The 118,528-nt window shown below is 54.1% G+C and overlaps 3 protein-coding genes and 1 long non-coding RNA gene across 14 annotated transcripts; 2 read left to right on the top strand and 2 right to left on the bottom strand.

Moving 5' to 3' along the window:
- The first annotated feature begins 8,685 nt into the window (after nt 1-8,685).
- Nucleotides 8,686-16,723, top strand: NAPSA (napsin A aspartic peptidase). The gene is made up of 9 exons (XM_045775149.2): nt 8,686-8,839; nt 11,635-11,776; nt 11,865-11,988; nt 12,157-12,275; nt 12,564-12,763; nt 13,899-14,021; nt 14,259-14,403; nt 16,119-16,217; nt 16,420-16,723. The coding sequence occupies exons 1-9, from the start codon at nt 8,760-8,762 to the stop codon at nt 16,609-16,611; spliced, it is 1,224 nt and encodes a 407-aa protein (XP_045631105.2). The 5' UTR covers nt 8,686-8,759; the 3' UTR covers nt 16,612-16,723.
- On the bottom strand, nt 15,700-19,659 carry LOC148108309 (uncharacterized). The gene is made up of 2 exons (XR_015728192.1): nt 18,432-19,659; nt 15,700-18,234 (listed from the first exon to the last, which is right to left on the bottom strand). It is a non-coding gene; the product is annotated as an uncharacterized LOC148108309 (long non-coding RNA).
- A 1,486-nt stretch (nt 19,660-21,145) lies between these two features.
- Nucleotides 21,146-33,849, top strand: KCNC3 (potassium voltage-gated channel subfamily C member 3). 8 transcript variants are annotated; one of them, XR_006775758.2, is made up of 6 exons: nt 21,146-22,030; nt 26,283-27,390; nt 28,916-29,107; nt 29,386-29,482; nt 32,342-32,401; nt 33,444-33,508. XR_006775758.2 is itself a non-coding variant. In XM_087871153.1 (5 exons), the coding sequence occupies exons 1-4, from the start codon at nt 21,146-21,148 to the stop codon at nt 29,457-29,459; spliced, it is 2,259 nt and encodes a 752-aa protein (XP_087727279.1). In that variant the 3' UTR covers nt 29,460-29,482; nt 33,444-33,571. The 8 variants fall into 8 exon arrangements, 6 of the variants coding, with proteins under 6 accessions (XP_087727279.1, XP_087727277.1, XP_087727278.1 ...); XR_015728174.1 differs by having other exon boundaries at nt 29,356-29,482; XM_087871153.1 differs by lacking the exon at nt 32,342-32,401 and having other exon boundaries at nt 33,444-33,571.
- Nucleotides 33,850-37,426: 3,577 nt separating this feature from the next.
- Nucleotides 37,427-117,541, bottom strand: MYH14 (myosin heavy chain 14). Of its 4 annotated transcripts, none has more exons than XM_087871137.1 (42): nt 117,474-117,541; nt 112,598-113,008; nt 108,266-108,422; nt 104,944-104,971; nt 104,714-104,816; nt 104,018-104,038; nt 102,540-102,632; nt 101,786-101,849; nt 99,555-99,653; nt 98,395-98,535; nt 86,526-86,621; nt 84,260-84,378; nt 82,894-83,046; nt 82,198-82,371; nt 81,671-81,844; nt 80,182-80,296; nt 76,673-76,860; nt 73,382-73,503; nt 71,482-71,551; nt 71,189-71,349; nt 69,994-70,102; nt 67,710-67,841; nt 66,737-66,943; nt 64,353-64,490; nt 62,461-62,584; nt 61,701-61,872; nt 60,056-60,268; nt 59,392-59,536; nt 59,048-59,254; nt 58,284-58,388; nt 58,043-58,195; nt 56,582-56,830; nt 52,386-52,598; nt 50,005-50,217; nt 48,986-49,147; nt 47,135-47,263; nt 46,411-46,499; nt 46,203-46,326; nt 42,939-43,147; nt 40,043-40,151; nt 38,264-38,436; nt 37,427-38,156 (listed from the first exon to the last, which is right to left on the bottom strand). In XM_087871137.1, the coding sequence occupies exons 2-42, from the start codon at nt 113,003-113,005 to the stop codon at nt 38,003-38,005; spliced, it is 6,015 nt and encodes a 2,004-aa protein (XP_087727263.1). In that variant the 5' UTR covers nt 113,006-113,008; nt 117,474-117,541; the 3' UTR covers nt 37,427-38,002. The 4 variants fall into 4 exon arrangements, with proteins under 4 accessions (XP_087727263.1, XP_045631025.2, XP_087727264.1 ...); XM_045775069.2 differs by lacking the exon at nt 117,474-117,541 and adding an exon at nt 115,830-115,944; XM_087871138.1 differs by lacking the exon at nt 117,474-117,541 and adding an exon at nt 115,163-115,185.
- Nucleotides 117,542-118,528: the final 987 nt, after the last annotated feature.

Genomic DNA, 118,528 nt, shown 5'->3' with positions numbered 1-118,528 from the left:
GCGAGTGGGGGGGGGTTGGGGCAGAAGGAGAGAGAAACTCAAGCAGACTCCTGCTGAGCATGGAGCCTGATGCGGGGCTTGATCCCATGACCCTGAGATCAGACCTGAGCTGAAACCAAGACTGGGATGCTTAACCAACTGAGCCAGCCACCCAAGCGCCCCTGCCTTTACTATTCTGAAGTGAAACCCAAAGATAATATAGCTAAACTATGTCCCCATAACAAGATATCATTTTACTTCACCAACTGCAACACAAAAGATGTATAAATAGAAGCTAATTTGTAATAAAGTGAGACCTACTTCAACACAGGTGCTCAAGAGACACACAGTCAGATCTTACTTCAAGAGACAGCATTACTCTAAATTTAAAAGCAACAGAACAGTCTGACGCAGGAGGGCTGTATCATCGGCTCAAATGCCTCAGTCAGCATTGCCCCGTATGACACAATTTTTCCAAAATTGTGGCCAAATCTTAATAAAGTGATCGATAAGACAAGGCAGGAATAATTTTGGCATATTCAAAAAAAGCAGCAAGTAGGCCAGGGTGGAAGCAGCTGAGTGAGGTGGGGATGGGGGGAGGGCGCAAGATAAGATCATACCTGAGGACGGTGGGATCAGGAGGCCTTGTGGGTCAGATGTGTCCAACACTGGCTCAATGTTCAGAAAAAACGGTCCCTAACCCTGGGCGACCCCAGTGGACTACATTTCCCAGCAAACTTTTGCAGCTAGGTGCAACCACGTGACTGGACTCTGGCCAATGGAACATGAGCAAAAGTAATAGGCGACTTGAGTGAAAGCCAGCATCTGGCTGACTCCAAGGTGTCTAAAACCTCCAGAATCCCACCAAGCACACCAGGGCCTGACTCCCCTGTCCCCACACCTCAGTTTCCATCCTCTGTGAAGTGTGCACCATAATCCCTCTCTTACAAAGTGGCTGGGTGATTACGTAAAATGGTGGCTTGAAAAATCTGGTAATCCTTTACCCAGTGGAATCCTGAGTCCTCTGGTGGGATTCTGCTAAACTGAGTCTGGAGGCCCAGAAAGGCGTGAGGACTGAGCCTTACCTTCAAGGCCTTCTGGTCTGGTGGAGGAGGTCTTCCCGGTCACAAACCACTGTGTGACAAAAGAGGGGTGATCCGGGTCCCATTTGTTGAGTGAGTTCAGAAGGCATCTCCCACCTGCCTTGGGCAAGGGGCAGCCAGGGATGAAGCATTTATCCTGCTTCTTTTACAGTGGAGGGGAGGCTGGAAAGACTCTGATGTTTCAGGAGTTCAGCTCAAGAAACTGTGCAGGTTTTTTTTTTTTTAATTGCTTCCCTGGGTAGGTGCTTAACAAATGCTTGTCAGCGGGTGCCTGGCAGGCTCAGTCAGAAGAGCACATGACTCTTGGTCTCAGGGTTGTGAGTTCCAGCCCCACATTGGGTGTAGAGATAACTTAAAAATGTTAAAAAAAAAAAAAAAACACGATATGTCAGGGTGCGTGGGTGGCTCAGTTGGTTAAGTGTCCAACTCTTGATTTCAGCTCAGATCATGGTCTCAGGGTGTGGGATCGAGTCCCGCGTAGGGCTGCGAGTTCAACAGGGAGCCTGGTTCTCTCTCTCTCCCTGTGCCCCTCCCCCTGTTCAGCCAAGCGCTCTCTCTCTCTCTCTTAAATAAATATTTTTAAAAAATGCCTGTTGGATTGCAGTAAATTATGTCAAATTAAGAGACTGGTTTTTCGAGGGGTGCCTGGGTGGCTCAGTCGGTTAAGCTTTTGGCTGAGATCATAATCTCTGGGGTTGTGAGAGTCTGGCTCAGCGTAGCCTGCCTGTTTCTCTCCTTCTGCTTTTCCCCCACCCCTGCTCTCTCGTGCTCCTCTCGCTCTTTTTCTCAAATATATGAATAAATTTTAAATTTTTTTAAAAGATTTATTTATTTATTTCAGCGAGGGAGCGCGAGCGTGCGGGGTGGGGTGGGGCGGGTGGAGGGAGAAGCCGTCTCCCGGCTGAGCAGGGAGCCCAATGCGGGGCTTCGATCCCAGGACCCCGAGCCGAAGGCAGGCGCTTAACCGACTGAGCCACCCAGGTGACTCAATAAAAAAAAAAAAAAATTTTTTTTTTTAAGGAGAGAGACTGGTTCTTCATAATTACAAAAAAGCTCATTGAGTATTATTGTTAATGCAAAAATGTGTGTAGAGTCCACCATTTTTATAGCATGTATACTAAGTTTTTAAGACTTTCAGAAAATGTACATGGAAACTGATCTGAAAAACACAAACGAAACTGTACTATCGGAAGTCGTGTAAAATAGACTCATTAGAAACGTTTTTTCCCCATACCAAACAAGGAATAATCAATCACAAGGCTATTCATTTCTAGGTGTTGGGAGTATGGCTCTTAGGGCGAATGAATCATGCACCAAGACTCTTAAACAAAAAACAAAAGCAAAGAAACTGATGAAGTGGGCGGGGACAGACCGATCCTGACGGGGAAAATAGGCCCACACCACCACCGTGTGGCCATTTTGGGAATTTGCAGGCAGCACCTCTCAAATCACTTGGGGAGAGCAAGAATGGGGGACTGGAGGCAGAATCCAGGTGAGAGGTCGGGACTGAATATTCCAGCTGCCAGGACAGAGGAGGGGGAGATATCGTAAGATTTATTGTGGAGAAACTGACTCCCCATCTTCTGTGTCAGGGAAATCCCCTAGAGCAATGGTGCTCAAAGTGGGTTGTTGAAAGTATTTCCTTGAGAATTTGCTGGATGCTGGGCACTGTCCTGCGTACTGGGGACACAGGGGTAAATGAAACAAACCAAGATCCCTGCCCTTGTGGAGATTAGGTTATAATGGGGAAACAGACATTCAATGTGATAACAGAACTACTAGTATCACTGATCCTAAGATAGACGTGGTTTACAACTGATGACATCTTAGAGTCAATTAAATGTTCAAAGAGGTTGAGTGCTATGAAAAAAAATAGGTCAGGTAAAGGAGATTGGAAATTTGGGGAGAGGACGGTTACCACATTCAGTAGGGTGCTCGGGGTAGACTTCGCTAAGAAGGTGATATTTAAGTAAAGATTTGAAGGAGGAGAGGGGCTGAGGGGCTTTTTCTGGAGGGAAAACACTCGGGCAGAACAGCCTGTGCAAAGGCCCTCAGGCAAGAGCGTGTCTGGGTTTGTCTGTGAAACAACAAGGAGGCCAATGTGGCTAGATTGAATGAGCGAGGGGGAGTGGGGGGAGATAATGTCAGAGAGGGAATGGGGCCAAAATCATAAAAGGCCTTTTTTTTTAAGATTTTATTTATTTATTTGGGGGAGAGAGAGAGCGCACGAGCATGAATGGGGGAGGGGCAGAGGGAGAAGCAGACTCCCCACTGAGCAGGATGCCATCGGGGCTCAATCCCAGGATCCTGGGATCATGACCTGAGCCAAAGGCACATGATTAACCAACAGAGCCACCCGGGTGCCCCATAAAGGGTCTTTCAATTCCATGATGCCATTGGTATCTCTGATCCTGTGGTCCTACCTTCTTTTTCTCTATTGCCTCCCCTCCCCTCATGTCCTCTCTCCCTTTCTTAGACTCTGTGGGCAAGCACCACAGTCACGTCCTTGCACACATTGCGTTAAGTTCCTTGTTCTTTCCCCCTCGGTCACACCTGCCTGGCCAAACCCCAACCCTGGTTAAAATGGACTCGGACTTTTCTGTGCCTGCTCCCACCCGGCTGAGCTCGTGCGTGGACGCACTTGAGCTGTACGACAGCAGAGCTCAAGGGAACATTCAGAACCGATGTGCAAGGCCTCTCCGGCTCTGTTGTCCATTCTCTAAGACATCACGTTCTCACTTTCTCTCTCAAAACCTGCAGCGCCCCTCCTCCTCTTCATTCTCACTTCTTCTTTTGCTGAAAAAATAGAAGCCACCAGAAGAAAACTTCCCTATGCTTACGCCAGGGCCACTGCTAGCTCACCTCTATAACACACTGCTATCCCTCCCGTGACCATGTTTGAACCATACTTAAGGGCCAACCCCTCCACTTGGGCTCTGAATTGCTTCTCCTCTCCGTACTCAAACCTTTCCCTCTTGCAATGTTTCCTTCTCTCTCTTGCATCAGTATTTGCACACCCCTTGAGCTGTTGTTTCTTTAGCATTCCCCTTCATCAAATGCCCACACTTCCTCATGGTGCTGTTGAGAAACTTCCTGAAACTTGGGGATCTCAGACCCACTTCTCCACCTGAGCTCCCCCCCCCCTGCTTTGTAACTCCATCCAGGAGCCCCCATGCTGGGTATTGATCTAACCAAAATAATCACATAACCATATTAAACAGGAAAGGGGAGAGTGTGTGTGAGAAGTGTGGGTAGAGGGAGGAAAGAGAGCTAAGTCCTGGATTTCCCAGTCAGCAAACAGAGAATAATGCCTAAAACCGACAAAGCAAGAAGTAGCAATATAATTGTGCTTAGAGATAGGGATACAATGCCAAATGTATTAGCCAAAAGAAATGAAAGTGGTCGGTCGCCTCTTGAGAGGAAAAAAAAATGGGAGAAGGAGTGACGCAGGATTTATTGTAATAAGTCTTATAGAATTATTTGAGTTTTTTTTTAATTTATTTTTTATATTTTATTTATTTATTTGACAGAGAGAGACAGCGAGAGAAGAAACACAAGCAAGGGGATTGGGAGAGGGAGAAGCAGGCTTCCCACCGAGCAGGGAGCCTGATGCGGGGCTGGATCCTAGGACCCTGGGATCATGACCTGAGCCGAAGGCAGACGCTTAACGACTGAGCCACCCAGGCGCCCCTTATTTGAGTTTTGAAAGAGTCTCAAAGTGTGTTCATCTGTGTATGTGGTTATGTGTGTTTATATGCGTGTGTGCAAGAGATAAAAGAAATTTCTTTTTTTTTTAACATTTTATTTACTCATTTCGAGAGAGAGAGAGAGAGAGCACACAAGCCAAGGGGGAGCAGCAGAGGGAGAGAGAGAAGCAGGCTCTCTGCTGAGCAGGGAGGCTGATGCGGGGCTCGATCCCAGGACCCTGAGATCATGACCTGAGCTGAAGGCAGCTGCTTACCCGACTGAGCCGCCCAGGTGCACAAAAAGAAATTTCTGAAGGAAGAAATAAAAACAGCAAGAAAAAAGAGAGAAAGGAAAATGCTCAACAGCATTAATAATCAGGGAATAAATGTTTCAAGAACAATGGAAGAACTTTTTTTTCTTAACCTATCAGATAACATGTAGCCTTGGTGAGGCTGTGGGGAAACTGGGGTTATTCTTTCCCCTGCTGTTGGAAGGTTACATCACTACGAGTTCTCTGGGGGGGGTCATCGCTGGAGCAATTATGGTTCTAGAAATAGTATCGCAGGGGCACCTGGCTGGCTCAGTCAGTAGAGTGTGTGATTCTTGATCCTGGGGTCATGAGTTTGAGCCCCACATTGGGTGTAGAGATCACTTAAAAAAATTCGAAATTGTCATGCAGATATTATGGAACAAGTACACAGGAAAATACATATATAGAAGATGACCACTGCATTGTTGATAATATTGAAAAAGGAGAATAACTAACCTAGGGCAAGGGTTATATAGTGTCACATTTACATACTCTCGATACCACGAAGCTTTTTTTTTTTTTTTTTTTTTTTTAGTTCGTTTCTTTTAGTAATCTCTACACCCAGCATGGGGCTTGAACTCAGGACCCTGAGAACAAGAGTCCTAGGTTCTTCCTACTGAGTCAGCCAGGTGCCCCCGGAATACAGTGTAACTCTTTGATGAATGAGATGTGCTGAGTAGAAGGGGCGAAGGATGCGAAGGATACTGATGTCCACTACTTACCTGGAAAGCAAGACAATGAGTCGGATTGAGGAATAGACAGAACAGGGTTTCTCAGCTTTGGCACTACTGACATTTGGGGCCAAGCAATTCTTTGTTGGGGGGTGTCCTGTGCATGGTAGGGTGCTTAGCACCTTCCTTAGCCGCTACCCACTAGGTGCCAATAGCACCCCCACCCCAGTGGTGACAGCCGAATGTCCCCAGACAATGCCAAATGTCCCCATAGGGAAAAGAGCTCCCCAGTTGAGAAGCACTTAGATAAAGAGATGGAGAGATGGAAAGAGGTGTGATCAAGGGGCGCCCGGGTGGCTCAGTCGGTTAAGCGTCTGCCTTTGGCTCAGGTCATGATCCCGGGGCCCTGGGATCGAGCCCCACATCAGGCTCCCCGCTCAGCAGAGAGTCTGCTTCTCCCTCTCCCTCTGCCACTCCCCCTACTTGTGCTCGTGTGTGCTCTCTCTCTCAGTCAAATAAATAAATAAAATCCTAAAAAAAAAACAAAAACAAAAAAAGGAATGTGATCAAGCAAATACAGAAATGGTAAAATCTAGATGGTGGGTATATATGAGTGTTCACTGTAAAAATTTTTCCATTTTCCTGAGCTTTTTCATAATTAAGTGTTTGAGGAAAAAGAACGAAGTGAATCTATACTCTCTGTTACCTTTTTTTTTAAGATTTTACTTTTTATTTTATTTATTTTATTTTTTAAAGATTTTATTTATTTATTTGACAGACAGAGAGCCAGCCAGCAAGAGAGGGAACACAAGCAGGGGGAGTGGGAGAGGAAGAAGCAGGCTCCCAGCGGAGCAGGGAGCCCGATGTGGGGCTCGATCCCAGGACCCCGGGATCAGGCCCTGAGCCGAAGGCGGACACCTAACAACTGAGCCACCCAGGCACCCCCTGATCACACCTCTATCCATCTCTCTAATGCAGGCGCCCCATAAAATATTACTTTTTAAAGTAATCTCCACACCTCACATGGGGCCGGAACTTACAACCCTGAGATCCAGAATTGCATGTTCTGCTGATGGAACTAACCAGGTTTAAAAACCTACCTGGTTCTTAAAGATATGCAAGGACAATAAAACTGAGTAATAAAACCGGACACAAAGGAAGCGTTCATGGCTTTCACTTCATGTAACATTCAAAAACAGGCAAAACTAACTTGTGGTCATAGAGGTCAGGGTATTGTTACTTTTGGGGGGACACCAACTGGAAGAGAGTGAGAAAGAATCTTCTCACTCTGGGGAGCTAAGAATGTTTTATATCTTGGGGCGCCTGGGTGGTGCAGTCATTAAGCGTCTGCCTTCGGCTCAGGGCGTGATCCCAGCGTTCTGGGATTGAGCCCCACATCAGGCTCCTCCGCTGAGCCTGCTTCTTCCTCTCCCACTCCCCCTGCTTGTGCTCCCTCTCTCGCTGGCTCTCTCTGTCAAATAAATAAAGAAAATCTTAAAAAAAAAAAAAGGAATGTTTTATATCTTGATCGGGGTGCTGTTTACTGGGGCATATACATACGTAAAAACCCATCAAGCTAACGAAGTCAATGCTAGGTGTTGAGGGGTGAGGAATATAGTGGCTGCAACTTATTTGAAATATATATATAATAAAAACAGATGGGTGGTTGGCTGAACGGAGGAATGGACAGCTGGATAGATGGGTAACAGAAGAAATGCAGCAAAATATATGAATTGTAGAATCTAGGTGGTAGGTAATGGGGTTCACTCTACAGTTCTTTCAACTTTGCTATCTGCTTGAAACATCTTCATAATAATGTCAGGGAAAATAAATAAAGCCATAGTGCCGTGCACTTAAGATTTGTACACTTTACTATATGTAAGTTACATCTAAATTTCTCTCTATTTTTTTTTTTAAGATTTTATTTATTTCAGAGAGAGATCCCGTGACAGCATGAGCGGGGTGAGGGGCAGAGGGAGAAGGAGAAGCAGGCTCCCCGCTGAGCAGGGAGCCCAATGTGGGGCTTGATCCCAGGACCCTGGGATCATGACCTGAGCCAAAGGCAGACACTTAACCAACTGAGCCACCCAGGTGCCCCCCGCCTCTAAATTTTTCTTGAAGTCCAAGGTACACGGTTAAGTGAAGAAAAGGAAACATAAGTTACTGCATTAGTAAGTATAGTCTGCTTTTATTTACTTTAAAAACTTTGCAAGCTGATATTGATTTGTAAATCTAAGCTAGGAAACCAAAGCATCAAATAGTTTCTCACACATGCTTGCAGCTCCCTGATCAGTGGGCTTGTCTAAAAATGCGGATTCTTGGGCTCTATCTCAGGCCTTTGGAATCAGAATCCCTGGGAGTGGTGCCCAGGAATCTGCATTTTAACTAGATTTTCTGATGCTCATTATTTGAGACACTTAGACGGTGAAAAAGGGGGGGGCAGGCCCAGAGACAAAGACACTGCCAATTATTTTTATGCTCTTTCGATGGAGATGGGGCAATGGGCTGTTTTTCTTGGTGTGTGTGTGTTTCAGTATTTTCCAAATGAACCCATAAGAGTTGAGGGCGCAGTTATCATGGGAAGGAGCGCCTCTAGTCTAATCCTCTCCCCCTTCCCCCAGAACCTTCACAAACACCCGCCCTCCCTTCTCTTGCCCAAGAAAACCCTTGTGGTTAATGAGTCTCAGAAAAGAGAAGTGAAACGAAAGCCATAAGTAAGAGCGACAGTAGCTGAAGGATTGGGGGGGGTGGCCCGCAGGAGACCGCTATTCCCCCACCACTGAAGTCTGGAGGGAAGCGCGCCGGCGACCCAAGCTGACACTTCTGGCGACCCTACAAAACTACTCCACACAGCCTCCAAAACCACCAGGCGCCCCCCCCCCACCCCCGTCCCCCATCACCCGCAGAGAGCCTGCACGTTGCGGTCACCTTCGAATCCCGGGGGTGGGCGGGGCACAGGGCGGAGTCTCGGGGTAAGAAAACGGATGGGTCTACACCCGGTCCCTAGAGATGTCCCGGCTACCGCTGCTGCTGCTGCTGCTGCTGCTGCCGCCGCTGACTGTGGAGCCTGCCGGGGCCTCGCTGATCCGGTACTGGGGACCCCATCACCACCCCGAACCTGGGATGGGCTTTCCCACTCTCCCCCTCTTGCCCTTTAAGTCTGGGGGCCTCCCAGTTCAGTGACTCCCAAGCCTGGCACCCCAGGACCCATGACTCCTACCTCTTGGGTTAGCAGATCTCCAAACGGGGGTCTCACCCCCGGGGGGCTTCTACCCTGATAAGAGGCCAGCCCTTTCAGTCCAAGGTCCTCCAACCCCGAGACCCTCGACTGGGAGACTCCTCCTTCCCCTCTCTCTCCAAACAAGTTTTGGGAGGACCCCACAGACCCCGCCCTGAGCTCTGATGATCTGGTACTGGGGTCTCCAGACATGCGACTCCCCATACCCCAACCCAACAAGATCTTGGAGACTCAGAGCTGTGACTCCCCTAGAGTCACGTCTTCCAAACTGTTTAGGTCTCAAGAGGTCCAGTTTTGGGGACCCCAGTGACCTCTGTCCTCCCCTGGCCTCTGGTGCCCCCCACCCCGATCTCTCACTTCCGCTCCTCTCTTCTCCCATCCCTGGAATTCTTGATGGAGAGGAAGAGGTCCCTCTTCCAGGAGAAATTTTCCCCACTTGACATTCCTGAGCCTCTCAAAGATTGCATCACGGGGAGGGGGGCGGCAAAGATGTGAGTGAGGGAGCAGGGCTCCAGGAGTGACTACGAGGAGGCAGAAAAATATTACTGCAGGGGATGTTTGCTAACCTGCTTTTCGAACATAGAAGATCACGGCCTTTTCCCAAGCCAGGGCAAAGGGCAGTGATTCTCTGAGAGTCATTTCAGGACCAACAGCACCCTCATGACCCAGGAACTCCGTAGAAATGAAAATCCCCAGCCTCCATCTCAGACCTAGTCAATCAGAAACTACAAACTCTGAATTTTAACTCTCGGTTAGGGGTTGGCAAACACTCAGCTCAAGGGCCAAATGCATCCTGCTACCCGTTTTTTTGCAAACAGAGTTTGACAAAACCCAGTCATGTTGTCCAGGGCTGTTTTCAGGCTATACTGACGGGGGTGAGCAGTTTTAACAGAGACAGAAGGTGGGCAAAGTCTTTACAAAAAACTTTGCCCATCACCCCTGCTCTAGGTGATTCCCCTTCCTGCTAAAGTTTGAGAACCACTGGCATAGAGGACTGCTTCCCCCCCCTTTTTTTATTTGACCTCATAAACATTCTATTTATTTATTTATTTAAGATTTTATTTGACACAAAGAGAGAGCACACAAGCAGGGGAGCAGCAGAGGGAGAAGCAGACTCCCCACTGAGCCCAATGCGGGCTCGATCCCAGGACCCTGGGATCATGACCTGAGCCGAAGGCAGACGCTAACCGACTGAGCCACCCGGGCGCCCCTACCTTTTCCTTTTTAGTGGTTGAATGGACTCCATTCTACGCATGTTCCATAGCAGGGCCAAGTCCTACCTAGTTGGTCTCCAGTTTTTAAACTTAGATACACCCTCATAAGCACATCTTGGTGCGTTTGCCCAGTGATCTCCTACCGATGAAATTCACTGAACTGAAATTAAGTTGGGCTAAAAGGTGTGTACAGGGGCGCCTGGGTGGCTCAGTCCTCAAGTGTCTGCCTTTGGCTCAGGGCGTGATCCCAGGGTCCTGGGATGGAACCCCGAGTTGGGCTCCCTGCTCAGCAGGAAGCCCGCTTCTCCCTCTCCCACTCCCCCTGCTGGTGTTCCCTCTCTCCCTGTCTCTCTGTCAAATAAATAAATAAAATCTTTTTTAAAATGAATAAAAATAAAAGGTGTGTATAATTTTACGCTCTATGATACATACTTGCCAAATCCTCCTCCAGAAAGTTTGTATCAGTCTATAGCCCCCGGCCAACCGTGAGTACGCACGGTTCTTTGCCAATCCGCAGGGTTGGAAAGGTTTTTGACTCTTGTCATTTGTATTCCTTCTAACAAAGATGTTATTTGTTTAGAAGCTGTTTGTACGTCTTTTGCCTATTTATACCCTTTGCCTATTTTCCTACTGAATGTCAGGGACTGTGAAGTTAGCTTGCCACTGTTTCATTTCATGGCTGCCCAGAGAAGACACAAGACAGAGACAAGGAGAGGTCATTCCTCTTGGCGACAGTATTAGAGATATTAACTCTTTGACATAGAACTTGTAATTACTTCCCCTAGATTTTTAAAAACTTTTAAGACAGCTTTGTGTGTTGGGAGAAGGGAGTACACACGTTTAAAATTTTAGAGTCCCATTCATTAACCTTCTCCCCAGTGATTTCTGATCTTGGCTATCATACTCTGAAAAACCAGAGTTACTTAAACATTTTGCTTCGTTCTAGCGTTCTTAAATATTACAGTTCAGCTTAGGTCTTTGATTATCTGGAACGCAGTTTAGTATAAAGAATGAAATTCGGATTTGGTGTTGTCCTCTCTCCCCACCAATAGTCAGAGAAACAGTCTCCAACATCATCATGAGAAGCACGCAAGGGTTTCTGCAAAGGCTGGTTTCATGTTCGGGGTCTTTGGAAAATGTCGACTTCCTGAGGATGGCTCATTTTATGTTATTTGGACTGTCTCCTATTGAAAGATTTGGGGGAAGGTCTATTTGGAATGGCTCGCTCTTGTGGAGTCTTTGGGGAACTCTGTCATCATGGTTTGATATGTATTTGGGTTTCCTGGAAGGCTGTTATTGTAGTTTCTGGTAATGACAGTTATCGTAGGGCCATAGAGACATGCCCTTTATCATGATACCCTATTTGGAAAATTCTGTTATAGAGGGTCCCTGGGAAGAGTAGTTTCCTAACTGTCAGTATTCTCCCCCACAGGATTCCTCTTCGCCGTGTCTACCCTGGACGTGGGACCCTGAACCCACTGAGGGGATGGGGGAGGCCAGCAGTGCCCCCCAGTTTGGGGGCCCCATCCCCTGGGGACAAGCCCATTTTCGTACCTCTCTCTAACTACATGAATGTGAGTCGCGGCCCCAGAGAGTCCCTGCCCTCCTCCCTGGTTAAGAAGTCAAGCTTTTCATTCCCCCTCTCTCCTGTTTTGCCATCAGGTCCAGTATTATGGGGAAATTGGACTGGGAACACCCCCACAAAACTTCTCTGTCGTCTTTGACACTGGTTCCTCCAATCTCTGGGTCCCATCCATAAGATGCCACTTCTTGAGTCTGCCCTGCTGTGAGTTTTCATGGGGGAGAACAAGGCTGACCAGGGGTGATGGGAGAAGGGCATTTTTGAGGCACCGTTCTCTTCTGACATGCCCTCGCAGGTGACAAGGTCACAAAGGCAGGAGGCGCTGGGGAGATTCCCTTTCCCCAGTGACACCTCCCTGATCTTCTGACCTAGGGTTCCACCACCGCTTCAACTCCAAAGCCTCCAGCTCCTTCCACCCCAATGGGACCAAGTTTGCCATTCAGTATGGAACTGGGAAGCTAGATGGCATCCTGAGTGAGGACAAGCTGACTGTGCGTGACCGTTGTCCCCAGGAAGACTTGAGCCTGGGAGAACCCCAATGTCTAAGATGATCTGGCTTAGGGAGGTGGCTCAGGAGGTGGGGCTGCCAGGACAAATGGATGAGGCTTCTCAAGTTAAAGGGGTGGGCTTCCTAAGTGGGGAAGCAAAGCTTCTAGGCAGTTGGGAGTTGTTTTCAGGTATCTCCAGATGTGGGATTCAGGCCTTGGTTTGGAAGATCTCAGGGTCATGCAGGTAATGTCCTCCAAGAAGTAACTTGCCCCATTTGCATCTATCCCTAGATTGGAGGAATTAAGGGCGCATCAGTGATTTTTGGAGAGGCTCTGTGGGAGCCCAGCCTGGTCTTCACTTTTGCCCACTTCGATGGGATACTGGGCCTCGGTTTCCCCATTCTGGCCGTGGGAGGAGTTCGCCCCCCACTGGATACACTGGTGGACCAGGGGCTACTGGATAAGCCTGTCTTCTCCTTCTACCTCAACAGGTAATGGCGAAGGGTCTACCTTCCTATGAGTCCTAGCCCCAAGAAGGACATTCTGTCTGTTTTCAGGAAGTCCCTTACCCAGTAAAGGAAGTCTCATCCTCCACTCACCAAGTCACCTACCCAATATAAGTAACACCTGTTCAAAAGTCCCACTCACCAAGCAACCTTAAGATGTACTAAAGACACTCACCATCATTTCAAATGCTCTATGTTTCAAACCCAAACCAGGAAACTCCATGGCCGACCTACTCAACTTAGGAACGCCCTCTTCACTGTACAGAAAGCCCGAATGCCATTTGAGAACACATTCCAGAAATCAGAAGTTACCCATTTTAATCTAAGAAGTCCCACCTACCTTTTAGGAAGCTCAACCTTACACTCAGAAAGCCCCCTTTCAGGAGCGCCTGGGTGGCTCAGTCGTTAAGGGTCTGCCTTCGGCTCAGGGCGTGATCCTGGAGTTCTGGGATCCAGCCCCGCATCAGGCTCCTCTGCTGGGAGCCTGCTTCTTCCTCTCCCACTCCCCCTGCTTGTGTTCCCTCTCTCGCTGGCTGGCTGTCAAATGAATAAATAAAATCTTAAAAAAAAAAAAAAAAGAAAGAAAGCCGCCTTTCAGTTACCCTCATGTCCAACCCACTCAGAAAGCCCCATCTACCTCTGGGTGGATCCTTTCCTCCCCCACATCCAGGAATCACCACCGCCCTTCTTCCCCGCCACTCTCAGCCAATTAGGAAGTCTACCACCTCTGAACTATGAGACCTACAATTCAGAAAGTCGCACCATGCACCAGGAAGCCACCCCACTTCAACCCAAGTCACACCAGCCAGAGCCAATTCACAAACCCCAATGCTCCACTTAAATTCCATCCCCGAAGTTCTATCTTCCACAGCCAAATCAAGAAGTCCCATCCCCACTTTGGAAAGCCCCCAGGACCCTACAATCCTGACCTTCATCAAGAACAGTTCCCTTTCTCTTTGCTTCTTGCTTTGCTTCCAGTCCCAACATTTAGGCCCTGGCTGCATCCCACTACCCCACTTGGAACCTGGAGCCCTTCCATTAGCAGGAATTCCCTTCCCTGGGCCCTCCTGGGGTTGGCAAGGGAAACACCCATGACACTGACAGCACTTTGCTTCTGCAGGGACCCTGAGGCAGCGGATGGAGGAGAGCTGGTCCTGGGTGGCTCAGATCCAGCTCACTATGTCCCACCCCTCACTTTCTTGCCAGTCACGATCCCTGCCTACTGGCAGATCCACATGGAGCGGTGAGAAACCTGGCCTAGGTCTGGGAGGAATGGGCCGGAGCCTCATCTCCAGTGTCCTGGGAGAAAGGAGCTGGAAGCCTGGACTTCTGGGTCTGAGGGAGAAGGGGCTGAGGGTCCTAACTCCTGGGTCTGAAGGAGGAAGGGACTGGGCTAGGGCTCCTGTTTGAGGGAGGAAGGGCTGAGGGCCTGGACTCCTAGGACCCCCGGCTCCAATGTCTACCCTTTACCCCCTCACAGTGTGAATGTGGGCACAGGGCTGACTCTTTGTGCCCAGGGCTGTGCTGCCATCCTGGACACAGGCACATCCCTCATCACAGGACCCACTGAAGAGATCCAGGCCCTGCATGCAGCCATTGGAGGAGTCTCCCTGCTGGTGGGGGAGGTGAGGAGCCAGTGTCTGGTGGGGTTTTGAAGGCATGATGCTAGGGCCTGAGGGTGGGAATAGGTAGTTAAGAGGTCTCCCAGGGCAAAAGGCACTGGGCATGATGAGTGACAGGCTGGGGGGTAGTGGGAGGAAGCAAGGACACCTCCTAGGCCTCTGCCGAGTGACTCCAGACAGGAGGAGATGGTGATGCAGGTTTGTTCAGGGCTGAATGGGAGTGAGAAGCCTAAGGGGCCTGGGGAGGTCTGGCGGAGGTGCGAAGGAAGGAAGCTCAGGAATTGTTAGGTGCCATCAGCCCTCAGCCAGCAATCAGAGCCACGGAAGAGGGGAGCCCTTTCTGGGAGAGGGAAGAGGTCCCAGGAGCAGCCTTGGGGAATATCCACATAGAGTAGAAGTGGAGACAGGGCAGGAGCAGCCCGAGGCACGGGAGGAGCACCCGGAGCACGGAGGCTCACAGAAGCTGCGCCAAGAGAGTTTCAGGCCTGGAGGGGGGGGGCCACGGTGCAACATCAAAGCTGCTCACTCACTTCTATGTTAGGAAGCCCTGCAGCTCCTGGGGGGAGGGGGCGGCACAGGGTCCTTCCAGGTCAGGATTTCTGTGACTCTATCCCTGTGTTCTTTGGCACTTCTGAGAGGGTGGAGAAAACTGAGATTGTGGGGCTCCGAGTCAAATGCCTAGGATGTGGGCTTGTAAAGAGCCAAGGGAACCAGGGAGATCACAGTGGTTCGGTGTGTGTTGCCCGGGTTGGGATCTAGCTCTGCCACTTACGAGCTGTGCTGTCTTGGACAAGACACTTCATGTTCCTTGGCCTCGGTTTCCTAACCTCTGTAGGGTCACTAATACTCACCTCTTAGGTATGTTGTGGGAATTGATTAATCCACCTAAGGTACTTAGAACAATGCTTGGATGCTGTCACCGCTCTCAAGAGAGATATACACTCGAAACCAACTTCTTCTCACCATTCCTTACTTTCCCAACAATGCAATTACTATTGTTTTTTAAGGAAGTCTGTCTTCCTGGTAGTCATTTAATTATAGTCATTACAGTCACTTACAAATGTAAACACTTACAATATTTACAGCCTAATATTGTATTCTTAGGTACTTGGGGGTGGTGGGATTGGAGGCAAACTGGACAGCAGGTACCCCATCAATCTAAAAAGGGCAGCTCTCCGCCACTCAGCTCCAGCCAAGTGTTTCCATGTAGGGAAAGCCAGATCTAGTTTGTTGGAGAAAGCTGAAAACATTATTTGAAGCCTCCCGGTTCATGAATAATAACACTCTTACTATGTGTCAGACATTCTTCCAGACTAACTCATTTATTTCTCACACATCTCTGAAATATTCCTATCAACTACACCTTCAAATTGGAAACTGAAGCACAGAGAGGTTAAGTAACTTGTCTAAGGTTGCACAGCAGCAGACGCCAAGTATACAACCTGTCCCACCGTGGTGTACAGTTGGTAAATCATGTTTAAAACATTTTTGACACTGTGAGACAACTTCAATACACCTGTGGGCTCGGTGTGCCTCACGGGCCAGCAGTTTTTGATCCACAAGTAGGTGGAGGAAAAGAAGGTTTGATCAAAAAGGAGCCAAAAGGAAGAGCCGGTAAGGCTAGAGAAGGCAGCAGGGCTTTACCACACAAGTTCCTGAGTACCTATTTTAAGCAGAGCAGGAATCCCTCAACTCCCCTTGTTCTTCTTGTCCTTCAGTACCTCATCCAGTGCTCGAAAATTCCAACGCTTCCTCCAATCTCCTTCTTCCTTGGTGGGGTCTGGTTTAACCTTACAGCCCAGGACTATGTCATCCAGGTAGGTGGCAGTCACATGTCAGAGAGAGGTAATAAGGTGGGATTTGAGAGGATGGCGCTGGGAATGAGACATCACTAGGACCGAGGAGGGGCCACAGAGACACTTCTGGTGCCCGGGATAGTGGGCGGGGTCAAAGCTCTGGCTCCCGGAGAAGAGAAGGTTCGGTGCGCGTGACACCCAGTGGCCCCTTGTCGCCCTGCAGATTGCTCGGGGTGGTGTCCGCCTCTGCTTGTCTGGGTTCCAGGCCCTGGACATGCCTCCGCCTGTTGGGCCCCTCTGGATTCTCGGCGATGTCTTCTTGCGGACCTACGTGGCCGTCTTCGATCGCGGGAACCTAAGAGGCGGTGCCCGAGTGGGGCTGGCGCGCGCGCATTCTCAGGCAGGCCGACCATGAAGGGGTGGGCCCGCGCGGGCGCAGTTCTCCGGTTGGCGCCGTGGTTAGGCGCATGCGCACGGAGTGGTAGCCGAGGCCCAGCTGCTCAATAAAAATCCATTATTTACATTGACCCGACCTGGTCCCCCCCCCCCCTTTTTTTAAATTTTAAGCACACGATTTTTTGGAGAGAAAAATTAGTGTTCAGCTCTCTGGAGCTGAGGAAGAAAGGAAGAAGAAAGGTATCACTCCTTTTCTCCAGCGCAGGACTCACGCCTGTGCGGGGGTCTTGTACTACGAATCCCATGAAGCCCTTCGCCTATGCCGCCTATAGACAAAGGCGCCCGGCACCGCGGAGCATCACGGACCTCGTATGCCTGGCCGTGTTCTCCTCTTGCCGGGGGCGGGCGCAGCCACAACATGCGTGGGAGGCGACAGGTCGCGACGGCAGCGACAGGTGGCAGTGGGGGGTGGTGGCTGAATCGTAAAGGGCTTTCCAACCCTTGTTTTAAGGGGTGGGGATACGATTCCCGCAGACTTCATCTCCTGTTCTTCCTATCTCCCCTGGGAGTCTGAGACCCCAGGGTCCGCCATAAAGGCGGGGCTTGAAGCCCCCGGGTTGGGGGGAGCTGTGCTGTCCCTCCTCCGGCGATGATGTCATTCCCCCCCCCTCCGCAGCCTCTTGCTGCCCTGAGCTGCCGGGGCTGGGTCACCCCTCCCCCAACGCCAGCCCCGGATTCCCCCATCCCCGCCCCGCCTCGACTTGGGGTGAGTACGGGGGAGGGGAGAAGGCACAGGGTCCGGGGGCGGTAAGACGGCCCAAATCCCAGTTTTGGAGGTGGGAGACCCGGGAGATGAGGACTCAAAAATTACAGCGGAGAGATTCTTCCTTAATAACAAGGTTTGGGGGCCAAGGTTCTTGGAGGGTCTGGGGGACCAAGGATCGTAGGCAGAGAGTCTCCATATTTTCAGCGTTAGTGTTCGGGAGACCTTCCTTCCTGGATTTAGAATTGATAGGAATGGGGGCGGAAGAACGAGGCTGGGGTCCTAGAAATCGGGAAGCAGGAGACCGTTTCCCAATTCCAGGGCCTTGGAGAATGGGGGAGGGGAAGTTAGGAGAGGGCTCCGAGGATGACGGAGGTGGGAGTTTGGAGCTTACAGGAATTTTGTGCCTGGAGGAGCAGGGAAAGGATAGATTGGGAAGGAGGAGGGATGAGAAAGGTCTGAAGACGAGGACAGACATTGGCCTACACCCTACTGGTGTCTGTCGCCAAAAATCGAGTCCACTTCCCTCTGGTCTGTTTGCAGGGCTGGGTGTCCCATAACCGGAGCCTACATTATGCCTCCAGAAGCCTACCCCATGGGTACAGAATCCAGGCTCACAAATCCCCCCACATAACCTGGTGGGGCCTGGGGAGGGCCATGAGGGTGTGATGGCATTCAGTTTTCCCAGGCCTGATGGAGTCTGGACTGTCCTGTTACTCCTTGCCCCGGGGCCTCCTCCCTGCTCCTATGGTCTCTAATCTGGAGTCTCACCCCATATTCTCCCCTATGGCAGCCCCCTCCCTCGCCTTCGCACCTTCTCCCACACCTTCTGACCTCTGCAAAAACGCTGATTTGGTAACTTGATCCCATGCCTGGGTGCTGTCAAAAGCAGAAGAAAAAAGTAGAGTTGGGGGGGAGGGGAGAGGATATAAGGGAGCATGGCTGGTTTAGGTCCTTACTCTAGCCCCTACTCCCATCCCTAGGGCCTTCCCAACCCCTGCTCCAGCCACCACCCCCACTCCCAACTTGCTCAGAAACCTCACTCAACCCAAGCTAAGCTAAGTCCAGTCCCTCACCTCAAGAGTCACTGCTTCTGCCTGGGGATACACCAGAATTCAGGGCAGAGAGGAGTAGGAAGCTCCGATGTCTTTTCTCTGCCTTCCTGGGTCCCATCGGGGGCTTCAGGACTGCCCAAGGATACTGGATTAAGGAGACTGAATCGGGGGCAGTGGGGAAGCCTAGGGTCTGGGGGGTGAGGGAAGCTACCTCCCTGGTCTGCAGGACAGGCCCCACTTCTGCAAGTCTCTCCGCAGTGACGCAGCCTCGAGTCCTGGCCAGGATAGGGGTTAGAGGGGGTGATGGGGGGGTCAGGGACCAAAGGACAGCGGGACAAAGTCCGAAGGAAGTGGGGACAGAGACTCAGAAGGGGAAAGAGGATAGAGAGGAAAGACACAGGGAGTGAGGATAGAGACCAGAATAGGGGGACAGAAAGAAACAGAAAGGGCAGAAAGAGAAAAGGCACTTACAGAGGAGGGAAAGTGGGAGGATGGGAAAAAGACACTGGGAGGGAGATTGTCAGAGAACAAGAGCAAGGGGGATAGAAACGCAGATGAATGGGCAGAGACGGGGGTGGGGCATACAGATTGGGAGAGGGGAGTGGAGGAGAGAGACACAAAGAAGAGGGACAGAGGGCTGGAGGGGACAGAGATCCAGGGAGAGGGAGACAGGGGCCTAGAGCAAGGGGGACAGCGACCCAGAGAGGGGGCAGACTGGCGAGGCAGGGTGGGGGGAGTGGAGGACAGAGACACAAAGAGGAGGGACAGAGACTGGGAGGGGACAGAGGCCCAGAGACAAAGGCAAATCCCTGAGAAAAAGGTACAGAGACCAGGAGAAGGAGACTGGGGGTGGGGGGACAGAGACACAGCTGGGGGTGAGAATGGGGGCAAAGACTCAGAAGGAGGGGGATAGATTCAAAGAACAATGGGACAGAGACCCAGAGGGAGGGTAGAGACTTAGAATAAGAGGGGCCAGAGTCTCAGAGTGGTGAGGGCAGAGACGAGGGGACAAACACTCAGAGAAAGGGGAGAGAAAGACATGGAGAGACAGAAACGGGAGCGGGGGTGGGTGGGTAGACGATACGAACCAGCCGCTGCACCTGCAGAGGGAGGCGGCGGGCCAGGGATAGTGCGGCGGGAGCAAGCCCGCAGCCCCTGACCCGCCCCCTTCGCTCCCGCAGGCACCGCCTCCTCCCGCCGCAGCCCGGGCAGCAGCCGCTGGCCCCGCCCCAGCGCCTGCGCCCTACTACCTGGCGTCTGGCCAGCCAAGGGGGCGGGGCCGGACACGCCCCCCCAGCTACCCCAGGCCCAAACCTCTTTCTCTCCCTTTCCGCCAGGACTCTCGGACGCCTAGCCCCGCCCCATTTCTCATTGGCCCGGCTTATTTCCTCAGCCTAGCCTAGCCTTCCCAGTGCTTAGGTTTCTACCCCCCCCCCCGCCGCCCTTAAGGCTCCGTCTTCACCAGTCCTCATCCATCCCTTGGTTCTCCAGTCTGCAGTCCGCTGCTGTGTAGACTTGGTCCCCTTTTCATCATCAGTTGGAAGTTCTTATATCGCCTTCTAAAGCCCCACTGACTTTTATGACTCTCTCCCAGGTGTTCTGAGCCCCAAGACTCCTTCCAGGTCCCACCCTTCCAACCAGCCCAGTAGCTTTGTACCCTGTAGGCCTCACCTTTCCCGTAGCGTACCCATTATTCGTTCTCTACTCCCAACCCTGCCCCTCCCCCGTCTAGCCTGGTTGCTTTCAAGCCTCTTAGAACCCGGCTCCTCCCTTAGTCTTGCCTTCCCACAGCGCCTTCAAGAGGCTTTCTACCATTCGTAGACCCCACCCACCTTCCTCAGTCCCGTTCCATCCATCCTGACACTTATTCTCCAGGCCCAGCCCTGTCTAACCAGTCCAAGCTTGGAGCCCCGGCCCTTCCCCTCCCTTACTTCGCCCCCTTTCTTAGTCCTAACCAGGACTAAGAGACCAGACGTTCTCAGGTTTCCAGGCCTCGTTTATGTACACTCCTCCTCACTGGGTCTCAGTCTCTATTCCTCCGTTCAGTCCAGCCTAGTGCCATTCGCGCGAAAGTACTCGGCACTCTCCATTTCCAGTTCCCGCCCCTCGTTCAGTCTCGCCCCCTCACTCTCCCAGCCCAATTAGGACTGTTTCTAACTTTCTCAGGCCCTGCCTCTTCTTAAGATCCGCCCTGCCGCGACAAAGCGAAGTTAGGAGCCTAAGCAGGCTGTCTCCATCCGCCCCTCCCCACCGGGTCCTGCTTGCCAGCTCTTTAGGTCCTTTCTCTGTCCAATCAGGACCGTTTCCCCCATGCCAGTCAGAAGCCTTTAAATAGTTTGGACGTGTCCCCTTCCTCCGCCGCACCCGCTCCTTTTTTCAGTTCAATCAGATCTCTATCTAGTCCCACCTCCTCCGTTTTCCCAGTGCTGCCCAGCTCGGCAGCGTTAGTTGCCGGTCCCGCCCCCTCAACACCTCGCTCTCCCGCCCCTTCTCTCGGAAAGATCCAATCGGTGTGCTTCACCTGCAGCCCCGCCCCGTCCAGCTAGGCTGTGCGGAGTCCCCGACCTTCTCCCTGCCTCAGCCCCGCCCTACCTCCCCCAGACCAATCAGTTCTGTTCCTCCCCCACTGAGGCCCCGCCCTCTCCACTCGTCGCCTCCTCCACCCAATCCTGTCTGCCTCTCCCCCTGCGGCCCCGCCCCCTACGGCCCGCCCCTCCCGCCCCGCCCCCCGTCCAATGCTGAGCTCAGTCTGCGTCTCGTCCTTCCGCGGGCGCCAGGGGGCCAGCAAGCAGCAGCCGGCGCCACCGCCGCAGCCGCCCGAGTCCCCGCCGCCGCTGCCCCCGCCGCCGACCCCGCCGCCGCTGCAGCAGCAGCAGTCTGCGCAGCCCGGCCCCGCCGCGTCCTCGGCGGGCCCCCCGGCACCTCGCGGGCCCGGGGGCCGGCGCGCCGAGCCATGCCCCGGGCTGCCGGCGGCGGCCATGGGGCGGCACGGCGGCGGCGGTGGCGACAGCGGCAAGATCGTGATCAACGTGGGCGGCGTGCGCCATGAGACGTACCGCTCGACGCTGCGCACCCTGCCGGGGACGCGGCTGGCCGGCCTGACGGAGCCCGAGGCGGCGGCGCGCTTCGACTACGATCCTGGCGCCGACGAGTTCTTCTTTGACCGACACCCGGGAGTCTTCGCCTACGTGCTCAACTACTACCGCACAGGCAAGCTGCACTGTCCGGCCGACGTGTGCGGGCCGCTTTTCGAGGAGGAGCTCGGCTTCTGGGGCATCGACGAGACCGACGTGGAGGCCTGCTGCTGGATGACCTACCGACAGCACCGCGACGCCGAAGAGGCGCTCGACTCCTTCGAGGCTCCGGACCCAGCGGGGGCAGCCAACGCCACCAACGCCGCTGGCGCCCACGACGCGGGCCTGGACGACGAGGCGGGTGCGGGCGGCGGCGGCTTGGACGGCGCGGGCGGCGAGCTCAAGCGCCTCTGCTTCCAGGACGCGGGCGGCGGCGCCGGGGGGCCGCCAGGGGGCGCGGGCGGCGCAGGCGGCACGTGGTGGCGCCGCTGGCAGCCCCGCGTGTGGGCGCTCTTCGAGGACCCCTACTCGTCGCGGGCCGCCAGGGTGAGCGCGCTCTCGGAGCCCCCATCCCTCCCCTCTTTCCTGGAGATCCCAGCCCTTTAGGAGTGCCGCATCCTAACCTTCAGAATCCCTTGGGCCGTCCCAGCCCCTCCTGGTCTTCCTGGTCTCTGGGCCTCCCAGGCTCTTCTAGAGAAGCCTCTTTCTCCAACCCCGAGTCTCCTGTACTTTTCTGAACACACCCCCCTCTCCCTGCCATCCCCAGATTTTCGGAAGACGCTTCCGCAACCTTCAGAATCCCCCATATCCCTCCAAACCCCACCCGGCTTCCCTAGGCTACCCGGGACTCTTAGAAACTTCTGACCCCACTGTGAATCTCCTGGGCTTCTCTGAACAACCTCACTACCTCCTTTCCTAGACTCATCTGAGACCCTCAGAAGAACTTCCTCCAGCCCCGAGTCTTCTGAGCCCCTGTAAATACTTTTCGCCTCTCTTGGTCACCCTTCAGACCCCTAGAGAACCCCTCTGCAGCCCTCAGTTTCTTGGACCATCCCCAGACCCTCAGAAGACCTCCCTTCTTAACCTTCAGCATCCCAGACCCTGTGAACACTGCCCCCGACTTTCCCTGCCCCCTGCAGCTCCTCTGAAGCCCCTTTTCCAACCCTCAGTCCCTCAAATTCTCCCAACACCTCCCTGATTCTTTCTCCCTATGCCCCTCTCCCCACACCTCCCCCTCTCTCCAAGTTTGAGTCTTCTGGCTATTTTTGAACCCCACTTCTGTTCTCAGAGTCTTAGAAGACTCTGCCTCAATCTCAGAGCCTCCTGGACCCCTGTGAATCCCCAAACCACTTGTTCTGGCTAGCACACTTTCCCCCTCCCCCTACTGCAACACGGACTCTTGGGGAGCCTTCCCTCCTGGGACCCTTTCCAGTCTCCTGTGTATCTCTGTGTGCAAATCTCTTCCTGCATCCTCCACGCCAACTCCCATCCCAAGGACTTTCCCTATAAAGCTCCAGACTTCCCCCAAGCCTTTCACACTCCTCCTCAGTGTCTCCAGAAGAGTCTTGAGCCCCCATAATATGTCTTTCCTCTCCAGAAGCTCCCATATGCCTTCTTCTTCATCCACAGATTCTCCCAGCTTCTTCTCCCTTCCCACTCTTTATCTCTGGGATCCCCCAACCAGAGCCTCCCGGTCCTTTTCCAAGTCAATCAGTTGACTTTTCCTCCTGTTCCAGAACTTTACTGAACTTCAATCTTTGGGACTCCCCCCCCCCCCCTTATCTGTCCCAAAACTTCCTTCTCAGAATAGCTCCCAATTCTTTCCACTCTGCCTTGGTATCTTTCCACTGGCCCCTACCCCAGCCTTGCTCACGCCCCTTTCCCCAAGCTCCCTACCCCCCCATCCAAACCCCAGGACTGGGCCCCTCTGCTCCCCTACCCCAAAGTGAACCAGAGAGCCCACACTCTAGCCTTATCTCCCTTGAAATGCCAGATTTTTCCCAAGCTCCCTTCTTCTTCCCCAAGAAACTTCCTTCAACCATATCTAACTTCCTAGGCTAAATAGTTACCCTCCCCCTTTGTTCTCCCTTGAACCTCGTCCTCCTACTAACTTCCTCCCTGTGTTGGAAGAGAGGGGAACAGCTCAAAATGGGGGGGATCAGAAAGGAGGGGAAACAGGAACAACTCCGGGGCCCCCTCCTAGCCTCCCGGGGACCCAAACACCCGGAGGAACCGGTCCGCTCCCTCCCCCCACCGTGCCGTGTCCTGGGCCGGGAAGGACGCGGAGCCGCAGTGCCGCATTCGCGCCAGGGGAGGGAGCAAAGGGGGGGGGGGGAACCTAGAGGCACCGCATAAAGTTTGGTCCCGGGAAGCGCTGAGTTGGCGAGATTTGGGGCTGGGTGGGGGGAGGTGGGGAGGAGGAGGTTCCGAAGGGACTTGGCCCTAATTGCCCCCTCGGCCTCTGAGTGGCCTCCTCCCCCATGGCCTGGGGCGCCCTTCTCTCGTGACCCCATTGAAGGGTGCTGAGGTGAGACCAGGGGTCCGGGACAGTTACGGGGCGGGGGGGAGGTTGTCACTCACTTACTCCACAAATGGTTTTTGAGTGTCGGATTGCCAAGTACTTTCCAGCCTACAAGTGAGAGAGTTTGACAGAGTTGGGAGCAGAGGCCAATGCAACGTGGAGAGTACGGCCCCACCTTATCCTCGCTCCCCTCCCCGTAATTTTTCCTTTCCTTCTTACAGGGACTCCTGGCCCTCCTGCCCCTTCTGCTTTTGAACCACCTGGGGGCAAGGGGTTAAACTAGTCCCGACGCTGTCCAGCCTCTACAGCTGCGCACTGCAGCGGGTGCCCACCTTTCCTTCCTTGCTTTGGGAGGGAAGGAGTTAAACTCCTGGCCCGAGGCCTTCCGTTCCGAAGCGGCGGCACTGCGGCTGCGTCCTGCTTGCTCTACTCCGGCCCGGGAGGGGTTAAGACCGCTCTCAGCCGCGGCGGCTGCGCACTGCGGCGGGGGAGCTGGCCGAGGTGCTGGCCGAGGGCGCGCCCCGCCCCCCGGCCCGGCCGGCCCGCCCCCACTGCGGTGCCGCAGCCTGCGCCGCGCACCCGTCTCGGAGGGGGCGGGGAAGCACCGGGCATGCGCTGTGCGGCGGCCTCTGGCCTCTTAAACCACTGCGGAGAAACGAGGAGGGGGCGGGGCAGAGAGAGACAGCGCTGACCCCAACCCACCCCAAGGTTCAGGGCACTGTCTGCGGCAGACTCGGGCCCACCTCTCTGCTCTGCACTTCAGGTTAAAGTTGAGCCTTCCCAAGCCCAGACCCCGCCTCCCAGCCCTGTGGAGGAAGGGGAGTGGCTGAGGGGCTGTGTTGGCCCCCAGCTCACCCCAAGGTCTAGGATCCTGTCTGCAGTCGGAGCCTGGGCCCCCACTTTTCTCTGCATCCCTGATTAAAACTCAAGCTACCCAGGCCCTCCTTCCTCCTCTACCCAACTGATTAAAGCCGCTCTTCGCCTTAACACCAGTCTCCTTCTCCCTGCAAGGCACTAACCCCACTCTTTCCTTCTCTCTGCATAATTGATGAAGCCCATTGTCATCTCCAGGGGTCAGCTCTGTCCCCTTCCTTCTCTAAGGTCTTGACCGCACCCTGCTCCTCAAGGTTTTCTTCAAAATCCACACCGTTGCGTGCAGGACTCTGGTCCTCCCCATCTTGAAATAACCCATGTGTGGCCCCCCCCCCCCCGCCTTCTCTGCACTTTTGGCTAAAGCTTCCTCACCTCTATGGCCCTAGCTCCGCCATCTCCCCTGACACTTCAGCCCCTGACCCTCCCTTCCTCTCCAGAGCCTGAAACCCCAACCCTCCTTGCTTCTATCCTTTTCAATTTTTGCAGACTTGACCCTTCACTTTTCCTATTTATGGCCATAACACCCTTCTCTGGTTCTAGTCCTTTGCTGTGCTCTCTGGTTCTAGTCCTTTGCTGTGCTCTCTGGGTGAGGGTGACACACAGCTTTCTCCCTTCTCTGGGGCTGGATATTGGGACCAGGGTCCTTAAGCCCTGGCTCCTCTCTGAAGGCCTTGACCTTACCCCCAGCTAACTGATGCCCGCTTACCCTAATAGGAGCTCACATTTTCTTACTGACTTCCAGACACTAGGCTAAGCCCTGTTTCTGGAGACAGGACTTTTGTATACTCATCTAATATAATTCTCATAATAATCTGTTAAAAAACCTGAGGTGTGGAAAGCTTAATCCCCTTGCCCAAATTAGGCAAGGAGAAAAGCTGAATTCAAATCTAGGCTTTCTCAACCGTCTTGGGGATTCTGCCTCCCCACCCACCTTCTCCCTTTCCCCGTCCCTTGGCTCCAAGCCGAGCTCCAAAGCCTCTGATACACAGAGGGTGGGTGATCTTGGTCTCCCCCTACCCCATCCCATCCCTCCCCCCAGAATCCTTGGACCCTGCTGGGGAGTCCTGCGATGGGACACAGGGTGTGGGGAAGTGGTCTAGGAGACAGAGTAAAGGACCAGAAATTGCCGTTTCCATGAAAACAGTTGCCCATCTGCTGCCACTGCCGGAGCCAGCTCCTATCCCAGGCTGGGGACAGCTGCCGCTGATCCTTTCCCTCCCCTTTCTCAAGCGTCAGCAGGGACAGCAGGAAGCAGGCTGTGATGGAGGCATGGGGTTGGGGCTCCTGCATCTCCCTGGAGTTTGGGGCTGGGCAAAGGGGCCGCTGGGAGGGTCTTGTGGCTATGGCTGGTTGACCAGATGCCTGGGTCACCTTTCGCCCTCTCTCTCCTGCTCTGCCTCACAGTATGTGGCTTTCGCCTCCCTCTTCTTCATCCTCATCTCCATAACCACCTTCTGCCTGGAGACGCACGAAGGCTTCATCCATATCAGCAACAAGACGGTGACACAGGCCTCCCCGATCCCCGGGGCTCCGCCGGAGAACATCACCAATGTGGAGGTGGAGACGGAGCCCTTCCTGACCTACGTGGAGGGCGTGTGCGTGGTCTGGTTCACCTTCGAGTTCCTCATGCGTATCACCTTCTGCCCGGACAAGGTGGAATTTCTCAAGAGCAGCCTCAACATCATCGACTGCGTGGCCATCTTGCCCTTCTATCTCGAGGTGGGCCTCTCGGGCCTCAGCTCCAAGGCTGCTAAAGACGTGCTGGGCTTCCTGCGGGTCGTCCGCTTCGTCCGAATCCTGCGCATCTTCAAGCTCACGCGCCACTTTGTGGGGCTGCGCGTGCTGGGCCACACGCTGCGCGCCAGCACCAACGAGTTCCTGCTGCTCATCATCTTCCTGGCGCTGGGCGTGCTCATCTTCGCCACCATGATCTACTACGCCGAGCGCATCGGCGCGGACCCCGACGACATCCTGGGCTCCAACCACACCTACTTCAAGAACATCCCCATCGGCTTCTGGTGGGCCGTGGTCACCATGACGACCCTGGGCTACGGAGACATGTACCCCAAGACGTGGTCGGGGATGCTGGTCGGGGCGCTGTGTGCCCTGGCGGGGGTGCTCACCATCGCCATGCCCGTGCCCGTCATTGTCAACAACTTTGGCATGTACTACTCGCTGGCCATGGCCAAGCAGAAGCTGCCCAAGAAGAAGAACAAACACATCCCCCGCCCGCCGCAGCCCGGCTCTCCAAACTACTGCAAGCCCGACCCTCCCCCGCCACCCCCGCACCACCCCCACCACGGCAGCGGCGGCATCAGCCCCCCGCCCCCCATCACCCCACCCTCTGTGGGGGTGACTGTGGCTGGGGCCTACCCCCCGGGCCCCCACACGCACCCCGGGCTGCTCAGGGGGGGAGCGGGTGGGCTCGGGATCATGGGGCTGCCTCCTCTGCCAGCCCCTGGGGAGCCTTGCCCATTGGCTCAGGAGGAAGTCATTGAGATCAACCGGGCAGGTGAGAAGGGTGCATGAGGGGTGGGGGTGGGGGGCAGCGCAGGCAGAGACCCGTGGGAGGAGGCCGAGAGGTTTGGAGGGGAAGGAGGTCAAGAGAGATTGGGGGGGGGGTCACGACAGAGGGGAGAGGGAAGAGCAAATGGTTATTGCTGAGGTCAGTGAAAAGGCACAAAGACAGTTTTGGGAGAGACAGATATTCCGGGGGACCAGGGAGCAGAGTAATCAGCCTCCAGCAAGGGGGACTCAGACACAGGCACGGAGAGGGTCTAACGTGGGAAACACAGGCCTCTCAGACACCTGGCCAAGGGCCAGCGGCAGCATCTGAGTCTTCCTGATGACCCTGAGAAGAAAGTCTAAAAGCAACAGTCAGAAACCAAGCGATCATCACTGAGAGCGGGAGAGAGAGGACAAATGGAGGGAGAGGTGGGGGGTCAGTGGCAGAGAGTTCAGGTTCTAATAAGAGTGAGGCCAAGAGAAGAGACGAGACTTAAAAACCCAGAGGTAGATAGAGGCCAGGAAGATAGGCCCAGAGGGCGGACCAGCCACATGACAGTGACTTGGGATCCAGGGGCCCGTCTCTGGCTCTGCCGACAGCAGCCTGAGCGGGATCTGAGGGTCTCCCAGAGGCTGCTGAGAGGAAGAGGTGAAGCCAAGGAGATGAGGGAGAAGAAAGTTGACCGAGTGTTGCCCCCCCCCCCCCCCCCCGGAGAGTCTGTGTCTCTGAGGCGATGATTGGGGGCGGCAGTCCAGAGCAGGGAGAGGCTGGGGGGCCCCACCCCCATGACTTAAGTAGGTCAAGAAAGGGAGCTGGGCCGCCCCGCCCTCCTCTTGCTCCCTCAGCCACTGACCCAGTTTCACACCAATTAAAAATAGCTTAAGTCAGAGCCTGGGGGACCCCCACCTCCCCCCTCCCTCCTCTGTCACCTTCCCAACCCTTCCCCACTGTGCCCTTTCCAGCACCCAGCACCCTCCCTAAACAGCTCCCTCCCAGCCTCTTAGATCCCCCAGCCATCCCTCCAAACCCAACCCAACCCATGCACCCTACCAAACCAACACCGCACCCCAGTCCTGCCCTACTTAGTTCACTTTAACCTACTGCCCACCCAGCACTCTATCCCAGCCTTGTTCCCAGCACCAAGGTAACTTCCCAAACAGCCTCCAAATACCCAACACCCCCCCCAGTCCTGCCTTTCCCAGCACCCAACACCTGGCCCGACCACCACTTCTACCACTCAACACCCTCCATCCACAGCCACCCCTGACCACCCTTCCCTCTCCCTGTTGTCCTTCCCAGCATTTAACACCCTCCCCCAATGACCTGCTCCCTGAACCCAGCAGGCACATGCCCTGACACCCTGCTTCCAATTGTGCACCCCTCCTGTCACCTCCTCGAGACACCCTGCCCCTCAATCATCTACTTCCGGCACCCAACATTCTCCAACACTGTCCTTGCTAATCTCATCCCTGCCTTGAGTTCCCACACCTCACTCTCTCTTTTGTGTCTCTGTCTGAACCCCTCGGTGCAGATCCCCGCCCCAATGGGGACCCTGCTGCAGCTGCGCTTGCCCACGAGGACTGCCCAGCCATCGACCAGCCCGCCATGTCCCCGGAAGACAAGAGCCCCATCACCCCTGGGAGCCGAGGCCGCTATAGCCGGGACCGAGCCTGCTTCCTCCTCACCGACTATGCCCCTTCCCCTGATGGCTCCATCCGGAAAGGTGAGGTGCCCTCCACTGGCCCCCCTGGGACCCTCCCTCTCTCTCTCTCCCTCCCTCAGGGGAGGGGGGAGAGGGAGATGGGGGAGGAGGTGCTGGACTTCCCCCATCCCCTGGCCCCAAATTCCCTTCCTCCCAGACCCCACCCCACCCCCAAATTTCCTCACCACTGACCCTTCACCTGTCTTTATTCCATCTCCATCTCCCCCCCACCCCACCCTGGACCCTCTGGCCTCTTCCCCCACCCCCAGCCATCGGTGCTCCCCCACTGCCCCCCCCAGACTGGCGTAAGCCAGGCCCCCCAAGCTTCTTGCCCGACCTCAACGCCAACGCTGCAGCCTGGATATCCCCCTAGCGGACGAATCCCCTCCCCCCGGGGTAAGTAGCCCCCACCCTTTGTTCCCCACCTCCCTCCTGACTAACCCCTCTGAGAACATGCAGCCCCCACTGACCGAGACTCCCGTCCCCTCACTATGAACAGCTCCATCTGATTAACCTGCAGCCACGACACTGACCCACCTGCCCAGGACTTGCCCTGCCCCTCACTAACCCCCCAGAACTAACCCAGCCCTCCCCACCATGTGCCTGACCTCCCTCCCCTGCCCTCACGACTGACCCCCCTCCTCACCACCATTCACATCTCTCTCCCTGCCTCCCCCCGGGTGTTTTTTTTAATTCAATTAAGAAAACAGGGTGCACACCCAGGACACTTCTGGGTGCAAGCCGGGGTGAGGAAGACTCAGTCCCTCACCCAGTCGCTTGTGAATTGGCCAGTGACTACAGAGTACCCGCACATCCCCGGCGCGGGGCTAGGCACAGGGAATCAACAGGGAAGAAGACCAGCCCCCCCGCCCCCGGAGGAGCTCCCAGTTTGATGGGAGAGGCAGACACCGACCTAGAAAGTCCCTATTTGAGGTGATCTCTGTGGAAGTGGTGGTAGCACAGGGACACGCAGTACAAGGAACACGTGAAACTCCCCAGGGTAGGAGGGAAGTGGCAGAGAAGGCACTGGTGTCTGGAGTTAGCCTGACCTCAAGTGAAGAAGTGATCCCATTAGACGGTGGCGACCAGAGAGGGACCAGCACAAGCAAAGCTGTGGAGACTAGGGACGGGCAGGGAGACAGGCGGGAAAGCTGGGCTAGGCTGAAGCGCCAGGACCTTGTTTAGGGCCCCAGCGAGGGCAGGCCGACCCCTGGGCTGTGTGCAGATGGACCTGAGGTCAGGAGACCGGAGGTCAGGAGGCTGGAGAGGAGGGTGGGATGAAGGTCCAGGGGGAGGATGCCACCTGGGTCCAGCTCAGGGCTGTGCAGGGATGGAGATGAAGGGACGAGGTAGAGGGAGTCAGGGATCAGGGAGGGGTTGGGAGGGACAGGGCTGGGGGACTGGCGGTGGGGAGAAGAGGGGGATAGAGTGGCGAGGTAGTAGATGAATCTTCGATCAAACACGGTCAAGCGTTTATCTCATGCCAGGAAGTGAGCACGTGTTCTGTAATCTTCATAGCAACCCTAGCTTAAGGAATAGAGCTTGCTTCCTCCATCCATCCATCCATTCATTCACTGAGCAACTCATTACTGAGGGCGCAGTTCCAGGCACTGGAGATTTGGCAGTGCACAAAGCAAGAATCCGCCGTCCCAGAGCATACGCGCTAGAGCACGGATTGGCACACTTCAGCCCATGGGCCAAGTCTGCCCCCGAGCTGTTTTGTAAATAAAGCTTTATTGGAACACAGCCACTGTCGTGCTACAACAGTAGACTGGAAGAGTTGCCACGGAGAACGTGTGGCCCCCAGAGCTGAATATATTTAGGAATTGGCCCTTTGCAGGAAAAGTTTGCTACCCCGTGATCAGGGGAAGCAGAAAATCAAACAAACAAATGAATGAGATGAGTACTCTGGCCACTTCAGATGAGGGGGCGTCTGCAAAGGCCTTTTTGAGGAGGTAACAGAAACCTGAACGGTGAAAAGGGCCGGCCGGGCAGAAGGAACAGCAAGTGCAAAGATCCGGGGGTACTGAGGTGGGATGAGCTTGGTTTGTCAAAGGAACAGCAAAGAGGGGAGTGTGGCTGGAACTGAGTACTGGGCGACAGGGGTGCCAGACAGTGTAGGTGGGGGAAGGATCATGAGAGTTCTTTCTGGCCGTGGTGAGAGGCTGGATTTGATCTTCAAAGTGATGGGAAGCTGTCTGAAGGCACTTGATCTATCACTTACTCCATCAGCAGCCATCTGTGGAATGTTTTTTAGAAACGCAGAGATACAGCCCAAAGAATCCCTGCCTGCAGCCTAGGAAGATGCTGGGGGATCGTGAGACTGGGGGAGCCTCCAGGGACAGCCTTGTCTCAAGCCCCTTGTTTCACAGAAGTTCATGGGGGCCATGAGCAGCCCCGGCCACACAGCAGACAGGGATGAGACCCCAGGCTTCCAGGCTCCTAGTCCCAAAGGGACTGGCTCCTCTCATTCCATCCCTCCATCCCCCCAATTCATCCATCATTTTCATCTCATTATCCCCCCCTTCCCTGCTCCCACCTCACCCCTCCCCCTGCTTGCACCAAGTCCTCTTCCACCCTTTGTTCCCCACCCCTAGGTCTAGATGGGCCCCCCAGAGAACTGAGGGGCTGAGGGAGTGGGGAGGATTTGGGAATGGGAGGGAGGGTGGGGTGGGTGTGGGTGGGTGGAGGTCTCCGCTGCTCTTGCCTCTGATGCCAAAATCCATTCATTGAACTCAAATAATGGCTGGAGCTGATGGGGCTGACTGAGTTCTCTGCCCCAAGGTCCTGGATCCCTCTCCACTCCTGCACTTCCAAGCTCCTCCCTTTCTCTCTACCTTTCCTGGGTGACCCCTCTCCACTGTTGTCCCCCTACTCCTTCTCCCGAGATCCTTCCCCCTGGCCCGCCCCTTGCCCACCCCATGACCCTTCCCTTCTTTGCCTTCTCACACCAACCACCTGAGTCCCAGACCTGACACCTCTTCCCCCCCCTTTCCCATCCTTCCCTCCTCTTCCCCTCCTTGGTCCTCCTCCCCACCCACCCCCTCCTCCCCACCCGCCCCCAGCCACCTCGGAAGCTCCTTCCATATTTGATGTCTCTGGCCGCCCCCATTTCACTGCTCCCCTCCCCCGGAAAACACCAGAGAGGAGGAAGAAATTCCGGCGTTTCTCCGTCCCCCCAACAGTGAGGCTGTGTTGGGGGGTTCCCCCTGACCACCCTCCCCCCGCCGTGACTCTGTGTATTTCTGTCCCCAGCTCTTGTCACCGCCTGAGACCTCGCGAGACCCTCGGTCCCCCCCTGCCCCTTCCCCCCAGGTTAGCAATTGGGAATGGCTGGGAGGGGGTGTCCCCAAGATACTGGGCTTCCAACCCCCGCCCCCCAGTCCCCCTCTCCCCTGGTCAAGACGCCCTCATCCAGACAGACCTCTTGGCATCGCCTAGAGAAGCACTAGAACTTCCCCCAGACACTGGCAGAACTCTGAGATCTTTCCAAGCTTTCAAGAAACCACACACATACTCCCCAGTCTTAGATCCCTTTGGCTGTCAAGACACTGTCAGAACCTTCCTATCAGAAAGTTTCCACCTCAAGACTTCATGACCCTTTAAAGATACCCCATTACAACCTTCAGGTGAGCCTTGCCCGCCTCAGATTGCTCTCCAGCCCCCCGGGGGGCACTGCCAGCTTTTGCTCCTTTCCGCCCCTCACAGCCCCATCACCTGCCTTTCCCCCTTTCCCCACAACTAGGTCAGCCCCCACCCCGAGCCCTCCTGAGACCTCGCACCGGCTGCTCCCCCCTACATGCATTCCACCGAGCTCCCTCCCCGTGCCCGTGCTGCCCACCATCTGCCTTGCTGCCCCCCACCTTTTTGCCTCAGATAAGGGGGCCAACGGGGGAGGGGGAGGGGAGGTGGGAGCGGGCTGCGGTGGGGTTGGGGTGAGGGAGGCTCGGTGGGTGCCACCCTGCCTCCTAACCCTGAGTCTCTCCCCCCTCCCCATGTCTGAACCTTTCTCCTTGATGCTGACTGACTGTCCAATTTGTTCACCTCTCTCTCCATCTCCTTGGTCCGCCTCTGTCCATCTCTCTGCCTCTGCCATCTGTCTTGCTATGTCTTGGTGTCTGACTGTCTCTGTTTCTCATCCCCTCTGTCTCCCTCACCGTCTCTATCCCTGACCCTCTGCTTAACCTCTTTCTGTCTCTTGACTTTTCCTGTCTCTGTCTCTCATTCTCTCTCCAACTCCTGTCCCTTCCGGCCGTTTCTCCCCTGCTTCCCTGTCTTGGGGTCGCTCTGTCTGTTGGACTTTCCCCTGCACCCCCATCTCCATGCTTCCTCCCGTGTTTCTGACCCCTCCCCCCAGGTTACGAGAAATCCCGCAGCCTGAGCAGCATCGCGGGCCTGAGCGGGGTGTCCCTGCGCCTCGCGCCCCTTGCCACTCCCCCTGGCTCTCCCAGGGCCGCCCGCCGCGCTCCCCCAACCCTGCCCTCCATCCTCTAGCGCTCCCCTCCCCCCCGTGGGGGGACTCGGGGGGTGACAGGGAAGAAGGTCAAAGGAGCTGGGGGTGGGGGGTGGGGGAAAGGGTTTTTTTTTTTTTAAATCAAAAAGTCATTAATAATATGCAACCGAGACGACGACGCCAGCAGACACCCCCGGACCCCTCACCCCCACCTGGGCCCCCAGGATGGAGGGGGAGGAGCCAAAGTCCAACCCTCCCCAACTCCCCCCCCCCCAAATAAAGCCTTCTCAGGTCTCCATGAGCCATAGGACATCCCGCTCCCATAAACTCCTGTAAATACGTCCAAATTATGCCAATTACATTTTGGGGCGCCTCCCCTATTCTGCATGCCTCCCTCAACCTGGACCCCCCCTCGCCTTTCAACTCCGCCTCAGCAATAAGCCGCCAGGGGTACATGCCGCGCGATCGAGGGAAGGGGCAGTCTGGGAAGGGGGCGGGGACCTCAAGGGTCGGGCTGGCCTTTAGGCCACGGGAGGGTCTCCTAGCTTCCTACCCTTCGCCCCAGGAGGGCAACCCATCACATTGATGTGATAATATATATATATATATATATATATATATATATATATATATATATATATATATATATATATATATATATATGCAACAATGTGGGGGAAGGAGGAACAGTCACTCAAGCCCCCAAAACGAGCTGAGCTCAGATGGTAGAAGCAGAGGCATGAGGCTTGTGCTGCGGACAGCTGCTCCCTCAGCCTTTAGGAGGATTCCTCTGGTGATTGTGACCCTTTCATCCCTCCCCAATCCACCCCCCCCCCCTTCAAGGGATCTGCTCGCCTCTATTCTTGCTGCATGGACTCAGACCTCCCATCTCAGAATTTCTGGGATGATCTGGCCCTAGCACACAAAATTCCCCAACACCCCCTCCAGATGGCCAGGACATGAGACCTGCACCCGGAATTCCTGAGACCAACCCTGGCACCCCGCATCCCCTAAATCCCCACAGGGTCCTGGGACTTAACCTCTGCATACAGATGCTGCCCCAGCCCCGCCCCACCCATTGCCTGGACTGCATCCCAGCACCTCCAACCTCCAAGACTTGACCCAGCCCTTCAGCTCACTTTCAGCCTTTGGGATGCTCCCAATCCTTCCCACACTTGGACACCCCCAAATCCTCAGGCCTTCCCCCCCTCCAGATATCCCCAAAACTCTGACATCAGACATCCACCTCAGGTTCTCCTGATGCTAGAATTTCCAAGATAGGCTCAACCTGTCTGCGATTCCAGGGAACCAGACCTTCCCCGGGCATCCCCTTTCTTATGCCTAGCCCTGCCTCTTCCAAGAGCCCCTCCCCTTAAATGGTGCCCAAAAGGGACCTTCTTCATGGACATCAGTGTTTCCCAGAGGGTTATATTTGTATCCCTGGTGATGTGCTAAGGTTTTAGGCAGTACGAGGACACTTAATCTGAAAAGTTTTGTCTTTTACGGCATCTTGCTCAGAAGCCGGTAAGTTCAGATACTGCTGCCTGGCACAGACACCATTTATTTAGGGTAGAGTGTTTCCACTTAAAGCAGAGGCTGTACCCCCATCAAGGGACACTGGAACATCAGAAGCTTGGGAAACGATAAGCCTACCGGGGCTGGAATCCCAGCCCGCCCTTCCCCAGCATCCCTTGTCTTAACATGCTCGCGGGTGGAAGATCATTTCTCATATCCCATCCTGGCTCAAGGATGCGCTACCTCCCCCAAGCCCAGAGACCACACCGGTCCCAGAATCTTTAGAGGGGACCCCCCTTTTGGAGCTGGAGGCCCACGGAATTAGCAACCTCCCTCCCTCTGCTCCCACGGCCTCAGGAACCCCCCACCCACCCGAGGGTTGGGGGGTGTCACTGAGCATGATTCTTGATGCAACGATTCCTATGCAAGGGGCATTTTGAGTCCCCCCATCCTTCCCTCGGACCCTAAACCCTGGCGAATCAGGGGTGAGGGGTGGGGCAGGTTCTGGTGGGAGCGGGGTGGGGCGAGGCAAAGGGCTAGGGGCTCCAGACACCAGGGTATGGGGGTGGGGACTGATTATATTGCCAAAGGGTTTAACTTCTTAAAAAAAAAAAAAAAGCCCCCAGATTCCTCTGACCCTCACGGAGGCCGAACAGTGCGGGGAAAGGGGGCGAGGATCTTTTCCAAAGGGTACAGACCTCTTCCCAACGTCTCCCCCTGCTCGCCAATCTGCCACACGTACCCAGCTTTTTAGTTCAGCTTTTAAAAATAATCACAATCATAAACCTTTACAGAACGTGACTCACGCCCTTCACCACCGCCCCCATCCCCCAAGTCAACAGTGTGGGACTCGGGGAGTAAGAGAGAGAGCTAAAGGGACAACTTTCAAGTCCCGCTCCCCTTTTCTCCCCGGCCGCCAGGGTGCCTGCAACTATACGCATGCGCTGCATGACGCGCTCCCCACACGCATGTCGCGCCCCTCCTGCGCTCCGGGAACGCACGGACACGGGGCGGGGGGCGGGGCGATTGGGGAGGAATGAACGGCGGGGGTCTTCCTGAGTTCAGCGGCTCTTCCTCCCCATCACACACACAGCAATAAGATTCTCTCACTCAAACGTGGGCGGGGCGGGCCTGGCCTGTCGAAGTGGGAGGTGGGAGGAGTGGCGAGGGGGCGCTCTCAGGGATGGGGGCGGGTGTCCGGAGTCAGTGTGGGGAGGGGAGGTCTGCAAATCGTCCAACTCTGGTGCTAATGGCGGGTCTTCTCAGCCCACCCCCAGGGCAGGGAGGGAGGGGTCGGTATGGCCCCTCCCCCAAGTCTCCCCCACGCCCACCCTGGGTGCATGAACCGCCCAATGCAGAAGCTGCCGCATGTCACCTGCCCTCCCCAAAGAAAAAGTGTCATGCCCCCTTCCCACCCACCCTCTCACTTCCCACCAAAATAAAAGTTTCCTTTTCATTTAAAAGTTGCATCCTGTTTGCTGGGAAGGTCTCCAGATCTGGGCCGGGGTGGGGGTTTTGGGAGCAGAGGAGTTGGGTTTTCCAGAACAGGGGTCATATTAAAGTAGGAAGGGTGTGCATTTCGGGGGTCCAGACATCCCATTCATCACCAGCTCTCACCTTGTGACTTTACGGTGGATGCCTCAGTTTCCCTGATGGTAAAAACGGGGATCCACACCCTTAACTTGAAACTGTGAGGGCCCCTGGTACTAGGAGCTCTGACGTGAGGGTGCGACCCCAGGAAAGGAGTGGAACTGGGTCTCCAATAAGAGGTTAGGGCCAAAGGCCACATGCTCCATATTGCCCACTCTGAAGCCAGACAGTGTGGGTTCAACTTCTGGGTAGCTGTGTGTCCTTGGGCAAGTCTCAACCTCTCTGGGCTTGTTTCCACCACTCTAACACGGCAGGAAGGGGTGATCTATTCATTCAGCAAACATGAATTCCAACTACATGCCAGGCACTGTTCCAGGTGCTGGAAAGCAATGGAATCCCCGCCTCTAGGGGTTGTGCAGGTTGAGACAAGCGTCCCACGTTTAATCCACGTTCAGCTAAACAAAGGATCACTACTCAACACGTGGCTCAGCAGTCACTCTGTCACTGTTTTGCAAAGACTAAAGGTCAGCCAGAGTGCAGCATACCTTCTGCCACTTATTGGGAGGCTTGGAGCAAGGGACAGCACAGCTCAGCCTGTTTCCCAACTGCATAATGGAGGGAATACGTGGGAAGGAGGCTGAAATGAGTTTTTTCACATTCAATGCCGGTACAGCAGAGGCTCCCAACGCTGGCCAGCTGTGATTCAAACCAGCAGACTGCCCCACCTGCTGCCCCATCAGAGATCCCCCTGCACGAACACACACAGCCCCAGCGGGGTCCGGTTGGGGTTGGAGTTTATTTCTGCGAGAGGCCCCACAGGAAAATCCAACCACATTGTGACCACACAAGAGCAACCGGAAAGGGGGGCAGAGCATGGTGGGGGGAGAGGAGTCCCCTTATCCTGCCCCTCTGCAAGGGTCAAAGGCTGGTGGAGACCTGGGGCTCAGGCTGTTGTCGCTCAGAAATTCAGGGGTCAGTGGCTAAGTGGAGAGAGAGGAAGAGAGAGAGAGGGAGGGGGAGGGGGAATGGGAACCCCAGCTTCGGAGGGCAGGGGAGCCATGCTCCCTTGCTAATAAAGATCATTAACAACGTAAGGATGGAGGGGAGCCCTTTGGGACCACAGCTTGCCACCTACCCCTGGATTTCCTTCCCAGCGAGAGCCCCAGTCCTCGTCTCCCTGCTCGCCTGCTCCTCTGTGTTTAGGGGTTCACAGGAGGTCTCAGCGCCACCCCCCCAATAGTGCCAGAGGGTGGCACCATTTCCAAAGTGCAAGAAGCCAGAGGGAGGGTCCCTGGAACTGGAGCCTCGAGGGGCCAGGGGCCAGGGAGGGAGGGGCCATGGCTGGGGACAGGGTAGGGTCACTGGGGCTGGGACGCTGGCGGCCCGTCAGGCTCTGGGGGTGGCGGCCCAGCCCCAGGCTCCGCCTCCTCGGCCTCCTCTTCCGAGACCACGCCCTCCTCCAGTCGGAAGACCTGGCGCACGGTGCGGGTGGTGAAGGTGAGGGGGCCGCGTCTGCAGGGAGGAGGGAAGACCAAGAGACAGCAGTTAAAGGAGGGGGGCAGAGAGAGCTGGGAGACGGGGCTTACAGAGCGAGGGTGCTCATGTGCGGCTGGCCCTACCGGAGCCGGTTCCTCAGCGTGTTCAACTCGCGGTTCATGGACTCCGAGGCCTCTGTGACATCTTCCAGCTCGTGCTGCAGCCTCCTGCGAACTGACTGAGCCCGGGACGCCTCCTCCTCGGCCTCCTCCAGCTGCCGCTTCAGCTGCTTCACCCGAAGGTTGCCCTTCTCCAGCTTGGTGGGGGCAGAGGGCCGGGTTGAGTCTCCACGTGCAGTGCTCACATACTCCCTCGGCCCCCAGAGCCCCCTCCCTCCTGCCCCCCACCCCACACCTTGTGCCTTGCCTTCTGTTCATGCTTTGTTCTAGATCCTTTTGCCAGCCTCCATCCCAGCTTCAAATGTGAGGCTGTCCCCCACTTGGCCTCAGAAGGGTCTATTTATTCCCAGAGGCGACCCCATCTCTCCTCTGCTCAAAGCCCTCCCATGGCTCCCCAGTGGCGCTGGGACAAGGTCCCAGCCCCTCAATCTAGCATTCCAGGCCCTGCAGGGTCTTCGTCCCATAAACCCATTGGCCAGATCATCTTCACCGAGACCCTCCCCAAACCTGCCATCTCTGTCTCCAGAGAGGGGAAACACGTGATCTGCCTCCCACCAACCCCTCCGGCCTCATTTCTTACCATTCAACTTTCCTTCCCCATTGTTCTCTCCAGCCACACTGCTCTGCTTTTTGCTCTAAACTCACCAGACTTATTTCCATACCCCAGGGCCTTTGCACCTACTGCTCCCTCTGTCTGGCTCTTTCTATCCCTTCAGTTCTCAATTCATATGTCACCTCCTTAGAGAGGTCTTCCTGACCTCACCCCCCACCCCCAATCTAGGGAGTATTCCCTAATCCTCCACATCTCCTTCTCTCTTCATTCTCTTGTTCCTTCATGGCTTCTGTCACAATCTGTCCTCATCTTCCCTTGTTTATAGGTTTGTGTCTTCCTTTTCCTATGCTACAAATGTGAGCTCCGTGAACATGGGGACCTTCTCTGTCTTGTTCACAGCCATATCTCCAATGCCAAATATATTAGTGGGTGCCCAAAAATTGTGGAATGCAGGTCGAATAAGCCACAGCTGAGCTTTTAAGGGCACGGTGACTCTGTCTGGAGTCAGAGAGACCTGGGATCTGATGCAGGCTCTGTCTCTAACTGTGTGACTTGGGTACAAACTGTGTCCCTTTTTAAAGTTTCCATTTTCCCACCTGTGCGCTGGGGCTGGTGAGAGAATGCAGACTTTTTTTTTAAACCACATGGCACAGTACTTGGGGCACAGTTGCTGCTCAATAAATAATTAAGAGCACAGACTCTGCCACTGGAGTCCTGGGGTTTGAACCCAGACTCCATATTTCATGAGCTAAGTGAGTGAACAAGTTACTTCACCTTTCTGGGCATTTTTCTCACCTGAATAAGAGGGAAAAGGATAGAACCTACCTTGTAAGGTTCTGATGAGAACTAAAGGTACTACACGTTATGTCTTTCGCACAGTGCCTGGTACATAAAGGCACTCCGTAAACGTTACACGTTGTGATTTCAGCCCTGGCCTGGCCTCTGGGTAGGGTTTCACTTCTGCCTTCTCCCTGGTTGTCTCAGCTGCCCACCAGGACCTGTCCTAGATTCCACAATTTACAGATAGCAAAGTCACTGATTCCAGCTCTCTGCTGATGCACCAAGTCCCAGGATGGAGGCCTCACGTGGCCTCTGGTGATGGGAAATCGCTGCCTCCACAGAGATCATGGGCTACTTCTCTGTCAGTGGAGACCATCCCCCACTGCTCTCCAGAGACGTCAGCTGCTCACCTGGTCCCGGAGCTGGTCGGCCACCCTCCGCTCCTCCTCCACCTGCAGCACCACCTCCTTAAGGCGCTTCTCGGCCCTGCGCACCAGCTTGCCCGAGAGGATGCGCTCCCTGGAGAGAGACGTGAAGGAGACAATCAGGAGAGGTGCTCATGCAGGATTCTGTCCCCTCAGCCTTGTCCTGTTTTTGGAGTGGCCTCTTCCCTCTTTCCCACCCCCAAGTGGCTCCCATAGTCTGCTCAGGTCAGACATGGCTCCCAGGGTCCCGACTCCAGGGCATCTAGTCCTTGACTTGTGCCAAGATGCCCAGTGTTCCTGGAAGTGTCTCCATGTCTGTACCCATTCTCCATACCCTCAGTGTGTGCCCCTAGTCCTCCTCTCAGGGAACCGACTCACTGACTGCCAGTCCCCAGGTCAGATCTGGGGCATTACCCTTGCGCCTTCCCTCCTCGCCCTATGCCCAGCCTGTCCCATTGCTCCCTGAACTCTGTCCTGTCCCTTCCTCTCTGTCCTCCAGCCCAAGCCCCCAGCTCAACCCTGTGCTCTCCCACCTGACCTGGCCTGCCCCTTCTCTCTCAATTCCCTTCTCCACTGTCCATAAGTGTGTGTGGGACATTCTGGAAGCCCAGCGCTCCCCTCTCAGCCACCCGCCACCCTGGCTGCTTCTCCCCTCTCATATACATGCTTTCTCTGGACAAGCTCATCTGCACCCCAGGTCTCCACACCCATCAACAGCCCAGTGTCTGCTAAATCTGTCTCCTGGGCTCCACCCTGGGTTGGCCCCCAGCCTTGGCCGTCCCTCAGACCCCACACACCCCTCACATTCCCTGCCGGGCTCAGTGCCTTCTCCCCAACCTGCTCCTCTTCCCCTGTGCTCCACCTAGATCTGCCGGTTGGACACCGGCTCCTGTCCCCTCAAAGCCTTCCGCCCACCCTTGAATTTCCCCTTCCTGTGAACCCAGCTCATCTGCCCTCTCCTGCAAGGACCATCACACACGGGGTGAAGTCCATGTGATGGGGCTCCTCAGGATGGGCAGTGCTTGGCAGCCAGGACTGGACATGGCAGCCCCAGATGTGCTGAGAGACAGGCACGGGGCTGGGGGAAGTGGGAGGGCTCGAGCTGTGGAAAGGGATGCGGTGGGGGAGGCTCCTTCATCTACAGACCCCCTGGCCACTCCTTGCTCCCAGGGTGACTTTGAGCAGGTCATTAACACACTCTGAAAGGCCTCTGCAGAGATCCCAGATGACATCTCCCATGAGCCCCTGAGCCCTTGGCCAGTCCCTGGCATGAGAATACCTTCTCCCATGACCCTCTGGGGCTGGTTCCCATTGCCTGTCCTTGAGATCTCTCATGCTCATCATGCTCCCCAGTGAACTCAACTTGTTCCCCCATATTCCCCTAGTCACGAGGACTTAACCCCAAATACTGTCCTCTTCCCCCTACACCCACAACAGCCTATCAGCCCCCAGCTCCATCCCTTCTGTCCCTGACTCTCTTTTTCATCCCCTCGTGTCTATCCTCATGCCTCAGCCCCAGCTGAGGCCTCAGCTCCTGCCACCTGGACCAGCACCCAGCCACATCCCTGGCCTCCCAGCTCCCAATCTCTGGGAAAGTCCCAGCAGGACTTTCTACACCCAGCACTGGCCCTGCCTGCTCCCCCCCCCCCAGCTCAGAGCCCCCCCCCCCCATGGCTTCCCATCCCTCTCCTGAGTCACAGGCTCCCCGTACCAGTCACCCTCCTCCTAAATACCCTGATATCTCCCATATCTGTCCCCAAGGCTGCTGCTCCGCCTGGGACAGAAATGGCCTCAATTCTCACCTCTTCCTGTATCCACAGCCTCTACAAAAGGATTTTGCAGCTTCTCGCACCAAGAGACAGAATCTATTTCACCATTCCCTTAAATCTGAGCTGGCCACATGACTTGCTTTAGTGACAGGAAGATGCAGAAGTGACATTGTACCAGTTCCAAGTCTAGGCCCCAAGAAGCCTTTAACACTTTCCCTCACTCTTGGAACCTGGACTCTGCCATGTGAACAATCCTGGGCCAATCTGGAGCAGAGACGAGTGAGCCTCAGTGTCCCAGGCAAGGCCGTAAGCAAATGAGAGCCCAGCCAAGATCAGCAAATCCATCTAGCTGACTCGCCTACGGATGCATGAATGAAGACCCCATGCTCAGATCAGCAGAACCTAACAGAGGCCAAAGACTCATGAGCAATAAGAAATGGTTGTTGTTTTAAGCCACTAAAGTTTAGGGTTGTTTGTTATGCAGCTAGAGCTAATTGCTACATTACTGTTTGAAGATTCATTTATTTTAGGGAGAGACTGTGTGGGAGCAGGGAGGAGCAGAGGGAGAGGGATCAGCAGACTCCACGCTGAGTGTGGAGCCTGATACAGGGCTCGATCCCATGACTCTGAGATCATGACCTGAGCCAAAGCCAAGAGTCGGATGCTCAACCGACTGAGCCACCCAGGCGCCCCTACATTACTATTTAAGTCATATTCTTAGTGGGAGTACAGTTACTTGCAGTCCAAAGTATCCTAACTAATAGAGGAAATCAGCCATCATTAATATTATGATGCCTTTTTTTTTTAAGATTTTATTTTTATTTATTTGACAGAGAGAGAGACAGCCAGTGAGAGAGGGAACACAGCAGGGGGAGTGGGAGAGGAAGAAGCACGCTCACAGTGGAGGAGCCTGATGTGGGGCTCGATCCCGTAATGCTGGGATCACGCCCTGAGCCGAAGGCAGACGCTTAACCGCTGTGCCACCCAGGCGCCCCAATATTATGATGCCTTTTGGATGTTTCTAAACCAGGTGCTTGTAACACAGATCCCCTTCATCTCACTGACCAGAATGTGGGGATCACCCTCCAGCTGTGCCCCCCTCTCCCACCTACCTGCTCTCCTGCTCCAGCTGTTCCTCAGCCTGGGCCAGCTTAGACTCAAGGGCAGCGATGACCATCTTCTGGCGGGCCCGGGCCCCAGCGTCCTCCTCACCTAGGCGGCCCCGGAGCTCCTGCATCTGCCGCTCCAGCTGCTGTCGCCCGCTCTCTGCCTTGGCTGAGAAACTTCGCTCAGCTGACAACTCTGTAGTCAGTGATTCCACCTGTAGAGGTGGAAAAAACAGAACCATCATGGGGGAGTCGTGGGAAGATGGTAGATAAATTCAGGCACCTCCCACAACTGAGTTGACAATGGTTAAGTGCATAGCACAGAGCCTGGTACATACTAAACACACAATAAACGTCGGCATGTATTTTTCCTGATTGGCTTAGTAGCCAACAGCAGTGCCAGCCCCAGGTTTTAACCTTTCAGATAGCTTTTTGCTATTTTAATAAATCCACAAGACTATCGCAAACTTGTCTAAATGCTATAAATTCTACCTCTGACTGTGAATGAGTCCATTCGAAGGGTTATCACACCTCAGTTTGCACCGGGATCATCTGGGGAGCTTGCGAAAAAGATGCAGACCACAGGGTCCCACCCCCCAGAAATTCTGCTTCCAGCCAATCCGGGCGGTGGGGGGGGGGGGGTTGTCCATGACTCCGCATTTTCAACAAGCACCTCAGGTGCTTCTGATATGGGTGATGTGTGGGATCATTTTAAGAAATGCCAACTCAACAAACAGGAGCTACTACATTGAGAATATGTGTAAACACACCCCTAATAATAGTTCCCGTTTATTTATTCAGCTTGTACTCCGAGTGAGGTCCTGCGCGAGGGCTAAGGAAGTGAGTCAGATCTAGTCTGATTCATGCTTTATTTCATTGCGCCCTCACGGGAACACATCGACATGGTGATCAGCATAGGCTCCTTTTTTTTTTTTTTTCCAACTTTTTATTGGAAAATGAAACTGTAATACTGAAAGTCAGAAACTGATCAAGTCTATGATGTCAGGAGTTAACAAAGGCAAACACCACTGTCGCTCCCACCCAAGTGAAGAAATAGAACGCTGCCATTCCAGAAGGCCCTGTCTGTAAACCACCCTAATAACAACCCCTATGTCCCCCACAAAACACCATCCTGACGTCATGGTCGTCATTTCTTTGCTCCTCTTTCCAGTTTTATCACTCAAAGAGGAAGGCCTAGATCCTATAGCTGAATCTTGCCCATTTAAAAACTTTTGTGCATGTTCCTTTTTTTTTTTTTTAAGAACCCAACGTGTACACTTTATTTTTTTTTTAAAGATTTTATTTATTTATATGACAGAGAGACAGCCAGCGAGAGAGGGAACACAGCAGGGGAGTGGGAGAGGAAGAAGCAGGCTCCCAACGGAGGAGCCCGATGTGGGGCTCGATCCCGGAACGCCGGGATCACGCCCTGAGCCGAAGGCAGACGCCTAACGACTGCGTTACCCAGGCGCCCCATATTTTTTTTTAAGTAGGCTCCATGCGCAGTGTGGAACTTGAACTCACAACCCTGAGAGCAAGACCTGAGCTGAGATCAAGAGTCGGACGCTGACCCGGCTGAGCCACCCAGGAGCTCCTAGGTCGCTGTTGTTTTAAAGCTACATGGTTTGGGGGTACTTTGTTACAGCTGCCCCAGGAAACTAATATAGTGACTGATAAGTATTGAAAGAAAATCACTGTGAACTCATGCATTTACACAGAGTGGACAGATTTAAAGCAGGTGTGATTATTATCCTTGCAGAAGCTCCAATTACTCCATTTGGGGCCAACAGGAGCCTCTCCTGGTACACGTCTCCATGCTTTTTGACATAAGTATGCAGGCCCCTGGGGGCATCTGGGTGGCTCAGTCGGTTAAGTTTTTTTTTTTTAAGATTTTATTTATTTGAGAGAGAGAGAGAGAGAGAAGGAGCAGGGGCAGAGGGAGAGGCAGAAGCAGACTCCCCACTGAGCAGGGAGCCTGATGTGGGGCCTGATCCCAGGACTCCGGGATCATGACCTGAGCCAAAGGCAGACACTTCACCAACAGAGCCACCCAGGCACTCCTTGGTATCAGTTTTGATAGGTCAGTATCCTTGGCTACACAGTGTGCTCCTCTGGTGTGTAGCTTCCAACTGTATTATTTCAGGAAAGTTCGTGCATTATGCTCTCAGGTTATTTGCTCTGTCCTCCTGCCTGGGTCGTCTTCTTTGGGACTCCCATTACCGTATGTTGGATCTTCTTAGCCTGTCTACAATATTTGCTATTTTCTTATAAATCCCTTTCTGTGTCTTTTAAAGTTTCATTTTGATTTTTTTAAAAGATTTATTTATTTACCTTAGAGAGAGAGAGAAGGGGGGACAGGCAGAGGGAGAGGGGGAGAGAGTCCCAAGGAGACTCCACGATGAGTGTAGAGCCTAATGTGGGGCTGATCCCAGGACCCTGAGATCATGAGCTGAGCCGAAGGCAGATGCTTAACCAACTGAGCCACCCAGGTGCTCTGTTTGTCTGCTACCCATCTCCCCAACAGAATGTAAGCACCTTGAGGGGCAACTGAGCCACTCATTTGACTCTTGATCTTGGCTCAGTCTCAGTCTCATGGTGGTGAGTTCAAGCCCCACATTGGGCTCTGTGCTGGGTGTAGAGCTTACTTGAAACAACAACAGCAAAAGAAGGTAAGCACTACAAGAGCAGGGCCTCTGTCTTAATTGTGATCCCTACTCTATTCCTGGAACCTAAGACAGTGCTGGGTGCTCATTAGAAATGAGGTAAATAAGCCAACACATGCTCTAGTGAAGGGAGCACAGGATCCTACAGCCGTACAAGGAATGATGGGACTTAACCCAACCTGGATCCTTGGCAGTTAGTGGAAAGAAGAACCTCTTTAAAAATCAAAATGGCGGGAGGAGGCAGTGTGCCTAGGTGGCTCAGTCAGTTAGGCATATGACTCTTGGTTTTCAGCTCCGTTCATGATCTCGGGTTCCTGGGATCGAGTCCCGGAGTTGAGTCTGTACTCAGCAGGGAGTCTGCTTCTCTCCCTCTGCCCCTCCCCCCACTCATGTACGTGTGCTCGTGTGCTCTCTCTCTCTCTCTCTCTCTGAAGTAAAATAAGTAAGTTTTGTTTCTTTTTAAATCAAAATGGGGGCAGAGCCAGACATTCCCTTCTCCTTTATCTGCTGAGTCAAGGGAATTCGCAGATTCAGAAGATTACTCTCCGAGGTCAGTGGGGACCCAGGCCACCCGGGGGGGGGGGGGGACACACAGGGCTGCACTCACCTGCAGAAGCAGTTTGCGGTAACGGTCATTGAGCAGCTCTGAGTTGCTCTGCTCCTCCTCCAGCTCCTCTTCCATTTGCCCCAGGCGCCCCTCCAGCTGCCGCTTCTCCTCCAGAATGGCTGCCCTAAGGAGGACGGGAACAGGGGGAGGTGAGAGGGCACGACGGTCAGGGAGGGTGCCCTGCCCCACATTACAATGGGCCACTCACTTGCTAAGGCTGCCATTGGCCAGCTCGTCTGCCATTTCGTCCCGCTCCTGCTGGATTTGCCGCCGGGCACGATCTGACGCAGCCAGTTCCTGTGATGACAGAGAGCCGTGGTGATCAGTGGTGGCGGGGTGAGGCTATCTGGGCACCGGCCTCCCTGCCCCTCACACCTCGTCTCTTGGCCTTGTCTTCAGTGCACACAAACATGCTATCCCTGGGCAACCTTGGAATGAACTTCAATCTACAGGCAGATGTCTCCTAAACCTGTCTCCGGAGCCCCGAACTCATGTCCACCCCAGGCCCCTCCCCCTCGGCACGGCTTCCCTGAGCTCAGCATCCTCCTTTCCAACCTGTTCCTCCCGTCCCCCCAGTCATGAGGCCTGACACCCAGGTCTCTCCTTACCTCCTCTGTCCCCTTACAACCCACAGCCCTGTCCATGCTGACCCTTTACCTTCCCTGCCTTGCCTCTCCCTGCGCCCTCATGGCCCCAGCTCAGGCCTTGTCCTCTCTCCCCAGCCTTCCTGACTCCAATCTCCCCCTGCTCAGCTCAGAACCCTCCCGGGGCTCCCTAGTGCCCCCAAGCCTAGCCTGTTGGCCCTGCACCCCTCTGCCTCCAATCCCCAGGGACCGCCCCCTTTCCCATCCCCAGGGCCACGCCCACCCCTGCCGCCAATCCCCAGGACCCCGCCTACCCCGCTCGCAGGGCCACGCCCATCCTGGCATTACCTCCTGCAGCCGCAGCACCTCCGCCTCCAGGGCCTTGAGGCGCTTCTCACTCTCCCGGTTCTGGGCAAAGATTTCCTCCCGGGAGCTGCGGGACTCTTCCACCTCACGCCACAGCTCCTTCATCTGGGCCTGGGCGGAACGAAGCGAGTGAGCGGGCGCAGCCTGGTCGTGACTCACGGGGAAGCCCCTACCCTCGCCCCAGCCCTGCGGGGACTCCTCGGCTCCCCGAGAGCAAGCAAAGCCCTGCAGCCTGGGGCTGCTGCAGCCCGCCCCGGCCCCTTGCTCTGTGACCCCGAACCAGCCACTCCACATCTCTGGGCGTTGGCTACCTCCAGTTTAAAAAAAGTTAACACCTTAAAATTAAAGAAAGCGTGAAATGGGTGTAGTATTTGGACTCTGCAGGACAATAATGCTGGCGCACACTTCCTGAACATTTACCGTGGGCCAGGTAATCCTCAAAACTCCAGCTTGTGGGGACTAGTTTCCCCCCAGTGTAGACACGGAGCAGCTGAGGCACAGAGAGGCTCGGCAACAAGCCAAGTATGGTAAATGGCAGAGTCAGGACTTGAACCCAGGTCATCTGGCCCCACGGTTTCCACTTCTAGTCACTTTGCTATGCGGCCACACTTTTCAGTGTAAGACTTTTCAATGGCGCTTAAAGAAAAATAAAACACAAACTTGATGTCCACCACTATTAAAAAAAAAAAACTCGGTAGAGAAGACAGGAGGACAGCACTGGGCTTGACTAGCCCGGCGATTATCATCGCTGTTATTAATATTATTACTTGCTTGATAATAACAGTTTTTTAGTGCAGGCACTTTCTTTCAGAGATGACCTGGTGGGAAATTTTTACTTTTTGGAGAGGGAGCTTTCTATCCCAGCGCTGCCCAATGGGGAGATACAGCAAGGACATGCGTTCACATTTTCTAGTGGCCACGTTAAAAAGATAAAAAGAAATGGGTAAAAGTAGGTTAAACACTATATTTTTATTTAGCCTGACATATCCAAAATTTTATATTTCCATTTATAAACACTATAAAAAAATTTGAGATTTTATTTATTTATTTATTTTTTGGTACTAAGTCTTCAGAATCCAGCATGTAATTTGGATTTCAGCCCCACCACATCTTAGATGTCCAACAGCCACATGGGGCTGGCACCCACTGTTTTGGACAGCCCAGTTCTTTTTTTTTTTTTTTTTTAAGATTTTATTTATTTGACAGAGAGAGACAGCCAGCGAGAGAGGGAACACAAGCAGGGGGAGTGGGAGAGGAAGAAGCAGGCTCCCAGCAGAGAAGCCTGATGTGGGGCTCGATCCCAGAACGCTGGGATCACGCCCTGAGCCGAAGGCAGAGGCCTAACGACTGCGCCACCCAGGCGCCCCTTGGACAGCCCAGTTCTATACTTAAAAAAAAAAAAAAAAAAAATTAGACTTTACACTGACACATCATTATCATTAAAAAAAACTTAAGTAATCTCTACTCCCAACCTGGGGCTCGAACTCACGACCCCGAGATCAAGAGTCACATGCTCCATTGACTGAGCCATCCAGACACCACCGCCGGCCCCCCCAATTTTTTTTAAACAACCAGATATAACTTTCATATTAAGGGAGGAACCCTAAGGCATTTCCATTGCAAAAGTTAAATAGAATAAAGAAACTGAACTTCAAAGCTAAGCATTTTAAGTGAAGGAAGTAAAAAAATATAGAAAGCATCAAGTGAGCCTTTGGCGCATGGATGTTTATAAAGCGGCGCGGGGGGGGGGTGCTCCCGGGGCCGAGGGGTCGGGGCGACAGCGGAGCGATTCGCGGGGGTGTGCGGGGGCGGGGTCTTAAGCCCCACCCCTACCTGCATCTTGCGGAGCTGCTTCCCCGCCTCCTCCTTGCCCTGCGCGGCGGCCGCGTTCTGGGCTCTCAAGTCCTCCAGCTCCGCCTCCAGCTTCTTGCGGGCGGCCACGGCCAGGGCGCGCTGCTTGCGTTCCTCGTCGCGCTCCAGCTCCGCATCCCTCAGCTGCGGGGAGGCCGGGACGGGCAGGCTCAAGGGACCGGCGGCCCAGGCTCCCTCTACGTGCTAGTGACCTAGACGTCCACCCGCCAGCCCCTGTCCAGGCCACTAGCGCCATTCCTCCGGCCCTCTTGCTTCTCTACACCCCAAACGGATCCCAGCTCTTCGTCCCCAGATCCCTGGTTCTGGGCTTATCCTTCCTATTTACTCCAGCCTCCGCTCTGCTCCCGTGTGTCCCCTCCAGCCCATTCCCGCACAGCTCCAGAGGGTCCGGCCCCACTCAGAGCTGCCCTGCCCCTCCCACGCGCAGCACTCAGCGCCGGGCGGCTGCACAGCACCGGGAGTCCCTCCACTGGCCGAGTCGCGGACCACAGGGACAGGGGAATGAGTAAATGAAGGGGAGGAAGGCTGTGGATGAAGGGGCGTGGAGGAGCTGGTCCTTGAGCAATGGATGAGCGCTGGGGCAGGCTGGGGGATGTTGGGGGTGGGCTGGGGATTGGGGAGAGGAAGTTGCTAGAAAGGGCAGATGGAGGAGCAGCTGGGTGCAGAGGTGGCTCCGTAGAAGCGCTGGATGGTGGGGAGGCTGTGTGTACGTGGGGGGCTGTGTGGATGCCGAGGCGGATGCTGGGTGAATGGTCTGGTGATGATGTCTGATCGGGTAAGTCAGTCGGTCAATGGGACATGCGTGTGGTTCACGGGTGATGGTGGGTGAATGGGCTGCGAAGCAGAAGGGCCCTGGGAAGAAACACTGAGCAGCAGATAGGTGAGAGAGCCTTTCTTGGCCCCTCTTTTGCCGGCAGGCAGGCGCCAGAGCCCTCCCAGTGGGATGGGAGCCCTGCAGCCTCCAGCTTGTCTGCCTGTACCTGCTTGGCCAGCTGCCGCCGCCTCTCCTCGCCAGCCTCATCTCGGCCCTGCAGGTCGCGCTCATGCTGTGCCTTGAGAGCCTGCAGGGTCACTTCCAGGCGCAGCTTGGCGTCCTCAGCGGCTGTCAGCTCGTCCTCCAGCTCCGTCACCTGTGCTCGCAGGTCGCTGGCTATCTGTTCTGCCGCCCGGCGGGATCGCTCCTGCTCATGTGCCTGGTGGGGATGGGAGGGTGAGCTCTGGGCACCTGGGGCACAGGGAGGGGGAGGCCAGGATCCTAGCTCTATCCTAGGACAGAGCGAGGGAAGCTTTGATGGTCAAGGTGATGTGCACATTCCGGTTTGCTCATTCATTCACCATTTCCCGGGCAGCTAGTTACTACGTGTCTCGTTCTGAATCATCCTAAAACATTTCATTAATAACCTTTGCCTGCAAGTTCTGTTATCTGAAGCCCCCGAGAGTCCAGCTCAAGTGTTTGTTAGCTCAGCTGACTCTCACTCACGATGGATTATTGCCTCGTGGGTTTTGAGATTTTGCATCGTGAGCTCACTTCACTAAGGGGCTTCGTCTTTGGGAACATCCTGTGTGGACATGGGTTGAAGGCATGTCGCTCCAGACTTGAATGTCGATTTGTGCCGGACCCCCCAGGATAGCACCATCCCACTATCTCCTGTGATTTTTTTTCTCAGCCCTTCCAGGGAGTTGTAAGTTAAAATCCCAAACACCCTGTGAAGGCAGATCTGAGCTTATGAATTTCTGAGACACTCCCCGCCCCCCCCCATGCCTCTCCTTTAACTATCACCTCAGAGAAGCGTTCCTTGGCCTGTCAGGGGCTCTCTGTTACCCATGCTGCTGGCCCTCAGCCCCTCCCTGACTCAGCCTTAGTCACGATGGTCATTTAACATGAGCCCGTCCCCCCACGGCACTGTAAATTCCACAGGGCAGGGACCCTATCTACCTGTCACTCCTGCCCAAAGAACCTCTTGGAAATTCTAGTCAGTGACATGTCTACTTTCTGCCCTCGAAAGAGGCCAACAGGCTGCCCCTGCTACCTGGCACCTGCCAATCAGTTTTGTTTACTGGAAGGAATTCCACTTTCTCCTGTCAACATTCTATTTCCCACAAAGGAGGCCTTTGGAGTCACCATGAATAACTTGGCAGTTTTCCCAAAGGAGAGACCTTAGTAGTCTTGAGTATGAGCTGGATTTTGGCTCTAGTATCCCTGGGGCTGCAGGCCAAGGGTATGTCATGAAGTGTAGGGGTTCTCTCCAGGCTTGGCTAAAAGCTCCATCAGACCCACGCTGGAGCGTGTGGAGAAGATAAAGTCCTTATCCATTGCACTCATGAGAGTATGTTGTTGGCAATAAGGAAGGACATCAGGAGTGTGTCTGTGCAGGGCCTCCCTGAACCATGTCTTCTGTCAGTGCCTCCCCGTCATCAGTCAGGGGGGCTGGTGTCCCTGGGCCTGTCCTTGCTACTGCTCCGTAAGTATATTTATTGGACAAACGAAGGAAGGATGGAGTGGAGGGTGTGGTGGACCTTTCAGAAGGCTGGGATGCTGGCTGGGTAAGTGGGGGCTGGGGACAGGCCTAGGGGACTCCTCACTGGCCCTGGGGGGGCCTGTATGTGCTCAGTGGGGTTGGGGGTGGCAAGTGGTATGTCCTCACACTGGGTACGTGGTGTGTGTGTGTGTGGTGTGTGGTTAGTGTGTGGTATGTGTGTTCTGTGTGTGGTGTGTGTGAGGGGATATAATTGTGTGTGGTGTGTGTGAGGGGATGTATGTGTGTGTATGGTGTGTGTGAAGGGATATATGTGTGTGTGGTGTGTGTGTGGTATGTGTGTTCTATGTGTGAGGGGATATATGTGTGTGTGGTGTGTGTGAGGGGATGTATGTGTGTGGCGTGTGTGAGGGGATGTGTATGCGTGTGGTGTGTGTGCCGTGTGGTGTGTATGCGTGTGGTGTGTGTGCCGTGTGGTGTGTATGTGTGCAGTGTGAGCATGTGCACACCCTCATGTTTGGGGCATGGTTCTCAGGCTATATGTTGTGGTAAATTCTCTTCAAGTTCTCTGGAAGACTCTCCTCCTGTTCTGTGTATCTGTACGTGAACGTGCATGTTGGCGAGTGGCTTTCCTTACTTCCCGCGTGTATGAACACACGTGTTTGGTGGAAAATTCTCCTCCCACTCTGTGTGTGTTACGGGAGCATGAATGTTTGGTCAGCAGCTCTCCTCCCATTCTGTGTTTGGCATGAACGTGTAACTTCGATGGCTGAGTCTCTTCATGTTCCACGCATGAGAGCACACACGTGTGTATGTGTCACCCGACATCAGGTGTGCATGCAGTGGCCGCATGTGTGTCTTGGGGAGTGGGGGCCCCTGCTCACAGTCTTGCCGGCATCATCCTTGCTGCTCAGCAGTGCTTCCATCTCAGCCCGCAGGGCCCGGTTCTGCCGCTCCAGCTCCTCCCGTGCTTCCTGCTCCTCCTCCAGCGCCCGCGTCAGCGACAGGGCCCGAGCCTCACGCTCCCGGCCCTCCGCCTCGACCCGCTCACGTTCCTCCACCGCCCGCAGTACCGCCGCCTTCTCGTCTGCCAGGAGCTTCCGGGTTGAGGGAGATGGGGTGGGGGAAACAGATTAGCTGAAAGGAGTGTACAAGTGGATGGGGAAGAGGGAACAGCCAGGGACAGAGAGAGAGGGAGACAGAGGCAGAGACACAAGAGGGAGGTAGAGGGATTAAAGTTGCAAGTGTGTCCCAGACCAGCCCAACTCCTGAGTGGATCCAACCGATGAGCCCCTCACTCTAGAAACCCAACAAAGGAAAGGGTGTTTCTTCCTCCTGGGGTAGTGATACAGAAAACACACACATCATTTTTAAAATGTACATCAACCTTTGCTATTTTTTTTAAGACACAGAAATTAACAATAATAAAACTGGCAAGTCCTGCCCAAAGAAAAGAGAACAGGACTCACAGTCAAGAGAAAAACCAGTCCACGGAAACAGACCAACAGATGACCTCAACACGGGGATCATCACACAAGGACTTTAACGATGATCAGTAAATTTCAGGACCAGATGGATACAGTGGGTGAAGACCCAAGGTTATTTTAGGAGGGACTGGAAACTAAAACAGAACCATCTAGACAGGCCAGGACTGAAAAGCATGATACCGAAATCAAAAAGTCATTGGAGGAAACTGAGAGCAGACTGGACACATCAAAAGAAGCAGTAAACTTGAAAGCAGGTTGACAGAAATGATCTAAATAGAGGAAAAAAAGGAAAAAAGATTGTAAAAAAAATTAACAGAGCTATGATAACCCACAAGGCAGCATCACGCAGTCAAACACACAGGTATTTGGAGTCCCACAGGAAAGGGGAAGATGTGAAACTGTCTGCATTCATAGGAAACAGGGTCACCAATGTAGAAAATCCAATGAAATCTATAAGAAAAAACCTACTAATATTCATAATAATACTCATTACAGGATCAATACATAAAAATTGATTGTATTTCTATATACTGGCAACCAGAAACCGAAATAAAAACCAGAACCACTTAATTTAAGGAACCTCTACACCCAGTACGGGGCTCCAACTCACGATCCCGGGACCAAGAGTCGCATGTTCTTCTGACTAAGCCAGCCTGGCGCCAAAGCCACAGCCACTTAAAACAGCATTGACAATGTGAAATGCTTGGAAAGAAATCTGATGAAAGATGTGAAAGATGTACACTGAAAAGTACAAAAAGGGGGTGCCTGGGTGGCTTAGTCAGTTAAGCATTTGCCTTTGGCTCAGGTCATGAGCTCAGGGGCCTGGGATCGAGCCCCACATTGGGTTCCCTGCTCAGTGGGGAGCCTGCTTCTCCCTCTCCCTCTGCCTGCTGCTCCCCACTGCTTGTGCTCTCTCTCTCTGATAAATAAATAAATAAATAAACAAATAATTTTTTTTTTAAGTACAAAGAGTAAAAGAGATCTAAATAAATGGGCACATGTACCACGTCCCTAGGCGAGAAAACTCAGTATGATTAGGATGTCAGTTCTTGGGGCGCCTGGGTGGCACAGCGGTTAAGCGTCTGCCTTCGGCTCAGGGCGTGATCCCGGCGTTCTGGGATCGAGCCCCACATCAGGCTCCTCCGCTATGAGCCTGCTTCTTCCTCTCCCACTCCCCCTGCTTGTGTTCCCTCTCTCGCTGGCTGTCTCTATCTCTGTCAAATAAATAAATAAATAAATAAATCTTTAAAAAAAAAAAAAAAAAAAGGATGTCAGTTCTTCTCAGATTAATCTGTAGATTCAACACACTCCCAAATCAAGAGGATTTTCTTTGTGTGTGTGGAAACTGACAAACAGATTTTAAAATACATGTGGAAATGCGAAGGACCTGGAAGAAGCAACACAACTTTGAAAAAGAAGAAAAGATTGGACAACTGATGCTACTTGAGTTTTAATATCAATGTGAGAATGAGTCCGTAAAGAGCGTCTTTTCAGCAGCGTTCGAACAATTCAATAGCCATGTATAAAAAATGAATTTGGAGCCATGATAGCACAACATCAACAGATTAACTCAAATTGGATCACGGACCTAAGTATAAAACTGCAAAGCAGAAAATTTCTGGGAAAACATATAGGGAACCTCTGTGACCTTGGGTGAGGCAAAGTCTCCTCAGACGCCACACCAAAAAGCACAGCCCATCAAGTGACAAATTAATAAATTGGACTTCCTCAAAATTCAAACCTCCTGCTCTTTGAAAGACTCTACGAAGAGTAAGAAGTCAAGCCACAGACTGGACGAAAATAGTTGCAAAGCAATACATCTGGTAAAGAACTTGTATTCACCATATATAAAGAACTTTCACAATTCAATAATAAAAGAAACAACCCCCACCCCAAAAACAAAATAAAGAAAGGAAATAACCCAATTTTAAAAAATGGGCAGAAGATCTGAACAGACACCTCACCGAAGAGGTATGCAGGGCAAATAAGCACATGAAAGACGCTCAGTGTCATTGCTCATTAGGGAAATGTGAACTCAAACCACCACATCCTATTAGAAAGACTAAGGTTTTATTCATAACAGCCAAAAACCAGAAACAACTCAAATGTTCAACAAGGTAATGGTTTTCAAAATGTGTTCTATCGATACAGGAATAATACTCAGCAGTAACAACAACAACAAAAAAGGAATAAATAATTACTAAAAAAGAATTGTTTCATTGTTATCTCTATGCCTAACATGGGGCTCGAACTCACAACCCCAAAATCAAGAGTCGCATGCTCCACCGACGGAGCCAGCCGGGTGCCCCAAGGAATGAATTATGAATCCGTGCAAAAACATGGATGAATCTCGAAATAATTCTGAGTGAAAGAAGCCAATCAGAAAAAGAGATTTATATGAGAAGAAGTCATATAAAATTCTAGGAGAAACAAACAAATAGAGCCTTGATAATTGATGGCACAGTATTGGGTGGTCAAACATATGTGTGTTTGGAGTCTGAAAAGAGGAAAGAGGGAGAATGGGGCAGAAAAAAAATTTAAGAAATAATGGCCGAAAATTCCACATTTGATCAGAAACATGAGCCACAGCTGTGGGATAAATACAAAAGCCCACAGTTGGATATATCGTAGCCGAACTGCTAAAAACCAAAGATAAAGAGAAAAAATGTAAACCAGCTAGTAGGAAAGCATATATCCCCTACAAAGACACAGGGTCTGAACGATTGCGCACTTTTCATCTGAAACAATGGAGGCCACAGACAACGGAATGACCTCTTCAAAGTGCTTACAGCACAGGCCATCTGCCTAGAATTCAAGAGCCAATGGTATATCCTTCAAAACTGAAGGCAAAATAATGACTCTGCCATTTTCTAGATGAAGAAAACAAGACACAGAGAAGTTGGGCAGCTGAGCTGGGATTTGAACCTCAGGGTTGCCTAATCGTAATGCTGTGGGGTCCTGTGATTTTTATTTCATCCTCAGAGTGCCAGAGGCTTAATGTTATCCCCATTTCCTGGATGGGCAAACTGAGGCTAAAATGGGAAAAGCAGCTTGCCTGAGGTACACAGTGAGTCAAGCAGGAGAAGCAAGATGTGTTATTTCGTTTATTCCGCGTCAGTACACTTTGGTGCACCCTCGGGCTATCTCGGGGAATAAACGTAGTAGGACCAGGGCGCCTGGGGGGCTCAGTGAGTTAAGCCTCTGACACTTGTTTTGGGCTCCGGTCATGATCTTAGGGTTGAGGGATCGAGGCCTGCGTCAGGCTCTGTGCTGAGCGTGGAGCCTGCTTGAGGTTCTCTCTCTCCCTCCCCCTGCTGACACGTGAGTTCCCTCTCTCTCTCTCTTAAAAAAAAAAAAAAAAAAAGTGGGCACTACCAATAATTATTTTGGGACAAGAGCCATAAATCAGGATGGACGGGGGTCCTAGTGGACAGAAGCTCAGGGGGAAGAAGCATCTTGTCCTAGGGCGCCCCACGTTCGCAGCTGAGCGCGGCACCGCATATTACCTGCTCAACACAACGGCCACCGCCAGGGAAGCGGGGAAGAGCCTCCCGACTGCCCCCCCCACCCCCGGGGAACCTGAGGCGCCCCACCTGGTCGAACTTGCGCTGCTTCTTCTCCAGCGTGCTCACGAGCTGCCGCTGCTGCTCCAGGTCCATGATGGCATCGTCCAGCTCCTGCCCCAGTTGCCGGCGGCCCCGCTCCAGCCGCTCCACCGCCTCTGTCTTCTCTGCCAGGCGCAGGGTCAGGGCCTCGACCTCGCGGGCTGCCCGGCGCCGGGCCTCCTCCCCTGCTTCCAGCGCCCCCGCCTCCTCCTCCTGGCGCCTCCGCCACTCTGAGAGCTGGGGGGCGGGGGGGGGGGGAGAGGGCGGGTGGCCGTCATGGCTCCGACCAAGGTGTTAGCTGGTAGTGCCCCACTTCCTGGAGGAGGAGACTGAGGCTGGAGGAGGGAAGTGACTGGCTGCACTGGGTTCTTCTGCCTCGGAGTAGGGTTGAGGTTGTGAGTTCTGTGAACCTCAGCTTCTTCAGGAGATGAAAATTACTCCCACTGGGACCCAGAAGATGAATCAAACCTGGACTCCACCCTGGGGAACCCCCCTTCTGATGGGGGAGACTGAGCATCATGGCCAGGGTGGTGGAGGCTAAGGTAGAAAAAGCATGGGAGCTGTGGGCCCCACAGGAGGAATTTAGAATCTGTTTAGAACATCCAAGAGAGACTTCCTGGAGGAGGGGGCATTTGAGATGGATCTTGAGGTATGCATAGGAGTCTGCCAACTGAAGAAGGGCATTTACAGGCATGCATTCAGCACTCATTCACTCAACAGGCATTTCTCCAGGCCTCCCATACGTCAGGCTCTATGCTGGCCTGTGCTGAAGACCAAGATCTAACTCTGACAGGGACCCACTTTCAGGGAGCTCCTATTCTGGTGGGGGACCCATGGGCAGAGACAGTTCCAGCCCAAGGTGACTGGAAGGGGACGAGGAGAAAAAAGGGTGTGGGAGCTCAGAGTGGGGCGGTGAGGGACCTCCCACAACAGGAGAGGCTGGCATTGAGTCCTGAAGAATGAAAGGGGTTTCTCGTGTGAAGTGGGGAAGAAGGTAAGAGATGAACACAGCTGAAGACAAGGAAGGGCCAGCAAAGGCCGGGCTGAGAGGCACACGCGCTATCCTGGGGGCACTGGGAGCCAGTGAGAGCTGTGAGCGGGGGAGGAACAGGGGCAGCTCTGTGATAGAAAGACCACGTGGAGGATGAACTGGAAGGGGAGAAACTGGAGGCAGGGAGGCCTGAAGGGAGGCTGAGATGAGGATCCAGTTGGCAGAGGATGAGGCCTGAGCAGGGCTAGGGCTGCAGGGGTGAGACAGAGTTGGGGGAGGAGGGGCGGGCTCTGCACTGACAGGCTGTGGGCTGAGGGAGAGTCAGAGATGAGAATGGGGGTCTCCCGGGGGTCTGGCCTATGACCAGGTGGGCAATGGGGCCATCCCTGAGCTGGGGAACCCAGGAGGAGTGGGTTGGGACTGGAGGCCCCTCCAGGTGTCCCCCCAGGACTGCTCACCTGGGCCTGGGCGGTCTGCAGCTCGCGGCCCGCCCGCTCCCTGGCGGCCGCCTCCTCCTCCAGCTGCTCCCGCAGCCCCACCATCTCAGCCTCTAGGGCTCGCGCCCGGGACCCCAAGGCCAGCTTCGCCCTGCTCTCCTCCTGCAGCATCTCCTGCAGATGGCGGGGACAACAGTGGTCAGGTGAGGGCAGAGGGTGGGGACGGACACGGGGCTGGGTGTGGAGGGGGGGCTGGCCTCACCTGGGCGTCGTGCAGCTGGGCCTCTGAGCTGCTCAGCTCCTTGCTCAGCCGGATGGCTCTGGACTCGGCCTCACTCAGGGCCCCAGACACGTTCTCCAGCTCAGCCTGCGGGGAAGGGGCACCTTCCAATGGCGCCTTCCGCCTGACCCCAGCCGCTCCTCCCCCTCAAATCCCCGCCACACTGGGCTGGTGGCGATGATCTCAAGGGGGCAGCTGCTGGGGAGACCAGCCTGGCGGATCCCCCAACAGTTCAACGCAGAGTTTCCGTATGGCCCTCACTCTCCGGGGGAAGGAAGCCCACTGGTTTCACTCACCAACCATTACTATTCCCAGTTTACATAAACGGAAGCGGAGGCACAGAAAGGTCAGGAAATGTGCCCAAGATGACACAGCTACCAGAGGTGGGACTGAGCCAGGCAGACTGGTTCTATGGCTGTGTTGTCCAATATGGTTGTACGTGGTTACTTCAACTTAAAAACTAAAAATAAATGAAAGTAAGAATCCACCTCCTCAGCTTTGCTCCCTGCATTTTGAGTGTTCAGTGGCTAAGCGGATCGCACAAATACAGACATTTCCATCACTGAAGAAACTTCTGGTGCTGCCCGGGACTCCGGCTATCAGCCACCCAACTCTACTTCTGGCGTCACTCTTTTGTGCGTGATGTGTAAAATGTTTAGTACGGTGACCACTAGGTAGCATGATTCCATTTGGGGCAGATCCTGGCTGTCCCCCCAAATCCACTCTTCTCTGGCCGCTCCACTCACCTGGACTCGCTGAAGCTTCTCGGTGGCCTCCGCTCGGGCCCGCTCCCCGTCACCAGCCCGGCCCTGCACCTCCTGCAGCTGGGACTCCAGGCGGCGTCTCCGCTGCTCGCCCTCGTGACGTGAGGCCTGCAGGCTGCTCAGCTCCGACCGCAGCTCAGACACTTCGGTCTCCAGGGCCAAGCGGGTCTTCTCCCAGGTACCTTTGCTCTGGCAAGGGAGAGAGACAAGTGAAGATCTATGCTTCCTCCTTCAAGCGGACCAGGCACACTCCTACCTCAGGGCTTTGGCACTAGCTGTTCCCTCTGCCAGCCCCCCGGAACCCCCCCATTCCTGCCCCAACCCACCCTCCGGGCCTGTTCCAGCTGCTCCACCAGCTCGCCCAGCGCCTGGCCATGGCGCTGCCTCAGCTCCTGCACCGCCACTTCGTGAACACGCGTCTCCTCTTCCAGAGCCTTCTTCAACTCTGTCACCTCCTGTTCCCTCTTGGACCTTTTGTGGAGGGAACACGATTTCAGAATAGAGAAAGGCAGGGACTCTGGGGGAGTGCCTCCTTTTATTGTTCCCCTTCAAGGATGAGGACCTCACTCTGCATTCCCTAAGGGATCTGGGTGGTAACCGAGGGAGGAGTGTGGCTTTAAGGGTGAACTCCTATTCATCATTCAAAACCCTATTCAAAAGGCCCTTTCTTAAGGATGTCTTCCTGGACTTCCTCGATAGACGTGGTTTAGGGACTTGCTGTTATCATCCACAATGCCCTGTGCTGCTCCCTTAGAGTGCACTTGTTCTGCACTGGGTCCCTTTGCCGGGATCTGCCTCCCCCAGACCGGGAGTCCCTGGGGGAAACGCCTGGGTCTGACTCATCTCTGTCCCCAGCCTGGCCTCAGTGCAGAGCTGATATTCAATAAACAACTGGTGAACGGCTAAACCCGTGTCGACGGAGGGCTCGCACCGATCCTTCTCCCCCCGCCCCCCGCCCTGCATGCGCCCGGGCTTCGCCAGCTGCCTCACCGGAGCTCCTGCTGAGTGTTGGTGGAATCCAGTGTGTCCTCTAGCTCGCTCCGCAGCGCCTCCAGCTCCTCACCCAGGTCCCTGCGCTGCTTCTCGGCCTTGGCCCTGGCCACCCGCTCGGCCTCCAGGTCCTCCTGGGCCTCAGCCAGTCCTGCTTGTGCCTCCCGCAGGGATTTGAGCAGCAGGGCCCGGGCACCGCCCTCCTCCTCTACCCTGGGGGTGGACAAGAACCATGGAGTCGGTACAGGGGCAGGCAAAGGGCAGGGATGATTTCTGGGGGCGGGGAGGCCAGGTGTGGATTTGGGGGTGGCCTGCCCCGGGCTGAAATCCCAGCTCTGCCCTTGGGTGCGTGCCTCAGTACTCAGAGCCTCAGTTTCCCTAGCTGTAAAGTGGGGATGACACTAAGAGTAATCACACGGACACTTATTCTGAGCCCCTGGGAACCCTTTACTATATTATCTCATTTAATGATCACACTGAGAAAACTGATGTACAGAGTGGGAAAGTCCTTGCCCAGGTCACACAGTCACGCAGTCAGCCAGTGGAAGATCTAACCCCAGCATCTGATCAGCCTCCTGACCCCGACGAGACGCAGCCTCTTGCAAAGAGAAGCTGAATTGAGGGGCAGCAGTGACTGGGAGTTAAACTGCTCAGAGAGCCATGCAGACCAGGGTTTGGATCCCCTGCTCCCCAGACCACGCAGGGAGCCCGACGTGGGGCTGGATCCCAGTACCCTGGGATCATGACCTGAGCCAAAGGCAGACACTTAACAGCCTGAGCCACCCAGGCGTCCTTTAAAAGCACTTTCACATTTCATCCCCACACTAACCTTAGGAGTAGCTTCAAAATCACCCTGTTTCACAAATGAAGAAACAGGCCAGTGAGGCCCATGGCACTTGGGTGAGGTCGTGTGGCTGGAAGGGGTTGGGCCCAGGGCTTGAACCCAAAAGTCAGACTAGGGTGTGAGTTCTTAACCACACACACACCCTGCGTACCGCTGATTGTAAGACATACATGTGAACTTGTAGGGGCGCCTGGGTGGCTCAGTTGTTAAGCGTCTGCCTTCAGCTCAGGTCATGATCCCAGCGTTGTGGGATCGAGGCCCGCATCAGGCTCTCTGCTCAGTGGGAAGCCTGCTTCTCCCTCTCCCACTCCCCCTGCTTGTGTTCCCTCTCTCGCCTCTCTCTCTGTCAAATAAATAAATAAAATCTTAAAAAAAAAAAAAAAGACATACATTTTAACTTCTAAGGTGAGCTGCACCTATGATCAAGGGCTGCGGGGGGCGGGGGGGAGGCATTCGCAACACCGAGCGCACACAGTAGGCGCTCCATAATTGCGACTGGGTGTAATCATAATGATACCATTCCTTTCATGGCCGGAGCGCTTATGTAATCACAGCTGACCCCCTATTCTGACCCCAGAACAGGGCAAGTCACTCGACACACGGGGCCTCGTTTCGCTCGTCCTCTTAAACCTGGTGGACTCTCACCAGGTCCAGTTTACAGAAGGGGACACTGAGGCTCCGTGTGGCTGAGGCGCATGCGCGCTGGCGGAGTCTCCCCGGGCGCCCCTCCCGCTGGCGGGCGGTGCACTGTGGATGGTGCACCGTGCAGGTCCCCGCTGGCCGACCCCTCGCCCCGCGCACCTGGCCAGGGCCGCCTGCAGCTCCTCCTCCTTGCGGCCCAGCTGGGCGCGCAGCTCCTCCCCGCGCTGCTGCTGCTCGGCCATCTGCTCCTGCAGCTCCGAGCTCTCCCCGTCCAGCCGCCGCTTCAGCTTCTCCAGCTCCTGGCGGCCCTTCTCCTCCTTCCGCAGGCGGTCTGGAGGCGGGAGCGGGGGCCATGCAGAAGGGCGCCAGACCCCACACCCAGGAGCTCCCCGATACCCGCGGCCCCACCCCGGCACCTGCCGGGGTGGGGGTGGGGGTAAAGCTGTGGCTCAGCATCTCCCTCTGTGCCCCCTCTTTCCGGCTTCCCCGACCCTGGGCCCCTGACCCCAGGGGCCATTTTCTCCTCCTCCCCCACGTGACACCCTGCTCCTGCTCAGGGGCTGTCTCTGCCCTGTCCTCTCCTGTCTGTCTCTACCGCCTTCTCCTGTGCTCTCTCTCGTCTGCTTCTGATTCTGAGTCAGTAGCAAGGGACAGACAACAATGTGTCTGAAACAGTCAGTGGGACAGAGACAGAGAGTGACCCATGACACGGACAAGACAGCAAGAGAATGGCATTTAGAGTGGCAGAAACAACCTAAGAGCTGGGAGGACACCCAACCTGTCTTGAGCCGTCCTTCCTGCCCCCATTTAGCAGATACGAAGGCTGAGGCTCCCCAGCACAGGAGGTTCACCCAACGTCCCCCTCCCCCACCGTGCCGAGCATGCGCGGTGCGGCTGCCCACTGGGGGACGGCGCTCACCCTCCATGTCCGCAATCGTCGCCTCGTATTTGAGACGAAGCTTATTGAGGCTCTTGACCTTCTCCTCCTCCTCGGCCGCCTGTGACGAGAACTCGGACAGACGCTCCTCCAGCAGCTTCCGCTCCTGAGGGTGGTGGGGGGGGCGGTCAGAGCAGCCCCCCCTCAACGCTCATCTCTGGTGCTTTCTCATCTGCATTTCTGCTCCTCTCCACCTTTCCCTGAGCCTCCTGCTCCCGACCCCAACCTTCCTTCCCCCTTCTCTTGGGTCTGCAGGCCCGTCCCACCCTCACCGGTTCACACCTCGGAACTTCAGGGGAGACTCCCATTATTCGAAGAACCCCACCATTCACTAACACACCATCCCACTCGTGGGCGCTGAGGTTCATTGCAAATCATGTGCGCGTATAAACAACACTGCAGTGAACATCCTTGCCCATCCGCGGCGATCCCGTGGAGTTCTGGATCCATACCTCTCTAAGTATGGGTTTGTGGACCCGCAGCAGCAGCACCCAACGGGAGCTTTTTAGAAATGCTGCATCACCCCAGACCCGCTGAATCAGAAACTGCATTTTAACAAGCTCTCCGTAGGATTCCTGGGCACGTTAGCATTTGAGAAGCACTGGCCTGGGGCAGTACTTTTCAAACCGTGAGTGGTTCTGGAAACCAATATAGTGTGTTGGCACTACCCTTAAAAGAAAGAAATAGAACACCGTAGAACGGAATAGCCATTGTACCAAAAGGAATGTTCCAGAAAACCGTGCATCCTTGACCTCTCACCTAAGGCACCATTGCCTCAGGGAAGCCTTCCCCGACTATGCCCAGGACAGTTGAGGCACCTGTCCCCCTCCATAGTCTTCTGTTCTTTTCTGACAGTTTAAGTCACAATGTTTATTTTCTGTGGTGTCTCATCTAGCATCCCTTCCCCCCAGCCCCGTGTGAGGACATAAATGGTTTTCTAGTTAGATCAATGCCGTATCCCCTGTGCCTAACCCAGTCCTAGCTGTGACAGGTTAAAGATGGCCGCAGATTCTTTGCCCTGTCCCCACCCAGGGATGGAGCCTAATTCCTCACCCACTGAATCTGGGCTGAGCCTATGACTGCTTTAAGCTCAGTGGCCTGGAAACCACAGTGTGCAGGCCAAATCTGGCCCACCACTTATTTTTATAAATAAAGTTTTATTGGGACACAGTCACACGCGTTTGATTATGTCCCACCTGTGGCCGCTTTCATGCTACGTCGGCAGAACTGAGCGCCAGTGAGAGAAGCACAGAGGCCGGCAAAGCGGGAAATATTTGCTATCTGACCTTTTACAGACGATGCTTGCCGATGCCTGATCTACAGAACTGGGCATAAGTGATGCCGTGTCAGTTCCAGGCTTAATACCTTAGAGGGCCTGGAGCCTTCCACTTCCCCTTCTCAGAGCCCTGAGCTGCCATGTAAGAAACCCAGGCTCTGCTGTGGGGACAGAAGCCACACGAAGGAGCACCGAGACCTCACACATCTGCACCCAGCCCCCACGTCATGGTGACTGCCGACAAGAGCCACGGCTGAGCCAACAGAGGGACTATGCGGCTGAGCCCCAGCCGAACCACAGAAGGATGGGATATCATGAGACGGTGGTTGTCTCCAGCCGTGTGGCTTTGGGTGTCTTACGCTCTAGCAGTGATAGGTAATGACACACAGTAGTTGCTCAGTAAACACCCGCTCGGGTGAAGGTATGACAAAGGGGAAGTGAAGGTGTGAAGGGCAAGGGTGAAAGGGAGACACAGCAGAGACTAGAGAGCCGGAGACCCCTAGAGGTGGCACTAACTGGGGGAGAGACAGAGAGAGAGAGCCAGCCGCCCCCGCATGCACCACAGCCCCCTGCCCCCGGGAGCCTACAGGCCACCGACCTTGCTCAGCTTGGCATTCTGGTCTTCTAGGAGTAGCAGGTCTTCCTCAAATTTCTTCAGCTTCGCCTCCGTGGTCACCTTCTCCAGCTGCAGCTTCTGCCTCGCCCCCTCCTCAGCCTCGAGATGGCTCTCTAGCTCCTGGAGGGAGGAGGGCAGGAGGGATGAGGACCCAGGGGCCGGGGGCTGGGGTGCGATGGGAAAGACGGGGTGGAGGGGATGGTCCCAAATCCCGAGCACTTGTGGCTCGGACAGGTCCACACTCTGGGCGAGGCTGGGAAGGAGCAAATCTTTACTGGTCTCCCTGTTTCATTCATTACCCCTGAGCCTTCCCTGAGGGCCCCGTGGGTGCCAGGCACTGTTCTGGGCACGGAAAATAGATACCTATTTTTGTCCTTATGGGAATGACATTCTTGTGTGTGCAGGAAGATTAGAAACAATAAACATAATAAATAAATAAATAAATAAATAAATAAATAAATAAATAAATAAAGACAGGTACTGTCCACTGTGGCAACACGTGGTGTGGGACTGGAAATTAAGATTCGATATCGGGTGACAGTGTGGACGGATGTCAAGGGTGTTATGCTGGGGGAGCTAAGTCAAAGACAAATAGTGTGTGATCTCACTTACGTGTGGAATCTAAAAAAACAAAACCAAAACATACAAAACACGGAGCTCATAGATATAGAGAAGAGATGAGTGGTTGCCGCGGGGCGAGGGAGGGTCAGTGAAGTGGGTGAAGGGGGTCAAACGGTACATACTTCTAGTTACAAAATAAATAAGTCCTGGGGATGTCATGTGCAACCCGACTATAGTCCATAACACTGTATTGTATATTTGAGAGCTGCTGAGAGAGTAGATCTTAAAAGTTCTCATCACTAGACTTTTTTTTGTTGTTACTATGTAAGATGATGGATATTAACTAGACTTACTGTGGAGATCACTTCGTGATATATATAAATACTGAATCACTATGCTGTATACCTGAACTAGTGTTATATGTCAAAAATGCCTCAATTTTTTTTTTTTTTAAGTAGGCTCCTCGGCATGGAGCCCAACACAGGGCCCGAACTCACGACCCTGAGATCAATACATGAGCTGAGATCAAGAGTCAGATGCCCAGGGGCACCTGGGTGGCACAGCGGTTAAACGTCTGCCTTCGGCTCAGGGCGTGATCCCGGCGTTATGGGATCGAGCCCCACATCAGGCTCCTCCGCTATGAGCCTGCTTCTTCCTCTCCCACTCGCCCTGCTTGTGTTCCCTCTCTCGCTGGCTGTCTCTATCTCTGTCGAATAAATAAATAAAATCTTTAAAAAAAAAAAAAAGAGTCAGATGCCCAACCAACTGAGCCACCCAGGTGCCCCAATAATACCTCAACTGAAAAAAATATATATATATCTATATATCTATATCAGTACGAGGTGCTGCCTTGTTACCTGCTATTGGGAGGACCTATGATGGCCTACCCACACGTCCTCCTCCTACCCGCTCTGCTCCCACGGATAAGGTCCACTGGACACATAACACTACACATCACGGGGACCAGGCACAGGGCCAGCTTCTGCCTACATAGTGGAGTTCAGTTGCCTGCCAGCCCTAGAGTTATTCAAACAAACCGATCACATCTCCAGGTAGAAACCAGGGATCACCCCATCCTTTTGTTACTACAAAACCTGCCTCCCACAGCTGTGGCCTGTTCATTTTATTTCTGAATGCAACCCCTGTGTGGCTCTCTGTGGCATGGTGTTAGGCCATCTCCATAACTATAGGGCAGGATCCTCCCCCACCTACAGGACGAAGAGGAGGTGATTAAAACCCTTACTGAGGTCCTGAAATGTGGTATGACTGAGAAACTGAATTTTCAAATTTATTTAATACTATTTATTTTAAATTTAAGACCAGATGTTCACTTATTCACTGGAAATTTTTTAAGTACGTCTGGCATAACATGGGTACCTCAACCTACTTTTTTCAAGTGAAGAGGTCGTAACACATAAATGCAGGTGAATACTGCCAATGAAAATTTAGCATCTGAATGAAGATGTACCCTAAGTGTAAAGCACATAGTGGATTTTGAAGGGGAACCATGGGAGGGTGGAGTGCCTGGGAATGCAGCAGCCTAGAGGCAAATGGAGCCAGGAGATGTAGAAAGAAACAGCACAAAGGATATCACCTCAGCACCTGGATCCAGCCATGCCTGAAGCTTATACATTCTGCAGTCTCCCATTATTTGAACCAAAGAAGTATTCTTTTGGCTTAAGCCACTTTGATTGAGTTTTCTGCAAATTCAGGGCCCAATGAGATGTGGTTTAGAGAAGCAAAGGTTGTCAGGATAGATAGAAGGGCATGGGGCGAGGTGGCCCATGGGCACACAGAGGCCAGACCTGTATATGCTGCTGCAGCCTCTTCTTGTCACTTTGCAGCTGGCGGCTGCACTCCTCCTCCTCGCCCACGCGGGCCTCCAGCTCCGCTACCACCAGCTCCAGTTCCTGCTTGCGAGCTGCCAGTCGCCCCCGCGTCTCCTCGGCCTCGGCACACAGCTCTGCCTCTGCTCGGAGCTGCTCTGCCAGGCGGGTCCGCTCCTCTTCCAGCTGGGGACAGGGTGGAAGGTCAGCACTCAGCAGGCTGTGCTCTCAGGGCAGTCTCAGTGGAGCACTCGGTCCCTCCTGCCTCCTGATTTGATTTGCCCTTTGAGGCCTGGAGGCTTTCCTGCAGGTCCCCATCTCAGGATGACCTCAACACCACCCCCCCACCAAGTCACCAAGTCAGACCTCTGGGTGCAGCCCTCTTCCCCATCCCCCTAACCTCCCAAAGCTTGAGCCTTATCCTCTCCCAGTGGACTCTCTCTCCAGCCTTCTCCCCAGCCTCCCCACCTCCAATCTCTCCCTCTCCAGTCCACCCTCCAAATACCCCCCAGAGGCCTTTCTACCATCTCACATTTCATTTAACACTCCTACGCCTAGAGATTTAACCAAAGGAAATAACTCACTAAAAGCAAAGAGGAAAATGCTCAAAAAAGGCTTTTGCTTTAGCATTACTTATAAGACACCAGAAAAACTGGACAATGGGAAGTTCACCACCTGCCTCCCCTCGCCCTGCCACAAGGCTGGCCCCTACCCTGTCCTCTCGGAGCCCAGCCCCCTGAGCATCTTGGCTCTGCAGGAACCAGCCCCTCGCCCAACACCCTGACTGCACCCCAGGGCCCTGCCTCCTGCACGTCACAGCCCACTAACACCAAACGGTCTCAGCCTCTATCCGGGGCCCCCCCACAACTACCCTTGAGTCTCGGCCGGGAGCCCTGCCCCCACGCCCTGGCTCCGCCCGCGGCCCCGCCCCCACCGCGGCCCCGCCCCTTACCTGTGCCAGGCGTCCCTGGAGCTCCCCCACCTCGCGGGCGCTCTGCTGCTGCAGCTCCTGCACTTTCTGCAGCTCCTGCGCCCGCGCCTGCAGCACCTCATCCTGCCGCGTCACCTGCAGCAGCGGCTTCACCTGGGGGGCAGGTAAAGGTGGAAATGGCTGGCTCCGCTTGTCCCAGGAGCTGAGGAACCACTCATACTCAGAGCAGGGCTCCATCCAATAGCGGCTCCGGGGCCCTGTGGCCTCCGGTGGGGACGTTAGTGTCCTGACTATCGAACGGGGATGGGAACAGCCCCCCTGCTCCACGGGGTTTTCGCAGTGGGTGAACAAGCTGACACTAGTAAAGAGCCTAGAACAGTCCGGGGCAAAGGCAAGCGGCGCTAAACGTGCTCCTTCTTCGCTCAGCTAACCCCGGGTGATGAGAGACGCCAGCGCCACCCCTCTGTAGCGCAATGTCTCTCAAAGTTCCCGAGTCCCGGTCCGGGGTGAGAGATGCACTTTACTCGGTGGGGTTCAGATGGGCGGGACAGGTGCCTCACACACACACACAATCAACTGAAAGGACAGGCTCCCCCTTGCTGAGTGGGATCCTCTCTGATCATTGCTGCCCCACTGCTTTCTATTTGATTCTTCTCGACTCTATGGTATTCTCTTCTGCCCTAACCCGTGGCATTTATCACGGCCACAATTTTCTATTTATCTGTGAGACTCATCCACTGATGCCTGTCGACCCCCACCCCCCCTGTCGATCCAAGACCCAGGGGCAGGCCAGCTTTCTCCTGAAGGGCCAGCTGGGAAACGTCTGAGGCTTTGCAGGCCACCCTGTCTCTGTTTTAATGACCCCACCCTGCTGCTGGAACACAGCGACAGCCACAGACAATGCCTTAACCGATGGGCATTCACGGCACAGGCGTCTGCGCCAGGCCTCCCCTTGCCGACCCCCGCTCTAGACTGTGGGCTCCATGGGGCAGAACTTTGCTTTTATTCACCATTTTATCACGATCCCCCCAAAAGTTATTGGCACATAGTAGGTGCTCAGTTAACACTGGCTGAGGGCACGTAGGCAGACCGCTCCCACACCATATTCAGAATTACACTGAATGGCTGTGTTTTTTGCCTCCAAATTTCGATCTTCTTTCCTCCTCTCCAATTTCCCATTGGGGGAACACGCTGCCCCCACGCTCACAGGGGGCCCGATGACCCGGCTCTGCCCCTCTGCTCCGGGTGGGCGTGTGACACCAGCCTGGCTCATCTGATGTGTCCTGATGAGTTCTGGGGTGGTCACATGACCCCAGCTGACCAAGGGCAAGGCAAACCTGGGACTCTGGCTAGAGCTTTGGAATAGGAGAAGACCATGCTAGCCTAGCTGGTGGGGGGACAAGTCTCAATGGGCTTGTGGCCCCCAGGTGGAAAAGCCTACAGGTGATCACCATGGAGGAAAGCCAGATGGGAGGCACAGAAGGTCAGATAATTGACATCACTGTTTGGGCCCTTGTGCAATAAAAGGCTGACTCAGCAGGACTGCATTGTCCAAACCCTGCACCTTTCATAGGAAGGCCTGGTCCTTGCTGGCTCCTGGAAGATAATCTGCAAGCTCTTGGAATATTCTGACTGAAAAGAGTGACTTTGTTACCTGGGGTTCTTGTCCCCCATGGTATCAACTTCACCTCTGGAGGGGCTGGAGACTGAGTAAGATCAAATGCATGGGGGGTCAGCCATGCCTATGAGACTGACCCCCCCAATAACAAGCTTGGCCACTGAGACCCGGGGGAGCTTCCCTGGTTGGCAACAGCCCGTATGTGTTGTCATACATTGTTTCTGGAAGAATTAAGCACCGTCCACATGACTCCATGTTGAGAGGACAACTGGAAGCCTGTGCCTGGTCTCTCCCGAGCTCTGTTCAGTGCACCTTTTGCCTTTGCTCACTTTATCTCTATCCTTTCACTGTAATAAACCATAACCTTGAGTATAACAGCTTCAGTAAGTTCTGTGAGTCCTCCTAGTGAATCACTGAATCTGAGGGGGTCTTTGGAACCCCTGACTCAGTCCTGGATCCAGCTGTTCCTGAAGCTGTCCTGAATCTTTTATCCATGTTGGCTTGAGTCAGATTTTTTTTGTCACTTGCTACATCAAAGAATCCTCGCTAACAAAGGTTAGGCTGATTGGTCCCATTTTACAGATGCAGAAAGCTGAGGCCCGAACAAAGAAAGCCACTTGCCCAAGCCGACTTGGCCCCAAGGTGCTGTCTCCTTGCTGCTCAGGCCACTTCCCCAGGCGCCCTCACCTTGATGAAGAGCCGCCACCACTGCCAGTGTCTCAGCTTGAGGTAAGCGGCACAGTTCCTCTGCATCACCCTCAGGGCACTCTGCTGCTGCTGCCGCTTCTGGAAGGCTCTGGGTGGGGAGACGGGCAAGTGGGAGAGTGAAGGCTCCGCCCCTCTAGGCCTGTGCCCTTAGCAAGAGAGCACAGCTCCCTTCACTTAGTCAACCATTGTTAAGTGCCTACTGTGTGCAAGCACTTTCTATTATTGGTGGATTCTGTTGCCTAGAGTCTGTCAGTCCTTCGGCCCTTGACTCTCTTGGCTCTGTCGCCTGCTCTCTGTCCACACAATCCTAGTTCAGGCCTCCTCTTCCCCCACATGGACCCTCACCCCCACCTCCCAGCCTCTAATCTCTTCCCTCCAATCCACCCCCAACCTGCCTCCTGAGTGGGTCTTTCTACACCCAGAGCTTACCCTCCCCTCCCCTGCTCACAGCTCTCCCATGGCTCCCCGGCACCCCCGAACAAGGTCCCCGCCCTTCAGCCTGGTGTTTGGGAGAGTCCTTTATTCTCTGATCCTCCCCCTGGGCCATTTCAAGGGGGAAGGTGACTCTCCTGCAAACTTTTCGCATTCCTGACACACGCCAGGCTCTCGTATCCCTGGGTCTTTGAACCAGCTGTCGCTCCCTGCCTGCAACACCTGTCCCACCCTCCTTCGTCTCTCTGGTCATCGAGCGTGACCTGGAGGCGTCCTGGTCTGCTGTAGGGTCTCCACACTGCACTTGAACGACCAGCAAAGCACGTCCCACTCCAGACTGTGATGCTTTGTGCCCCTATATGTCTCCCCCTCCAGAGCGGAGTCCCTCTAGCACTGGCTGGTAGGGTGACCACCATGCCCTGTTTGCCCAGGACTTTCTTTGTTTTAGCCCTGAAAATCATGTATCCTGGGGAACCTTCAGCCCCAGGCAAGGCAGAATGGTCGGTCAGCCTATGGCCAAGCCTAGCTCTTCTCTGTGTCCCCTGCACCGCTCAGCACTGGACCTGGCCTGTGGGGGCCCTCGGGGACAGTAGAAGCAACAAGCGGGGCACCCGGTGGCTCTATCCCTTTGTTTCCCAGCCCTTCTACCATCTCAGAGGTCCCGATCCCTGGAGCCATCTAGTCAACCCTTCCCTGCCCCAGCCTTGGCCAACAGGACCCAGGAGACAGCATGGTGCCCTACCTGCGAGCGAGGTACCCCCGGGCAGCTGCCTGGAAGGACACGATGATGTCTGTGACCTTCAGGTCCCGCTCCTCTTCCAGCTGGGCCAGGACCCCTGCCCGGAAGAAGATCTTGCTCTGTCCCACACGGTAGAGGTTGGGGTCCAGTTCTAGGGCCTGGATCTGTGAGGGGTGGAGGAGGGGTGATGAAGAGGAGGGGTGAGGAGAGGGAGGTCCCAGCTCCCCTCTCCCACTGCCTGGGACCCTGCACGGGCACACTTACGCACCCGCCGCCCAGCTCTACCCCTCACTCACCATCTTCTCGCAGGCCTGTTTCCCATCCATAAAGCCCTTGGGGATGGCATTGGGCGTCAGGATCTCGTATCTGCCCGGGGAGGGGAGGGGTGGGTGGGGAGTTAGAGCACACTGTCACTGAGCTCGTCCCATGGCCCAGCGCGGGGCTCCGAGTGACAACGATGATGATGAGAGGAACAGTATGAAGAGCGAACATTCGAGTATTTACAGAGCACCACACGCTGGGCTAAGAGCGTAATGCCACCAATGACAGCACTGACCCCAAGAGCTGCCACTCCTTGGACACTCCCCACGTGCTGATCGCAAGCGTTCTGTCTCCCCACCAGCATCACCGAGATGCGGAACACAGGTGGGTCCCGGAGTGGAAATGTGAGAACGTCTGGCACAGACAGCTGATGTCTCTAAAGACTTACAGTTGGGCTCCGAGCTAAGTGCCATGCGGCAGCTTCTTCCCAACATCCAAGCGCAGCAGAGAATAATACGGGATGCAGTTCACACACACATATGGTGTGTCCTCAGAGCCCTTACCCTGCTGTGCCCTTCCCTGGATCTCGACATTTCATAAAATATCATGCGTGTTATATATGCAATATGTGTATACATATATACATCATATACATAATACGTGTCCTATGTTAATACGACATTTTTTGTGACTGGTGACTGAGAAATGTGTGTGTGTGTGTGTGTGTGTGTGTGTGTGCGCGTATCAGGGTCGCTCAGTCACCAGGGGTGGGTTGTTAAAATGCAGATCCTAATTCAGGAAGTCTGGGGTGGTGCCTGAAAATGTGCATGATCTCACGAGCTGCCCAGCGATGTTCACGCTGCTGGTCCCGGCGACCACACTTTGAGCAGCGGACTCAGAGCTGCACTGTCCAACAGAGAAGCTACCGGCCACACGTAACCACTGAGCCCTTGAGATGGGGCCCGGCCAACGGAGGAACTGGATTATATATTTATTTATTTATTATCATTATTGTATTTAAAGATTTTATTTATTTATTTGACAGACAGAGACAGCCAGCGAGAGAGGGAACGCAAGCAGGGGGAGTGGGAGAGGAAGAAGCAGGCTCCCGGCAGAGGAGCCTGATGTGGGGCTCGATCCCAGAGCGCTGGGATCACGCCCTGAGCCGAAGGCAGACGCTTAACGACTGAGCCACCCAGGTGCCCCATATATATTTATTATTAAGATTATTTATTTTTGAGAGAGAGAGAACACAAGCATGGGGGAAGGGTAGAGGGAGAGGGAGAACCAGACTCCCCGCTGAGCAGGGAGCCCAACTCAGGGCTCGACCCTTGGGACTCCAGGATCATGACCTGAGCCGAAGGCACACAGTTAAGTGACTGAGCCACCCAGGCGCCCCAGGATTTTTAAATAACTTCTTTCTTTTTTTTTTTTTTAGAGAGAGAGAAAGCATGCATGCGCATAAGGGGGGGTTGGGGGTGGGGGGACCGTCAGAGGGAGAGGAAGAGAGAGAATGTCAAGCTGGCTCCACACTCAGCACTGAGTCAGATTATTGCCTGATCTCACAACCTTGAGATCATGACCTGAGCCAAAACCAAGAGTCGGAGGCTTAACGGACTGAGCCACCCAGGGGCCCCTGTTACTTGCTTCTTAAACTCTGGTATTTTCTGTTCTGTCCCTTTCTACTGCATTTGTAAAGAAATGCAGCTCGCCACACACGGTTTGCCACATAAGGCAATCTTTCTCCCGGGGAGCGGGGAGTGCCCTGAGCTGGGCCCTGCTCCCCATTTCACAGAGGAGAAAGCTGCAACAGGAACCAAAGGCACTTGCCCCGACTCCCCAAACTCAGAAGTAGCAGCGGGGGTATTTGGATGCAGATGCGGGGGCTTCCAAACCCAAGTCCCGCCCCGCCCCGGCCCGCCCCATCGCACTCACCGCTGCCGGAACTCCTGGAAGAGGATGCGGTTGGGGAAGCCCTGGCGACAGATGCGGATGCCCTCCAGGACGCCATTGCAGCGCAACTGGTCCAGCACCAGTCGAGGCTCCAGCTTGCCGGCCTGCGGAGAGCAGGGACGGACGCGCGGGGTCGGCAGCGGCCACACGGGGGCGCCACTCACCGGCCGGCAGCCGCCTGGGGAAACCAGGACGGGCCCTTGGGCAGATCAGAAATCGTGGGCGATTTCACACGGGTCAACCTCTAATTTACTGAGCACCTACTGCAGGCCAGATAGAAATCCCTGCCCTGGGGGAGCTCACAGTCCAGAGGGAGACGCTGACAATAAATGAGGTCAAGAAATCAATCACTAGTCAACGTGGGACGTAAGTAACAAGAAAGTGCTAAGGAGAAAAGAACTGCAGGGAGGGCAGGGAGTGCTGAATCTGCACAGGGGACAGTTGGGGAAAGGCCTCACTGGGAAGGTGATGCGTGAATAAAACCCATACATCATTGTTTTGGAGTAGCTAATTTTTGTTGCCTTTTTTTTTTTAATTGCCTCTAAAAAAAAAAAAAACTTAAACAGTACAAAAATTCAAACTCGACATTCTAAAAGAGAACTCTTGCCTTGTCCTGGCCCCCAGAGTGGGCAACATAATCCCCAGTTTCTTTCTTTTTTAAAAAAGTAGGCTTCACGCCCGGCATGGAGACCAATGCGCCACGCTTGAACTCACGACCCTGAGATCACCCTGACATCAAGACCTGAGCTGAAATCAGGAGTTGGACTCTTAACTGACTGAGCCACCCAGGCACCCCACAATCCCCAATTTCTTACAGAACTTTCTAGATCAGTTGTTCTCAACCCTGGCTACACACTGGCCCCCTCTGGGAAGCTTAAAAAAAAAAAAAAAAATCCAACAACCGGATCACAGCCCAGGGTAGAATGTGAATCTTTGGGGAGTGGGATTAAAATATGAGAACCACCATTCTAGATCTTTTTCTAGGGCCACTGGAGCATATCTTATACTTATGCATCTGTCAAACATTTATTGAATATCTGCTGTGTGCCAAGCACTGACTGTTGTAGGCACTGGGGACTCAACAGTGAAAAAGCAGATAAAAGCCTCTGCCCTCAGATTGTTTGTGTTGTGGCGAAAGGGAGTCTCCCTTTATTACTATATGTGTCCCCGCTTCCTTAGCAATAAGGCTTCACTGCGTCTCCCCTGCGGCTCTCAGTCCTCAGTCTGATCGCGGTGCCACGCATGGTCATGTGACCCAGGCCTGGCCAATCACAGTGTGTCGTTTGGGGGTGGGCACAAGACTCATCCCGGACCAATGAGGACACTGGGCAAGAGGCTTTTTTCCCCTTTTTCCCAGGGTTGCTGAACTGGGACAACCAAAGTTTGGAGCCACTGGGGGCAGCCTTGCCATCCTGAGGGGAGTAAGAGAAAGAAAGAGAGAGAGAATGAGATTCCTTCAGAGTTAAGACAACACAGAGCCAAGCAAAGAAAAAAGATCCCTGATACTACCATTTGCACACCTGGATCCAGCTATAACTGAACCCAACCGTGGAATTTCAATTATGTGAGTTTATACATTCTCGTTTTTGCTTAAGCCACCGTAGTTGACTGTCTCGCAATCAAAACAGCCCCAAGGAACTAGCTGGAAAGAGCTGTAGTCGGAAATGATATATAGGATGGTCTCATTGATGTTTTCTTCCTTCTTCCCTCTCTCCCACTCTTTGACAAAATATTGGGCAGGCTTGAGTGGGGGAGGGGCCGGGAGGGCCAGAGATGGGTTATATTAAAGGGGACTGAGAAAACACGCAAATGTGTAGTATTCTGTAGGATCCAGGTGTCTCACTGTCACACAGACACAAAAAGCCACAAATTTGCATGAGGAAAAAGTTACAATGAACTCTGTGATGCTGAGACAGAACTTGGCATATTGGTGTGAACTCAGAGTTTTCAACATGTAAGGATAGTTATAGAAAGCAATATAGAGGGGCGCCTGGGTGGCACAGCGGTTAAGCGTCTGCCTTCGGCTCAGGGCGTGATCCTGGCGTTATGGGATCGAGCCCCACATCAGGCTCCTCCGCTGGGAGCCTGCTTCTTCCTCTCCCACTCCCCCTGTTTGTGTTCCCTCTCTCACTGGCTGTCTCTGTCTCTGTCGAATAAATAAATTTAAAAAAATCTTAAAAAAAAAAAAGAAAGCAATATAGATATAAACGCGTGTATACAGGGGCGCCTGGCTGGCTAAGTCAGACGTGGCTCTTGATCTACAGGTTGTGAGTTCGAGCCCCACATTGGGTGTAGAGATCACTTAAGGGCAAAAACATGTGTATACGTATGTGAATACACATCTATACATACGTGTATGTCTGTATACGCACTTGTGTGTATATATACTCAGCTGTTTGCTGAGCACACCTAACACCCAGATCTTAGACTCTAAGCACCATTCACTAAAAAGAACCAGGGCTCCTTGGAGAAATGGGCGAATCTATGTACCGTATTTTATCAAATATCAGCCTCCATCAATTGTAAAACACGCTGTTACTTTACATACCGCCAAGAAAGAAAAACTATCAATTAACCTCTGACAGGCCATTGATTGTAAGCCGCACCCCCAACTTCAGAGACGCTGAAGTGTGAGCTTCGGGTACCTCATTTTGTATTTCATTTTCCACCAATGTTGAGCCTTCTCTACACGACCCATTCTCTGATTTTCCTAACAAGAGAACCTTTTGGTGGCCTGGGAAGCCAGGCATGGTCTCCGCACTCGTACATAACACCCCCAGCGCCAACAGCCTTCATTCCATCCCCTGCACCTTTCATGCCCCAACCTCCCACCAGGCCTTTGCACAAGCTGTTCTCTCCTCAGGATTCCACTTATCCTTCAGAGCTCAATGACCACCTCCTCCAGGGAGGCTTCCCTGACTTCACAGACCAGATTAAACCTTAGGTGATACCATCCCTACAAATTCAACCAGACATTCACTATGGTTGCTCAGTTGAATGTCTGTGCTCCCCCTTAGACTGTGAGAATAGGAGTTGGCTGTGCTTTTTACTCGAAAGTATCCCCGATATCTGGCCCTTAGTACATGCTCAATAAAATTTAAGTCCCATGAACTGAATGAATGCATTTCCCTAGCAGTGCACTGAGCCTGGGAGGGAAAGCAACTTGCTCAAGGTCACATAGCCAGTCAGAGGCGAGCCTGGCTCCAGCCAAGTTCAGTGGCCAGGCCTTTACCCCCCGCCAGAGTTGTCCCCCTCCCCAGGCTGGTCACTCACCCTCTTCTCATGGTTGGGGACGATACAGCGGACGAAGCTGGGGTTGGTGTTGCTGAGTGTGGCCATGAGACGGCTCAGGGACTCCTTGTAGAGCTGTCCCACTGTTCGGAACATGCCCCGGCGGGGGCGGCCACCCGGTGGGCCATCCCCAAGGCTGCTCACCTGCTCCAGCCCCACGATGCCTTCCACTATGGGAAGAGGAAACAGATGTAGAGAAAGGAGGGGGTCAGGGGTCAGTTGAAGGTGGCCTGGGTTGGTTACAGTTCAAGGGTCTTATCATTTATAGGACCTGGCGCTTTACATACGAAACACTGGTAAGATAAGGTGTTGTCAGCCCCACTGGGCTGATGTGTAAACTCAGAAAGGAGGCTCAGAGAGGTGGAAGACTGCGTCTAAGGCCACACAGCTTAGAAAATGCAGATCTACGATTTGAACCCAAGCAGCGTGAGTCCTCTGGAACCCTGGCCTCTGACCTCTCGTCTTCTCAAGGACACGATCTCCATCTCCATGTTCCTGATCCATGAGTGCTGATGACGACAGCACATGCTTACCTACCACTTTCTCTCTGCCAGGCGCCGCTCAAAGCACTTTACACACGCCTGCTTGTTTATAAGCCTAGAAGAATCGTTCCCATTTTACCAGCACGGAGAGGGCGCCAGGGATCACGAACGCAGCATGGTGGCAGTGTTAGGAACTTAAAACGATGTCCCACTGAAAACGGTAATAAAGCCTGGCTTTTATGTGCAGTGTTTAAAAGAAGACAGACGCTTCCACTGAACCATTTTTCCAGTAAGGCCTGATCTTGTCATTTGATGGTGTCACTTCAGCTAGTAAGAAATACCTACTCCTTCACCTCGAATTCTGTTCTAATTCCTGCCAGGTTTCTCAGGAACCTGCAGCCGGGGCAAACTCTGACACCCTGCAGCCCTCAACAGGGAGGGTCATCGGGGTCAACCAGGTAATCCTCACTTCTGGCAGGGCCTGGTGTGCAGCGGGGCTCACGGAGGGCCTCTGCCTCCCCAGGTTCAACACTCCTTCTCACTGCCATTCTCCCGGCTATTATCAAAAGGATCATTAAGTTCTTACAGCACCAAGAAGAGGAGAGGCTCTGGGACCCGATGTCCTGGGTTCAAATCTCAGCTCTGTCCCTTACTGGCTGTGTGACCTCGGGCAGGGGACATAAACTCTCTGGGCTTCAATGTCCTCCTCTGTATAATGGGGATAAGAGTGCTAACACCTGCCTCCCTGGGTTGTTTGGAGGAGTTGAGGGGTTAGTAATCATAAACGGGCTTTTGCACATAGTAAGTGCTCAGTAGACGCCAGGTGGTATTATCATAATTGCTTGTCCTTTTGCATGCGGTTAAGTTAGAAAGCTAGAAAGCGGGCGCTGCTACAGAGAGTCTGGAAACTGAGGGAGGCGCCAAGGAAGGAGAAGAAGGGCGACCGTCCTCCATGTGGAGGAGAGGGGACAGATATTTAAGTCAGGTACCCGGTCCGACAGGCCCACCCTCCTCGGCCGGCAAATCTCACCCGTTGTCGCAGAGCAACACCCACCCCCTGACGGAGAAATGGCAGAGCCGCGCCTCCCTGAAGATCCTGGGGGCGACGGTGGGAAGGAGCCAAGGAAAGAGAATTGCTGGAAGCCCCCGTGTTCTTGGGAGGTGGTGAGGACGGAGGAGGGGAGGGACAGAGAGATGGGGGCAGGAGATGCAAAGGGAACAGCAAGAGAAGGGAGGAGAGAGAGAAGGTGGCAGAAAAAAAAAGAGTGTTATTATTAGTCAATAGCACAAGGCAAAGCGGGAGGGAAAACTTCAGTGTTGGCCGTGAACTTCTAAAGCCAGGGGGACTGTCCCGTTCACCTTGTGTCTACCCACTGGAGGCTTCTAAGTTGACTGAAAGGATGAATGTCCTTTGTGAAAATTTAATGCTAAGGGGAAAAAAATTTCTCTCCCTAGAGGTTGAATCTATCTGTTGGATTAGGTATCCCTTTTTGCCCTGGCTGCCAGGAAGCTCGAGGACTGACTTGATACTCCTACCCCGTTTGTTGCGTTTGCCTCTCTGAGGAAAGCTTGTCTTGTCTGCCTTTCCCCCTGGGCTACCAGGATGCTGGGCACCCGACTCTGGGCTCAGGACAGCTGTCATAGAGATTGACGCACAGACGGCCACCCCGTCCCCATCCTTCCCTGTGACTTGCAGCTCCTTGAATCTGGGCTGTTGTGACTTGCTCTGTTCAGGAGAACAGTGGAGGAAGTAACACTGTGCCAAGTTCAAGTCCCGGACTCAACAGGCTTCCCAGCTTCCACTTCTCTCGCGGAACCCCTGGGGGGCTGGGCTCCTATGAGATGGGGCATGTGAGGCATCACGGTGGTGGGGGGCATGATGTGTCCATGAAGGGGACACAGATTTTGAGGAAGTGTGTGTGTGTTGGGGTGGAGGGATTTTTCAGGCTGAGGAGACGATTCTCAAAGCAGAATCTGGTTCTGTCATTGGACACTGAACACGGCTTGTCAGTCCCTCGTGTGTAAACCACGCAAGACACAAACATCAAATCTCTGTCTAAAATCAGCTCACCAGCATCAAGGCACCTGGCGCCCTTTTGTTCCATGAATTTGTTTGGGAACCACATGTCTTCTTATTTTGCTCTCCTGTCTCATTGCATGGGCTGGCCCTTTTAACTACAACTACAACCACAACTTCAAGAAAAAGGCTAAGGCAAACCAACAGGTTCTGGAAGCCTTGAATCAGGAGGAACCAAGATGCTGCTTCTGCCAGTTGTTAAAATCATCTCTCCTCTAAGGATGGGGAGTGGCAGACCAGGCTTGGAAAGCTCCGGGGTTCACTCCAAAGACATTCGGCTTTTCTGTCCATGCCTCCTAGAAATGCCATTCCAAAAAGACAGATGGCCAAACCCACATGGGCCTTGCTGGAGCAGGAAAGCTCTCCCAAATGACATCGTGATCTGTTACTCCTTTCTTCTTCCGTGGGCGCCCTGACGGGAAGTTTGTGAGAGCCTGGAAAGCAAAGCCCCAAAGCCGACTAATCTATAAAACACCACACTGCTGAGTTCTCGTGTGATTAATTCTTTTTAGTCAAATCTCTTGCTTTTCTTCTTTTTTAGAGATCATATGCCAACTACAATGAATAACTTTCTCTCTTCCTTTATAATATCCGTATAGTTATTTCTTTTTCCAGTCTGATTGCACAGGCTAGTAGTGCCAAATCCAGGTTTCCCAGCAGCGGTGACCATGGGCATCCTCATCTCGTTTCTGATTAAGGGGGATGTGTTTTGTCATCGAGTATGATGCTGGCTGAAGATAGCAACCAACCAACCAATCACTGATTGGAAATACTACCGGGAGATCGTCTGGTCTACCTGTCTAAGTTCCGCAACTGAGCAGACAACTCATGATCAGAATGTAGCCTCTAGAACAAAGGTGTTCACGCTGTGGGCTGGAAAAAGGGATGCACAGAGCTCCAGGGGCAGGGAAGCTGGGGAAGCTGGCCCTCACCATCTTTCCAGATCTCTGCCGTTAGCTTGTCCGTGCTCATGTGAAGCAGGGCTGCGACGTTGTCATTCAGCGGGTCCATGTTTTTCATCAGCCACTCATTGGCCTTGTAGTCGACCTGGGTGAAGTCAGGCAGAGGAGGGTGGTGAGCTTGCAGCTTCACCAGCTCTCCCATTTCCCAAGGAACCTCCCAGAAGCTCTAAGACGGCCAGCTCCTGAGCTCACCACGGTTGAGAGAGCGTTGGTGCCACCTTGTGTCTGTTCCGGGAACTGCACCCTCCATCTACTCCATCAACGTGGCCCCTCTCCCTCTACTTCCCTTATCTGTCCTTGGCCCACCCTGAGGACCTTGTCCACCATCACTTCTTCCTTATCCATTCTAGTCCAGCCACACTGGGCTCCTCACTGTTCCTCAAACACACAATCTCATTTCTACGTCAGGTTTACCCCTGCCATTCCCGCCACCGTGGATTTTCACATGTCTGGCTCCTTCCTAGTATTCAGGGCTTTGCTTTAAAGGCTCCCAGAGTCACAGTCTTGACTGGCACGATCCCCCACGCATGTGCCCCCCACCAGACAGTGGCTCCCTGAGGCCAGGACTCGGATCTGACTCACAGCACAGGGCTGGGCCCACGGGAGGTCTTAGATGATGTGTGGAAGAGGAAGTGAGGGCTAGACACAGAGGTCTCCTGCCTCCCAGCCTCTGCATGCTGTTCCTTCCGCCTGGACAGCCCTTCCCGTCCCTCACCCATCCTTTGCTGGCTGTTACTCATCATTTAGGCCAGGGATTGGCAAACAATGGCCCACAGGCCAAATCCGGCCTGCCACCTTTTTGTAAATAAAGTTTTGTTGGAATACAGCCCTCATTTCTATATAATTTATGTATCCCCCAGGGTGTCCTTCGAGCTACAGTGGCAGAAGTGAGTAGCTGTGGCAGAGACTGTCTGGCCCACAAAGCCGAAACTATATACAGAAGATGTTTGCTGACCCTTGATTTAAGTTCCAGATCAAGCATTGCTCTCCTCTGTGAAAGCTCCCCCTGCAATCCTCCTCCGAGCTTTGACGCTGCCCCCACTGAAGCACCTAGCAGCCTTCTATCCTCATGGTCTGTGTTTCTCCCTCTCCCAGATCTGGAAATTCGTGAGGACAGAAACCACGTCCGGCGTGGGGCCCCAGCTTCGCTCAGCACGGGGCTGAGCGCACAAAAGGCCAATCTTTGCCGAATGAGGTGAATAAAATGCACACACCTCTTCTCGCGGCCAACTCCTATCCACCCCTCAAAGCCTACTGGAAATATCCCCTCCTTGAGGAAGCTTTTGCTGACTTCATCAGACAGAGTCCTCAGTCCTGCCTGGGCTTCCCCGGCCCCTGGCGGTGTCTCGTTCCAGGGGACATCGGGTGGCCCCTGTGTTCCCTCTGCACTGTCCCCGCATCTGCAGCCAAGTGGTCCCCACCCCCGCCCACAGGCCTCGAGGCCGGCCCAGTCCCCTACCTTGCCCGCATAGTGCAGGACGCTGAAGTCCGCCTGGTCCCGCAGGTTCCTTGGCCGCTGGAACTTGGGGTGGCCCCCTTGCTCCTGGGCCACCTTCTCTACAAAGGACTTGTCCGTGGCCTTTGGGAACCAGCACTCCTCGTCCAGCAGGGCCAGAAGTCCAGGAGGGTTAGCCTAACCATCAACAGGAGGGGAAGAGGACGTCAGATCCCCACACACTGGACACTCAGGTTGCTGCTAACTTGTAGCTCTTGTAAGAGGCACACAGACATACAACCGAACATGAGAACAGTAGTTACGGCTGTGGCCGCTGATGAGAGCTTCGGCTCAAGCCAGGCCCCGGCAGGCACGTCCGGGGCCTACGCATCTAGCAGCCACCCATCTATGAAGCAGACGCTGTCATGAACCGATTTAGAGGCCGGAGGCCCAGCGGGGCAGCAGCCGGACCGAGGTGCCAGATCTCGTGGCTGGTGGAGGCGGGAGGGAGCGGGAGGGAGCGCCAGGGGCGGGCGGACCCTCAGGCTCACCGGCCGCTCGATGAGGTCGATGCAGGGCTGCAGGTCGAGGCCAAAGTCGAGGAAGGTCCAGGGGATGCCCTCGCGCTGGTACTCCTCCTGCTCCAGGATGAACATGGTGTGGTTGAAGAGCTGCTGCAGCTTCTCGTTGGTGTAGTTGATGCAGAGCTGCTCGAACGAGTTCAGCTGCAGGGGTGAGGGCGCCAGTGAGAGAGGGGCAGAGATGGGGTGAGGGGGCAGAGATGGGGGGACAGAAACTGGGGAGGAGGAGAGACTAGGGGGGATGGAGACCACGGTGGGTAGACAGACACCCAGAGGGAGGGGGACAGAGACCAGAGGGAGGGGGGACAGAGACCAGAGGAGTGGACAGAGACCAGAGGGAGAGGACAGAGACCAGAGGGAGTGGACAGAGACCAGAGGAAGGGGGACAGAGACCGAGGGAGGGGGGACAGAGACCAGAGGGAGAGGACAGAGACCAGAGGGAGGGGGACAGAGACCAGAGGGAGAGGGACAGAGACCAGTGGGAGGGGACAGAGACCAGAGGGAGGGGGACAGAGACCAGAGGGAGGGGGGACAGAGACCAGAGGGAGAGGACAGAGACCAGAGGGAGAGGACAGAGACCAGAGGGAGGGGACAGAGACCAGAGGGAAGGGGAGAGAGCCAGGGTGACGGCACCCTCCCAGTCCCAGCCTGGCACCAAGTTCAGACCTGGAAGATCTCAAAGCCGGCGATGTCCAGGATGCCCAGGAAGGAGGCGCCCTGGCGGGGACTGCGGTCCAGGGCACGGTTGAGGCGCAGGACCAGCCAGCGGAAGAGGCGCTCGTAGGTGGCCTTGGCCAGGGCCTCCAGCGCAAAGTCAGCCTGCGGGGGAGTTGGGGGGGGACATGGTGAGGGACCGCCCCGCCCCCGCAGCCCCAGCCAGACCCCCAGCAAGGAGACACTGGTGTGGCCGGGGCCCCTCACAGCTCGAGAATGATGACATTAACGATGATGCCAACCAGTTCAGAGCCCTACTATGCGCCGGGCAGTGCGTGAGGCGCTTGGGGGCACATTGGCTCATGCATCCTCCCCCATCCCTTGAACCAATTTCGACAAGAAGGTGGACTCTGGAGAGTGACAACGAGGGTTTGAATCCTGGCTCTGCCCCTTAGAAGCTCTGCAGCCTCAGGCACACCTCTCTGTGCCTCAGTTTCTTCAGCTGTAAAATGGATCCTAACAACAGTACCTCAGCTGAGAGAGGAACCCAGCCTCTCAGGTGACCCCCAATCTCTGGCCCTCATGTCCCCCACTGTGTCTTTTTCACCCTAGTACTTTGTTCGAGTGCCCAGTCTGGGGCCAGGAAGAGGCCTCTGCCTGAAAGCTGGATTCTGAACACCTCTAGCATGGAGTCCCACCACCATCAGTGCTTTCCTGGACTATGACAGCAGCCTCCTTATGGCTCCCTGTTCCCACCCAGTGCCCCATGGATCCAGTTATCCATGCAATAGACAAGGGGATCTTTATAGAAGACAAACTGAATCAAGTTGCTCCCTGGCTTAAACCCTCACTAGCCTCCTGCTGCACTCTGAATAAAACTCACCTCCTTTCTGTGGCCCCTAAGACCCTGCATGATCTGTCCCCTTCTGACCTCTCTGACTGTAGCTGCTGACTGTCCTCCCCCACTCTCTAGCCTCACTGACCTCCTTGATGTTCTCAATTCACTAAGCCTGTTCCAGCCTCAGGGCCTTTACACATGCTGTTCCCACTGCCTTGAACTGTCTAGGTCCGAACTCAAACATCACCTCCTCATAGAGGACCTTCCTGACCCCATGAACCCCCTCCTTCACAGAAGGCCTCACTGCTTATGTATCTTCTTTTATGATCTGTTCCCTACTTCGGCCTGAGCTCCACAAAGCCATGGTCTTTGTTTCCATTACCACTTTCATTCCTAGCACCAGAACCAGAGCCGGCAATGAAGCGAAAAATCAGCCAAAGTTTGTTGAGTGAGAGAGAAAAACCAGCATGCGCTGCTTGAAGGCCCAGGACCCCGGCACATGGCTCTCCCTGCACCCCGCCTGCCCCCGGCCCTACCCACCTGTTCCTTGGTCTGTGCCTTCTGCACGTAGTCTCGGCCAACTTTGATGCGGGGGGTGAGCAGGGCGCGGGAGAAGTCCGTCACCCCTAGTCCCAGGAGGTGGCAGAGCTTTTGTGCAGCTGACAGCAAGAGGCACAAAGGTCTGATCAGTCCCGGGAGGCGGCAGTGGCCACTGAACGCAGGGGAGGGGGTCGCCCCTGCTGCTGGTGGAACAGACGAGGGGCCCAGCCTCTCCCACTAGAAGCATTACAATCCTAAGAGTGTGTTCATCGTCTGGCCCAACAATTCTCTCTCAGGGACCCCGAGATGGGATAAAGAATCTCGGAGGCGAGCAAAGACTGGACCAGGAGGATATACATTCCAGCCTTGTTGGTGGTGGAGGAAAACAGGAAACAAGCTGAAGGCCCAGCAACTGGGGATTGGTTAGGGAGTCGGGGATCCTCCATCGGAATACCTGTTCCTCAGCCAATGAAAATTATTAGCACTCATTACGTGGTACACTTAAGATGTGTGCCTTTCACGGTTTGTACGTTTCACTCCAAAGAAAGAACTGTAAGCAAATGCTGGACACCAGTAAGTGATAAGAATACGCGAGCCGATGTGTGTACGTGGGAACTACTCATGCACACGCCGAAATGCACGGAAATCTGCAACTTTGAAATGCACCAGACAGCAGGATGGACGATCGATGTATGGAAAGATATGCAATAAAGCAAGTATAACAAAATATCAATGGCAGAATCAAGGTGGTAGATATCTGGGTGTTCGCTATAGAATTCATCCCACTTTTCTGTATGCTTGGAAATTTCCTAATAAAATATTGGGGGGGGAAGCTATTGGACTAAAAGCCCGTGGAAGTGGCCAATAAATAAATATTTAAAAACAACTTGCCCCTCCCTATTTTTGTAGGGGAAAAATGCATAAAAAACGGTAATTAAGAAATGTTTTCCAGCTTCCGTCACTTCCATAATGAGAAAACAGTTACTGCAAATGCTCAACTCCCGCGGAAAAGAGAAAGGAAAAGAACACATCTAGAAGGAAAAACACCAAATTAAATCAACAGTGATTATTTCTGAGAGGTGAGTTGATGAACATTTACATTTCTCTCTCTCTCTCTCTCTTTTTTTTTCTTTTGGTGCAATCGTAGTTTCTAATTTTTCTACGGTGACTTTGACTTTGCATGATATGAAAAGTATTTAAGAACCATAACAGCGGCCTGAAGGACGGCAGGGAATGTGTACTGGGTGCTACGCTGCGAGTCACAGGAATGTTCTGTAGGGTTCCAAAGCCTCTGCTGTGTCCTTTGGCCCGTGGACTCCAGTGAGTGTTTGCAAATGCAGAGAACGAAACACCCAGGATTTCCCAGGAGATTAATTATGCTGCCATGTGGTTCTACCCACAGACCCCAGAGGAAGAAACCCCAGTAGCGTGCTCGTTAATAACCTTGAAACGTTACCCTCAGTGCATTAAGGGGAGAAAAGCAAATTTCGAAACGGTCTACAAGGTCTAACTCCCAATTTCGTAGATCGGATGAATAAAGGAGCGTGCACGGCACACGTGCTGGGCGTGTGAATGGAGCCCCCAAGCGCCACGGGGGATACCGCTGATCAACAGCACGGTGGGAGGGACCCCTTTCTCATATTTTCTGTGGTTGTACAGCTTTGGAAAATGAGCCCGTAGGATTTTATAATCAGGACGGAAAGCTCTTGCTGTCTTGAGGGGGAAAGGGTGCGAGGCGTGTTTCCACCTCTGTGACAATTACTTCCACACGGATATGGACATAGAACAAAGCCCAGAGAGAAATACCCCAAAATGCTACAGTAATTACCTCTCGGGAGCATAATTGTGGGTCATTTCCCTGCTTTTATACTTTTCTGTATTGCCAGGTTTTTCCCCCATCCAGCTTGTATTATTTTATGATCACAAAGAAGCAGAGCTATTTCCGTTTTGATAAAAAAGGAATATCAACTATAATTCTGCTTTTGAAAAGCATAAAAAAAATGTATATATATGCAGAGCACAGAGGCCAGGAAGAAATAAGCCCAATGCTAATGGCGGTTTTCTCAGAGGGGCCGGGATGACGGGATCTTTGGCACCCTGGTGTTGTTCAAACCTTCGGCCGGAATCAGGAAACGAGTGGGAGATGACGTTTTGGTAAAGGACCAGCACAGCTTGGAGGCATGCCCGGCTAAGGAGCGGGGAGTGGGGGGATGCTCTGTCCGGGGAAAGAGGGTCAGGTGGGTGGGCTGCGGGCCAGGCGGAGTACCTGTGTTGTCAGGCATGGAGGCTTGATCGTTGTTCCGTTCTCTCTTCAGGACGATGTTGCCAAACTGGAGAACGGCCGAGACAATCCGCAGCATGGCTAAGGGCCAGAGAGAGAGCGCAATCGCGTGGGGCTCCAGACCCTGATGCGTGGTCCTAACTAGCCCCCTTAGGAATGTAGCTTAAAAACCCTACGTCAGGGGCGCCTGGGTGGTTCAGTCGGTTAAGTGTCGGACTCTTTTTTTTTTTTTTAAAGATTTTATTTATTTATTCGACAGAGATAGAGACAGCCAGCGAGAGAGGGAACACAAGCAGGGGGAGTGGGAGAGGAAGAAGCAGGCTCCCAGCGGAGGAGCCTGATGTGGGGCTTGATCCCATAACGCCGGGATCACGCCCTGAGCCAAAGGCAGACGCTTAACCGCTGTGCAACCCAGGCGCCCCAAGTGTCGGACTCTTGATTTCAGCTCAGGTCATGATCTCAGGGTCGTGGCATCGAGCCCCACGTTGGGCTCCACTCTTAGAGCAGAGTTCACTTGAGAATCTCTCTCTGCCCCTTCCCCACACCCCTGCCCCGCTTGCGTGCATGCACTCTCTCTCTCTCTCTCAAATAAATAAATAAAATCTTAAAAAAAAAAAACCCGACCCAACTCTATGTCAAATTACGCCACCGCCCCTCAGCTTAAAATCCATCTGTGACACTGGGCAGATCTTAAAACATAGGAGAAGATACATGAACTCTGTATTTTGTATTCAAGGTTTATTTTAGCACCATTTGGTGTCTACTCATGTCCATTTTATAAAGCAATGCATGTAAGATTTAAAAGGATGCGTGGAAATGAGCAAAGAAAGTCTTTGGCAATATGAAAAGATTTCCTTTTTTAAGATTTTATTTTTAAGTAATCTCTACACCCAACATGGGGCTCAAACTTACAACCCCAAGATCAAGAGTTGCACACTCCGCCGACTGAGCCAGCCAGGTGCCCTAAATATGAAAAGATTTCTAAAATAGCCAGTGAAAAATGCAAGGTGCAGAATGGTATATACAGCATATCACTGTCTACATTTTAAAAAGGCAAAAATATACAGTCGATTCCCCTTATTTGCCGAGTTACGTTCTTTGTAGCGAACTGTGGACACGAATTAGCAAATGCAATCGAATGCGCTTATGGGAAATACCGGGTTTTGTTCCTGTGAGCCTCTGGTCACATTTTCATCAACTGATCACTACGTCACCTCGTTTTATATGTTTCTGTTCAAAGACACCTTATCTAATATATAATGTTGCTTCGTTAACGTTGAGCTCACGGCCAACAGCGCTCTACCTCGAGCCTGAAGGAGGCTCATCCGATTTACGTGTTTTGTCCGTGAGACACACTACAGCCTTCTTGCACTTGGCGATACTAGCCAGCATTAAGCACTATGCTGGGGGGGGGGGGGGCATTTTAGACAGTGAAGCCACCAAAAAGAAAAGCACAAAAACATGAAAAATGTGGCACTCAGTAGCAGGCGAAAAGGAGAAAAGGACACTGGGTTACGGTATGAGCTGAGACAGGAAGACAGAGCACCGCTTTGCTGACCCTCCCCTGTGTGTGCGCTGGACAAGTCAAACTTTCCACCCCCGTGAGAATGACACGATGATCACAAAAGCACCAGGAGTACCGCTCTTGGGGGTTACGGATAAATTACTGAGCAGGTGAACTCGCAAATGCAGAAACCACAAAAGAGAAGTGACTGTACATGCTTGTCAGCACAGAGCTTCCCGAAAACTCCTCGTGAATGGACAGTGCTGCCCCCTAGAGGACATCTCAGGAACTCCCAGGTCGGTTGGCGTAACAGTGGAGTGTTTCTGAATATCACAGGGCCCGCGCAGGTTGGGATCCAGATGAAGATGCCCCTCCACACCAGAAAGAATTGGCCACACCCCGTGTGACTCCTAAATGTCCCCCTGGACATCCGTGTCCGTGAAATAATGGCTTGTAATGATGAGTCAAATCCCACCTGTGTTATGTATAAACACAAGTGTTTTGTGTTTGGTTTTAATACACAGTGGCTTTTTGGGGGCGGCTGGGTGGCTCAGTCAGTTCAGCCTCTGACTCTTGGTTTTGGCTCAGGTCATGAGCTCAGGGTCATGAGACTGAGCCCGGTGTTGGGCTCTGTGCTCAGTGCAGTCAGCTTGGGATTCTCTCCCTCCCCCCCTCTGCTCAAACTCTCTTTCTCTCTCTCTCAAGTCAATCAATCAATCAATCAAATCTTTTTAAAATATTACACAATGGATTTTCCAGGAGGGTAGCCACTGTGAAATCTGAGGAAAGACTGTGGTTGGTTTTGTTCAGAATTTTATCAAGATTCGGGCATCACCTCAGAACTCTGTCATCTCCGACAGCAAAGCGGCCTGTGGCATTTGAGCGGACCCTGTAATATGCCTACCTCAGGCCGGGTCTGTATCTGCGGCTCTCACTGCGACACTACAGATCAGCGCCCAGCTACCCCATCAACGACACATTCTAGAACAGTTTCTGCGACTTACAGGTTCAAATGACAAGGGAGCAGAAGGCTGGCTGAAGACAAAGCATAAGCTGACACCCTGCAACCTTCCTCCCCCTTCCCCATTCTTGGGTGGGACAAGTGTGACATTCTTCCAGGAAGCCCCCAACCATCTTAATGCTAATGCCTTGCTAGAGGGAAAAACAATCTTAACTTGACAATGGCAAGGCCTCCGTATCCTGTGAATCTTCTTTAACATATGAAAGTCCTTTCTCAACCTCCCTGTTTTCTTACCTCCCCCAACCCCACAGTATATAATCAGCCACCCCTCACAACCCGGGGCAGCAGCTCTTTCTGCCCACACGTCCTGTCCCTGTGCTTTCATAAGCCACCGTTTTGCACCAAAGTCGTCTCAAGAATTCTTTCTTGGGGGGCGCCTGGGTGGCACAGCGGTTAAGCGTCTGCCTTCAGCTCAGGGCGTGATCCCGGCGTTATGGGATCGAGCCCCACATCAGGCTCCTCCGCTATGAGCCTGCTTCTTCCTCTCCCACTCCCCCTGCTTGTGTTCCCTCTCTCGCTGGCTGTCTCTATCTCTGTCGAATAAATAAATAAAATCTTTAAAAAAAAAAAAAAGAATTCTTTCTTGGTTGTGGGCTCCGGACTCCACCCCCACGAACCTCACCTCACCGACAGTCCAAAACTACATCACAAATGGACACCGACTTATTTTCACTCACTCCTTGCCAGGTCCTGTTCCAAACACTTACAAATGAACTCATTTAACCTTCAGAACAACAGGGAGGCAGGTCCTATGATAACATTTTACACGTGGGGAATGGAGTAAAACCCCTTCACAGACGGGAAATCAAGGCACATTTCGGGAGCCAACTTGCCCGAGATCATCCAGCTTGTCAGCAGCAGAGCTGAGATGCGAACTTGGGCGGTCTGACTCTGGGGTCAACATCCTTAACGGTGGTGCTTCCCTTTCCTTCCATTCCCAGCATAAAATTTAAATGTAAATGCATACATAAAGCCCACATTACAGAAAAGCACACCAATGACACTCGTCAGGCTTGATGAGTTTTTACGAAGTGGATGCACCCGTGGAGCCAGCCCCTCAGAAGCCCCCTCCCCTGGGACGCCTGCATGGCTCAGTCCGTGAAGCGTCTACCTTCAGCTCAGGTCATGATTCCAGGGTGCTGGGATGGAGTCCCCCATCCCGCATCGGGCTCCCTGCTCAGCGGGGAGCCTGCTTCTCCCTCTCCCTGCCACTCCCCCTGCTTGTGCTCTCTCTCTCTGACAAATAAATAAAATCTTTAAAAATAATAATAATAATAAAAAGAAGCCCCCTCCCGACCACTCACTGAACATGGACAAATTTCACAGTCACGGGCTGGAGTGGAAGAAGCCAGACATTTGTACCAAGTTCAGGAACAAGTGAAACAACTCTACAGCGTCTAACAGCGTAGACTCACACTCCGCGAAGGCGGGGGGGTCATTCTGGGGACGGGAAGGGGCACGAGAGGGCTTCTAGATGCTGGTTATACGGGGTGTTCACTTGCAGAAAGCCCCCGATGTGTAGGCTCGGGGCACATTTTTTGGTGTCTACACTCCTGCACTGTTTACTTAGGAAAAGGGGGAGGGGGAGGGGGAGGGAGGAGCACCCTCCTGGGAGACTCCTGCCAAAAATGTGTAACCTGAATCTAACCGCAAGGAAACACGCCCAGGTTGAGACAAAACAACTGATCTGTAATCTTCAAAAGTGTCGAGGTCACCAACGATAAGGAAAAAGTAGTTCCAGACAGATGGAGAGGAAAATGTGCTAGGTACGTGTGATCGTGGCCCAGGGGAATGTGTGTGCACACACGCACACGTGCATTGTGTGTGTGTGTGACTTACAAAATCTTTTTTGCTATAAAGGACATTGTTAGGCAAACTGGCATAAAGCCTGTGTGTTATAACATTTCTGTTATGTTATAAAGGACATTTCTGTGTGTTATAAAGGACATTACTGGGATAATAGGGTCTGTGAATGAGATGATAATGCTAATTAATGGTACCGTCCTGTGGTTGCATAAGAGAACGTTCTTTAAAAATACGCAGACAGGGGGCACCTTTGTGGCTCAGTGGTTGAGCATCCCACTCTTCCGCACGGGTCTTGATCTCACAGCTGTGGGTTCAAGCCCCGCGTTGGGCTCCGCACTGAGCGTGGAGCCTACTTATAAAAAAAAAAAATGCACTAACAGATTTGGCAGGGTGGGAGGCTGAACAGTAGCCCCCCAGAGAGGTCCACATCCGAATTCCTGGAACCTGGGAATGTTACCTGGCAGAGCAAAATGGACTTCACGGATGTGATTAAATTAAGACTGCTGAGATGGGAGATGAGCTCTGCATTACCCAGGTGGGCTCCAGCTGCAGGGTCCTTATAAGAGGGAAGCCAGGGGAGACGGCCATGGAGCAGAGGTCAGAGTGATGTGCTTGGAAGCTGGAGAAGCCAAGGAAACGGATTCTCCCCTTGAGCCTCCAGAAGGAACCAACCCTGCCCATGAGACTGATTTTGGACTTCTGATCTCCAGCACTGTAAGACAATCAGCGTGAGTTGATTCAAGCCGCTGTGTTTGTGGTCGTTTGTGACCGGTCACGGGAAGCTAATACAAAGGGTAAAGGGGAGTCTCGCTGTGCACAAGGTCCCTGCACGGAAGGTCCCCCAGCGCACCTGTGCCTCCGGCCCCGCCGCCAGCCCTTCCCTCCGTCTCACCAGACCATCACCCGCCCTCAGTGTGAAGTCTGCTGGGGTGTGGCTGCACGCTCGTCCACACCCCTGTTCTCAAACTGCTCATAATAACTAATTCAGAAGACAGATGAGAAGCAAATGTGGCAAGATGTTAGCACCCGGCGAATCTTCGAGAAGAGCGCGGCAATGTTTCGTACCCTTTCTGCAACTTTTCTGTAAAGCTGAAATTATTCCAAATGAAAAGTTTTTTGAACAAACCCTGAAAACAGAAGGCAGGTCACTGGCCCGGCTTCAAGAGGCTTTGCTCTGAAGGACACATGGGAAACGGTGGACAGAGTAGCTTCCTGGGAGCCAGGACAGCTGAAAGATTATATTCTTTTTGAGTTTCATACCTGTTGAAATGTCAGATCTTGTCCAGAAAAAAAAAAGCTGTTAAGGAAGGACTTGGTGTGGGGCGCCTGGGTGGCACAGCGGTTAAGCGTCTGCCTTCGGCTCAGGGCGTGATCCCGGCGTTATGGGATCGAGCCCCACATCAGGCTCCTCCGCTATGAGCCTGCTTCTTCCTCTCCCACTCCCCCTGCTTGTGTTCCCTCTCTCGCTGGCTGTCTCTGTCTCTGTCGAATAAATAAATAAAATCTTTAGAAAAAAAAAAAAAAGGAAGGACTTGGTGTCTAGAATTAGGGCAATTGTGCATATGGCACAAATGGCCGCACTGTGTGCTGGACGATGGTGAATTTTACGGTACCTGGATTCTCTCTCAAAGGAAAAAAAAAAAGGCAGATGGCGTCTTCATTTGGGATGAGCACTGTACAATGAACAAATTTGTTGAATCCATATGTGTATACCTGAAACTAACGTAACATTCAATAATAAAAAGAAGTAAAAAAAACCCCCAAAAAACAAAAAACACCCCAAACCAGGTTTTGGTATAGTCTGCGGGCACGGCAGGGTGTGCAACAATTAATAATTTTTCTCCATTTCCACTGAGATCATACCTCCTTGTAGAAAGTATCTGTTCCTTACTCATCTGCTGCCTGTGTACTCTGCATACAGTAGGCGCTCTATAAATGCTTTCATGAACGAACTTGAGCTTGCCTGTTCCCAGGGAAGAATTCCTTCCGTGGTCCCCAGTCCTTCTGGGATTCAATTTGAGCCCCTGTCCCCGACCCTCCCAACGCCTCCAGCCCCAGGGTCCCCTCGCTTATTCCAACCAGCCACCCCAGCCCTCTATCAGCTTCTCCAAAACTCTTCTTGCCACCAGGCCTTTGCCTTGGCAGCTCCCTTCCCCTAGATGCCGCCAGCACCATCTATGCCTGGTTAGCTCCTGCCAGACGGTCAGTGCTCAGGCAAGGGCTGCCTCCTCCAGGGGCTGCCCTGACCCTCCCGAGGCCGCGCTGGAACACTGTGACACACGGTCCCTGCTCCATGCACCTTCCAACAGTCACCCTCCCCCCGGTTCAGCTTTAATCCATTTGTGAGATTCGATGCTTCCGGGTCTGAGCATTCCACAGGTCAGGGGCTGGTTCTGTCTTGGTCACTGTGAATTTCGCCCAGCGCCTGCAGAGGTCTGGCCCACAAACCCCATCACGGGTTGAATGAATCGATATATTCATGAATAAAGGGCAAAGAGTTAACTAATGGAGGATTCATATATTACTGGATGTGAGAGTTTGCTGTGTGATCTTGGACAAGCTGGGTGACCTCCTGGGCCTCAGCTTCCCTGGCTGGGCAGTGAGAGGGGCTGGGCTCAGAGATCTCTGGTTCTGCCTGTCTGGGGTTGGGGGGACTGGGTGGATGGGGACAGCCCAAAGCCCTGGCAGTTCTGGGAGTTTCCCAGAGGACAGCAGGGCACCTCCGAAAAGATAAATAAACAAAGACATCTTATAGACCCACAATGGCATCATCACCTAACAAACTGAACGGTCATTCGTTCCTTAACCTCTGCTCAGACCCAGGCCTGACTTAAGTCCCCACAGTGGCCTTTAAAATGGCCTCTGACAGTTTGCTTAGGACCTTGCATCGGTGCCAAGCTCCCGGGCGAATCTGACACCTGAGAAGTTGGCAGTTAGCTCTTGCTGGTGACTTCCGACCAGCTGATTGCAAGCAAGCCCGGGCCTGCGGAGGCAGGGGCGTGGGGCTGGTGACGCCGAGTCCTGCTCACTGGAGCGAGAGCACGCCTCCCCAAGTGCCAGGCTCCCTGCTCAGCCTCTCGGAGTGGCATTCATGGCGCCAGCACTGGTGAAGACGGGAGAAGTGGGGAGGAGGGTGGAGGTCCTGCTTGGACTGGTCCCCAGTGCTCTGCGCTCTGGGATCCCCACTGGCGACCACCTCCCCAGAGATGGGCTAGAAAGCTTCCCAAAGGGGCCCACCTGCCTCTCTAGAAACGGATCATGGGGCTTTGGAGTCAGACCCGGGTTCCATCATCTCCTTGTCAACTGGGGTGAGTCGTAGGGCGGACACCCCACCTCCCTAGACCACTGTCTCCTCTTTTGTCAAAAGGAGTCTATGAAAAGGCGACCACGGGACACCTGGGTGGCTCAGTTATTAGTTAAGCGTCCGACTCTTGGTTTCACTCAGGTCATGAGCTCAGGGTCGTGAGATCGGGGCCCGTGTCGGGCTCTTGCTCAGCATGGAGTCTGCTTGTCCCTCTCCCTCTGCTCCTCCCCGTGCTTGCTCTCTAGCTCGCTCTCTCTCTCTCTCTCTCCCCCCCAAATAAATGGTAAATAAAACGTTAAAAAAAAAAAAAGGTGACTGGCTGGCTCCACTCCTTGTAAGTAAAACACCAAATAAAACAATGAGACCCCATCCACCTACGCCAGCAAAAGCCAAAAAGCTTACAACAGTGGTTGCTGGCATGCATGTAGGGAAACAGCACTCCAGCGACAGGGTGGGTGGAAATGGAGACTAGCGCCACCTTCTGGACGGTGATGAAGTGGATTCTCCACAATTTAAAAAACACTCGGAGCCAGGGGTGGGAGGATGGGGGGTTTGAGGCAAAACCCAAGAAGCCACAAGTGAGTGACTGATTATTGGACCTGGTGCCCATAATAAAAAGATAAAAATCAAAACTATTCAGCAATAAAAAGGAACGAAACGCTGACATACGCTACCACATGGATGAACCTGAAACCGTCACACGGAGTAAAAGCAGCCAGCCACAGGGCCGCCGTGTCGTGTGATCCCGTTTACATGAAAGGGCCAGGATGGGCAAATCCACAGGGACAGGAAGCCGACTAGTGGCTGCCAGTGGCTGGCGGTGGAAACCGGGAGCTGACAGACCCCAAAAGGGTGCGAGCTATCCTCTTGGGCTACTGAAAAGGTTCGAGACTCGCCTCTGGAGACGGGAGCCCGACTCTGAATAGACTGAAAGCCCCTGCCTTGTACACTGTCACCAGGTGAGGGTTAGAGTGTGTGAATTCGAGCTCAATACCGCTGTCACACTTCCATTAAAGCCGGATTAGAAACAAAAAGCTCACCTCCTCCTTAGACCCAGCATTTCGCTTCTAAGAGCTGATCCTACCCTTCTTTTGACACATGAGCACAGAGAGCTACTTACAAGGATATTCTTGGCACTCTCTTTTGCGGGAGGGGATTCATTCTAATAGCAACGGGTGCAAACACTCTAAAGGTCTGTCTGCAAGGGACAGAGGCTGGTTAAAAGAATCATATGCCATTTAAACAATGAAATCTTATGCAGACACACACACACACACACACACACACACACACACACACACACACACTGGAGTCTACATACAAAACCAGAATCATCGCTAAAATTTACTGTCTGCTGAGAAACGCGGGGCACAAAGTTCCTGGTGCAGGGGTGACGAGCTGAGTCCTTAACCCCAGGGCCGGCCCCTGATGTGCCACGTGGTTTTCAACTACTCGTCCCCGTATCTGGGATGGTCCTGGGAAGAAGGTTAGGGAGATGAGGTTCACGCAGCGCAACAACTGCGGGGGACCTTTTTTTTTTTTTTTTTAAGTAGGCTCCACGCCCAGTGTGGAGCCCAGCGCAGGGCTTGAACCTACAACCCCGAGATCAAGACCGGAGCCGAAATCAAGAGTGGGACGGACGCTTCACTGACTGAGCCACCCAGGCGTCCCTGCGGGGGACCTTTTAAATTCAGCACGGAAATGTCTTACCGTTTTTATTACTGGTACCGCCGAACATCAGCCCTGGTACCGGAGAATGCCTCGTTTTATAGAAAAATAATGGGGCGCCTGGGTGGCTCCGTAGATTAAGTGTCTGCCTTCAGCTCAGGTCATGATCTCAGGGTCAGGGGACTGATACCCTGCTCAGCGGGGAGCCTGCGGCTCCCTCTGCCTGACAAAGGAAGAAGGGAGGGTGGGAGGGAGGAGGGAGGAGGAAGGAAGGAAGGAAGGAAGGAAGGAAGGAAGGAAGGAAGGAAGGAAGGAAGGAAGGAAGGGAAAATAATGTGTGTCCTTTCTTAGATGTCTAAAATATTTCTGGAAGGATGTGCGGGAAGCCAGGGGAAAAGTAGGGCTCAGGGCCCTGCCGGAGACCTGGTTTCCACACTACGACCTTTGGCACATTCAGATTATGTCATGCAGGTATATGTCACTTCCAAAGTCTTGTTTCAGAATTGCAAAAATCACTGCTGCCCACCACGCCCAGCACGCAGCAGCGGGGCAGCCACCGGGAGGGTTACTTGAGGTGACCTGTGTCAGGAGGCCAGGCCCCCACTGTGGCTGCCATCTGGATTTGTTTGCCAGCTGCCCCGGGAGGAGAGCAGAGACGCACAGGCGGAGGAAGTTTCGCAACCACAGTTGGGAAATCCAGCGGGGGAGGCCTGGGACCCTGTGTCAATAGGGCCGAAAAGTCCGGCCTGTTTGCAGCCCGGGGAGTCGGCCAAGCTGGCGCTCCCTCGCTCGCTTGCTCAGGTTCCAGCCCTCCCAGTTGGCCCTGGAGCCAACAATAGCTCCCAGGGCCTCCCGCAGTGCCAAGAACCGAGGAGAAAGAAACCCAGCCGTTCGGCTCCGCCTTAGACATTGGGGGTCTCTCTCCACCGGACTCAAAGTGCATCCAAACAGTGAACAGTCAGGCGGTTGCAAAAAGACTGGGGTCCACCTATGTGTACTTGTTACGGGTCGGATCGTACCCTCTCCCCCCAAAGCAGGTATGTTGACGTCCTAACCCCCAGACCCTCCCGGAGTGTGGCCTTCTTTGGGTATTGGGTCATTGCAGATGGAATTCTTTAAGTCAAGAGCAGATCACAGTGCAGTAGGGCGGCCCCTAACCCCACACGACGGGCGGCTTTATAGAAGGACGGGAGTTTGAACACACAGATGCGCGCACGGGGAGAAGGCACGTGAAGATGACGGCGGAGCTCGGGTGATGCTTCTCCACGCCAAGGAACTCCGAAGTCTGCCAGGAAACCACCAGAATCGGGGAGCGAGGCAGGGAGCAGACAGATTCTCCCAGGACGGAGCAACCCTGCCAGCACCTCGAGCTCAGCGTTCTGGCTTCCAGAACGGGGAGATGATCCATTTTTGCTGCTGAAGGCACTTGGCCCGCGGTGCCGTGTTAAAGCGGTGCGAGCAAACAAATACAAGACTTCCGCAGAACTACCGTCAAAACACACGATCTGGTGAAAACCGGTGGGGGCAAAGCATCACCACACGGGTGATGAGCCGAGTATTTCGCTCCAGTGCCGCCCAGTGCAGACCAACCAGGGCCACAGTCAGGGTCTTCCCTGCACCTTTGTTTCAGCCTCCTCCGGGCCTCCAACGCGTCCTCCATACAGCTCAAAGGGGCCTCTGCCCTGCTCCCAGCTCTCCCATGGCTCCCCGGGGCCCCCAGAACAAAGTCCCAGACCCTCAGGCTGGTGTTTGAGGCCCGCCTGCCTTGGCAGGTCCATCTCCTCACCCCTCGGTCACACACTAGACTGAATCCACTCTAGAAGCTTCAATTCCTCAAACACGCCATGCTTTTCCTGCCCCAGGGCCTTTGCACAGGCTGTTCCCCTTGCCTAGAATGCTTTTCTCTCTCTTTTCCCTAGTAAGGGAAACTTCACGAAAGCGGACTCGGGAGGCTGGAAGGGGAGGCTGGAAGGGGGAGCCACACCACTCAATGTCAAGTACAAACACCAACAGAAGAATCCTCAACAGGAAAGAATCCTCAGTGACAGGCCCCAACAGGGAAAGATGCACACTGCATCTCCTACAAGAAATTGGCCGCCCAAGCAGCTCGCCAGAGAAACCGTCAACACCCTGAACTCTTGCTTTTCTTCAAAGGACTTTCGTTCAAAACAACCTCTTCTGACTTCCTTCTCTTCTCCGTAAGATAAAGTTCCCGTCCCTTGCTAGATTCCTGTCCTAGCTTGCTTATTCCAAATTACAATTCCCCGCTATTCCCGAATAAATCCATTTTGCTGGTAAAATAACCCACCGTTCTATTTAGGGGGGTAACACCCTACTAGCACCAGTGCTCACCCTCTCAGCTCCTCAGGCCTTGGCTCAGAGGTCACCATCTCTGTGTCCCCTTCCCGATCCCCTCCTTAAAGCTGTACCTCCTCCCTCCTCCCATCCCTGTATCTTTTTCCCCAACCAGAGAGGACTGCCTGTCCAGGTTCCCTGCCTGCCCACGTGCTGCCGCAGCCCCACCCTTCGCTGGGGCTCAGGGCTCACTCACAGGTGATTTCGTCCGGGGTGAATCCCAGGACCCTCAGTGACTCCAGCGTCTCGTGGAAGAGCTCCCGCTCCTGGCTGGGAGAGGATGACGGCCCGTTGGTCAGGAAGCGGTAGTGGGAGCAAGGCTCCAGGAGAAGTTCAGCTGCAGGGGGTAATGAATGGAAGCCAAGGTCAAGGGTGAACTGTGGAGTCAGACTTCCGTCCCGATGGCCACCCCAGGGGCAAGTGTTCACCTCCCCCACTGGGGAGCTCGGTCTCTTCCTCTGTCAAATGAGGACCCTCTCCTCACGGTTTGATGGGAAGGGCCAGGCGTGGAGGGGGTGCTTAGCCCACATCGGACCCTTTTGCCGTCCCTCCCTCCATAGAGATTGTCAAGTCCTGGAACTGCCCAGAGCAGGCAAGAGCTGCAGAAGCAGCGGGGCCGCGGGTGCCTGAGCTAGCAGAAGCCGTGGGACAGCAGGGCTGGTGGCAGAAGGCGTGTGGGTCCTGGAGCCTGGGTGAGGAGGGGCCGGGGGGGGGGGGGCAGCCAAGGCTAAGGGGGAAGGAGCCTCGGGACAGCAGGGGCCCCCGTAAAGGAGAGCCCTGGACTTTCTTCAGCCAGAGGGCGGAGGAGCAATGAGGAGACAGGAGGAAGCTCAGACAGGAGGCAGAGTAAAGGGCGCGGTGAGGCGGCAGGTGCGGCAAAGCCACACAAACCAGGCCCACCAGGACCACGAGGCAGCAGGAGCTGCGCCAGAGCTGGAGTCGTGGCGTCACCCGTGCGGAGTAAGCAGAGGCCCTGCAGTGTCAGGAGAGAAGGGCTGTGAGCAGCAGCCAGGGGGCCACGCAGCCGGTGTGGGCAAGACCCAGGAGGAAGCTGGGACCAGAGAGCAGCAGCGACGGCCAGCAGCATGGGCCAGGGGCGCCGAGGGGCCGGGGTGGTGGCATTCTCTCCTCGGTCAAAGTCACAACGTCAAGGTCACGATGCGGCAGAAACCAGGGGCAGCGGACTGCGGGGGCGGGGGGGGGCACCAGAACCCACAGCCCAGCAGGAGCCTGACCTAAAGCAGGAGCTTGACAAATCTTACTGCCTCCCAGTTCCTCCTCCCGGGGCCCAGGGAAGCCAGAGGCCCACACGGGGCTCCCCTCTGCCCCCCGCTCCCTGTGAGCCGCAGCACTGACCTTTGAGCTGCTCCCCTGCGCCTCCCAGCAGCTGGTAGAAGATGTGGAAGCTGCACTCGTCCTTGGCCTGGCGGATGGCCCGCGACTTCTCCAGCAGGTCTGGGCGGCCTGGAGTCAAGGTCCCTGCAGGCGAGGGGCGGTGGGGGGGGGCGGCGAGGGGAGCCCACCCAGCCCCCTCGACCCGTGCTGCCCTCCTGCTATCCTGTGAACCGTGGAGTTGTCCACAGCCCAGGCCTTGGGCATGTCGCTTAAGCATGCGTGCCTCAGTTTCCTTATATGTGCAAGAGGCTCAGTGTAACGCCCACGAATGAGTTGCTGTGAGGGTAGATGCGTTGTTCTGTGTCAAACACCAGAGCAGTGCCTGGCTTGAAGCTAACCATGGCAAAGAATATCTCTGGCCACTGTTACCCTGCCGGCCTCAGTTTCCCTATATGGAGAGTGGGACTACCGGCTCCTCCCTTCTAGGAAAGTCACATGGCACGTTCACACTCTACGAATTGGCAAGCCACCTTAAAGTAAAATAAAACTCCTGCTAACCTGTTCACCCCTCCGTGCCCCTGCTCATGGACCACACAGGACCCATTCGCCATGACAGTCATAACGCGGGACCTACCTCGGGGAGCCGGGCCCAACAGCTGCTGCAAACCATGGACCAAGCCCCGGGTCGCTAACCTGCTCGGGTAAGGTGGGGAGGGCTTAGGGAGGGGGTCCCAGCAGGCAGGGCGGGGTGGGGGAAGCACACGCCCCGAGGCTCGGTTTCTTCTTCTGTTAAATGGGCTGGTAAGGGGCACGGGGATGAGGAACTGGGATCACACAGGGAGAGCTCTCAGACAGCACGAGGAGCAGAGCAAACCCTCAGGAAATGGGAGATGCCCATCTGCGAAGGCCTCCTACAAAACCCCTTACATCCTACATCTGCTTCCCAGCCTTTCCCCAGACCACAGAAGGCTGTGGGCTTCTCAGACACCTCTGGGGTGTGGGCATGTGGTTTATTGTTAATACAGCTGACATGACGATTACTACTTAGCAACCAAGAATATTAACATCGATAAGGACATTGCTAATTTACTCCAGTCGTTAACTCCTAATGATGGCAGCTCGTTCTCGAATACTTACTATATGGCAGGTGCCGTGCAAAGAATTTGACCCCCATTGCCCTCCAGCTCTTCGAGGGCAGGTTCTAGGATCCTTCCTCTTCCACAGAGGGGGAAACAGAGGCACAGAGAGGTCAAGTAATGTGCCGAAGGGCTCGGCCTCAAAGTGGCAGAGCTGGAATTCAAACCCCCGGTGGGTATGATTTCTTTGCCCATTCTCTTAAATTCTGCACTCCTGGAACTCCGGGGCTTTATCTTTTAAATTCCTACTGAGCTGAGGGGCGCCTGGGTGGCTCAGTCGGTTAAGCATCTGCCTTTGGCTCAGGTCATAATCCCGGGGTCCTGGGATCGAGCCCCACAGCGGGCTCTTTGCTCAGCAGAGAGCCTGCTTCTTCTTCTCCCTCTGCCCCTCCCCCCACTTGTGTGCTCACATACGCGCGCTCTCTCTCTCAAATAAAACCTTAAAAAATAAATTCCTACTGAGCTTGCATGCTGCCTGTGCAGAGCAGGGCTGACACCACAGGTCTGAGATGGCCTGCTCTGACGGCCGCCACGACCGCCAGGAGGGGCTCCCCGTGCCCAAGCTGCTGGTGCACACAACGCGATTTCTGCTGAACACCTGCTTTCCTGCGGAGAGTCTGGAATTTTGATACGTGCCAGGCTGAGGGCGCTGACGTGACTGGTCCCCACGAAAAACCCCGGGGCGCTGATGGAGTCTCTAACGAGCGTCCCTGGTGGACAACACCTCACACGTGTCTCACATCTCGTTGCCCATCCTGTGTGACTCCTCGGGGAGGGGACTCTGGAAGCTGGCCCTGGTCACCCCCCCACTTGGCCCCACATGCCTGTTCCCTCTGCTGCCTGTGCTCTGTGTCCTCTCTCTGTGGTAAGCCACAGCCGCCCCACAGCCCCTCAGCAAGGCCACGGCAGTCCTTCCCTCCCCTCTCCACTGGTGGGGGGTGGTGCTGGATCTATGCCTTCCCGAGGTTCTTTTCCCTTCTTCCACAGAGGGGGAAACTGAGGCATGGTTTCTGACCATCAGGGAGCCAGGCTTCCCCGTGTGTGTGAACACCTGTGAGATCCCAAGGGCCACCCTCCTCGGCCACCAGGTGCCCCCCTGGGGCTATGTGAGGATACAGGTCTCGATGTTGGCACCCACGATGTACCCGGCCACGTCGAAGTTGATGCGGATGAATTTGCCCTGGAAAGGAAGGGGGTGGGAGTTAGCTGAGGGTCCTCTTCTCCACGGGGGACCTGAAGAGCACCCCTAACCCACACTCACCCCTCCCAGAGCTAGTGCTGCATCTCGGACCTTCTCTCTCCCTCCATCTGAACCCCACCCCAATTGTGAGGTCCCAACCAGGGGCTCCCTGGGGAATTCAAGGTCTGGGCCCCTTTGACTACTTTCCTCAGGACCCAGACCCCCAGCCCCTCCTCCCTCAGACCCAGGAGTCCTGCCCCCAGCCCCCTCCTCCCTCAGACCCAAGAGTCCAGGCCCCCAGCTCCTCCTCCCTCCGACTCAAGAGTCCAGACCCCCAGCCCCTCCTCCCTCAGACCCAGGAATCCTGCCCCCAGCCCCCTCCTCCCTCAGACCCAGGAGTCCTCACCCCCAGCCCCTCCTCCCTCAGACCCAGGAGTTCTGCCCCCAGCCCCCTCCTCCCTCAGACCCAGGAGTCCAGGCCCCCAGCCCCTCCTCCCTCAGACTCAGGAGTCCAAGCCCCCAGCTCCTCCTCCCTCAGACCCAGGAATCCTGCCCCCAGCCCCCTCCTCCCTCAGACCCAAGAGTCCAGGCCCCCAGCCCCTCCTCCCTCAGTCTGCCCACACTTCTTGCTTCCCCTTAACCACCCCCAAAGCTCCCGGCAGCCAGGCTCTGCCCTCCCCCAGCACTCACGAATCGGGAGGAGTTGTCATTCTTCACGGTCTTGGCGTTGCCGAAGGCCTCTAGGATGGGGTTGGCCTGAAGAAGCTGCCGCTCCAGCTCACCCTGCGGGGCGCGGGGAGACAGCCAGTCAGTGGAAAGCGGGCCGGGGCGGGGGTCTGTGCCGTAACTGGCCGGGTGCGCGTGTGTGAGGGGCCTCCGCGTGCCTGTGGCTGGGCCTGCTCTCCCACATCCAGGTCTTGCCCTTCAGTTTACTATGAAGGGAACAAGGAAACATCTCCAAGATACATTGTGGAGTGGAAACAACAGAACATAACGAAAACCCGTGGCAGAGCAACACCTACAACGTGATCCCATTAGTAAAAATAAATCGAGAAAAAACACCACAAGACTCCCACTTCTCCAGGTATAGACGCATGTTTGCAAGCATTTAGAGAAAGGTCTACGAGGACACACACCAAGCTGTCGACAGTGTATGCCACTCCAGGGAAGGAGGACGGAGAGGACCAAAGAGGAATTTTGCTTTATCTTTTTCCGTTGTTGTAAAAAACACGTACTTACGCATTACTCGCAGGATTAATTAAGAAAAAAATCTTCAACCGTCTGGCACATAGTAGGCAATCAAGCGATGGTAGCTTCCTTCCCCCACCCGGCTGCTCCAGGGGAGGGATCTTACTCTGAACTTCCCTCCAGCCACCTCAGCATCGGAGCCAGGAGCACAGTAGGTGTTCAGGAAACAGCAACCCCCTTCCCCTCCTAGCGAGGTCCTTGAGGGCATCAACTATTTCTTTAAGTTCCTATGAGCCGGGGCACCTGCGTGGCTCAGTCAGTGAAGCATCTGCCTTCGGCTCAGGTCATGATCCCAGGGTCCTGGGATCGAGTCCTGCATAGTGCTCCCTGCTCAACGGGGAGTCTGCTTCTCCCTCTGCCTCACCCACCCCCACTCATGCTCTGTCTCTCTCACTCTCTCTCTCTCTCTCTCTCAAATAAGTAAATAAAATCTTCTCAAAAAAATAAATTCCTGTGAGCCCTCAGACACTAGCCTCAATTGGCTGTATACAGGTGGCCTGCAATAATGGCGCTGTGGCTCTCTGGGCCGTGTGACTCCATGTGTCTGTGGGCCCATCTACACACATTCAGCAGATCAGCAGTAAATGACAATTTGGTCTCTTGAGTTGTTTCATCTTGGCGTCTGTGGCCAGTTGGCACACACACAGTAGGACTGCACTAAACAGCAACATGGGCTCCGGGCGTGTGCACGCATAGGGCTGCCAGAAACAACAGCGGGGAGCCCTGTGTGCACACACTAGGGTGGCATTAAATGACAGCACGGGGCCTGGCACGCACACAGTAGGACCACCGTAAGCAGTGGCGCGGCTCCCCCTGCCGCCACTGGTGCCCTGGGGCCTGTCTACTGGGAAGACCGTGGGTTGGGCTGACCCGGGTGGCGTGAGAGGTAGCATGATTCGAGGGGATTCCCTGCTACTCACATAAGACAAGGTGCTGGCAGCCTGAGGAAGTCACGGGACACGAGACACGGACCGGGACACACACCAGGACGCGGCACATGGAACGTGGACAGACACACAGGTGAACTGGCGGTCTTGGGTGGTGGGTGGGGTGGGGAGACATGAGGGGCCGGGGAAGTTGGGGATGTGGAATAGGGTGGACTTGGGGGAACCATATCATCTGGGTTTGAGTCCTCTCTAGCCCTTCCTGGGTGTGTGACCTCCAACGGCCGACTCATGCCAGCCATGCCTGCCGTTTCTCATCTTTAACACGGGAGAACAACACCCACGCACTGGAGTGTTAAGTTCATGTAAGCAGAGAGACTGGTACCAGATAGATGCTCACTGGTGAAGGGAACTGGGAATCGTAGGTCCTTACATCAGGCCTGGCACATAGTAGGTGCTCAGGACTGTAAGCACCTACCGTGTGCCAGGTGCTGTTCTGAGGGCTAATGAAGCCATGAACTGGCCCTTGAATTTCCGTTTCCATCCTGCCTCCACTCCTAGCACTGTCTCAGGCACACAGTAGGTGTGCAGGTGGCATGGGCAGCCAAGAGAAGGCTCACAGTTATGGCTCTCCATAAGGAAGGCAGGGGCTATGGGGAAAAGCAGGGCCTTAGATGGAGGGGGCGATGCTGGTAGCAGGGTCCACAGCATGTCCCGGGACAGGGCACTTACCGGTACTCCTGGCTCCTTCCTGCCCTTTGGTGACGATGCCACGTGGGCGAGATACTGGATGACCTTCTTGGTGTTTTCTGTCTTCCCAGCCCCGGATTCCCCACTATGGGGGATACAAAGGGGAAGCAAAAGGGGTTGACAATGATGCCAGGTAAGACCTGCCCGTTCCAAGCAGAGCCACACACAGCCAGGACCCCACCTCCCCCAGGAAGTCCTTCAGGATTACTCACGTGCAGAGAATGGACTGATCTTCACGATCTGTAAGGGACAGAGGCCGACATGTCACCTGGAGGGTCTCTCTAGTGGGACCCTGACCTCTTACACCACACCCTTTCCAAACGGGTAAGGAAAAGTCTTTTGCCCCCCAAAAGGTGGTTGTTGTTGTTTTTGTTTTTGTTTAGATTTTATCTATTTATTTGAGAGACAGCATGAGTGGGGGGAGGACAGAGGGAGAGGGAAAAGCAGGGAGCCCGATGCAGGGCTTGATCCCAGGACCCCAGGATCATGACCTGAGCTGAAGGCAGATGCTTCACGGACTGAGCCCCCCAGGCGCCCCTCCCTCCAAAAGGGTTTTAACGTGTGATGCTCCTGGATTCTAACACCCCACCCACCCCAGCTTCTTGGTTGCTGTGTGACGCTGGCAAAGTAGCTCTCCCTCTCTCAGCCTGTTTCCTCACCTGTAAAATGGAGCCGAAAAACTCCCAACTGAACAGAATGTAATTCATTCAACAAACTTCCATGTGAGCCCCTCCTGCGCACCACCTCATGCTGGGTGTGTGAGATGCAAAGACAGGAGAGCAAGATCCTGGCCCCCAAGGCTCAGCCGTTGGCACAAAACAGGCCACAATACAGTAGTGACGGTGACGGGCGGTCCGTCGGTGGGTCTCTGCCCAGCAGAGAGCACAGCGTGGTTCGCGCCATTTCCCCAGCACTCGCCCTGCGTCTGACACGACTGATTACCGACTAAGTGCCATCTCCTAGGACGGTGGGAAATGGCAAAGTCCCTGCCTTCACGGAGCTTCTGCTTGAGTTGGGGGACAAAAAGCACATAAGGTAAAACCGAAGATGATTTGACAGTTGTCAGTGTCTGCAGACATTTCTGGTTTGGTTGTTGCAACCGGAAGGTCCTACAAGTTTCTACTGAGAAGAGCTCAGTAGGTAGGATGCTGACCATCCTACCATGCATGGGATACCCTATATCCTCCAGCCCCAAATGCCAACAGAGCCGGGATTAAGAAGCCCTGGTGTAACGTAATAAGACTGAGGGGTGGAGGGCCAGGAAGGCTTCCCAGAAGAGGTGATGTTTCAGCTCAGCCTTAAAGGATGAGGAAGGAGAGAAAGAGCATTCCAGGCAGAGGACACAGCCAGTGCAAAGGCCCTGTGGTGAGACCAAGAGACAGAAAGGAGGCCAGAGAGGCTGGGGGACAGGGCAGAGCTGGAGATTGTGCTGATGGGTTTGGAGGCCATGACTGAAAGATCTGGATAGTCTGGGGGGCACGTAGGTGGCTCAGTTGGTTAAGCGTCCGATTCTTGATTTCGGCTCAGGTCATGGATTCGGGGTTGTGAAATCGAGCCCCGTGTCGGGCTCCATGCTCAGTGGGGAGTCTGCTTGAGATTCTCTCTCTCCCTCTGCCCTTCCCCCTGCCCCTCAAATAAATAAATAAATCATTTAAAAAAATCAGGATAGCTTTTAAATGGGGCAGGAGGGCTCCAGGCAGGTGGTTTTAAGCCAAAGGGAGAGATGCATTCAGCCTGGTTTGGGAGCCATCTGGATGTGAGTTCAAGGCCCAGCCTCCCCTCTGCCTTGCTTTGTGAACTTGGGCCAGTCTCTAAGATGCTCTGTGCCTCAGTTTCCCCGTTTCAAAAACACGGCTCAAACAGCCCTTACCTCACAGGGCTGTAGTCAGAACTCAGAGAGAACATCCAAAAAAGTTTTTATATACTAGTTAGTACATAATGCTGTTTTGTGGCCTGTTTTCTATGGGGGGCTGAGCCCTGGGGTCTGGGATCTTGCTCTCGCATCTTTGAATTTCTCACACCCAGCACAAAGTGGCACACATAGTAGGGACTCAAATTGTAGTTAGCCGAACGAATCACGTTCTGTTCAGCTAGGGTTTATCGTCTCCATTTTACAGGTGAGGAAAGAGACTCAGAGAGGGACAGTTGCTCTGCTAGGGCCGCACAGAGAGCAAGAGGCTGAGCTGGGGTGGGGTACTAGAACCAGGTGAGTCACACAGCAAAACCCACGACACCCAGCCCAGGGTGAGGATGTGACACACAGTGTGACCTACATACAGGGAGGCGGAGGGCAGGAGCCCTGGGTTCCAGACCCACCTCGGCCACCTACCCACCAGTGGGACTGTAGGCAATGATGGGAATGATTGTTCTGTGCCTCAGTTTCCCCATCTGGAAAGCAGGGATAACAAGCACACCTACTCTATGGGGTGGCTCATTATGAGGTTAAACGTGTCAATCCACGAAAAGTGCTCGGCCCAGAGCAGCCCCTCACCCCTGCTTTATTGTTTGTTTGTTCGTTTACTCATACCTAAGGTATAATAACTAACATATAATAATGGATAAAAATTATTATAAAAATAAGTATATAACAAATCAGATTATATAACCAAAGGAAAGAGGTGTCACCAATGATCAAATATAAATTTACAATGTGAACATGAAAACGTTGCCTAGAAACGTGTCCTACTGCATAATGAGGGTATACGATATATTGGATATTATACCAGTGGTTCTCAAACTCGGTGCCGGCATCAGGAGCCCCAGAGGGAGCCCGGGGATCTTGTGAAACCCCCAGAGTTTCTCTGACTTCGCAGGTCTGGAGTGGGGCCCAGGTTTGCACTTGGGACAAGTTTCCAGGTGACGTTAATGCACCCCACACTCAGAACCACCGCATTTTCTGTTATAAATGCATCATTATAACCCACCATAGAACCATAGCATATGATATGCGATATAAGTGTAATACACACCATATACATCTACTGCTGCATACTATTGCACGTCATATGATAGTAAGACATAAAGGTTAAAATATTTAATATGCATTTAATATAAACCAAATATTAAAATCGACATGGAATAATTTACAATGATTACAGTATGTATAGTACATGTGAATTATGTCATTTTCCTGGACATCCTTGTACAACCTGCCCAACCGTACACAGTAACCCCACACTGCCCACCATCGAAGGGACTAACGTTAATTCCGTGACGATGTGGATCACGTCAACAATGTAAATATTGAATGAACGAACACTAAGAATGGCTATCTCAAGAGAAAATTTTACAGAAGCCTCGTACCAACTGGCTCCCAGATGATACTGTTGAGAGAAGGGGTGAACAAAGAGACAAGTAAAAAGGGACCTGACTGGTAGGACCCAGAACTTATCCACTCAGCCCTCCATTTGTGCTTCCTTCTGCCCCATGAGAAAGCCTCAGGGTCTGAAATTCTTGACCTGTCATCTTATCCTGACCCCCAGACCAGGCTCCCCCTTGAAGAGACATGCCCAGCAGTCCCAGACCCACACTCACCCTGGAGCATGCTTCGGTAGGCCCCCTCGGTCACCGCATACACGTGAGGTGGCACTTCATGGCGCTTCTTGCCCCGGTACATCTCCACGATGGCCTCCGTATAGATTGGAAGCTGCTTGTATGGATTGATGACCACACAGAAAAGGCCAGAGTATGTCTGCAGCAGGCAAAAAAAGGGGAGGGCCTCAGGTGTCTGGCTGAGGCCCAGGGGACAGCGTGGGACTGCCCTGTACAGCTGGGCAGGTTGTGCACTGCACAAGGACATCCATCAGAGGGGCTGCCATTCATATCATGACAATGTAGATTTGAACATTTTTTACAAAGCCTTTCAGGCTGATGGTAGAAGAGAATCTTTCCAAATTGCACAAGGTGCTGTATGGATAAGGATTCACCCTGAGAGAGAATGCGGCCTTTGCAGCCAGCCAGACTTGGGTCACAGTCCACTACCACCTGGATGCACACACATAGAAGATGACCATGTGCGAGCTCATCGGCTGCAGCACCCTTTGTAATGGCAGAAGTCTGGAAATGACCTGCATACATGTTCTCACAACGGATTCCTACAATACTCGCGGTGTATGGATAGAGAATTATCTTCAAAGCATTATCCAATAAAGAACCCAAGATGAGGACTGTTTGCACTGAAAGAGGAGGAATAGTTACATTTGTATGTACTTATTCGAATATACATAAAACATCATGAGATATCACAGTATCTGGCCCTGAAACGTGACAGGAACAAGTCTGTGGTTTCTACTGAAAACAGACTCGTGGGCCCCACTTACACTCTCAGGGGAGGGAATGCTACAGTTTAGGATCAAGGGGCGTGAAAATAAAGATGCAATTTTTCTTGCATCCAAGTTCACGGACTTCCCGAATTCGTGCCCACACCCGATGGGCCCCGGGGTTCAGCTCACACAGAGGCACCGGAGCCACAGAGAGGCAGTGAGGATTGCTAGAAAGCTAGCTGGTCACCCAGCTAAACCACCCCAGAGAGCTCCCCGGCTGAGCTGGCCGGAATTAGCTAGCGAAACCAACCAGAGAGGTATGTGCTTAGTGGCCTCGCTAGTAAACGATTAAACCGCTTAGCTAATCGGCCGGCCAGCCAGCTCCTTAGTGGGTTAGTAGTAGGGCTGCTTTAAGCTCCCCAGACAGCTTGCGCTTCTCAAGCTGAGCAGGGTGTGGCCACCATGGGCTGCCCGGCTCCCAGGTGCCAACCTTTTAACAGTGGGAGGGTGGGTGGCCAGCCGGGAGCAGAACAACCGGTTTGCTGGGTGTCTGCCTTCCCTGCCTTGAAGAGCGGCTCCCCGAAGCTCCCGGCTGGCAGAGGGCGGGGCAGCCGGACCACATTCCCTGGGAGGGTATCTCATGGCTGCTGGCGCCCGGGCCCCCACTCCTGGCTGGCGGAGGAACCCACTCCCCACGCCACCCTCCCACCTCAGCCCCCTCCCGCCAGCCACACCTTGTTGCCAGGACGACACCACCCCCCCCCCATGGCAACCTGAACTGGCTGCCAAGGCCAGGGAGCAAAGGGCAGAGGCTGGTGTGCGCAGACAGGGCTGGGGACACCTGAGTCGAGGGGGCAGAGCTGGGGACACCCGGTTGGAAGGGTCTGGAGCGGTTGCCCAGCCCTCGGGGCTCCGAAGCCGACCAGCCCAGTGACTCTCTCCACAGTCTCGGTTTCCTCCCCACCTCATTACAGAGGCTCTCGGGATTAAGGGAGATAATGAATAAAAACCAGCCAGCCCAAGGCGGGGCCATAAAAGGCACTCCAAGTGTTGGTCCCAAGACTCTCCTGTTACCGATCCCACCTGGGAGCTAAGAGCTCACTCAGACCTCAAAGCCATGTCATCCTGGGTTTCCAGTTGTGTGACTCGCACAAGGCATTTGCCCTCCCTGAGCCTCAGTCCCCAGCCCCAGAAAATGGGCTTTTAATCCTGACCACCTAAAAAGATTCTGAGCATGGCGTGTGCTCAACAGATGGGTTCCCTTCTTGCCCAAAGCATCCGGGCAAAGGGACTGAGACCCTCAGGGACTCCAGGCCAAATAGCGTGTTAGTGGCAGAAACTGGGTTTCTGGAGCCCCAGATACCACCCGCCCCCCTCCGGAACTTTCCACCATCACCAGTCAGCCAGTCAAACATCTACAAGGCACAGGCCGCAGACAAGCAGGGGTGGAGCCTGATCACACGTCTGACACCTTCTGGCTGGTGGCTGCAGCAAGCATCCTGAACTTTCTGATCTCACGTTCTCATCGAACGGGGACGGGAACAGCACTTCCACATAGGGTGGAACCATCCACAGGTTCATCTTGCACCTGTGGGTCCCGGAAAGGGCCCTGGAACACTGTGCGTGCTTAATACGTTCGTTGTTAACTACCGCGGGGCCGGTGGCTTCCCCTCTCGGAAGTGGGGGAATAGCTGGTAATTCCTACCTCGCAGCCGTGTGCAGAGAGGGGGGTCAGCAAGATCACATCAGAAGGTCTAGAACAGCAGCCGACAGAGAAAGCAGGCACTCACCAAGTGCTAATGGTTATTAGTAAGGCCCAATTAGCTTCCCGTCTAGTCTTCTGGAATCTTCCATCTCGCTTCCATTGGTGAGATCCAGGGGAGTGGCTTGGGCCGAGGCCTCTTTCCCAGGGTTTGCAAAAGCAAGCGAGGACTCAGCAGGGACCCAGTGCGGCCTGGAGAACGTTGCCAACCCCATCCGGGGTCAGGCAGCCCTCAATTCCAATCCCACAATGGCCACCTCAGGCTGAGGGGCTCTGAGCCAGCCACTGGCCCTCACAGCCTTGGTCTCCTCCTTCCCAAATGGGAGTCAGACTTCATAAAAATATTCTGAGCTTGGGATCTGTGACCCTTAACAGGGTGGATATTAGGGCCACTCTGTTTATTTTTGTATTTCGATCTCTCATCACTGAGTTAAATGTTCTTTTATTACTCCCATTAAAGTTTTGTCATTTTTTTTTTTTTTCAAATATCAAACCAGCACTTTTCCTTTGAGGGTGTTAGCTAGGTATTTCAAGATTTTTCTTGGGGGGCCAGCACAAGGCGGTGAGACCCCAGCCCTCTAAGCTGCTGTTTGGAGTGCGATTCTGTGGCCAGCTGCCTGCGTTCAAATCCCGCCCGAACTCTTTCCTATCCGTGTGACCAGGGATCCAAGTCACTTCACATTCCTGAACATCAGGTGATCACAACCGTCCCCGGCCCAGAGGTGCGCGGATAACCCACACTCAGCACTCAGAACAGCGCTGGGCACGTGGTAAGTGCCCAATAAATATTTGCTAGGCACCATTATTATTATTTTTCATTACTATTGTCGACATGCTTTGCCGATCTCTTTAATCCTGTTTGCTCTAATAACGCTCTGGCTGCCCATTAGAACCACCCTGGAAGCTTATTAAAAATACCATTGTCCATGTCACAGCCCCGGAAAGCCTGATTTAAGCAGGGTAGGGTGGGGCTCAGGGGAGAATACTTTCCAAAAAAATTCCCCAGGTTATTGTAACTTGCAAAGACGGGCTTACGAACCACAGCCCTCCCTACTCCACCTGTTTGCTGTAAAGATTAAATAATGTGAGAGAGACTCAACACTCAACAGGCACGAGGCCACCAGAGTCAACCTCACTATCACCAATCCCATCTTCATCTTGAGAGGCCCCAAAGCAGAGGGACGGTGCCTGCAGCTAGATGACCCAGGTCCCCTAAGTCCCCCCGGGTGACCCTGGTCAAGGAACTTGACCTCTCTGGGCCTCTGTGTTTGTTCAGTCTGTAAAATGGGGACAGAATGCTTTATAATTGGGAAAGTGTATTGAGACAATACATTTAAGAGTACCTAGTGCCTGCTTAAAAAATGTCAGTGTTTATTGTTATGAAATCTCTCCGGGCCTCAGTTTCCTTTTGGATAAAACGGAGCTAATAATAGGCTCTGCTTTGTGTACAGCGAGAAGAAGTGAATGAATATATGGGGAAGGGCATTTAGCACAGAGCCTGGTGTGCAGTTTTCCATACTCGGTGGCTGTCATTAATTTTTACGACAGACCCATGTCCCTTTCTCAAAACCCTTTGATGTGTTCTATTTGAGAATTCGGAATTTTTTAGACTTTAGGAAAAATAATAAGGTGCACGGCATCTACCGTATAATATTCCGGGACACCCCCAACGGGGTCTGCGGCCGTTCTGGCAACCCAATAATTCGTAATTTGGCAACTACGTGTAGGAATAGTCACACGACGCGGGATCCCGAGCAGAAATGGCCTCACGCTACTCAAATTGGGGGCTGAGACCCAGCTCCCCACCCCAGGGCCATGCCCTCCCGGCTGGAGGCCACTTACGTAGATGAGGCCCGAGTAGTATCGCTCGCGGAGATTGTGCAGCACGGACGCCTCGTTGAGGCAGGTGAGCTCGGCCATGTCCTCGGCCTTGCTGAACTTGGGCGGGTTCATGCGCTGGATCTGGTCCCGCGGCAGCCGCAGCCTCCGCCCGCTCTCGGCCAGCTCCACCTCGGCCTCCTCCTCGTCCTCGTCCCGCAGGGCCGCCGCCTCGAACCCGTGCAGCTCTGAGGGCACCCACACCAGGCGCCGCGCCGTCCACTCCACCTGCGGTGAGGTGCCGGCGCCCCCTGGCGAGCCACCCACGCCCGGCCCACTGGGCGCGAACAGGTATGGCTGGGCGGCCTCCGGCACTGGGCCGGGCCTGGGGGCCGCCTTCCGCCCGGGCACGGACAAGGTCACTGCCGCCATGGTCTGCAGGGGAGAGAAGGCTGGAGGTCAGGTGGGTCTCTGCCCCAGCCCAGATCCTCCCCCATCCAGGCAGTTCCCTACTGCCTTTCTTCATCAGACCTCGTTTTACACATCTGTAAAATGGGCCCACAGATCTCCTTTATGAATTTCATTCATTCATTCATTCATTCATTCATTCATTCATTCATTCAATAACTATCTAATAAGCCTGGCCGGGCGGGCACCCTTCAAGGCATTAGCCATACAGCCAAGAAGTGAGCAACGGATCCCCCTGCCTACATAAGGCTTTTGCATTCCAGCCCAGTGCTGTCCAGTATGGGAGCCGCTGCTCCATATGGCTACTGGGCACTTGAAATGGAGAATCCAAACTGAGACGGGGTTCTAAGTACAAGATACATGCCAGATTTCAAAGACTTGGTACAACAAAAAACCCATTAGTATTTTTTATATTTGATGACTGATACATTGCAATGATAGTTACTCTGAATACACTAGGTTAAATAAAATACATCATTAACATTAACGATACTTGTTCCTTTTTTTTCCATTTTTAATGTGGCAACTACAACATTGTAAATTACATATCTGGCTTGCATTATATTCCTACTGGATAGCGATGCTCTAATCCCAGGAGACAGATAAAAAGATAAATGAGTAAATTATATAGTATATGTGATAAATGCCAAGGAGAAAAAGAAAGCAGGGAACAGGGGATGTTAGGATGGAGGGGTGCTGCAGTTTTAATTGAGATGGCCAGGCAAGGCCTCTCTGATGTGGTATCTGAATAAAGACCTGAGGGAGATGAAGGGAGGGAGCCATGGGAATGTTGAGTGGTAAAGCTTTCCAGGCTGGGAGAAGAGCCAGTGCAAAGGCCCTGAGGCAGGAGTGTGCCTGTGTTGTCTGAGGCATTGTGAGAAACCAGTGTGGCTGGAGCCGAGTAAACAAGGGGAGAAGGTGGTAGGTGAAGTAGGATCGGGCACCAAGAGGGCCAGACTGGGTCATGACGATGACCTCAGCCTCTTAAATGTGAGCCCTAGGATTCTGTCAATCTGTCACTCAGTTCCCCAACCACTTCTGGTCTACCCCACAGCTGCAGAACAGACTCGAATCTCAAGCCTTAGGTATCAGTTCCTTCCTTCCCTGCAACCCGGCTCCCTTTTCTTTATGATGGGGAGAGCGGCCCCATTCATTTACTTCTGCATTCACTCAACATTCCATGAGGTTGTTCACATGCCAGGCTCTGCCTGGAGTGAGTCTGGGGACCCCGAGATACTTCAGATGGGGCCCCACCTTGAGGAGCTCCTGGTCTGGGGGTGATCCAGCTCTAGTCTCAGTCGGCCACAACCCAGTGTGACCCGTGCGCTGTAATGGAGACACTGGGTGAGGCAGAATGTGCTAGACCCCTCCCCGCCTTCAAAGGGCCCCTAAACCAGCAGCGAATAGCCCAGAGCAATTTCAGGGCAGCCTAAGCACCAGTCAGGAAAAATGTCCTCCCTGTCCCTCACTGTGCCCTGTTCCCGAAGAAGTCTGCCTCTGTTCTCTCCCTCCACCAAACATCCACACCAGTCCCAGGAATACCCAAATATTTGTCTCCCCCACGTCAATGTTTCTGCCTCTGCCCTCCAGGCCCCCCACCTCCAACACAGCCCTGGAGAAGTCTCTCCAAACACCCAGCCCCTCTTGAGGCATCCCCATATCTGGTCCCATCAGGCTCTTCCCTCAGAGCCTCTCCCACCTGGAAACTTGGCTCCAGACCACACATCCCACTTCCACCCAGACCCCCTACACAGGCCCCAGCACCAGCAGCCCTTGGTCCTGGTGCTCTCAGGCCTCAAACGGATGGCTCCTGCCCTCAAGCAGCAGGGTTCTCCCCCCCACTCCCCCCCCCCCCACTTCCCAGGCTCCCAATTGCCAAGGCTAACCCCCGGCCTCCAGTGTGGCCCTGATCCACCCAGAGCCAAGCCCCATCCCTGGGACTTTGTCCCTACTCTCACCCTACCCCACCCCACCCACTTCCCCCTCCAGGCCTCGGCCTTTGACCAGGAAAGGTTTGGGAGTTTTTGCAATCATCCGGTCCTATTCCTCCCCTCCCTAGAGCCAGGAGTCTGAGCCCCCAGTCCCTCCTCCCTTGGACCCATGAGCCCAGGGGCCCCTCACCTCACAGCAGCCCGGCTAGAGGTGAGGATGATGGGACATCCAAATCCTGAGGACTGACAGCAGCCCTGATGGGGCGGGCCTGCAGGCCTTGGCTCCAAATGGCTGAGCCCCTCCGGCAGCCCCGCCCTCCTTAGCCGGCAGGAACACCTCTGCCTGGGCTCATTACTGTCACCAGGGCAGGTGCTTTCACCTGCCCTGGGAGGGGCAGAGACTGCTGGGCTGGAAAAGGAAAAGGAGCCAGGGATCCGCCCCTGGGGCAGGGGCCGGGCCCTTGGCATCCAGCCCTCTGACCTCAGCCTAGTGCTAGTAATCACCAGTCCCCTCGGTGGCCAGACCCGGAAATCTGGGCCCCCAGCCCCCTCCTCCCTCGGACCTAGGAGTCCAGGCCCCCAGCCCCTCCTCCCTCAGACCCAGGAATCCGGGTCCGCAGCCCCCTCCTTCCTCAAGATCAGGAGTCCGGACCCCCAGACCCAGTGTCCTGGCCCCAGTGCCTTTGTCCCTCAAGACCTAGAAGTCCAGGCTCCTAGTACTGTCCTCACTCAGACCTGGGATTCCTGGCCCCCAACTCCCCTCCTCAGATCCAGGAATCCGAGCGCCCAACCCCCATTTCCCCCGAGACCCAAGCGCCCTATGGCCGCCCCCTCAACCCGCGAATCCTCGGGGCTACCTGGGGCCGCCGGCCGGTGCGGGAATCGGGAAGATGGGGAGGGGGCACGGGAATCTCCTAGCCGATTGAGATCTCAGGTGCGACTACCTCCGCGGTCCAGCGCGGGGCGGGGCCACGTCGCGTCACCCGGAGGGAGCCCGGCTCTGATGTCACCCAGCACCTGCCCGGCTCGGGGAAGGGGGCGGGTCCTGGAGCTGCAAGGCCCTTCACAAGCGGATGGAGGGATGGGGTGGGGGGGGGGGTAGGAGGAAGGCGGGGATGAGTCTGTTGCCAGGTGGGCCGCATCGGCGGCGGCGGCAGCACCAGGTGCCCCTCCTCCTTTTCCTGGCAAGCAAAAGTCAAGGACCCGCGCAGCGCTGAGGGCTGAGGACTCCGGGGTTCGAATCCCGCTCAAACTTTCTGGGCCTCAGCTTTCCTCTGCGTGAATTGGGGCCAGTGAAATGAATAAGATGATGTGGGAGAAAAAAAGCCCCCAGCCCAGTGCTTAAACAAGCAGTGTCTCACGACGTCATTTGATCTTTCTGAACCCCAGTTACCCCAACCTCGGAAATAGGACAACACAATCCACAGGAGTAGTAGGAGGACCGAAGAAGGCCACAAAGCGTTATTCTCCGGAGCTTCAGTCGTCCCATGGTTGGAATGAAGACTGAGTAGGGTAAGCGCACCTACTCCTTGCCGGTGCTTTTCTACTCTTGGAACAGCTCTCCGGGTTTCAATTCACAGAATGATCTCAAAACCCAAAATGATAGGGACGATCAGCATTTCCAATTGTCCAACGGGGAAAGCGAGGCACAGAGAGGGTAAGCAATGCGCTGAAAGTCACACAGTCGGTAAGAGGGAGAGCTGGGATTCAACTCATACCGTCTTCTGTCATTCTAAAGAGGGATTTGGGGTACTGGGTACTCAAAGGGATTAATTTCCTCTTCCTCGTTGGTTAACTCTCTCGAACCTGCTTCCCCACCTACACCATAGGATCACAGCTGTCCTTAGGGGACTACTGTGAGATTAAAAAGGTTAAGGGACCCAGCACACAGCTGGTCTCCAAGGTGTTATTCGCAACACCGTCTCCCTGCAGTCACTGCCTCTGTCCAGCCTCAGTTTTCCCCTCCCTGTAAAATGGGTACGATATAACCCACCTCGAGTTAATATAATTAAAGTATTTAGTTGTAAAAATATAAACGCCGGAGTACATAATAAGCGCTCAAATATGTCTTTCCCTACCCTTCTTTCTCTGTCAGTCGTGACCCGTGTCTCTGGTCTGCGATTTTTACACGTGAGAACAGAGACACGTTATCTGGAGGCGGAGGACCGAACGCGATGACTCAGGTATTAGAGCGTCCAAGGTCCCAAAACGAGCCTCAGTTTCCCCGTCTGCGGAATAGGCCCGGGACCTCCAGCTAGGACCCCGACCCGGCCTAACACACAGTAGGAACTCGAGCTGGGGGTGGGGAGTGTAGACGCCCCGCCTCGCCCCCCCCCCACTGCCGTCCCGCTGCGAGCCCAAGGTGAGTGGCCGCGTCACCGCTTCTCCCCCGCCGCCCGCGCCGGCCTTCGGGGCCCCTATCCGAAGCCCCTAGGCTCCAGCCTCCCCGGGCCCAGTCCCGCTCCGCCGCCTCCGGCGGGCAGCGGGCCCCGGGCACTCACCGGCTTCCAGGGCCGTCCCGAGGCTTCGGCCTGGGGAGAAAGAGGGGCGGGCCCGCCAGGAAGGCCCCGCCCACACGAGCGCGGCAGGGGCCAATCGGCGCCCGCTGCGACAAGCTACGGCCCCGCCCTTGGGAGAGGCGCCCGCCAATCAAGAGGAGCGGCTGGCGGACCGGGCCAATGAGAAGTTGTCGGAGTGTGCCAGCCGTGGGAAAAGAACGGCGCCCGAGTGCGGAGCCAGGCGGCGCGGTCGAGGGCAGGACCCCAGGCCTGACGGGCAGGGAAGGCGACCAATGGCGAGCTGCGGGGGGCGGCCGGGGGCGGGAGGCCCAAGGGACACGGGTGAATGCGCCGCTTTGTGAGCGCTGCATGAATGGGGGCCTTTGTGAGGACCGGCGTGGGGGGGGGGGGCGGCTGGAGGCCGGAATGCCTGGGTCCCCCGGGAGCCGGCGGGCAGGAGAGACAGGAGAGAGAATTCACTTTTGTGGAACGCCAACCGCGTACCAGGCACTCTCCCAGGCTCTCACCCACCAGGGAGGTGTGGGCGATACCGTCAGTAATAATAATGATCATTTATTGAGTGCCCAATGTATGCCAGAAGCTGTGCTAAGCGCTTTACCTGCATGATCTCATTTAATCCTTACAACTACCCCTTGGAATTAAGATCTTCATCTTCCAGATGAGGTAAACCCAAGCTCAGAAAGAGCGTGTTAATTGTCGAAAGGCATGGAGCTGGCAAGTGGCAGAGCAAGGGCTCGGATCCCGCCAAATCCGACTTCAGAACGTGTGCTCTTAACCACCGTGATACACCCAAATGGTGGTTAATGCTTCCCAATTTACAGATGGGAAAACTGAGGCTCAGGGAGAGGCAGATGACTTCCCAAGGTCACAAAGCAAAGGCCCTGCTGAACCCTGAGGTGGAGTCCACGTCTGAAACTAGCCTGTTGCTGGAAAGCCCCGTACCATTGGTTTCTGAATTGTGTCCCCGTTTTCCGGGTGGACACCAAAGCTCCAGAAGGAGTGAGCAACTGGGGTTGCGGCAGGGGGCTGCTTGCGAA

This window comes from Ursus americanus, chromosome 21, assembly GCF_024610735.1.
Source record: "Ursus americanus isolate L20-20 chromosome 21, mUrsAme1.1.p, whole genome shotgun sequence".
Classification (NCBI taxonomy): Eukaryota; Metazoa; Chordata; class Mammalia; order Carnivora; family Ursidae; genus Ursus; species Ursus americanus.
The sequence above is the reverse complement of the archived record's forward strand: the minus strand, read 5'-3'. Positions and strand labels throughout refer to the sequence as shown.

Coding starts and splice junctions, on each gene's coding strand:
- NAPSA (XM_045775149.2), top strand. CDS start 8,760: ATGTCCCGGCTACCGCTGCTGCTGCTGCTGCTGCTGCTGCCGCCGCTG. Junction 14,022..14,258: donor TGGCAGATCCACATGGAGCG/GTGAGAAACCTG, acceptor ACCCCCTCACAG/TGTGAATGTGGGCACAGGGC. Junction 14,404..16,118: donor TCTCCCTGCTGGTGGGGGAG/GTGAGGAGCCAG, acceptor CTTGTCCTTCAG/TACCTCATCCAGTGCTCGAA.
- MYH14 (XM_087871137.1), bottom strand. CDS start 113,005: ATGGCGGCAGTGACCTTGTCCGTGCCCGGGCGGAAGGCGGCCCCCAGG. Junction 83,047..84,259: donor AGGCACAGACCAAGGAACAG/GTGGGTAGGGCC, acceptor ACTCCCCCGCAG/GCTGACTTTGCGCTGGAGGC. Junction 71,552..73,381: donor TTCCAGGAGTTCCGGCAGCG/GTGAGTGCGATG, acceptor CTCCCCGGGCAG/ATACGAGATCCTGACGCCCA.
- KCNC3 (XM_087871154.1), top strand. CDS start 21,146: ATGCTGAGCTCAGTCTGCGTCTCGTCCTTCCGCGGGCGCCAGGGGGCC. Junction 22,031..26,282: donor ACTCGTCGCGGGCCGCCAGG/GTGAGCGCGCTC, acceptor TCTGCCTCACAG/TATGTGGCTTTCGCCTCCCT. Junction 29,108..33,443: donor TGATGGCTCCATCCGGAAAG/GTGAGGTGCCCT, acceptor CCCTCCCCCCAG/GTTACGAGAAATCCCGCAGC.